The sequence below is a fragment of the Theobroma cacao genome, chromosome 3 (genome assembly GCF_000208745.1).
Source record: "Theobroma cacao cultivar B97-61/B2 chromosome 3, Criollo_cocoa_genome_V2, whole genome shotgun sequence".
Classification (NCBI taxonomy): Eukaryota; Viridiplantae; Streptophyta; class Magnoliopsida; order Malvales; family Malvaceae; genus Theobroma; species Theobroma cacao.
In genome coordinates, this window is record NC_030852.1 from 36,019,682 (window position 1) to 36,156,303 (window position 136,622).

The 136,622-nt window shown below is 35.8% G+C and overlaps 23 protein-coding genes and 3 long non-coding RNA genes across 38 annotated transcripts in view; 14 read left to right on the forward strand and 12 right to left on the reverse strand.

Moving 5' to 3' along the window:
- The window catches only part of LOC18606903 (conserved oligomeric Golgi complex subunit 6), a 3,951-nt gene extending 746 nt beyond the window's left edge, over positions 1-3,205 (reverse strand). The window contains exons 1-9 of the mRNA XM_007040786.2: positions 2,844-3,205; positions 2,587-2,734; positions 2,381-2,488; positions 2,054-2,121; positions 1,587-1,710; positions 1,342-1,488; positions 954-1,217; positions 581-865; positions 126-272 (exon numbers count right to left, since the gene is read on the reverse strand). Coding sequence (XP_007040848.2) covers positions 126-272; positions 581-865; positions 954-1,217; positions 1,342-1,488; positions 1,587-1,710; positions 2,054-2,121; positions 2,381-2,488; positions 2,587-2,734; positions 2,844-3,115 — 1,563 coding nt within the window. The 5' untranslated portion in view covers positions 3,116-3,205. The remainder of the gene's footprint in view (positions 1-125; positions 273-580; positions 866-953; positions 1,218-1,341; positions 1,489-1,586; positions 1,711-2,053; positions 2,122-2,380; positions 2,489-2,586; positions 2,735-2,843) is intronic.
- LOC18606904 (ABC transporter G family member 14) lies at positions 13,024-16,351 on the forward strand. Its single transcript, XM_007040790.2, has 5 exons — positions 13,024-13,324; positions 13,482-14,271; positions 14,781-14,957; positions 15,044-15,228; positions 15,471-16,351. Exons 1-5 carry the CDS (start codon positions 13,157-13,159, stop codon positions 16,119-16,121), a joined length of 1,971 nt encoding a protein of 656 aa, XP_007040852.1. The 5' UTR covers positions 13,024-13,156; the 3' UTR covers positions 16,122-16,351.
- On the forward strand, positions 18,050-21,582 carry LOC18606905 (uncharacterized zinc finger CCHC domain-containing protein At4g19190). Its single transcript, XM_007040791.2, has 7 exons — positions 18,050-18,481; positions 18,569-18,631; positions 18,773-18,927; positions 19,039-19,164; positions 19,547-19,748; positions 20,122-20,236; positions 20,337-21,582. Exons 1-7 carry the CDS (start codon positions 18,245-18,247, stop codon positions 21,320-21,322), a joined length of 1,884 nt encoding a protein of 627 aa, XP_007040853.2. The 5' UTR covers positions 18,050-18,244; the 3' UTR covers positions 21,323-21,582.
- LOC18606907 (upstream activation factor subunit UAF30) lies at positions 23,363-24,603 on the forward strand. The gene is made up of 2 exons (XM_007040795.2): positions 23,363-23,676; positions 24,362-24,603. The coding sequence occupies exons 1-2, from the start codon at positions 23,449-23,451 to the stop codon at positions 24,485-24,487; spliced, it is 354 nt and encodes a 117-aa protein (XP_007040857.2). The 5' UTR covers positions 23,363-23,448; the 3' UTR covers positions 24,488-24,603.
- LOC18606908 (probable carotenoid cleavage dioxygenase 4, chloroplastic) lies at positions 23,686-27,416 on the reverse strand. Of its 2 annotated transcripts, XM_018117727.1 has the most exons (3): positions 25,360-27,416; positions 24,600-24,686; positions 24,284-24,365 (listed from the first exon to the last, which is right to left on the reverse strand). In XM_018117727.1, the coding sequence occupies exons 1-2, from the start codon at positions 27,147-27,149 to the stop codon at positions 24,644-24,646; spliced, it is 1,833 nt and encodes a 610-aa protein (XP_017973216.1). In that variant the 5' UTR covers positions 27,150-27,416; the 3' UTR covers positions 24,284-24,365; positions 24,600-24,643. The 2 variants fall into 2 exon arrangements, with proteins under 2 accessions (XP_017973215.1, XP_017973216.1); XM_018117726.1 differs by lacking the exon at positions 24,600-24,686 and having other exon boundaries at positions 23,686-24,365.
- On the forward strand, positions 28,861-31,659 carry LOC18606909 (coatomer subunit zeta-1). Its single transcript, XM_007040797.2, has 6 exons — positions 28,861-29,001; positions 29,509-29,668; positions 30,093-30,240; positions 30,347-30,424; positions 31,077-31,161; positions 31,319-31,659. Exons 1-6 carry the CDS (start codon positions 28,999-29,001, stop codon positions 31,376-31,378), a joined length of 534 nt encoding a protein of 177 aa, XP_007040859.2. The 5' UTR covers positions 28,861-28,998; the 3' UTR covers positions 31,379-31,659.
- On the forward strand, positions 32,217-35,416 carry LOC18606910 (F-box protein SKIP31). The gene is made up of 9 exons (XM_018117749.1): positions 32,217-32,439; positions 32,528-32,767; positions 32,867-32,940; positions 33,363-33,435; positions 33,834-33,944; positions 34,347-34,521; positions 34,637-34,755; positions 34,970-35,030; positions 35,123-35,416. The coding sequence occupies exons 1-9, from the start codon at positions 32,374-32,376 to the stop codon at positions 35,191-35,193; spliced, it is 990 nt and encodes a 329-aa protein (XP_017973238.1). The 5' UTR covers positions 32,217-32,373; the 3' UTR covers positions 35,194-35,416.
- LOC108661384 (glycine-rich protein A3-like) lies at positions 35,963-37,601 on the forward strand. The gene is made up of 3 exons (XM_018117750.1): positions 35,963-36,043; positions 36,695-36,985; positions 37,090-37,601. The coding sequence occupies exons 2-3, from the start codon at positions 36,718-36,720 to the stop codon at positions 37,335-37,337; spliced, it is 516 nt and encodes a 171-aa protein (XP_017973239.1). The 5' UTR covers positions 35,963-36,043; positions 36,695-36,717; the 3' UTR covers positions 37,338-37,601.
- Positions 37,926-42,679, reverse strand: LOC18606911 (ABC transporter E family member 2). The gene is made up of 13 exons (XM_018117748.1): positions 42,507-42,679; positions 42,269-42,387; positions 41,786-41,871; positions 41,585-41,682; positions 41,340-41,457; positions 41,170-41,259; positions 40,200-40,504; positions 39,914-40,109; positions 39,644-39,829; positions 39,265-39,534; positions 38,641-38,886; positions 38,381-38,514; positions 37,926-38,301 (listed from the first exon to the last, which is right to left on the reverse strand). Exons 2-12 carry the CDS (start codon positions 42,369-42,371, stop codon positions 38,395-38,397), a joined length of 1,818 nt encoding a protein of 605 aa, XP_017973237.1. The 5' UTR covers positions 42,372-42,387; positions 42,507-42,679; the 3' UTR covers positions 37,926-38,301; positions 38,381-38,394.
- Positions 43,069-46,438, reverse strand: LOC18606912 (pentatricopeptide repeat-containing protein At4g19220, mitochondrial). Its single transcript, XM_007040802.2, has one exon. It carries the CDS (start codon positions 46,128-46,130, stop codon positions 43,266-43,268), a length of 2,865 nt encoding a protein of 954 aa, XP_007040864.2. The 5' UTR covers positions 46,131-46,438; the 3' UTR covers positions 43,069-43,265.
- On the reverse strand, positions 46,844-54,346 carry LOC18606913 (arabinosyltransferase XEG113). 2 transcript variants are annotated; one of them, XM_007040803.2, is made up of 14 exons: positions 54,247-54,346; positions 53,873-54,133; positions 53,117-53,395; positions 52,828-53,033; positions 52,297-52,402; positions 51,636-51,892; positions 51,300-51,435; positions 50,393-50,487; positions 50,247-50,300; positions 49,789-49,902; positions 49,070-49,168; positions 48,865-48,984; positions 47,446-47,532; positions 46,844-47,320 (listed from the first exon to the last, which is right to left on the reverse strand). In XM_007040803.2, the coding sequence occupies exons 2-14, from the start codon at positions 54,060-54,062 to the stop codon at positions 47,153-47,155; spliced, it is 1,911 nt and encodes a 636-aa protein (XP_007040865.2). In that variant the 5' UTR covers positions 54,063-54,133; positions 54,247-54,346; the 3' UTR covers positions 46,844-47,152. The 2 variants fall into 2 exon arrangements, with proteins under 2 accessions (XP_007040865.2, XP_017973691.1); XM_018118202.1 differs by lacking the exon at positions 54,247-54,346 and having other exon boundaries at positions 53,873-54,234.
- Positions 55,384-55,854, reverse strand: LOC108661223. Its single transcript, XR_001926973.1, has 3 exons — positions 55,764-55,854; positions 55,625-55,663; positions 55,384-55,473 (listed from the first exon to the last, which is right to left on the reverse strand). It is a non-coding gene; the product is annotated as an uncharacterized LOC108661223 (long non-coding RNA).
- LOC18606914 (pto-interacting protein 1) lies at positions 55,467-57,227 on the forward strand. 2 transcript variants are annotated; one of them, XM_007040806.2, is made up of 2 exons: positions 55,467-55,988; positions 56,452-57,227. In XM_007040806.2, exons 1-2 carry the CDS (start codon positions 55,520-55,522, stop codon positions 57,111-57,113), a joined length of 1,131 nt encoding a protein of 376 aa, XP_007040868.2. In that variant the 5' UTR covers positions 55,467-55,519; the 3' UTR covers positions 57,114-57,227. The 2 variants fall into 2 exon arrangements, with proteins under 2 accessions (XP_007040868.2, XP_007040869.2); XM_007040807.2 differs by having other exon boundaries at positions 56,455-57,227.
- LOC18606915 (abscisic acid 8'-hydroxylase 1) lies at positions 69,851-72,666 on the forward strand. The gene is made up of 7 exons (XM_018116623.1): positions 69,851-70,204; positions 70,288-70,606; positions 70,837-71,223; positions 71,325-71,499; positions 71,616-71,722; positions 71,838-71,956; positions 72,094-72,666. The coding sequence occupies exons 1-7, from the start codon at positions 70,008-70,010 to the stop codon at positions 72,185-72,187; spliced, it is 1,398 nt and encodes a 465-aa protein (XP_017972112.1). The 5' UTR covers positions 69,851-70,007; the 3' UTR covers positions 72,188-72,666.
- On the reverse strand, positions 74,965-78,776 carry LOC18606916. Of its 2 annotated transcripts, none has more exons than XM_018116942.1 (8): positions 78,446-78,776; positions 78,229-78,297; positions 77,932-77,961; positions 77,619-77,651; positions 76,743-76,813; positions 75,839-75,920; positions 75,437-75,526; positions 74,965-75,308 (listed from the first exon to the last, which is right to left on the reverse strand). In XM_018116942.1, the coding sequence occupies exons 1-8, from the start codon at positions 78,563-78,565 to the stop codon at positions 75,291-75,293; spliced, it is 513 nt and encodes a 170-aa protein (XP_017972431.1). In that variant the 5' UTR covers positions 78,566-78,776; the 3' UTR covers positions 74,965-75,290. The 2 variants fall into 2 exon arrangements, with proteins under 2 accessions (XP_017972431.1, XP_007040872.2); XM_007040810.2 differs by having other exon boundaries at positions 74,965-75,294; positions 78,446-78,769.
- On the reverse strand, positions 79,225-86,941 carry LOC18606917 (AP-4 complex subunit epsilon). Its single transcript, XM_007040811.2, has 11 exons — positions 86,056-86,941; positions 85,141-85,326; positions 84,831-85,046; positions 84,601-84,711; positions 83,533-83,730; positions 83,323-83,454; positions 83,081-83,137; positions 82,862-82,978; positions 82,595-82,672; positions 81,420-81,563; positions 79,225-80,780 (listed from the first exon to the last, which is right to left on the reverse strand). The coding sequence occupies exons 1-11, from the start codon at positions 86,620-86,622 to the stop codon at positions 79,731-79,733; spliced, it is 2,856 nt and encodes a 951-aa protein (XP_007040873.1). The 5' UTR covers positions 86,623-86,941; the 3' UTR covers positions 79,225-79,730.
- LOC18606918 (decapping 5-like protein) lies at positions 88,816-94,273 on the forward strand. 3 transcript variants are annotated; one of them, XM_007040812.2, is made up of 8 exons: positions 88,816-89,134; positions 90,149-90,249; positions 90,728-90,799; positions 90,892-91,779; positions 91,979-92,032; positions 93,279-93,476; positions 93,562-93,672; positions 93,780-94,273. In XM_007040812.2, the coding sequence occupies exons 1-8, from the start codon at positions 88,987-88,989 to the stop codon at positions 93,930-93,932; spliced, it is 1,725 nt and encodes a 574-aa protein (XP_007040874.2). In that variant the 5' UTR covers positions 88,816-88,986; the 3' UTR covers positions 93,933-94,273. The 3 variants fall into 3 exon arrangements, with proteins under 3 accessions (XP_007040874.2, XP_007040875.2, XP_007040877.2); XM_007040813.2 differs by having other exon boundaries at positions 93,562-93,711; positions 93,801-93,885; XM_007040815.2 differs by lacking the exon at positions 91,979-92,032.
- On the reverse strand, positions 95,408-97,260 carry LOC18606919. Its single transcript, XM_007040817.2, has 3 exons — positions 96,717-97,260; positions 96,434-96,633; positions 95,408-95,861 (listed from the first exon to the last, which is right to left on the reverse strand). Exons 1-3 carry the CDS (start codon positions 96,819-96,821, stop codon positions 95,576-95,578), a joined length of 591 nt encoding a protein of 196 aa, XP_007040879.2. The 5' UTR covers positions 96,822-97,260; the 3' UTR covers positions 95,408-95,575.
- LOC108661091 lies at positions 97,051-97,828 on the forward strand. The gene is made up of 2 exons (XR_001926903.1): positions 97,051-97,130; positions 97,252-97,828. It is a non-coding gene; the product is annotated as an uncharacterized LOC108661091 (long non-coding RNA).
- LOC18606920 (long-chain-alcohol oxidase FAO4A) lies at positions 98,307-103,069 on the reverse strand. Its single transcript, XM_018116840.1, has 3 exons — positions 102,768-103,069; positions 102,112-102,381; positions 98,307-100,520 (listed from the first exon to the last, which is right to left on the reverse strand). Exons 1-3 carry the CDS (start codon positions 103,032-103,034, stop codon positions 98,664-98,666), a joined length of 2,394 nt encoding a protein of 797 aa, XP_017972329.1. The 5' UTR covers positions 103,035-103,069; the 3' UTR covers positions 98,307-98,663.
- LOC108661196 lies at positions 105,102-106,802 on the reverse strand. The gene is made up of 3 exons (XM_018117159.1): positions 106,529-106,802; positions 105,824-106,288; positions 105,102-105,331 (listed from the first exon to the last, which is right to left on the reverse strand). Exons 1-3 carry the CDS (start codon positions 106,800-106,802, stop codon positions 105,102-105,104), a joined length of 969 nt encoding a protein of 322 aa, XP_017972648.1.
- Positions 115,189-118,112, reverse strand: LOC18606923. The gene is made up of 5 exons (XM_007040821.2): positions 117,717-118,112; positions 117,555-117,632; positions 117,076-117,157; positions 116,114-116,256; positions 115,189-115,797 (listed from the first exon to the last, which is right to left on the reverse strand). Exons 1-5 carry the CDS (start codon positions 118,107-118,109, stop codon positions 115,591-115,593), a joined length of 903 nt encoding a protein of 300 aa, XP_007040883.2. The 5' UTR covers positions 118,110-118,112; the 3' UTR covers positions 115,189-115,590.
- On the forward strand, positions 119,477-121,540 carry LOC18606924 (pentatricopeptide repeat-containing protein At1g77360, mitochondrial). The gene is made up of 2 exons (XM_007040822.2): positions 119,477-119,784; positions 119,907-121,540. The coding sequence occupies exon 2, from the start codon at positions 119,917-119,919 to the stop codon at positions 121,390-121,392; it is 1,476 nt and encodes a 491-aa protein (XP_007040884.2). The 5' UTR covers positions 119,477-119,784; positions 119,907-119,916; the 3' UTR covers positions 121,393-121,540.
- LOC18606926 lies at positions 125,888-127,331 on the forward strand. The gene has a single exon (XM_007040825.2). The coding sequence runs from the start codon at positions 126,426-126,428 to the stop codon at positions 127,041-127,043; it is 618 nt and encodes a 205-aa protein (XP_007040887.1). The 5' UTR covers positions 125,888-126,425; the 3' UTR covers positions 127,044-127,331.
- Positions 128,475-132,075, forward strand: LOC18606927. Of its 4 annotated transcripts, XR_001926927.1 has the most exons (6): positions 128,475-128,665; positions 129,127-129,259; positions 129,624-129,939; positions 130,470-130,649; positions 131,167-131,891; positions 131,924-132,075. XR_001926927.1 is itself a non-coding variant. In XM_018116967.1 (4 exons), exons 2-4 carry the CDS (start codon positions 129,685-129,687, stop codon positions 131,839-131,841), a joined length of 1,110 nt encoding a protein of 369 aa, XP_017972456.1. In that variant the 5' UTR covers positions 128,804-129,259; positions 129,624-129,684; the 3' UTR covers positions 131,842-132,075. The 4 variants fall into 4 exon arrangements, 1 of the variants encoding a protein (XP_017972456.1); XR_001926928.1 differs by lacking the exon at positions 129,127-129,259; XR_001926926.1 differs by lacking the exon at positions 128,475-128,665 and having other exon boundaries at positions 128,804-129,259.
- LOC18606928 overlaps positions 135,679-136,622 on the forward strand; it is a 4,227-nt gene continuing 3,283 nt past the window's right edge. For 2 of the 4 annotated variants that reach the window (XR_001927294.1, XR_001927296.1), the window contains exons 1-2: positions 135,679-136,168; positions 136,458-136,548. This is a non-coding gene — a long non-coding RNA (uncharacterized LOC18606928). The remainder of the gene's footprint in view (positions 136,169-136,457; positions 136,549-136,622) is intronic. The other 2 variants (XR_001927295.1, XR_001927297.1) reach the window with 1 other exon arrangement.

Consider the following 136,622-nt stretch of genomic DNA (forward strand, 5'->3'; position numbering starts at 1 on the left):
TGATATAAGGAGTAAAAAAAAGGAAAATACGGAAAGTATTCAACAAAATTAAGCCCTGAACCATGCATGTAAAGAATATGACATCACAAAAACACAAGATTGAAACAATCTTCAAGTTAACTAACCTGAGAGAATTTAGAAGAGTTGTTATTTGACAAAATTGCATCAACTGCAGATTTACTAAGCTGGCCTGAGTCAGAACTCATTCGACGGCTTCTAGATGTGTGGCCAGCTCCCTTTGATTTTTGTGCCTCTGCTGCTTGCTCACACATCTGCATTCCATTCAAGGTAATGAATTAATATTCAGTACAGAAACCAGAAAACACTATATTAGTCCTGATTACAGCTCAGCACTAAAGTTTTGATTCTCAAATTTCAATGCTGAGAATAGTGATCTGAATGGAATGTTAACTATCCCGAAGTAGCAAGCACTAAACATTGTGAGGATCATTTTCCAAATACTGCACTACACTGGTTTGAGAAAACGGCGAACATGTGTAAATTATACTTCAGCACCATGAAACCAGGAACAAATTACCATAATGATGCAACTGATCAAGTATCATCAAATATGACACACCTGAATTATTGGATCAAGTAAAGCAGATATAACTGGATCAAAAGCTGGCTTTTTCCCTGAAGCAGGAACCATCATGCTGTTATATGTTTCAATTATCTCAAGCAGCACAGAGACACCTTCTCTTACGGCTGGTGGTGGTGAAAGATCAACAGCAACAAGAGGAGGGTAGCGTAAAAGCTTTTCCCCACGACCTTTCAGTATTTCAAAGAATGTTTTCTGAGCAGCATCTTTGAGTGCCCAAAGTGTATTGCAAAGAGCAGTTTCTCTCCCTAGTAAATCTGATATCTGTAAGTAAGCAAACAGACAATGTTATCAAAAGATGACAAGCAAACAATACAATCAGGATATCAGAAGAAAGACAGAGCTCACTCACAGTGTAGCTGTAGAACTCAAGTGTGTTACTGAGTTTATAAGAAATTATAAGACTAGGTTGTGACTGTAGAACTTGCTCAACTCTCACTTTAAAAGGCCGGCAAACTCCTTCAAAAATTCTATCTAGAACAAATGTCAAGTCTGCTTCGATCTTTCCAGAATCATTCTCCACATTCTTGGAGAATCGATTTGCAGTTGATCCAGTATCTACCACTGAATCAGGATCAAGTAAAGCAAGAACAAGTTCACGTTCTGATGCCAATGCCTGCAGAGAGAGCAAGCAAAATTAACACAACAAATGGAATTAAATATTATGTTATATTAAAATTAACAAATAACTGTACGAAGGACAGAAATAGAAACAAATAAGAAGTCCTTTTGTTCCAAACCTGATGTAACCATCCTAGCATGTCTCCAACATAGCGTAAGGGATCATGAGCATGCACTTCTATTGGTCTTGGCATCCCACCTGGTCCTCCACGTGTAAGAGCACTTATAAATCTTCTAAATAATGCATTGTGTCTCATATTTGCTACCTATGATTAGCAAAAGCAAAAACTTAAGTACATGTAACTAGAAAAACCACAAGGCAATGGAGTTATCGAACATCAAATTTTGATCTAAATGAAGTCACCTCTTCAGCACAATACTTGAAAAGAACAGGCCTTTCCTTGAGGCAGCGCACAGCTGTTCTCAAAAGTTCACTAACTTCTGGATTATCCGTGTCACCGAGTTTCCTACACTCAGCCTGAACCCACCTACAAGAAAGGGACAAGACGTGTCAACCAACCTATCCAACGGTTAGGCTAGATCCCCATATCTCATATGTTTTTCTCGAGTGGAGAATCCCCAACTCACAACCCCAGTCCACTAAAACCCAACGAATCCAATATATGCAGCAAGGATACTTCACACTTTCATAAGAAATAAAGTATGAAAAGGGAAGACCAGAAGAGGGAGGACAGTCATTAACAATGTGTGAACCATAAGAGATTTTTGTTTGTGGCACATTCCTAAACTCCAAACCCTTAACAGATATCATACTGCATTACTTAGGTCCATCATTGGGACAATAGTTCAATCATTTTATAAATGCTTCACCTGCATAGTCGCTCATAAGCTCCTTCTTGGTACATAGCCATCATATCCATCAGCTCCAAACCAGCACGCTGTGATGGATTCTCAAGTTAGTGATTGTTACACTTTATTAATGGAAATAGAAGCAAAACAAACAGATAAACAGATGTGATGACGAAGAAGAACAGAAGCAATTGACAAGCAACTAACAAAGAGCACATGAGACGATATTAGGAGGGAAAAAAGACATAATGCAGAATCAGCACTAAACTTATAACTTGTCTTATAATCTAAAAGATATAAACGGCTGATGTGGAAACATACATGCAGATTGGGCAATGTAATACTTACCTGGTGATGCGTCCTTAGAAGTATTTTGCAATTGGCATGAATTTCTTGAACATGAGAAAGTGCCTTGAAGAAATTTTCATTCAACTCCTCATCTCTCAGTGCATTAATCTACAAATGGAGGAAACGAATATAATTAATTCAAAAAGGACTTTAAAAATTGCGTCAATAGGTACAGAATCTAAAACAAAAAGGGTTGATAGTTAAACCTCTTCAGGAGAAAGCTGATAATCTCGAAGGAAGCATGACGCTATCTCCTGCTTTTGAGTGGTAACGTCGAGCTCCTGCTTCAACCTCTCGGTGGTACTGATAATATCAGCGGTGCTAGCGCTGCAACTGTTCAATGCCTTTGCAATCCTGTCAGATTCGAGAGCTATTTAAAAATCAATGCAATTGAAAAATGGCGGATCTAGAAATAAGTCTGGAAAATTGCAGATCAAAAAATGAAGAGAAACTGCGAACATACCTATCGCAGCAGTCGGCGAGGGAATTGACCTCGTCCTCGACTCGATCCAAAGCGAGTTGAGCAGCCTGGGAAGCTCGGAGAAAATCGAGGTTGATCTGGAGAGACCGCTTCTCGATTGTGGATCTGAGATTGCGACGCGCCTGAGGAGTGTTTTCGGTATAGAAAGTGGAGAGTGTGTTGAGAGAGGCCACCACTTCGGGGCTGTCCGTCCGACACTCCAATACCTTCTTCAGTTTACGCGACAGCCCCGGCGCCAAGCCTACAGTCCCCATTTTTGATCTCTTCTCTTCTTTCCTTCAATTGTCCAAAATTCAGTGTTGTGCAATTTTTAATGAAAATTTTTATCAAACATTTCCCATTTGCTTGTGTTCTTGTGCGGTTCGCAAAATAGAGATCATTGTCAAGATCCACTTCGAATTTTCTGCCATCAAAATATCGCTGTTTCTTGTGTGTAAAGCCCGATCAGTTTTTGGGTACCGAGCCCATTCCAATCACCCGAGGACAAAGCCCACCCCAAAAATCCCATGAACAACCCACTCTCAAATCATCGGGCATTTACACCCTCACTAATCTGACCCAAGGGTCAGGCATCTTGCCCTCCATGTTTGAATCCGCCGCCTTCACTGTTTTCAATCCGTGATTTACTGGATTCAATAGCAAGCACGTTTTTGTTTAAAAGGAACAGGTTCGGAATTCTCTTCCTCTCAAATCAATATATAATATTGATAAGCAAAGTTTAAAACCGAAATAGAAGTGTATCATCACATATCCATTTCTAGAAGACTTTTGCACCTTGTCTATCAAGGCTCTAATCCCTCCCTCCAATTTTATCTGATTAAAGTTTGTATTAAAATATTTGATTTAATAATAAATACATATATTTTTTAATGAAATCTAAAACAAAAATAGAATGTGCATTGGTGGTCATATATATCTCCATTTCTAGAAGAGTTCCTAAAGCGATTGAATACATCACTTGGATCAATATCCATACATATATTAAAATGATTGGCAATAACCTAATTGTGGTGCGTGTGCAAGTAATAAGAATGACAAGCACACATATATGTACAAAAACAAAAAGTACTACTTTCTATTAGTACCATTTGGATTTCAATGGGCCGCGAACCCTATCACCCTTTCCTTTATATGCCATTTATATATTACATATGGAGTCATCCTCCCCATGAAAGAGACGTTCATCATGCCCCCCTTTAAATTGTTTACATCTCTCTTTATACCTTCTCCTTTTCCTTTTGTCAACTCAATCTACATAAATTATATACGGGTTTATATTTTGATACATTGTCAGTATAGAATATCTATACACTATCACTTAGCCAAAGAAATAAATATTTTTAAAATTATTATTTTCAAAAATTAATGATTTTTAAATTTATTTAGTAATCAAAACGACAACATTTGATTCACTGATACTATGTAAAAATTATACATTGACAGCATTATTAAATATAAACCCGTTATATATATATATAATCTGTGTTTACAATTGCGGCCTTAAGTTGCACCAAAAACAAACACATATATGCATCAATAGTGGACGTTGACAGGTCCTAATCTTAGCACAAACAAGGATATCTTTCGGCTAGGGATATGGGACTACAAATTAAAGTACCTAAAGGAAAGGTTAAGAATTATAAGGTGTTAGGCATAGAATCATTTATCTTATTGCTATCGTAAATGCATCTATTGTTTTCGCTAAAGATAGTTTAGAATGAGAAGGCAAATATTCCTATAATTGAACAACATGAATCATTTCCAATAGCTAGCCTTTGCAAAAAAATATATGCGTCACCTCATCTGTTCTTTTATGCTAGAACGCACCTCACCTTTCTCATATTGGAGAAGCTTAATTTATAAATATATTTGCTCTAACAAGGTTTATCTCATTAATTAACAGAGGATATATCCAAAAGCAACACACTTCAATAGTATTTTATGTCATTCTTATATTATATTATATATAATATGCAACCAAAGTTGAGTTACATTATCATAAAATTAAACTAAACTCGCATACGACGAAATCGAAGATGAGATGTACCAAGATCGCCTCCTCACTTTGGAGCAAAGACTTAAAAATCTGATATGCTTACTACCGTGGCCAAGTGCCCCAGCCATCGGCCACGCAAATGTCACCACGCGTGGAAGTGAATCTTCACCAGGTTACATCCATATGATTTGGGTCCAAAGGTGTAAAAGCACTTTGTTTGATGAAGATAAGGGGCCAAATGATTGCTTTAGTAACTCCTTTTTTCTATCTTATCTTTAACTCATGTCAAAATAGTTTAGGGGGAATAATTATTAAATTATGATTTTTTTTCTCTTGGGTAGGGATTAAGTCATAGTATAGTAAATAAATTCTGATAAATAATTAAAATTATAAATGATGACTGTTTTAGATTAATAAGGCTTGAGTGAGTTGCATGCTTGCAAAGTAGAAAATGGACTTATAGTTGGGCATAATGAGGTTTGTCTTGAAACAACATCATTGAAAAGATGTATTTGTTGTGCTCTAATAGATCCATGCCAATTGCCCAAATGACTGTTCCATATATCACCATAGTTTATATATATAGCTTTTTAATTAGATATATCCCACTAATTCTTCTTTCTAGAGTTTTTTATATGCATGTTTTTACCAAAAAGGATATATATATATATATATATATATTCTAACTTTTTCTAATTTTAGTAAGGATTGCAAAATTTTTTTATAGGTATAAAAATTCATTGAATTTATGTTCTATAAAAAGGAAATAGGGATGTTTTATTTTATAAAACTCGAATTTTTTATTATATTTAAAAGTGAAATTTAAATTTTTAAAAAAGTATCGTATTATTAGATAAGATGTTCAGGTATATTATTATAATGTTCTTTGGAGAATAAAGATTATAAAGATAAAAAAAATAATTAATTACCCCTTGCCGACCAAAAGGAATGATAAGTAATTCCATTACTACAGATTCGTAGGTCACTTTTTTATCTACACCTGCCTTGCTCTGAGCATATCAGATGCAAATGTTGGCTCGATTTAACAGGAATCAAATACATTGGAACAATTATCAGGCGTGAAAAAAGGAAAAGTCATGTCTAGAGGATATTATACATGAAGTAAATGGTCACATGCATGACCGAAGAGGGGCAATGCTACATGTTTTGACAGAAAAAAGAAGCAGCAAACACGTAGTAGGGAGAGGGGCATCAGTACGGCAGAGAGGTCGACTCCGACGGGGAGCTGTTGCTAGTGGATGCTTGATGATAAGAAGTCGAAGTATATAATTTTATGCAGATTGGGAGGGAGACCCTTTTTAGGCTTGTTAGTCAGCAAGTGGGGGATCAGAAAGGAGATGATATATACACATTACACGCCGTCCCCCCATGTGATAGATACCGAACCGTGTCACTCCCATTTCAACCATCAAAACATTCTCAACACACACACACACACACACAAAAAGAAAAAAAAGGCACCAAAGTGGGCATGATGTGGAGGAGATGACAACCCTAAGCAAATAGATAAAAGGCAAAGGGGAAAAAGATAACAAAACAAAGGCTAATATATATATATATATATATATATGCATATTTATATATACTGCAATTCCTAAGATTTCTAGAGACAAGCAGAACCCACACTTACCACGCGTGTGCTTCTTTGTGTTTTTTTGATTCCTTTGCCTTTGGATTGTAACCCCACCCACTTATTCATCAACTCCCACATTTTTTTTCTCCCTCTCTCTCTGATCATCTTTCTCTTATAAGAATATTAGGAAGAGACATTTAATTGAATTTTTTTAACACGAGTATTTAATTTATTGATTAATGATTTTTTTTATTAAAATTTGGTAGATAATATTTTATTTTTTTCAAATATTTTTATCAAAAATTTCTAGTACCACAATCTTACAAAATTTTAGATTATTTACGTTTTGTAATATTTAAAATTTTTATTTTTTGAATTAGTTTTCATCGATAAAAATAAAATATATTGTAATGAGAGGATGTTGGTCGTTATTATTGTTAAAATGATACATGATTAAGAGTACACAAATCCTAGCAATACAGATTTTTTTTTCTTTTGGTTTTGTTTTGGTGAGTTGATAGGTTGGTTGTGTGCGTGCGCCAATACGAGTGAGTGTGGCCAAAAGAAGAAATCAAAATGCAGCTCTTAGGTTGTTGTAAGTGGAAGAATTATGATGATTCAAATGATTGTGTGGCTTGAAAATCTTGGCTATACTCATGTGTATATGTATTTTGTTCCTTGCACTCTTTATTATTACGCTTGCAAAGCACGCGCATTAAGCCATTTGCTCATTTCTCTCACGTAAGCGTTTACGTTTTGGCTCATCATCTCAATCAAGTTTTTGCCCTTATTGCCATATATTCCACCCCCTATCACCCTTGCAAGTTGATCAACAACCTCATCATTGGCCCTGCTGCTGATCAATTAATTGCTTTGCTCGATGGGTTTTTTTCCTTGTGAATTGAAACCATGCTTTTTTGGTGTGACATTGTCTACACACAATTCAGGTAAAGTAATTAGTTTATGTATTATAATCTTGAAATTAGGTCCATTGTGTAGTACTTTAACAACAAGACAAGATAATACTAAGATTAATACTCATTTATCTTCCTTTTTTTTTGAAAAAAAATTAGAGGGATAAGATGATATCTGTTTTAGCTCTTAGGAAAACCAATTGAATAATTGAAGCTTAGCTTAATCTATGCAATCATTGGATTTTTTTTTTTTTTGAGATAGATTTATTTTCAGTTTTGTATATGCCTAAACCAAATTAATTGAGCTAATGTACGTGGAGCTACAGGTTGGTCACAAACTTGATTTCGGCCTTATGCTATTGTGTCTTTTGTAGTTGATTTATGCATCTTGATTAATGAAAATTTTAATTGTAAAGTGGAGTTCTTAATACCAGCTCTAGTCATAAAATCTCATGACCCACCATAATTGATGGTAAGCTCTTTATTGTTTTAAAAGATTTCATTCTAGAGATTCGTATTAGTTTTTCATACTTAAATGATTATTTAATTTGATATCTTTTACTTTTATCGAAGATGAGTATAAATTTTAAAAATTTTATTTTTAATATTTAAACATTTGATTCAATGATTAATATATAATTTTTTTAAAGGTAAGATTTTAATTCATATTTTCTCAAACAAAAAGATTATTTTCATAAATTATTAAAGATTCTTTTAAGTGCTTTATGGCTTTTTTTTTTCAAGTATGCACTTGATGTCATGCAATATGGAACTCGACTAAGTTTATGTTTAACATCATACAATAACACAAGTATAGTGCAGAAAAATATATAAAATTATTTTATAAAAAGAATACAAATATTAAGAAAAAAGATTTCAAATTCTAATCTCCCATCTTCCAACCCAAAGTTAAAAGGAAAAGGGCCATGGTTAGATCCTTCATTGAGTGAAGAAAGAAGGATCATTTTGAAGAGAAGATCATGAAAAACAAGCTTGTTTATTTTCCAGAAAAAGAAAGAGGCAATGTTGATTAGTTAAGTAGTGATTAAGAAGAAAAGTGTGAGGAAGGGTCAAAAGAGCTAATTAAGGTTGTTAAAGGAACAATAATTACAAAAAAAAGTGAAGGATGTAAAAATCAAAGACTACCCCACTAAGAGACAATCCAAGATGACAATAAAAACAATGAAAATGAGGAAAACGAAAGGAGGAAATCCTTTTCCAATTTCCATTATTACAAAATGATAATAAAATAATGGGGCAAGATAATAAGTGGGAGAGGAGGGGCCCACCCCGCCTCCCACCAAATGATTTGGCAGAGATCGCATTGCGTAAAACGAAATCGCAAAACGACGCCAAAACTCCACCCCCACTAGAAGCTGGGAGTGCGTGCCACGTGTCGACTTCCCAACTCCCTTCATAAACTCACTATACGACACTCTAAAGTCTAAACAATCAAACATTACATTACACACACTCCACCCCTCTCCCTTTTTTTTTTTTTTAATTTCTTTTGTAAACGCCTAATGCTTCTATTTTTAAAATTTTTCTAAAAAATTAAATATTTATATTATAAAATAATTTTTAAATTTTAATATATAATACATCAAAAGAAAAAAATGTATCTTAATTCCTTTGAAAATCAAAGAATGACTAAATAAAAAAAAAAGATGAAGAGAGTAAATTTTTATGAAAGCTTGACACAAAAAGAAAAAACACATATACTATATTTTTTGGTTATATGTAGAATAAAATATGCCCAGCTGCTTTGTAGTGGTCTTACAATCATAATTAATATGTTGAAATCTAAACTAAGAATGTTGTTATAATTAATAGTTACAAGCTAGATCAGGAACTGAAATCTGCACTGTTATTTTGGTTATAAATGAAGTTCATTGCACTTATTATTTTATTAATTTAATTATCGCTGTAAGCAAGCACGATGATTTCTGATAATCTTTTTAATGCCAACATACTTCATTGATGTTGAGGGTTATTGAGTTTCAATCATTATGCCAACTTGATCTCTCATTCATCGAAAAGTTGTGCATAGGAATTAGGATTTACCGTATATGTATACAGGGGCTAATTTTGATTTCAGTTAAATAATATAAAAGATTTAATTATATCTATTTATGTAATTAATTTTTTATTTTTTTATTATATATAGACAAATCTTTTACTTTTTTGATTTGTACCCGCATAAACCTTTAATCATAAAAGAAAATCAATAATTTCAAATTCAATATTAGTTAGTTAAATTTTTTGTGTATGTGACATATGACATGATTTAATAACATAATCATGTATGTAGCTCAATTTCATATCAATTGTCATGTGATTACATTAAAAACTAAATGAATAGAAATTATCGATTAACATTAGGTCTTAGGATTATTAATTTTTTTATTAAGATTAAAAGTTTGTGTGAATACGAAAAAAAGAAACAATTAATTATTTATGTGTATAAATATAATTCAAGTGGCTTTTGTAGCAGTTAACCCTTTTAATTTTCACGACGAAGTGCACATCCTTCTCACGAAAACAAGAGCTCCTCCACCAAACAAAAAACCCAGTTGTCAACTAGACACTCACTGATGGCATCCATTTCCCAATAATATCAATGAGGTACAATAATAATATTAAATAATAATGATCAAGGTACACTCATGTCAACTAGTATTTAGATATATATATGGTGATCCTATTAATGATATTTTCTTTTTACCCCTAAAGAAAGTTACAGGTTTAATTTTTTGAAATTAATTATTAGTAAAAAGCAAATATAAGAATAGAAAATTGGGAAAAATGAAAAGTAGTATATCTGAATAATAATGTTGTGATCTTAGTAAGCAGTAGCAGAATAAAATTATATATGTCTGTGGTAGCAAACTGATGTAGAATTTGAGCATCGAGGAACTAATGTAGGGTTTAGGGATGTGACTTATCAGAAAAGCAAAGGGAACCCCATGTGCGAGATAGAGCTGTGGACAACCAGATTATAAAGGAAGGAATGAATTAAGAATATGTGGAAAAAGAAAGTGGCACTACCTAGAAGAAGAATAGCAGGAAAGGAAAAGGAAACCCTCATGCATTTTTGTATGTAAGAATAAGTAAATATAAAAGAAATTGCAAGTTGGGGAGGCAGAAAGGGGTGCTCTCAAAGATGATGCGCACCCAGACAGAGTCAAGTAGCCCAAAAAAACGCCCCCTCATGGCCATCAAATACAGAAGAAAAGAAGCTTGGCTCCACCCAGCTGGTCCCATGCCCGCTATATAAGCTCAGTGCTCTGCATAAACAAATTGGTAGTACCAATTTTTTTTGTTTGCATGGGACAGTAATTGGAATCCGAGTGATGGGGTTTGCTCCTTTAATCATTTCTCTCCCTTATTCATCATCTGGAAATAAGAGTTACTTAACAAATTAAAATTAAGGAGAAATATTTTAATTAAATAGAAAAAGAACGAAAGAGAGTGCAAAGAATATTAGACAAAGACTAGGCTAAGCATCTATATATAGACTATAAATATAAAAAAAAAAAAATTATTTCATGCAATGATAGAAATGGTCATATCGAATTTCGGCAGATACGAATGTTGAAACCAACAGTGAAAAAGAAAATCAGTAGCAGTGTAGAGAGAATAAAAGAATCTATCGGCTTTACGAAGAAAGGCACCAATTGGTTTCATTTTGATTAAAAAATCAAATTCAATTCACCTCAGCTTTCTCTGTGTGTTTGCAAAACCCCACCTTCCTGCTTTTGTTATATACATAGCAGCAGTGGCATAATTCTCTAACCATAGCTAGAAAGAAAAGAAGAAAAAAGGTGGAAATTCTCCCAACAGATGTATGGATATCCCTTGCCCCGTGAATGTAACGCAGCATCTGCATTAACAGGTTTTGTTTTGTTTTTTTTTTTTTTGAAGTTTGACTGAATGTACAACAAATTTGCAATAGTGTTTGCCGAAAGAGGAAAAGGGAAACAAGATAATATCCAGATGAGATCGATAGAATAATAATGAACCTGGGAATTAAAAATTTTACTAGTCCATCTCTGAGAATCTTAGAGATGCCTTTGGGGTTCGTTTTTGGTTTCTTAAGCAGCCAGTACGAAGCTAATTCGCCGCCCAAAATACATGGAGCGCAGAGGCATCACGTCGTTGTCCACAGAAATAGTGACAAAAGAATGTGAAAACAACCCAACTTCAACTTCTTATCTTTTAGATATAACTATGTATATATATATATATGTATTTACCGTTTGATGAGGATTTCAGGAGTGTGTGGCTGCATTATTTGTTATACTAACAACAGATGACAGACAAAGAATGATGTTTGAAAGATGAGTCGCAGACGAGGAACTGTCTCTCTCTCTCTCTCTCGATCACACCCCACACCCACAAGCAGTGTACTGGACAATGTACTAACTGAAATTATGGAATATATAGCTCTTATGTTTTCGCAGACCAAATCGTCCTAAAAGAATTTGTGGCATTTGACCCTACCATGTATGTTTAGATTCATTCAAAAATTGAAATGGCTCGAGGAATGACCCCTTTTCACTTACAAACCAAGGGGGTTGCCAAAGACTCTTTATGTTTCAGTGCCTTGACGCCATTCACGAGAGATTTGCAAGAATCAAGGTCACACTCATGATATCCAAGTCCGAAACCAAATTCCAATGAAGATTCTAGTCTAATATGAGATAATGCGCATGGAAAGTACCAATTAACAAAGATAAAGTGAAATGCCAAAATTCTCAAGTCATTAGAAGAATTAGTACTACAATAGAACACAGGAGACATTCACGACAAGACACGACAATAAACTTGAAAATAATCTATATGACTGCGAGAAATTGTGGGAAGCACCATTGTCTTGGAGGCAGTATTTCGTACACAATTCTCCCTATGCATACAGCATATTTATATTTTGTATACTACCGCGTAAGAAAATGTTTAAAGGAAATTCAGAACCCAACAAAAAATGGCTTCTGACTTTGAAGTACTCCTTAGACCTCAGGCGTTTGCTATATTTGGTTTCTTTGGATCTTCCACTATACGCTATTTCACTATCTGGAAACTTTTCATGTGAAATGGTGGGAACCGCCATAATTTTCTACCAGGCTTTAGGCAACAACTCTGTTGATATCCCCCAGGTTCTACATGCACTAAATCTGTGTACAGAACATGGGCATATACAAACAAGAGCAAAAAATCCAGAAATAATCTGTCATTGGCCTTAAGTGGCACAGGCGCTACTATTTGCAGCACTCTGGATCATGATCCAGCTTCCTTGAAGTACATTATGGTGTTTTCTAGCTTTTGGGATAATGGCTAGCTAGCTAGCTAGTATTCTAAAAATGATACTAGCCTGGCACATCTCTCATGCTGCACTTGTCATAATTTGATCTCAGCTGCACAAAGAATGCATGCATCCTAGGTTACCCTACTAATAGATGCTATGATGCTGATAAAGGGGAACTTATTAGGAACAGATTAGTATAATTAATGGTTTGGAGTTGGTATTAGAATAAATTAAGGGAAAGAAGGTGGGCCCCCACCATAGAGAGCGCTAGCACTACATCAAAGGGCTTTAGCACAAAGGAGAAATCCTCGTTTCTATCTCTCCCAGCCACTATATATTTATACGCTCTGCAGTTCACTTTGGGAAGCCAAGTTAAAAGGAACTTGTTAACTTCTCTCCGTTCCCCCAAGGCGCAAACCCACACCAGCAGCACCACCATCCACCAAAACCAATAATAATAGTACCATCATCACTTCATTTTTTGCCATGCCTCTCAACTGCATAGCACCGAAACCAGAACATGGCAGCAGTGGCCCAGTGGAAGCTTTGTCAGAGACGTCGTCTGAGTCCCACAACAGGGCTGTCCTTGCGTTTCCAATACAACACAATTCACAACCTCCAGTCAGGGTCACCTTGTATCCTATTACTTTGAAGGTCTCTTCCTATAACATCATGTATTTGCTGCTTTTACTATTATGCTACTGATGGCACGGAAAATAATTAAGCTTTAAGTTTTTCCGCTTATACTAATTAACTAGTGTCTTCTTTTGTGCGTATTAGTTTGATTTATTTTCTGTGACTCTTTACACAGTTTGAGAAGGTCGTCTACAAAGTCAAGTTGGAGCAGAAAGGATCATGCTGGGGTGCGTGGATCACCCGAGAAAAGACCATACTCAATGGTATAACAGGTGTAGTTTGTCCTGGAGAAATACTAGCAATGTTAGGTCCATCCGGAAGTGGTAAAACCACCCTTCTTACCGCCCTTGGAGGCCGCCTCACTGGCAAGCTATCTGGAAACATCACATACAATGGTCAGCCTTTTTCCGGTGGCGTAAAGCGAAGAACAGGTTTCGTGGCACAGGATGATGTTTTATACCCTCATCTCACGGTGACCGAGACCCTTTTATTCACCGCACTGCTCAGGCTACCCAAGAGCTTGAGCCGAGATGAGAAAGTCCAACATGTTGAGAGAGTTATCGCAGAGCTAGGATTGACAAGGTGCCGAAACAGCATCATTGGGGGGCCACTCCTTAGAGGAATATCAGGAGGGGAGAAGAAGAGGGTTAGCATAGGTCAGGAAATGCTAATCAATCCCAGCTTACTTTTGCTAGATGAGCCCACCTCAGGTTTGGACTCAACCACAGCACAACGGATCCTGACCACAATCAAACGCCTCGCTAGTGGGGGCCGAACTGTTGTCACCACCATTCATCAGCCCTCTAGTCGACTGTATCACATGTTTGACAAGGTAGTTTTGCTCTCTGAGGGCTGCCCCATCTACTATGGTTCAGCATCTGCAGCCTTAGAATATTTTTCCTCCATTGGTTTTTCGACATCCATGACTGTCAATCCAGCTGATCTCTTACTTGATCTTGCTAATGGTAAATTTTCAGCTCCCTTTCTTTATTTTTATTTTTTACCTTTAATTTACTTCCCTTCGTTGATATATAGAGACTGAGCAACGGAGAAGCTTCCTCCTATTCAATGTTTCTTTCTTCCTTGCTCTTTTAACCTTAGATGGGAGCATGATCAGTTGGCCTACCAAAAATGGTGCTTCCTCCTTTATGCCTATGACTATGGAGTATTATCAGACCCCACCATTCAGACCCATTAGATGAACTATAGGGTCATTTTCATCAATGCTAAGCTTAATTATTAAAATTAATATCAAGTTTTAATATATAATTTCTATACACGTCTATATATTAAATACACGTGTGTACGAGTATATGCATATTATAACAAAAATTAAATTATGTAGACAGATATATGAGTGTGCGAATATATATTTTATCGTGATTTCACAGAAAATGACTTGTATTACGGGGAGTAAAGAATTCTTACTTGTAAAAAATATTGCTACTTAATTAACAAGAATCGAACAATGCAGGAATCGGTCCTGATTTCAAACACTCAGTGGAGCAAGTTGAGAATACAGAACAAGAACAGAAATCGGTGAAGGATGCTCTTATTTCTGCCTACGAGAAAAACATTTCCCCGAGACTGAAAGCTGAGCTTTGCAATTCGGATGTCAATAACCACGTCAATACAAAAGAAGCACCTGCAAGTAATTTTCTCTGCGAATCGTTAAAATTTTGCCTGACTCTAGTTTTGAGCTGAACTGATTGAAGTACGAATTGGGATCCAATGCAGGGAATGGCAAGTCAGAAGAGTGGTGCACGAGTTGGTGGCATCAGTTCAAGGTGCTGCTCCAAAGAGGGGTTAGAGAAAGGAGGCATGAAGCCTTCAACGGGCTGAGAATTTTCCAGGTCATCAGCGTCGCCGTACTCGGCGGACTCTTATGGTGGCACACCCCAGCTTCTCACATCTCAGACCGCGTAAGAGCTCTTCTTTATTATATCAAAACATGAATGGTGACTTCCATGCCATTTCACAATCTTCTAATTCGCAATAGCTTTTCCAATCTGCATTGTTCCTATACCCAGAAATAATGTGGGTCAAACTAAGAGCTTTGGGAGATATGTCTCGAATTCGAACACCTTTGAAATTATGCCAGTTATAGAATTCTTTGCGTAGGAAATCTGGCAGATGCTAAACAAGCTTTTGCATTTTTAAACAGATTGCACTGCTGTTTTTCTTCTCCGTCTTCTGGGGCTTCTACCCACTCTACAATGCGGTTTTCACATTTCCTCAAGAAAGAACCATGCTAATCAAGGAGCGATCTTCTGGCATGTACCGCCTTTCCTCTTACTTCCTGGCCAGAACATTCGGTGACCTGCCACTGGAGCTTGCACTACCAACTGCCTTCGTCTTCATAATCTACTGGATGGGTGGGCTTAAACCTGACCCTGTTACCTTCATCCTATCTCTGCTTGTCGTGCTTTACAATGTCCTTGTCTCCCAGAGTCTCGGCCTGGCCATTGGTGCTATTCTCATGGACATAAAACAAGCCACAACGTTAGCTTCTGTCACGACTCTTGTTTTCCTTATAGCTGGGGGATACTATGTTCAACAAATCCCCGCCTTCATAGTCTGGCTGAAATACCTGAGTTACAGCTACTACTGTTACAAGCTTCTTCTAGGAGTTCAGTACAACGAGGATGATTATTACGAGTGCTCAAAGGGAGTGTTGTGCAGGGTTGGGGATCTTCCTGCCATCAAATCAATGGGTCTGAACCATTTGTGGGTAGATGTGTGCATCATGGCACTGATGCTGGTTGGCTATCGACTCATCGCTTACATGGCTCTTCATCGAGTGCGGTTGAGGTGAATTTTAGCAAAAACATAAGGTTGCATCCGACAGGACAGTTAGAAGAGTTTTCTCCTTCTTCAACCGAAGAATAATTTTACAAATTTTGGAGGGAACCAAGCTGTGAAATTTTGATCAACATCCCTTTGAGTCCATGTAGCAAACCTTTTTGTTATAGTTTTAGGTAATACTCCTACTAACTCAGAAGTTTCTAATTTGAGACTGAATTTATACCTATCTTAAATAATTAATTTGAGTGTGCCACTATGTGATGAGAAGAAAGGAAACCACATGCACCCCACAATGCAATAAAAGAAAACAAATATGGACCAGACTCAAGCCCCACTAATTAATTTTCTGCAGAGCTGAGCTGAGGTCCAGATTTTGGTGGGGTTTCTAAATCCAAAAGTCACTTTAGTTCAACAGCTTCCTCCTAGTGCACTCAACAGAAACACAAGGGCGCACTCCAGGAACCAAAAATGAATAATTTAGGGAACACCTGATGGTGATGGAAAAGACAGGAGTTAAACAGAGCATGGCAAGGCTTTCTTTTTCACTTTCTCTGAATTATTAATGAAAGATGGGAGAGATTTAGATTCAGTTCAACTTTGATCTTCTGGTCAAAAGCAAGTGAGACAAAAATAAGGAATCTCCACCAAATATCATGTCGACCATGTTGAAAAATGAATTCTTTTGGCAATATTACAGGAAATGTTTATTATATAATTCAAAATAAAGCAGGAAATGGTAATTGGCTACTTGGCTGAGAAATTACTGGAACATGACAGAGAAATAAAAAAAACAATCTTGTTTTTCATAATTAGTCAATCAGGAATCCCAAACATATCCATTTTAACGAGAAAGAAAAAGGAGTGTGTGATGCTAGACTAGATAAATAGAGAGGACTGGACAACTTATGCTGAGCACAGCAGGATAATCAGGAGTCACTCCGACCTTAGTTCCATGGGAAAAAGTTAGCTAAGAGAGAGAGAGGCATAATTTTTTCCTGATGTTAAAGTTAGACTGATAAGAGGACCACATGGTTCGGACATAGAAAAGAAAAGATCACCTGAAAATGAGTGGAGAACCAAGAAAACAAGAAATGACACCCCAATCCATGTCATTTCCTACTTGAAGATCGTGTATCCACGCCAAATTCATCATCCATGAAAACGTCAAGGAAGGACAAAGAAATCTGCATACTGTCCTGTCCTTTTTATTCTTTATGGATGATGTGGCTTTCATTTCAGCATGTGGAACTGCTAACCTCAGACCTAACCCCAAAACAAAACAACTAAAATTAAATCATCTTTGAACACCAGCACCCTTCGACAATTAACTTTTGAGCAGGATTCCTTGCCTGCTTGACATAAAGGGGAACTGATCAACTCAAGCAGTGAGAGTTGATCTCTGGGTTTGCACTACCGCTAAACGAACAGCTGGAAGTAAATTCTCAGGCGTAACGAGTTATCATAGGAAACATGCTCAAAGTGCATATCATCTAACCATGCGGTAGTTTCTCGATTCACCGTGCTGCCGATGGTTGCTGGCAGTAACTCTGTCAACTCCAACATAAATTTACACCTGAATATTCAACTCAATGGTTAATACATACTTCTGCTTTGAAAACAAAATTCCAATCTCCCTCTCCTAAATTAAAAAAAAAAAAAACTCCAACATGAACTTTGTATGAAATTGAATCCTGTTTTGGGTAGAAATCATTGGCCAATTACACAAACTCTGACTATTTCCCTTCCAAAATTTTACAAATATATTCACTTCTTCGAAAGGGTTCAGATTATAATCTAAATAATTTTTTTTAATGTTGATAAATATTGTAAAATGTTTTAAAACTACAAAACGACGACGGATTAAATACTTGGGCTTGTAATTTACTGAAATTAAAAAAAAAAACTAGTATAAATTTTTAGCAGGCTCTTTCTGTAATTGAAACAGTTTCAAGTTACTAGGCCCAATATGAGTGGCTCGGCCAGCCCGACCGAAGGGATTCCCCGACTTCTGTAGTTTTGAGTCTGGTACTACAAAATTTGGGGATGGAGGTGGGAGAGGTGGTAGAGAAGGAAGAAATCTGATACTGCTTGTTTTTGGAAACAGAAGAAATTTAAGAGAAGAAAAAGCATAGGATGGATGGAATTGGAGAGGAGGGAGGAGGAATAAGGCTGAGCAAGAGGTTCTCCGACAACAAGCCTGGCTCTTCGGGGGAAGTTGATTACAAGACAAAGGCAGGGACCGCTTGGAGCCATTCCTATCTCAACCAAAAGCCATGGCATCCCCTCTCCTATCCCAACCAACGTCGCAAGTGGATCGCCGAGCAGACCCATTCCCACCGCATGCGCCGTGCCGAGGAAGTTGCCCGCGAGGTTTTTCTCTATAATCTGTTTTTTTATATCTATTTTCTCTTTCAATTGCCCTTTCAGTGAGTAACAGATTACATGTTTTTGATGCAGTATGCCCAAGAGCAAGAATTCTTTCGCCAGACTGCTCTAATTTCCAAGAAAGAGAAGGAAAAGGTTCTCTCTCTCTCTCTCTCTGTCTCTCTAGAGAAAAGAAACCTTAATGTTGTAAATTAAACTAAGTGGTTTCCACTAATTTCTATCTGTATTTCTTTTTTGGGGACTAAATTACCCAACAACCCATATTAAATTCCATAGGTGGAGATGATGAAAGCTGTTAGCTTTATGTATGTTCGTCCGCCTGGTTATAATGCTGAAAGTGCCAAAGCAGCAGAGATTGCTGATGAGAGGAAAAGGATTGAGCCCAACAACGTATCCGATGATCAGTCTACTGATGTGGTCTCAACTGCAATGTAATGTTGCTATCAAATTTAAACCTTGCCATGTTTTTCCTTGTTTTAAATTCAGCTGATTTTTTCAATCTTGGGAAATAGCATTCTGAATTGATGAGCTTCATCTTGCAGGCCGAAGGAGTCTTTGCCTGGTAAAGATCCTAACGGTGCAGAGAAGAAAAAACCAAGACCAAAAGATGTTTTTGGGCGTCCTTTACCGACTGAGGAAGAGTTTGAAATCCTTAAAAATGCTCCACGGTATGTGTCAATGGTAGCTTCTACAATTTTAATAAGTGGTAGTTTGAAATAGTACATGCATACCAGGACAACCCTATCTTGACTGTTAAACCGAAGACAGTTGGATCTATAATGAGAAAAACAGACCATTTTATCTGATTACTTGATTGTCTATTTGCATGTGCATGGAGTGCAAATAAATTTAACTATTGTATAGAGTATATAATGCATAAGCAATGAAACTGGCTTACTTGCATTACGTTGTTCAATCTACATCCTTTTAAGGGTTGTTAAAAACAATTAGTTTATAATAAGGGCAAAATATATTTATCTCATAGTTACATTGCTATATTGCAAATAAGCATTCTATTTGATTTGGTTATCATGATGATGATGCTTTCAGGCTGGAGACTGGTGTTCTTGGAAGGGTTAAACCATTTGGTGTTGAAGTCCGTAATGTGAAATGTCTTAGGTGTGGGAATTATGGGCACCAGAGTGGTGATCGTGAGTGTCCATTGAAGGATGCAATAATGCCAAATGAAGAGAGTCGCTTGAAAAGAGATGACCCCTTGACTGCTATCATGGCTCAAATGGATCCTACTGAGGTTGGTATTACTTCTCTATTGGTTCTGTTGAAATTATTGAAAGGTATTATAGCTTAATCTTCCCATAATGATATTGCTCCAAGTACTAAGCTCTATTTAGAACTTTCCTGTCATAATTTTTATGGGGTAAAGTAGTTGTTGCATTTAAAATCAATGCGATGCCTCTAGGATCAGGGCATAAAATTTTGAAATATCTATTTTCTGGCGAAAAGCTGTCACTTCAACAATATCAAAACCAAAAGACTACTTTTAATTTGTTAAAATATTTTCAGAATGATGTTTATACACAGATAGCAAACAACAATCTTTGTTATCTCATTTGTTTCTTTGTTGATTTTTTTTTTTGGTTCTTTCCTGGATTCCCATCTTGCAGCCTCTGAAGTGGGAGCTAAAGCAAAAACCAGGGATGAGTCCTCCTCGCGGTGGATTTCAACCAGATGATCCCAATCAACAAATAGTCGCTGAGGATATATTTGATGAGTATGGAGGTGAATTCTTTTTCCTATTGTGGACTCTTTGGCTTAAAATTTGAGCTCATATAATCTAAGTAACTATGTAACCGCTTTTTCCCTTTTAATTAAATTACAGGATTCCTTTCTGGGGGTAATATCCCTGATTTGCTGACTAACTTTTCTTGCAAACCCAAGAAAAGGAAGTCCTCAAGCAAGAGTAAACACAAGAGGCAGTCATCCCCAAGTAGTAGGGAATTAGAGGTTCCTGATCAAGATGGATTACCTTCACCTGCACATTCTGATGATGATGAGAGAAGGTCAAAGAGGAAGAAGAAAACCAAGAAGAAGAAGAAGAAGAAGAAGAGGCAGAATTATTCTGAGTCAAGCTCTTCTGACGGTTTAGATTTTGATAGGCATCAGAGAAAAAGAAGAAATAAATATTCTTATTCATCTGAAGACTCTGACTCTGACAGGCAATACAAGACTAAACACAAGTGTTCTTATTCATCTGAAGACTCTGACTCTGACAGGCAATACAAGACAAAGGAAAGCAGAGAAAAGCTTTCATATACATCTGAAGATTTGGACTCTGATCAAGAATGCTGGGGTAAAAGGAGCAGATCAAAGCACTCTTATTCATCTGAGGACTTTGATAGGCATCATAGGAAGATCAAACATAAGTGTTCTTATTCATCTGAAGATTCTGACTCTGGCAGGCATGATTTGAAGAAAAAGAGTACCCAAAAGCCTTATACCTCGGATCGTATGGATGTGGATAGGCACTGGAGTAAAAGGAGCGGACAAAAGCATTCTTATTCATATGAGGATGATGATGGGCATGATAGGAAGAGCAAAAACAAGTATTCCTATTATTCTGACCATGGTAGGCAAGAGCATAGGAAAAAGACTAGGCAAAAACCTTATATCTCGGAAGATTTGGGCACTGATACGCGTAATAGGAGTGAAAGGAGCAGACATAAGCATCCTCATTCGTCTGAAGATGATGCTGATAGACATGTTAAAAGTGAAAAGAGTCGACACAAGCATTCCTCTTCACGCCAATATGAAGATTCGGACTTTGATGCAGACAGCAGAAGTAGACATCATCCTCGTCGTCATTGAGGCAGCCATAAGCACCCAAAATTTGCAACAGAATGAGACTCTGGCCGTTAACCACTTTTTTTTTGGCATATACTAGAGAGACCAAGGTGAAGGAGAGTGGGGAAATTATACTGTTGTTGCAAGCTATTACTTAGAATCATAAGAAATGAAGTCACTTCCATGAAAAACATATGTATCGCTTGTCTATCATTGGAGTTGTTGCAAGTTGTAAACCATGGCGACCTTTATTCTTCCAAAAGTTCTGAGATATTTCATTTAAATCCTTTATAGTGAATCCGTGGCTTTTGATAAAAAACAAACAGTTTATATGGGAAAAAGTTACCCAACATTAGTTGTGACTGAAAATTCTTTTTTTCCCAATAATTTGGTCCATTTAAAATATCAGAATAATTGTATGAAAAGACAAAGGTATATTATTAGTGAAAGCTTTCACGGTGGAGTTAACTTGTCTTATAAATACGAACAATAGATTTCTTCTATTAACGTAACAATAAATTCACTCTTGCCGTACATATTTATTTCTAGGTTTAAAGTATTTTTATTCTCCAAACATAGGTAGAAAAATAACCCCACATATCCCTGCGGCTTGGCTCCAGTGAACTGTGAAGCGACATTTATCACAATTACAGCAAGAAGAAACGAAAATAGGCGAGATGGCTGCTAATGCCGGCAGGGTCATACTGAAAGGGAAAATGAAGGTGAAGGGAGTTCCTAGTGCTTCGTCTCAGTTGGGGAAATACCTGGGCATTCCTGAGCCTCCTCGCGCCGATACTTCCAAATTGATCTCCACCTTCATCAAAATCAACAATCGCCAGGTCTTCCGTCCCCAGTCCATCAACCCGTACTTCTTTTCATCCATTTTTTTTTTCTGAAAAATAATCAATTTAATTCCTAAAGCCTGATCCAATAAATGATCAAGCAAAGATAAATAATAAAGTTGAAAAGAGGACAATGATGCGTTCGTTGAAATGCCTGAATGGGTGTTTCTGTTTCTGTTTTTTTTTTTTTTCTCAACACCCAAACTGTATTGGTTCCTCTCATTTACTTTGAGAATGATCTTAAGTAATATTACTGACTAGCTGTTATTATTTGCAGGGCCCCGGTATGAAGAAGAACGGTCGTTGCATGGAGAAGGTGAAGGCATTATTGGATGGCAAAGACAGAGTTGGAACCCCGGAGATTGCTAAATTGTTGTCCCCACAATTTGTCAACTCTGCCTGATCATTCTAAACTACCGGTTGAATGTTTATGTCTGGTAAAAGTTTAGGTGTAGCTAGTTTTAACTTTCAAGGTTTAGATACTTTGAAGTCAGCATCTCTTGGGATGTTTATGGCGGTTAACATTTAGACAACCTGGAGACATTTGTTCAGCGGAAGCTTTTGGGTGTTTTTGTAGTCACGAGCAAGAACATTGTTCATCCATTGTTTCTGATTACTGTCTTGCAATTCCCCCATGCATGTTCTCTGTAAGAGAAGGGGTGTTTAGCTGCTTTTCTCATTCCAATAACTGATGGGATTCGTGAGATTAATGCCACAAGCTTAACATTTGGCAATTTTTTTATCAACAGCTTAAGGGATCATCATAAGATGAGAATGCAACAAAATATGTTGTTAGGCAAAGATGTAGGCTTTCCTACTTGAACTAGCTGCACGATTAGGGTTCCATTGTTTGATAATTGATTGTGTTTCATGGATGAATCTACGAAATCATGATTAAGGTATGAAAATTGAAAGAATAAACAAATGGTTGATACAAAAAACAGGGGAAGAAGGATCATTTTTGGTTTGGACTTTGGGCACCTAATTAAATTATTCAAAGGACAAACATGCTGCGAATCAAAAATGTAGATTCCTGACAGTCTGCTGTTAGCTGTTCAAACATTAAAAGGCTTGGGTCCAGTGTTTGAGCCCGACTCTGAGCCTTAAGATGAGTCTCTGTAAATTTGAAACAGAGTCCAAATCAATTAGCCCAAAAGGAAAAACCACTCATCGGGGTCCAGGCTCCGCTTTATCTTTCAAAAGTTTTTTCTCCCTCTGAGTCGACCAGTGACTAGGGTTTTAGGCAGGAGGTTTTTCTTTTTCTTGCAGCAACGAAAAAGAGAGAGAGAGAGAAAGAGAGAGAGAGCAATGATGGCAATATCAAGAGTACTTGGAACGGGGAGGGGACTGATAGCAGTGGCCAAGGCATCCTCTACTTCCTTTGCTTCCTCTTCTGCTTCAAACACAAGTGGAGCGGGCCTTATGCGGATGATGCCTGTCTCTCCACAGCTGGGCGAGTTCCTCGGAGCCTCCGAATCGTCTCGCACCGAAGCCGTCAAGAAGATCTGGGGTTACATCAAGCTCCACAAACTCCAGGTCTTTCACTCTTTACTTTTCCTTCAGTAGTTTCTTCCAAGATTATTGGTACCATAGCTCTCATGTTATTGGTGAAAAAATTAGAGAGAATATGTTAATCATGTTCATTTCCATGGGAGTTTGAATCCATATTCTTAATCACTTTGTCCTGAAATGAATAAATGAATTCTCTGGTACGCCCATGTCGCTCAAATGGAAAATAGGCTTGATACTATTTGTCATGTATCTGGTGTGAAGAAAAATGTTGAGGAAAATGAAGTTTTGAGAAATTATTCTTGCGGCGATTATATAAGCAGGAGCTTTTGCAATTTGTTCTGGAACTTGATAGTAAAAAGATTATCAGGGAGGATAGATAATCAAATGGATATAAATCAGAAAGCTCCTTAGATCTTTAAGTCTAGTAGAGTTCTAATACATTTCTGTTTAATGTTCATCCTTTTCTAAGTTGGCCTCTATTATTTCCACTAAAGCAAAGGGTTGATTTCTGCTTTCTTTTAGTGCCACCTGAGAGGAATTGCATCTGTGTCCCATTTGTCTGATGTTCCTAAGAAATCTTGGATTTGCCTATGAATTTTGTCTGACCTTACGCTATAAATTGTTTCTTATACTTGTTCTTGGCTTCATTCTTTACCCCTTTTTTTGTTTTTCTCTTGAGTGTGACTATGCCTCCTGTGATGTTGTTTAGAATCCTGCAAACAAGAGGGAGATTCTTTGTGATGAGAAGTTGAAGAGGATATTCGCTGGGAAGGACAGTGTTGGAATGTTTGAGATCACCAAATTGCTCTCCCCACATTTTGTGAAATCCCATTGATATTTGGCTTAGCCTTTTTGGCACTTTATGATAACGATGATGATGATGCTGACAACTTTTTTTGTTATCCTGGTTTGTCTTAGATGTTCTCTATATTCTGATTTTGGGTTACCTTATGAATCACTGCTAACAGCTGGAATCATTCAGTGTTCTTCTTTACGTTGAGGCTCTGCCCAGCAGAAGAGACAACCATTGCCCACTAAAAAAAAGAACAAGGTGGGAATAAAAGTAAAAAAAGAAACATAAAAACAGCAGAGAAACTGACACAATAAGTTCCAAATGTAGTAAAAACCGGAGAAAAATCTTCTGTTGGAAAAACTGTCATCAATAAAAGAGTCAAGCTTGCCTTAAAAGGGTTTAAGTGCCCGGGGACTACCATGTCTGTTCAGGAACTGGTCCCATAAGAAATGTGGCAAAAATACTAGTTAAGAAAGAATTCACAAATTTAATGACCGACAAATCACCTAATTTTGTCAAAATTTTGAAATAAAAATAGTATTTGATGATGTAGATTAAGCATTTTCTTCTTTTGTTTAGTGGAATAAGTGTTAGCAATAAGAAAAGAGGCTGTCCACCTGACCTCCCAAGGCAAATTACAGGGTGCACAAGTCTAGTTGGGAGGAAGAGCCGCCCATTCACGGTGATACCAAAAATGATATATTTTCCTTGGGTTGGACAAGGACTGGTAGTACGAAAATATACCCTCCTACGCATGTGTGTTTTTGTTTCATCCAGGTTGAAATATTTTCCAACGTAAGATGAGATGCTCTATATTTAAGTCCGAAAGAGAGGAAGTCTAAGGCATTACTACTTAATTATAATGCTACATATACAACAAATTAACTAAGCGACGGAAGAGAAGGTCGCCTTACAATTTGTTGAGTTCACTCTCCTTCACAAAAAGTCCATGGAAGCCGTAAGGGATACGTTGGGGTAGCTTCACGGTAGCCACTATGTCAAGATTGGGTGACTTTGCATCCATCACCAAGAATCTTGATTCTCCTGTGTTTTCATTATGAACATATGTCAACAAATACCCATCATCCTCCTCCGCCTCTGGATTCTCCGGTGCTCTGGCAACAAAGAAGGGCTCCCCACCGTAGCACCCTGGGCCGTACATCCTGCTTCCCACCGTGCACTCCTGGAACTCTCCTTTGGACACATCCAGCTTCACTACTCCTGATATTTTTGGCAGCGGCTCACCTACGCCAGAGTATACGTACCTGTTCTTTTTAGCTAAGTATGCTGGGTTTATCACTGCAAAGTCTAGATTGCTTGATGAGATCGGCTGCCTTGTTACCAGCCCTGTCTTTAGGTCGACTCTTACTTTCTCCATCATACCGTGGATAAGGTCCGATCTCTCCAGGGCATGTTCTACTGATATTATATTTGGTGCTAACATAAATATCGCATTGCCATCGTCCACTTCCCAAGCATTCACCACATGCACGGGGTTGAACCCTGGCACATCAAACCATCTCATTTCTGAATCATTTTTCGCATACCTAGGGATGACTCCAATTCTTGGCACTTTGGCCGGATTTAATATCATAGGAGAACCTCCTTCTAAAATCATTTTCATGGGCTTTATTTCCATTTGTATGTCGGGAAATAAGGCATAATTCTTTGTAATTGCAAAATCATGGACGAAAGATGGACGGGCCATAGACAGTATGGGCACATCTGAGTGTTTGTTTCCGTCTGCGTCGAAGTTAAAGTAAGTTAGAAATGGACGTATCAGACCATATCTGAAAGCAAAGGCCTCCCCACTGTCAGGGTCTATCTTGGGGTGAGCTGTCATGCTGGCCAACAGTTTTCCGTCAAAATCATGGCGATCCAATGTTTCTATATCACCACTGGGCGTCAAGCGTACAGCATAAGGTAAATCAGACTCACCAAGAGCATAGAGACGGTTGCCGAACAAAGCCAAACTAGTGTTTGCAGGACCAATGCCCTTCGCAGGATTGTAATGACCAATTATAACTCTAGCTGCATAGAGCGCACCACGGGCCAGACAAGCAGGCATGCTGCTGAAACTAGAGAAAAAATTGGGAACAACCGGAGAGCCGATACTTTGCTCAGTGGTATACTTGTAAGTCTTGACAAAACGGCTGCACAAAGTGGCTTTACCCTGGGAAATTCTAAGGGAGTGAAGCATGCCATCACCGTCAAAGAGGTGGTAAGGGCCACGAGGTTGGTACTGTGGATTGGGGCCATTGCGTATGTACGCACCGTCTAGGCATGACGGGAGGGATCCCTGTATCACCTCACAATCTGTTGGAGGGAGCTCATCAACAGAAGCAAAGTTACCCGAGAGCACGAACCTGGGATCAAATGCGGGGCGTAGAGGAGGGTCTATTGAGTTATTGATAAAGTCATTTAATGTATCAAACATCCTTGTCGTTACCGTCGTTTCTGCTTTTTTCTCTGCTCCAATCGACGACGAGACCGTTAGTGATGGAATTTGGATATTTGAAGTTGGGGGCTTTGTTTTACTCGTTGTAGTGGTTGAAGTTTGAGGTTTATTCTCCATTCTAACAGAGGAAATGTTGAGGTGAGGAGCATGAGATGGTCCCGGGTGTGTCGAAATGGTTTTGGAATTGGGTAGTGTCACGGTGGGAGAGGCGAGTTTTGAGAAGGAGGAGGAGGAGAAAGCGTCCATTGTTGCTGCGTCTCTTGACAAACGACCAACAACAATAAGGAACTTGTAATGAAAGGAGAAAAGGAGTGTTGCAACTTATACTTGTTTATCATCCGAGTGGGCACGACTGAATCTTCACCAATACGGCAACGAAGGGAGAAAAAGGAGTCTTGCAAGTTATGCTTACGTATGGGACGCGGGGCACGAATGACTCATCAATACAGCCAAAATTAACGACCCAACCGTTTTGATTAAAGTTGATTTGGTTTCCTAGAGTTAACTACACAAATCAATATGCCTTAATCTATATGTGAATCAAATTCGGTTCCTATGAAAAATATTTAGAAAATAAAATCTTGAATGTATCAAATCAACATAAGAGAAAATATCTTCATTTATTATATTTTATTTTAAAATCAGTATTTCGGTGTGAATTGACAATTAAGCAATTATAATACACGCATAATTAATCACTTTAAACCTTTTCAAAGTTAATATATATTTTTAACATATTTAGGTGAGCCAACTAACTTAATTTATAATCTATAAACGTACATCAAATTACTTTGTAAGTATTTTTAGAAATTTAGACAACATTTTTTACTAGCATATAATCTCAACTCTACATCAAATTGGAACCTATCTAGCTTAGCTTAGCTGGGTATTACCTTAAACATCTGGGGGCTGCTCAATAACTTTGAAAGTTTAAAGTTAATTATTCAAATGAGATCTTTTTTATTGAAATTGAAAAAAGTTATTAAAATTTTTTATTAAATTTATAATTCAATAAATCAATTATTTCATAAAATAGAGACAATATAACAATATAATATAAACTCTAACTTAAAATAAAAAAGTCTACAAGATTAAAACAATAATACTTAATTATTGAATGCAAATAAGGTTTACGATTTTATGAAGATAATAATATAATAAGTTTCCTGCATATTCTTTGGAAAAAAATTGAAAGTAAAAAAAGATAAAGTAAATGAGAAAAGAAGAATTCAAAAGTATATATTATACATTAAATAAAAAAAGATAATTGATTTTATATATATAAAAAATAACTGTTTTTAAATTTATTAAGCACATAATTAAGAAAGTAAAAAAATATATTATTTTATTAATTATCTTGACTGTTATATTAAATAATTGAGAATAAAGATTTATTAGGCTTAAGAGATAGGTAAATATTTTAATAATTATCTTAATTTTTGTGTATTTTTAATCTAATTAATTATATTATTATTATAAAATTAGGAAGAATACCGAAAATTTGGGGCCTAAAGCCACCAAAAGACCCTTTAGCCGGTATTGAAACATCTCAGCCTCTTTAATACTTAGCTTCTTTGGGCTTATAAAGGGTAGGAAGATGTATCTATAGATGTGTAAAAGAAGTGGTCCTGTTCCTGTAATCAAACAAGCTAGGCCACCTGTTTTAGGCTTATAAATTTCAAGCACTCTGTGAGATGAAGAATTCTTTGCTTCTGCGCATCATTTTCTCGAATAAAATCAAAGCAATGATTTCTTCCGCAAATGGTCCCCGGTAGTTATACGGGAAGTGAAGCAATCGGCTGACTGCACTCAAACATCAAAATAGTTTTAAATTGGGGGCAAGAGCCCAAAAGGAAAAGGCCAGGCCACAATCATTTTTGGGTGCATAAAGCGCCGTGCATGTTCAACATGTAGGCCGGCCCAAGAAGAAACTGGGTCCTAAATACACATTTTGGTGGTCGTGGCCTTCTTCTGCTGTTTTCTGTTTTCTAGGACTCCCATTCTCCCCGCCCCGTCTTCGTCGCTCTCTAAATCTCTGTCAGAGGCAAGCACGGATCAGATCTTTTCCCCGGAAATTCTAGCCTAAATATCAAATATGGTCAGCTCCCTTTCTCTACTAGACTCATCGTTTTGTAATTCTGATGTAACTTTTGAAGAGTTTTACTTCTGGCTGTGTTTGGTTTCAGTTATTTCACTGCAGATCTAAACTTGTTTGACTAGAGATCGAATTCGATTTACTTTGTAATATATACTTTTCGCACAATGGACTCGGATCCGATCCGTTTTTTTCTTTTAACGGATATATTTTGTAGATTTTGTTTGTTTGTTTTGATCCATTGTAGAAATTTCTTTTAATCTGAATGGAAACTAAATTGGAGAGTGAAGAACAATGTTAATCGAAACTAAATCCAAGATATGAATGTAGGCCTGAATTTAACATTGCACTGAAAGTACGACCTCCTTTATCTCTGTTAAATCCCATTGGCATTGTTTCCTGTTAGCAGAAGATCTTGGTAGAGTTATCTATGGGAAGATTAGAGATGGTAGGAGATCAAGATTTGGGTCATTTTGCTATCCTTAATTGTGTTTATGGTGGTGTTTGTAGGAGTCATGCCCTTCTGTTAAAAATATCATTCTTCTGGATTCCGAAGGGCAACGTGTTGCTGTTAAATATTATTCAGATGACTGGCCAACTAACAGTGCTAAGGAAGCTTTTGAGAAATCTATATTTACCAAGACTCAAAAGACAAATGCCCGCACTGAAGGTAACAATTTGCAATATTCTAGACCTCTTTCCATGTTATGTTTCTTGCGCCTGTATGTGTTCCTTTGTGCTGTTACATACCTATTTTCTCCAATCATGTTGTTTAAGTATAACAACTATAATGCACATGTATCTGTCCCTTCCCTTTTAATGTTGATTGATAACCATATGTTCTTAATCTATGTAAGGGCAATAGATATATTTGAATAAATGAAACTGGTGAGTCGATCAGGTTATTAGTTTGATAGTTTCATCAGTTTTAAGAAAATAAAATCTTTTCTGGCACCAAAAGATATGTGAGAGATATCATTTTGCACTTTGTTTTATTGCTTTTGCATGGGAGGACAATAAATGTCATTGATTGACCTTGCTTAATTTATTCATACCATTTCTACTTAATTATGATGCTGTTTCCTTGTTTACAGCGGAGATAGCAATGTTTGAGAATCACATTGTTGTATACAAGTTTGTTCAAGACCTTCACTTCTTTGTTACTGGGGCTGAGGATGAAAATGAGCTCATCTTGGCCACGGTTCTTCAAGGTTTCTTTGATTCAGTTGACCTTCTCCTAAGGTTTTCAGAATCTGTTATTGCACTGTTTACCATCTCTTTATACATGCTTAGGTCATATCACTAAGAAATTATTCTGACTCCTTTTGTTAACTATCTCTTCTTCCAGAGGCACTGTGGACAAGAAAGAGGCACTGGAGAACTTAGATCTCATTTTGTTATGCCTTGATGAGATTGTTGATGGCGGGTATGCAACATGATTTATTGTAGCTAAAGTTTACTTATGTATAACTGCCACAATACTTAATTTATCTTTTTTTGTTTGGTAATAGTTAAGATTTCTTGTATTTAAAACTTTAGCATACTGCCAATTACTAAAAGAATTAATGAAATTAAAAAAAGGAACATTCAATGGACTAGTCTCTGTTCAATGAACATTAGCCTGTCATTGCTATTTGAAACTGTTGTTATTGATCTTTTGCTAATATTTGAATGAAAAGACAGTTTTGCAGACACATAAATTGGGTTAATAACAATTATACAAGTAAAGAAAGGACAGTATCTTGTACGTTTTGCCCTTCTAACAATAACTATATTATATTTTTTGGGTGTACATGCCCTTCTAGCAAAGCCTTTATCAAAAGATAGATAAATCTAAACGGTTTACACAAAACATTAGGTATTTAGACTTCTTGGCTGAAAAACAAATAGGTAAACAAGAGATGGAATTAGGCTTTCTTGACTTACTCAGTTAGTGTACCTCTCTTATACTTTTGGGAGTTCTTGGCAGGAACTAAAATGGTAATCCTTAGGGCCTTGCGGTTCTGAGCCATCTCAAGCACCTGCAGGCCATGAGAGTGATTTTCTATCCTGGTTAACTCTCTTTTTCTCCTTTGCAGCATCATTCTAGAAACTGATGCAAATGTTATTGCGGGGAAGGTTGCTAGTCATACTATAGATTCGGGTGCTCCTTTATCTGAGCAGGTATTGTTTGGTTCCTGGAAACAAACATCACTAAATCACCCTTTTTTTTTTTTCATTCTTCCAACATTTCCTCCATGAGCAGGCAAACATTGAACCATGTTATTAGTTACATGTCATTGACTCTTGCCACCATATTTGCTTTCTTTATGTTTTGCAGACAATTAGTCAAGCATTGGCCACTGCTCGGGAACATTTAACAAGATCCCTCCTTAAGTGATGATCGAGGGCAGACGCAATGAGATTTATCCCGTTACATTTCTAGTTTTCCTATTCTTGTACCCTGGCTGATAGGCATCAATTTTGCTTCAATGTTGCTTTCTTAATATGAGTGGATGATGATGCTCTATGGGGCTGCTATGCTAGCCGGTTCTTACCAAAGGATTGGAGCATTTGTTCCTTTTTTCATGTTTTTCCTGGTGTAAACCTTGATTTATTTGAACATTAAAGGCAAATAAGAGCGATGGAGATGGAAGGAAATTGATGTTGGGAATATCAAAACATAAATCTCTTGATAATTTTCCTTATCTTGGATAAACTTATGTGACAAAAAGAGCTAGTGCATTCAATTAGATGTAAATCTAAACTTTATAAATGTTACATTTGCGTGCCAAAAATTGCTCACTATATTACTGAAAATTTTAACAATAAGCCCAGTGTAGGAATAGTATAGTTTGAAAAAAAATTGTAAAATCATTTTGATGAAATATAATGGCATTTAATAATAAGGGAGTATTCCGTTAATACTTTTGTTAAATTAAAAATACATATCGAAAAAATAAAATAATAACACAATTTAATATTTAAATTTTATTTTTTAATGCTTTATTGCTATTAAACAATATCTAAAAGACCTTGACCAAAAAAAAAAAGAAAAGCCTAGGCCTAGCTGCATTATTATTTTTTTAAAATTATCATCCATTAATTTGGGTTTTTCTTTTTAATAAATGGATTAATTTTTATAAGGAAATAAAAGATATTTTGAATGATTCAAAAAAAATTATTTTGAAAGTGGGGAATCTGACAAAGCCCCCTGTACTCATAGAATCCGGTGGGCTCGTCCCAGAACCGGCCCATCCAACCCATGCCTGTCTGTGCTGCTGCGCGCTTATCCTCGTATCCATCCAACACACACCCTTTGGCTTCTCAAAAAAAATAATCCAATTCCATCCATCGCCGGCGAATTATCCGTCCGGTCACCCTCCGATCTGATCCATGACCTTATCAGACGACGAAGACAAGTTCTTGGCAAACTTCCTCGAATCCGAACTCTCCAATGAGGTTCTCTTCCCCCCCTCCTCTTTCTTTACCTATAATTTTTATGCTTCTCCGATGGAAATTTGATGAAATTGAATTGTCTCGATTTTAGGAGGAGAGGGAATTGGAGGAGCCTGAAGCCAAGCGATTGCGCGGAGGAAAGGATGATGAGGAAGAGGAACCAAAACGCAAGGGAGAGGGGGCTTCTTGTTCCAATCCGAATCCGGATTCGGGTCCGGGCCAAGTGAAGAACAACAGCAGTATAAGTGTTCCTCGGAGGATTGAGAGTGGAACTTTTAGCAAGATCCCTCCTGAGCTGTTCCCTCACATCCTCAAATTTCTTTCATCCGAGGTGCTTTTCATAATCTGCTCTTTGAAATTTCTGTGGTTCTTTTTCTCAAAAGTCTCAATTTTGATATCGTGTTTGTTATATATACATATGAATTTGCAGGATCTTGTATCGTGCTCGCTGGTATGCAGTTTCCTGAATTACGCGGCAGCTGATGAGTCCTTGTGGCGTCGCCTGTGAGTTTTTTATTCTCTTTGGTTTCTGATATTCAAAATTTCTTCCTTTTTCTTTTTCTCTTTCACATTTTGTTGATCGTTGATACATCTAGCTCAAGTTATCTGCATAATGCGTGGTTAATGTCTTAGACAGAAAAATGGAATTTGCGTGATGGAAAATGCATGTGCAGTTCCTTGTTGAGTGTATTTAATGTCTGTGTTACTAATTTACTGGTTTGTTGTAGTTAATTTTGCATGTATATTTATTTCTTTGATATTGTTCTCGAGGTTTAGAGGTGTGCTTTTTCTCACATTTTTGTTTGGCATGCCGCACACCCCCCACCCATATGTATGTAGGTATATGTATTTGTATCCCATGTTGGCCCTTTCACTCAGTAAATCCTGGCCCTGCTACTTGAAACAACAATTTTGAACTTGTGTAGGTATTGTATGAGGTGGGGTTTGTTGCCTCCAACAAAAATAAGAGAATGTGCTTGGAAGAAGCTTTACATTCAGGTACTTTTGGTTTATACCTCTCAATTTAAGATTCCTTTATGTTTTAGATTTGTATTTTGTTAACATCCTCAACTTATTTATCCTGTGAAAGCCCCCTGTATTAAGTTAGTGGGCACACAGCCTCCTTGCATGATAATTTTACTTGTGCTAATGATTATGATGCCACTGTTGGTATTTTAATTTTTGTTCTTGAACTTTGAGGGCTTAATATGCATACATAATCAGCTTTTCGTATTAAAAATTGAGTGCAAAAAGGTATGTCTTCTTTCTAACATCAGCTTTTAGCATAACAATCCTTATTGAAATTTTCTATCTGCATACTTCTTGAGGTCGAATCAGCTGGTCTGCATGCTTCTTGTGACATTTTCAATGTAATGAAACATGTTTTTCCTTTACAGCGTGATGAGGAGGACATGATTGAACTTGTTAGGAACTGTCCATCTGAATTTAAAGAGTACTACATTCAAATGCAAGCAGCAAAAAGAAGCCAAGCACCTCTTCCTTCGCAGGTAACATGGTTTTACTGATCTTTGACCCATTAAAAGAGGAAAAGATGTTTTAGGGTCCTTGCACTGAGGATATTGTAGAGATGGCTTATTGGAGTCCTTTCATTTACAGACTGTGTTTTTGAGTAATATATATTCAAATTTCCCCCATGTTTGTTGAAAGCTATGAATGTCATGGTAGTGTCAAAATCATGACGTGCTCCATGAATTTAAAGAGAAACGTTCCTTAAAAGCCATCGTCATTCTTCAGCAAGAATATTTCTTTTTGAATGCAAGAACTGGTTCATCCTTTAAGGACATGCATGAAGATGCTTAAATCTGTTTTCCACTTACAAGAATCCAAACTGAAATGTGTCCTTTTGGCTGTTTTCTTCTTCTTTTTCATTTTTTTCTCTCTTTGTGAAGGTGAAGGATGACTTGATAATTCTGGACAAGACAGTTGCTGATCAAGTATCTATGTGGAAAAGCAGTCGGGGTCTGGCTGATAAGGTTGTTGCTGACCATGCTTGTTCTGGAGAAACATGTTCGTACTACCAAATTGGAGATGTATTTGTTTGTGAGAAGACTGGGCAGGTTCATGGTAGGACTTGATATCAGTTGTGGCATTTCTCTTGCACATTAACGTGTACAACTGCATGCCTAATTATTGTGGGACTTCAATTTATGGTTTTTATTTATGCTTTTTCTTGTCCCAGTATGTGATGATACTTGTCGAGAAGTCATTTTGGACCCCACCAATGAGCTTTTGGTCTGCACAATATCAGGCCACTGTTTTGATAGGTTACTGTCACCATCCGAAATGGAATTGGATCCAGTGAGTAGAAGTTCTCTTTAAGCTATTTGTTCTTCTTGCAAGGTTTCCATTAAAATTTTAAAGTAACATTTCATGAAATTTTGGTTCACGAATGTGAAAAGGACAGCCTTTTCTATGCTATTTCTGTTTTAAGGAAGGATATGAGTTCATCATCTTCACTTTTTAGATTTTCTTATCGATTCCTAACACTTGTATGTGCTGGTCAAACTTCCAGGAGCAACAGCAAGGAGGTGGCACAGATGAAGCAGAACCATTCATGGGATCTGGCCGATTTGGTAATAGAAATTACTTGAATCTCAATCTTGAATGCTTTCCCTGATTTTACTGTATTGTATATACATATATCTCATTTTGATGTCTGTGGCAGCACGAGCTTACTTACTAGGATACAACTGCGACGATGAAAAGGAGCTGGAAGCTGCTTTGAGGTTTTGTTGATCCAAATCTTTGTTAATTTTAGGTGGGTGTATTTATGCGGGTAAATTAGTAAAAGGCCAAGGCCACAAATGTTCACATGTCTGGCATATGAATGTTTAGGTTTTGCTTGATTCTACAGTTGTACGACTGTTAGATATAAGTCAGACCATTCAGTTTTAAGCTATCATATTACTTGGTTATATAGTATGATAAAAATCCCCCGTCCCTGAATCTTATATTGTAACATTTTGGCCCAAGGCGAGTGGCACATGATTTCGATTGAAGTCAAAGCATTAGCACATGGTTACCCGTGGATGGATGATAGGCAATTGATATTGCCACCCTCAAACTAAACAGGAAATAGTCGTGGTTGGAGCATAAAATTATGTTATTCCCTGAAAAATACCACTAGTGTTTTGACCCAACTCAAAAGTAGAGAGAATGTCGAGCTTCTATGAAATTCGTGGAGCTTCCTTCTTTTAAAGAAAAAAAGATAAAAAAACTTTCGGGATGAAATCATAGAAAGGTTTCTAATTGACAAGTACCCGGTCACTACCTCTTTCTTTTTTATTTTATTCTGAGAGTGAAAGGAAAACAGATTAAGAAAACAGCAAGGAAACTTGAATTCATTCGTGGAACAAAATGAACGAGAAAGAAAAGGTTCCAGAACTACCGCGTTATGGTTGCATTGCAGATTATATATACAGAGTCCACGTGTCGTTTGCCCCTACGGATTAGCGGAGTCGATTACGCGTTGAAGCAACGCGTGGAAACCCTTCAAATTCGGAGATATATATAATATATATATCCAAATTTTGATTTAACGCAGTTGTTCGTACACCTCTCTCTCTCTCTCTCTCGCTCTCGCTCTGTAAGGCCTCTCAACTCATCTCTTTAATGTTGGCTTGTACCTTTTCTCTTATCTCTCCCAGATGTTCTTCTTTCATATAAATATTCGCTTCTTATTTTATGTATTTTGTTGTTTTGATGTCATCTGAAACGTTGTTTCATGTTTTGTGATCGTTTGTCTTAACGTATGCCGGCCCTGCTCCATAATCTTATCAAAATTCGACAACATTCCCAGAACATGGCTCCGTTTTCTGAAGATCTCAAAATTTGTTTAATTTCTCATCAACTCTTTGGGAAATTTTTGTATTATCGCTTCCAATTGATACCTTTTTGCTTGTCTAGTTCTTGATTGGATCAAAATGGCGACTTTTGATTTGGGAAATTTGTCGACAGATGGAACTCTTTTTTTAAAAAATTTTTGTAATTTCTCGCTTGCTGGAACAAGTTTGTCTGATCATGGTATCCTGATCTTGAGTCCTGACATTGTATGTTATCCTCCATACGAATGTTTGTGACTTGTTTACTTGTTGGGTAATTCGGGATTTATGTACCAATATTTATGATTATGTTTTTCCTTTTTCTTATTTTGATCAAAGTGTATTATGTCTTCACTTTCTAGAAAGCAGAAATGTTAAATGTCTTCTCATCACTGCTTTTGCTATTTGTGTCACAGGACTCATTCTTGGTTGAAAAAACATGGGAAAGGACAAGGACAAGCATAAGCACGATGACAAGGGTCTCTTTTCACACCACCATGGTCATGGAGGTTACCCTCCTGGTGCATACCCTCCACCTCCTGGGGGATATCCCCCTGCTACAGGGTATCCCCCTCATGCAGGATACCCCCCGCAAGGTTATCCACCTCAAGGCTACCCACCAGCTGGATATCCTCCTGGTGGATACCCTCCATCTGGTCATCCTGGTGGATACCCTCCATCTGGTTATCCTGGTGCATCTCATTCAGGTAAAGTTCCCAAGGTTATCGTATACCTCTACCTCATGAGCTATAATATGAGAATCATCCGTGCCAATAATTAGCTAATCTTGTATTTCTGACTCTATCTTTAGGGCACGGTGGCCTTGGGGCAATGATTGCTGGTGGGGCTGCAGCTGCTGCGGCTGCTATGGGGGCTCACCACGTGGCCCATGGTGTTCATGGTGGTCATCATGGTGGTTATGCACACCATGGAAAGTTTAAGCATCATGGTGGCAAATTCAAGCATGGGAAGCATGGCAAATTTAAGCATGGGAAGCATGGCAAATTTAAGCATGGAAAGCATGGATTATTTGGAGGCAAATTCAAGAAGTGGAAGTGATTTACCTGGTTGTCAACTGAATGTAACGAATTGACTCCCAAGATCTCTAGTTATGGTTTCTATGAATAATCTTTTCGTTTGCCATTGGTTTACATTTCGAAACACTGTTGGCTGAGTCGGACGTAAGCAAGCAATTATTTGTCGTTTATGGCTTTTATCATATGTTTGTACATGAAACTGATGGATCGGCCGAGGTTAGTACCTGTTGGGGCCTGAAATGGTTATTACATGCTTTAAATCCAAAAAGTACAACCTTTTGGAACACTCTTGGTTTGTATCGGATTCTTTCCATGGCACACTTCTCCTAAATGGTTGTTGCCTATCTGCTAGAGCCTCAAAGACGAAGTTTAATGCTCATACTCGTGGAATAATCCAAAAAGTTTAATGCACACTAATAGTCATTTATTTCTAAAATAAGATAAGGTTCCAAGTGGAGAAAATTGAACAGTGTCATACTCGTGGTCGAGAAAAGAGAAGATTCCAATTAATCATGAGAAAACTAGAAAAGCAAATGGTATCAACCAATGAAAAGATAAAATTAATGTTTGCTTCAAACAAGAAAAAAGCGCCCCTTAAAAGGTAGAGTAATGGAGTAACTGTAAAATGACAGAACCTTAAATTATAATTCAATAAACAAAGATGAAGCTCAATATCTCAATTCAACATCCTTCCTCTTAAATATTCGAACATCTAGTGAAAAATACCACGGAGGTATGGCAAGACAGAAAAGTACCAAGCATTCTAACTCACCAAATATCAATCAAAATTGGTGAAACAAAAAAGCACACTATAGGATAAAATTTTTCTAAACAAGTGTTATGTGAGCTCCTTTAGCAGCAAGATGGATATGAGCTCCTCACCAGGCGAAGGACCTATTTTCCACTCGTCAACATATCAGAACAACTCATTTGAGATCCCATGATTACCCAACATTGATGTGCTTTCATCTTATCACAATTAGCAACTGCAATGGACAGTAACACTAGTTCAGCAGCCACCAGATAAGTGCATAAACAATCTAACAGAAATGAATTATTTCACACCTGTACGAAACATGTCAATCATCTAAATAATAATATGACCCAGCAGACTTTTGCTCTCTGTCCTTAGTTGAGTCCAATTTGTTGATTCTTGGTCGGTAATTGGTTGGGTCCCGCCTAAACGTAATGTCCAGATGCTGTGGAGTGCAACAATGTGCAACAGTGAGCACCAAACAGCATGCACACACAGGCAAAGTGTAATAAGAAATTTCAAAGGAAAAAGACAACCAATAGAGAAGGGAGGAAACAGCTGCAAGACTCACAGATAAGAAGAGATTCATGCCAGTCAACAAGGACTGAGGAGAATTTGCAATACAATCCACTGAGGGCTTCCCTTCATACACAATAACTCGATCTGCAAGGTAAGTCGCCATTATAAAATCATGCTCAACCACGAAAGCAGTTTTCTTTGCATGGAGGATAAACCTCTTTATGACTTTAGATGCAACAATACGCTGCTCAGAGTCAAGATAAGCACTTGGTTCATCTATCAGATAAATATCAGCTGGCTGCATGAAATAAAACAAACAAGTGCATTAGGCAGTGGCCCAATGTATTGGCCCTTCAGAGCATCAGGGGCAGCAGGTTAACAACAGCCCAAAACAAAAACCATATGTCCTAAAAGGTATACAATGGAACAATATTACATGGAAAAGTAGATTGTGTGGGAGTGTGTGCACATTTAAGCATGTACTCAGATACATGTGCATGGAAACATGATGCTTCGGTTGGAATGAAGTAAGGACACCCACCTATCATTGGCACCTCCAACAATTTAGGTTCAAAACCAATCACATTTCAAATTTGTCAGGAGATACAGAGAACTTGGAACATCTATTTTTCAATTTATATATATCCTTAACTGTTGGTGATTTCAAAATATTTACCTTCCCAAGGCATAGACATAATGCCACTCTTTGCAACTCTCCTCCAGAAAGATTAACCACTTCCTGATCCATCAATTGTTCAATGAGAAGAGGCTTCATCACATCTGAAACAAACTGAGGATGCATGTATGAATCACGTATCTTTTGATGTAGCAAGTGCCTGACTGTAGATTGAAATTTGGGACTGATCTTCTGGGGCTTGTATGAAACATTAAATTCGGGTATCTCCACATCAGAACCTTCGATGCTATCAGATTTCAACAAACCAGCCTGCAGGTTTACTCAATAATATTAATCAACTTATACAAGAGACAGGAGACTCATAATGACTTAACACAGGTTCTATAATGAATGCACAAACAATGAAAGAGCAAAATACCAGCATACGGATGAATGTGGTCTTCCCTGTACCATTCTCCCCCAGCATTACAATAATCTGAGAATCAGTAAATTCGCCCTCAATCACTTTAAGTTTAAAGTTGCCCTGAGTTTTTGTCATGGTTGGGTATTTGTATCGTGCATAGGTTTCAATTTCCTCAGCACTTTCCTGTGGGGTCTCTGCAACCTAAAACAAAAGGGAAACAGAAAGTGAAGACAGGAACTTAAAGCTGAATAAGGTGTGCACAAATGACAATACTAACAGGTTTACCTTGAAGGTTAAAGATTCATCTCGGAACCTTAGATTTTCTGTAGGGACAAATCCAGCCAAGAAGATATTGATTCCTTCTCTTACAGAAAAGGGAAGGGTTACAACTCCATATGCACCCGGTTTTCCATACAAGCAGCAAATGAAGTCCGATAAGTAATCCAGGACACTAAGATCATGCTCGACGACAATGACATAGCTGAAATACAGTGTACAAGCATAATTACCCAAATTAGATCTGTTCAACTACTAAGAAGCATTTAAGACTAGGGACAAATGAAGATTTAACCTATTAGGCCTGAGAAGAGATCGAACAACTTGTGCTGCTTTTAGTCTTTGTTTCACATCAAGATAACTCGAAGGTTCATCAAACATATATATCTCTGCATTCTGTATGGCAACAACAGCAATAGCAAATCTCTGGAGCTCACCACCAGATAAATCCCCAACATTACGGTCTATGACTTGGTTCAGTTCAAGATCAACACAGAGTTCTGCCTTCATCTCTCTCTCATCTTTTTGGTCAAGCACCTGCCCCACATTCCCTTGAACTGCCTTTGGAATATGATCAACATACTGTGGCTTGATGATGGCCTGTTAATAAAAAGACTATCAGCAGATGTGAAGGCAATATAGGGTATCGCAGGAAACTTCTCAAAGTTGCTATATTCATTGTTGCCAGCAATGCAAAACATATAAAAGTTGAAGAGGAAGTAGCACTTCTTATCAATCATCAAATTTTTGCTTGCACGTTCCATAGTTAAAGAACTTTAGATTACAAGTAAAAAGGAACATTACAGGCGGATTATTCAACTAAACTATCTTAACTGAAAAATTAAACAGGTTCAACTTCACATAAGTTATTCCCCAGGGACACTCAAGGGGCCTAGATTAGACTAATAAGGGATTCCAACACCAATGCTGGGAATATAATTGAAGTTAAAAAAAAAAAAAGGTCACGGTTAAACTATTTATGATACTTTGCACAAACTGAATCACACAAGATATCTTTTATGGACTTTTCTTAAAAAAAGAAAAAAAGATCTCCTTTATGGAACAAATGTTGAATTATAGGAAAGTTAGTTGTTGATATGGAAGCAATACCACCCATTGAATCCCACAAGCTAATCAGGAAAAATTATAAAAAAGAAACATGCAATTTAAAGATGCAGAATCAAATCACTTTATTTTCCAAAGGTTCAAAAAAGCCCTAAATGTAATCAGGTTAAAAACACTTAAAAATCCATGTAAAGAAGCACCTTCAGATTATCTTCCAAGATGCGAGTAAAATAATTCTGCAACTCAGATCCTCGAAAATAGGTCAAGATTTCCTGCCAATCTGGAGGGTTCTGCAAATGGATTGTCCAAATACGTAAATAATTAACATACATAAAGAAGCAATTAATGAAACAAAGCCTCAAGGAATTACATTGAAGCGGCCCAAGTTTGGCTTGAGTTTGCCAGCCAGAACTTTAAGGGCAGTTGACTTCCCAATACCATTGGTTCCAACCAGACCAAGAACTTGCCCAGGCCTTGGAACTGGCAACCTGAAATCGGAATTCAAAACCATCTCAATCTACAGAAAGCAAATGGGGGTGGACAGAGGATGAGAAAAACAAAGAAATAGGAAAAATGCCGCCAACAATTTTCTAGGAAAAGCAACAATGAACCAACCTGTGTAATTTGAAAGTATTGGGACCATATCGATGGGTTGTATCTTTATCCAAATCTCTTGGTAAGTTGATAATTTGAATTGCTTCAAATGGGCATTTCTGCATGAACAGATCAAGCGTTCAGCTTCAGCCAAATGCTCTTTTCTATCCCACATGGAAACAGACACAGAAAAGGATATGATAACAGAGCAGGATTACATACCTTCACACAGATACCACAACCAATGCACAACTCCTCAGAGATGAAAGCAATCTTAGAAGCAGGAGTAACCTCAATACATAGCTTCCCTGAAGCCAGAGTACTGAATGTGAGACACATAATTTGTAGCACTTGAAGACATAAAGTAGACCCAAGAAACAACTGATGGTCAAACAACAGCCAGAAAAGCTCAATAGTAAAGCTTATTCGGCCCAAAAAAAAAAATTGTTGATTGATGCAGGTCAATTTTCATGCGTGCGTTTTGGGATTGAAAATTTATCAGCTGAAACTATCATTGGGAAGAATTCATTAACTTAATTCCATTAAGATCAAATAAAAATCCTTTTTTCTTTTTACCCCAATTTCCAATCTCAGAAAACAGGAAAAACCCCACCAGCGAAAACCAATAACAGAATCAATTTTCCAGATAAAATTAATCAGTCTCGGCGAGAGTGAAGTTTAATTTTTTTTTTTCAAAGGGGTTACCAGTTTTAACAACAGGGCAGCTCTTCTTGCACTCTTGGCGGCACTTCTTGGGCTTGCACCGGTCGGAGCTGACAATCGCAATACGCGTCAAGCGATCCGCCATTCCTCTCCTCTGAACACTTTGATTGACAAAAAAGAAACCCAAATCAATATTAACAGTTAAAAGGAATTAAATAACTAGTAAAGATTATTATTTAGTATTAGGGAATTCGAGGTCGGTTGCGTTTGTTGATTTTACCCTGTCCCCGGCCGGAATCAAAGAGCGACGGACGACGGAAATTGGAGAGAGAGAGAGAGGGAGGGCGTGTGCTTGGATTGCGACGAGATGAGCGTAGAGCACACGCACGTAGTCTAAAGTGGACAACGTTAGGGTTTTCACTGCTGCTTCCGTGTCATAAAAACAGGGCTTGGCTTCTGTCTTTTAAGTATTTGTGTAATTCTCTCTCTCTTTATCATGTCGGTTTCACAGTTGGGTCGGGTACGGGTCTTTGCCGTACACTCCAGGCGGGCCGCTCCCAATCTAGTACTAGAGTTACACCGACTTTATATTACTAGTAAATTTACCTTTACTAGAAGAAAATCATTTTATTAGTTTTGTTACACTTTATTTATTTTAAATGCAACTTCTATCAAAATAATAAAACTAAAATAAAATTTTTGGCAAGTGAAATTTATTTTCCGAATTATTAATATTCGGACGCATCACCTTTTTATCAATTATAATGCTTCATTGTCAACTTTTTTCATGTCATAATTATTTATTATTGGATTTAATAAAAGCAAATGACACTATAAAATAAAAATCAAGACGATCACATATATGAACTTATTTTCAAAAATTCAATGGAAATATACAAAATATGAAAAAAAAAATTGAACATAAAGCAACAGATTTACTTGAACATGAAAGGGTATCAAGAAAATTGGTTGGTTGGCGAATAGGTTATATTAGTAGTATAAAATTCGATTATTTGAAGGAATAATGGTGTGATCATTTTCACATGGAACCAACATCAATAAGGCTGTAAGCAGGCAGCTTTTTCAATTTTCTCTCCTGGATTGTTTGCCTCAACTCCATGGCGTCTTTCCATCCTCCTGCACTGACATACATGTTGGCCAGTGAAATATAATAGCCAACATTTTCAGGTTCCAATCCAAAAAGATGTTCTGCAACTTTTCTTCCTATCTCAATGTTTCCATGATAGTTACAAGCACTTAACATGGCTCCCCAAACGCCAGGTTCAGGCTCTCTTGCTATCTGCTTGATGAATTCGTAGGCTTCTTGCAGTTTTCCAGCTCGCCCCAGCATATCGACAATGCACACCTGGTGCTCAGTTACTGGTTCTACTCCATATTCACTCAACATAAGGCTGTAATACCAAAGACCTTCATTGACAAGCCCTGAATGACTGCAAGCTGATAAAAGATTTATGAACGTGCTTTTGGATGGTCTAAGTCCGGACCCGCACATTTCATGGAATAGTTGAACTGCCTTTTTACCATTACTATGGTATCCATATGCAGATATCATAGAATTCCAATCTGCAACAGACTTCTCCTTTGACCTAGTAAATATTTGGCAGGCTACATCCAGCCTTCCGCAATTGCTGTACATATCCAGAAGGGCTGCAGATACATAACAATTCCCAGAAAGTCCAAACCGGAATACATGTCCATGGATCTGTTTTCCCTGCCTTAAAAATCCAAGCTGATTGCAAGCAGAGAGAAGGGCAACAATGGTGATTTCGTTAGGTTCAAATTCAAGAAAGTGAAATAATTCAAGGGCCCTTCTTCCATCCTTATTCTGGGAAAAAGCAGAGATCATGCAGTTCCACGAACATAAGTTTCGACTGGAACAGAAACCAAACACTGATCTTGCGCTCTTAGTGTGACCGCATCTGCCATACATAGTGGTTAATGCATTCTGCACACGAGTTTCTGATCCTGAAAAAGTTTTAATAGCAAGACCATGTAAGGATTTTCCTTCATAAATCAAGGCAAGATTTCCACAAGAAGATATAACATTTACAAGGGTGATAGCATCATGTCTAACATTTGTTTCCTGCCTCATCATATTGAATGTAGCTAAAGCTTCTCGGAAATGGCCATTCTGCGTGCAACCAACAATTATAGTGTTCCAACAAGCAATGTCCTCTTTAGCAGAAATTTTCTCTAGCAACATAAAAGCAGCTGTCAAGTCCCCACAATTAATATACATGTGCGTGAGAGAGTTGACTGCAAGAATATTGCTTGAAAACCCTGCCTTTAGCTGCCAGCAGTGAATTGATTTACCAAACTGGAGGGAATTGGGGGAAATGCAAGACGGAAGAACAGCCAATAGGGTTGACAAACTCCACTGTGAACACTGATGGATCAGTTTCTTAAATAAACTTTGAGCTTCTTTAGACTGCCTGTTTTGGCTGTAGCAAGAGATCATTGTATTCCATGAGACCAAGTCTCTTTTTGGGATCATATCGAACAAAAACTCTGCCTTGACAACAGAATTGCATTTTGAGTACATGTCCAAAAGGCTATTAATCACCAATGCATCTGACATCATCTGTTTACGAATTGCATATCCATGAATACTTCTCCCTTCTCTCAATAACATCCTCTCTGCACCAAATGACATTAAGGTAACTAAAGTCACCATGTCAGGCTGAGCATATCCTGTTAGTTGCATTTTGTAAAGCAGATCAAACGTTTCCAAAGTCTTTCCATTTGAGGCAAACCCCCCAATCATTGCATTCCATGAAATGACATCCTTATACACCATTTCATTAAACACCGACTCTGAAGCTTCAGTATCTCCATACTTTGAATATAATGAAATCAGAGAGTTGGAACACGAGATGTCAGATTTGTACCCCAGTTTTATTCCCCATCCATGAATGACTTGACCAGAAGTTAACTCCTCCAAAGCAGCAGATGCTGAGATAGCACTTGATAAACTCACAGTATCCACTCTAACTCCCAAATAAATCATCTCTTTGAAACACCACAGGGCCTTTGCAGGATGACCATTATGAAGAAAACCATTTATCATTGAATTCCAAGAAACAGCATCTCTACTTTCCATCCGTGCAAACATAGACTCAGAAGAGGTCAAGTCACCACATTTAGCATACATGTCTAATAGAGCATTACATAAACTACAATCGCAAAGCATTCCCACTTTTATGCTCAAACAGTGAAGACTCTTCCCATGTATCGAGTACTTCATATGGGATAAAGCTGACACAGCAAGTAGCAAAGTTATAGAATCAAAACCACAACCCACTTCAACCATTTCAACAAAAAACTGCATGGCAACACCATAGGACTTATTTTCAACAGCAGCACTGATTATAGCATTCCTAAAGATGATATCTTTGTCATCAAATTCGTCAAATAAAGCCAAGGATGAGTTGAAATCTTTGGCTCTTGAATAAGCAGTGAGGAGAGAGGTGCAAGCTGGCAAGTGAGCAAGAGCACCAATCTTGATTGCTGAGCAATGGGCGGTTGTGGCTGTTACTAGGTTGGGTCTTCCCACGGAGGATTTAAGGAGATCAAGGACATTGTAAAACTGGGTATACTGCTGATGTGGCTCTCGTTGGGGCATTTTGGCGGATGGTTGAAGGACAGTAGAAAAATGAAGGGAATTAACAGTAAAAAGAGGATGAGCATTTGGGAAGAGGCCATATGATTCAATAAACAAGATGGGATTTTTGAGCTTGCAGCTAACAACAATTCTAATTGAGAAATTTTGGTGCTGAGGCAACAAGGCTGAACAGAAGAAGGACCTCCTTATTCCTATGAAGTCTCCTGGGAAGATTGCTTTTGATGTGTGCCTAAAGGACCTAACTGCCCAACAACTACCCATTCAATGTTACATACCCTTTTGGAGTGGGGAATGTTCATCTGTTATCTGTTACATCTTAATTGATAAAAACCAGCAGAATTTTTAAGTACAATACAATTGTGTTGGAGACTTGGAGCTCTGGTTCCAGCCAGGAATTGGAGGGGATAGCGCTCATAATCTCAAGTCCCGGAAAGGAGCAAGGAACTGCAGCTGTGTTGAAAACTAGAACTCTGCGTCAAATTAAAGCGCTCTAAACGATTTTTTTTTTTTACTTATTTGTTAATATGGTCGGGTAGGCTTTCCTTGAGTGTACTCTCCTTTCGAACGAACTCTGTTATAACGACCTAATACGTATAAGATTTTACTCTCTATTGACAAAGAAATGGAAATCGTCTGTTTATCAATTGAACTAACCTGAAGCATTTGCAACTCTAAACATGATAGTATATGACCAATCAGGCTTAAAAGGCTTTGGAACCATTCTCCCTACTGTCATGGCTTATGTTACCAGAGGAACTTTGAGAGTTCGGCTTTGAAAAGCTAAAACCTTGCTGGACTGTAATCACAGTAGGTGATCCCAGAACAGATTAGAGGGAAAGTGAACTCATCTTTCCATAGGTTACTTCAGAATCGGCTTTAAAGAGAAGAAGAATGTATTAAAGCAAGAAATTATAGAAGAAAAGTAAAAGGCAAACATCTTAAATCATCTTATTAAAGCAGTAATAAGCCAGTCATGAAACAGGGTCCTTCAGTAGGCACCATAACTTCCTTCAAATCATTAGCTTCATTTCCTTTTTATTTAGTATTGTGGAAAGGTTAAATACAAGTCAAAATTTTTTTTACCTACAGTTACACTAGCAAAGGGGTGAAAAACAAATCAGCCCTTCACTATTTCAAATTTCAGATTCTGGACATTTTTCCTCTGTAAAGTGATACAACCTCATCCCAGCTACAAAGATGAAACCAGCTTTGAACAGATTTCTGTTTCTCATTTTTCTGTCTCCGACAACTTGGCCATATTTTGATAATATTGGCACGGGGCCTCAGAATGGCGGATGATCATCCTCTGGGGTTTGAGGTGGGGCAGGTTTCCAGCCTGGTTTCTCATCCCAGTACATGTCATAATATATGTGTCCGGGAGTGTGGCTGTCAACACAGCACCATATACCTACATACCGCTTCACACGATTCCTGAATTTCTCCTCTCTTGTCTGAGTGTAAATATACCACTTAGCATATTAGTACAAGACAACCAAACATGAAACGTTTAGATGTATAATAACAATAAAGTAAAATAATAGAAGGAGAGAAGTTGCAGCTTGATGAAAAGACTTGCCTTGTCAGAGAAACCAAGAAAAGCATCTTGCATGGAAGAGAATTGAATTACTTTGACATCCTTGAATGCAGAGAACACTGTCTTGAACTGTAATTTAGTATTAGAATTCAACAAGGTCAATATCAAGCCAACAATGTTAACAACGGATTTGTTTAAGACATTGCTAATAGCATGGACATAGTATTAATAGCAGTTTCATGAAATTACAAACAGAATGAAAGTAACTAATTTACAGTCTCAAATATGAACTTATATTAACCTCCAATCTAGCAAAACTTACAGCCATTTCCCAGCGGGACAGCAATAGCAATATTTGCTATATTTGACCAACCTAAACTCAAACTACTGCCTAACTGAAGGAAAAGTTTATCTCATAATATTGGGCAAACCAAAAGTTTAATCAATGAAAACTTTGTATGATGCAGTGTAACTCGCATATATTTATCATGGAACAATTCACTGCATAGGATCTATTTCATCCGCTTCCATTTCTCTATGGAGATTGAAAAGTCAATTCTTGCAAGGAAGTAGCCTATTTTAACAGATTAAAGCCACATTAACACTTTTCAGTGACTAATCAGTAATAATTTATAAACTGTAACTAAAACGATTCGTGCATGTATATATATCTAAATAAACTAATCGAAGATGCTTTTAAACCTAACCTGAAAATCTTGACCTCTATCCTTTAGTGATTTTATACTTTCTAGAGTCCAATTCTAGTGCAAAAGCGTTTATTATCATACTTATCAGTCATTCCTCCCTTCCATTTCTTAAGAGGAAAATAAAAACGAATAGTTAGTTATCCTACAAGCTCAACCTCTGATTTCTAGCTCAACAGCCAAAGAACCCCTTCAGAAACTTAAGAATGATGCACTCTTGGGTCATAAAGCTACATATCAAGAAAAAGAAAAAGAATCTCTCTTTCACTTTAAGAAGAGAAACACGAATTACTTAATGTTTCTACTGATATAAATGTTCGTACTTGGTCATTTGGTTTTAAATAACAGTTTGGTCTCCTCAACATACAAGTAGCAATATCGGCTCAGGTACTACTTAAGAAATCGCTTCACTAATCACTAAACCTCATTCCACCTTGCCATTCAAACCCACAAAACAAAAATTTCTAGATCCAATCACAATTTTGACATACAGATATCATTCAGCATCCTAGAACAATCTCCTAGCAGCTGTGCACCAAAGACAAAGCTTTTTAAGAACGATACTAAATGGATAGCCTAATAGTTCTGAACATATTTTCCAATTTTAGCTACAATCAAAACTCAACAGTCTAGCAGAAGGTCATTGTATTAAGTCCAACAAATAAAAAATACAGATGTTATTCATCAAGAATATTGGAAGTGATTGCACTTCTATGAAGAAGATACTTCATATAAGCAAATAAAGAATCTGCCATACCGTTTCTTCACCGCTGTGTTTTGGAAATCTTAAAAGACCTGGTCTACTTGTGTTGCTTGATGCATGGCAATCTTCAGTTCCTTCTTGACAAAGCTGAACATCAAGCCACGACTCCTTTACCTGAAACAACATTCCAAACTAAAGTTTCCCGAAGGAGATCATAGAAAAGAAACAATTTAAATTTATACCACTGATATTCATTTACTTGTTGGGGCAACAATGGATTGTTCAGAAAAGAGTACTCTCTGATGTTGATTGCCGGACCAAATTCCTCCACTGGAAGGTCTTTCAACATGACATTTACCTACAGGGCATAATATATTCCTTAGAATTACAAGTTCTCACGCTCTAATAAAGCATCTTCCAATAATAGAACTCTGAAGGAGAGGTTGAGCTCAATCAGAAGACTCATGGACTAAATGAACACAGTTTTAAGTTATTAGCCTAATTGGTTTGTAAGTCACTATCCAGAATTTGACCAAAATAAAAAGACTAGGACTGATCTTAAGGGTTTCAAATTTGATATCCATTGAGAAAAGTATGAACCAACCAGAAGAAATAAGCTTAAAAATTCTAAACAAACTAAAATGAGTTTGTAACAAGTTGGTAATGTACATTAGAATGTCCACATCCTGATTCACTCAAAAAAAAAAAAATCTCAAAAGATTTCTCAGGACTGTTCTGAACAGATATTCCACTGTTGAAAGTCAACAAGAATGTCTACAGCAAGCACCTTCCACAAGCTCCTTGCAATTACGCTGTACTTTAAAAGAGGCAAAATGAAGTGCTCTGACTTGGAGATACTATGGAATTTCATGGACGCACACATAACAAGGAGGGAAAAAACTGCTACAACATGAAAAGGTTGTTTCCAGCTGAAACAAGAAAATGAAATAATGGTTCTGACAGTCAACTAATATATACCTCAAAGACATGGTCCAAAGGGCAGAGAAAAGGTTGTCTAGTCATTGACCCCACCAAAACTCCAGGATGTGGAAACCACAGCCTATCCAACCTGCACCATAGTGGAGGCATAACCTGAAATTTACACAGTGAGAAGCAAAAAAAATGATTAGATAACCTTATGCAAATGCAACACCCAAGCTTACATTTGGAACGAATTAGATAACCTTCACCACAGAATGCTTTACCACTTGCACAACAGATGATGAATTTTTAAATTACAGATGTTGTTGCTTGATTATTTTTGTTACCGCTAGGCACAATTAATTCATGTTAAAACTCATACTTTAAGGGTGTAAGCTAAGAATCTCTTCTAAGAACCACTTTGACACTTTGGTTCAATTTTCCTTCACAAGCTCATTAGAATAGTAATCACAAACTCTTAAGACAATCATGCTAAGTGATCACAGGGCTCTCACCAGCGTACGGTTCAGCAATGAAGCAATAGCAAGCGCTGACCTTATTTGTTTCATCTGAATAGAATTGTCAAAACAGTAAGTTATGAGTACAAACACAGAGCATCTAAGTGGCAGAAGCTAGAAGTTATATATTGATAAATTCATACTTGGTAATTAATAAGAGAGAAGTGTGATTCGAGATTATTCTCCCCCTCCAGTAACAAGCTCTTTGGAATAGAAGGTTTAAATGACAAGAATCCTCCTGCATAGTTCCTTCAATAAGTTAACTGGCAGCATTAAACATGCTGTTAAAGTTCTTTAAAGCAAGTATCAAGATCTAAAATTCCATTTGACTTTATCTTCATCGCTTAAGAAGTTGAAATCAGAATGAACTATATACCCCATTTGTTTAAAATGGGGACAAAGATAAAAGTTAAAAATGTGTTTAGTTCACTATAAAACTCAAAGTTTCCCTGATAAACTTGCTGGATAGTAGGCTTTCCTGCATCCCTTCCTAACCAACACGGGCAGAAAACATAATAGGAGTGGTATCAAATACGAGAAAAACAGCCTATGGAATTATATACCTCATGCATAGAGGATAATCAACATAGCCAAATCCTCTGTTACATAAAGTTTTAACAATCATATATTAATGGGGAAAGCAAATAAATCATAAACGAGGACAACAACATAAGCAAACAGTATGTTACATGGAATATTTACTTCATCCCAAAATACCCACATTGCATAAGTTGGATGCCTATAATCCGTATGAGGTATGACCCCTTCACCTCCACAAGAATGAAAAAACTTACAAAGAGTTTAGCAGGTCCCTGTCAGATCTAGAAATATAACTGAAGCTCGTAAGGATGCAAAAACTGGCTTAAACTCCAATTATCAATTAAGGGGCACTCGAGGTATAATGCATCAATGAAAACAATATACATCCTAAAATCAAATCTTTAATACAGCTGGAACAAAAATACCTAATGCTTTATAGTAGGTATACAACATTTGTAATGCTAATACGCTTCTAACATCACGCCTAGTAAATAGCTGGCACAAAACTACCTGGCGCATCATAGTACTCTGGTGGATCATAGAAAACCATGGCCTCCCGCAGTCGATGACGCTTTCCCTCAGTACCAGCATACTGGAACGTGGTGTGCAAAGCGTATGGCTCCAGCCTAAGTTGTTCATACATGGCCTGCCAATAAAATTAGGGCTTAGGGCATGCTTGGTGTACAACATACGCTGCTATTTATTAACAGGTACATGCAAGATAATTCACAGGCATAAACATGTAAAGAAATATAAGTGATGAAACTGAACTTTAACAACCATCAGTAAAATAAAAACAGGATGAGACTACAGCAAAATCGCCAAGAACTAACATATGGATCCTACCTGAACAAAATAAGTGTGTCCACTACAAAATATACTTTCTGGCAGAATTCCCAGCTTGAGATTTCCATCAAAAGCATAAAAAAGTCCACTATCGTCATCAACGGCCGGCCCTGACTGCCTACGTACAAGTTCATTAAATCCATTCTGATCCCATATCTTATCATCAGCTAAAAGCATATCTTTCCATTCTTTTGCCAGTTTTATTGCAGGCTCTGTTGGCCGCCAGTGGAAAATTCCTATATTGTACGCGGCACCAACTGTTCAAGGAAAAGAAAGAATCAATTTTACCAAAGGAGTTACAAGAATGGCCATATATGAGTTAAAAGAAGAAAGTGATAAATGTGCAAAATAGCCATGTGACTTAAGCTCTGACAGAATGCATGCATGTCAACAACAAAGGGAAAGGCAGGCTTACGGCTGTAGTGCAAACTGAGCAATTCATGCTCAGTACAAGAAGGGTTTTACACTTACAACATAGAAGGAAAAAACAATCTAGAGCCAGCACAGAATACGCTAAGTTCAGAACCACATATGTCAACCCCCTCCCCCCCTCTCTTAAAAAAGATGAGGGCAGGTCTCCTATAACAACACTACATTGGGGCACGACTTGAAAACAGGATAAGAAGATGAAAAGGCAATAATTTTTTAAACATTTTTTTACCTTGTTTCCAGTCAGCCAATCTGTCATCAACAACTGTTGGCACAACTTGGTCACTTGAAGTTAAGACGTCTGCATCCGGGTACCGAGCAAGATATGGAAGTGGATTCTGTCAAAGGAAGATGGCATATGAATTATGACTTTCATGTATATCTTCTGAAGTGACCATAAAGGATCATGAAGTAAAATAAAATGAAATAACGGCATCAAGTTTCTTTTTCATAAAAAAGGTATGTATACGGCGGCACGATAAAAAACATTACACAAGCCAAAAAAAACACACTAAGTGAATTTATTAACTTTTAGAGAGCACAATACCCAGGAACCACTAGTATTTTTATCACTGAAATTTTGGCTCTTAGAGAATCAGAGAAATCTATATTCTTCCACAGTATGATGACATTCTAATAAAATAAAACTTATCTACTTTAGGAAAAAAATGAAACAATCAAAATAATGCTTAGTATCAAGTAAAAAATAAAGAGAGGCTTGATTTAGAGAGGAACAATCAAAGTAACGTGCATAGAATAATACCTTCAACCACACCATGTCTGTATCACACATCAATAGCTCATAACCAAAAGGAAGTATAGCATTTATAAGTAAGACTTTCTCTCTCCCCATTTTATGAAATGTAGGAGAGCCCCAGCCAACATCAATTGTGCTCATATGGCTGCCCATATCGAAGGCTGGAATACCTTTCCAATACAAAGCCTTCAAAAGTTTGGTGTCCATAGCACCTAAATCACAACAATTCCAATTTATTGTCCACTTTTAAGCACAATTTCTGCTTATGTGACTGCTAGAAGATTTGACAACTTACCAACAAGAAGATTAGAAACACCAAGATCTGTCAAGTGTTTAACCCAAGTCAGGATGAAATCCATAAATGCAAAGTTACCAAAAGTGACTATAATGACATTATCTTTTGCCCTTTCTTCGACCAGTTCTTTTGTTAGACTAAAGAACTTTAAAGGTGGCATTTTTGAAGTACGAGGTGGAGCCTCCCAAATAGGTCTCAGGTTGTTGCTGCCAGGTTGTGATGCAATTCCTGAAGGTTGAGAAATGTTGATTGACTGACCACTGGAAAGAGAAACCCCATCTGCCGTATTGATTGAGTTGAGGAGATCAGTTACGAGAATCATGTATCGGAAAAAGGAAAAGCTAAAAGAGTGAAGTTGATGTAGTGAGGCAGAACATCGTCATAAAAGGCATAAAAACAATTCTTGTAACATACAACGAAAGAGGCATTTATGCAAAAGTTGCATTATAATTCCACAAAAAATATGGCCAATTCACAAGTTAAAAAAAAAAAAAACTTATAGCAAGAACTAATAAAACTAGAAGTAGACAACACTTAAAATACAAACAAAAAGCCAAACTAACAAAAATAAAAGAAATGCAAAAAAATTGAGCTCTGTTCTTCCAACCCATGAACAAGGTTTCATTTTGACAAGGACCCAGTAACGAATATGATGTTACTTGGTTTTTCTAATAACATATGTTCAACATTTGCATAAAATGAGAAGAAAACCCAGAAGCTTAAAGAAAGAAAGAAAGAAAGGAAAAAGCAGCTTACTTTGGGAGAGAGAAGGAGATGAAAGCCAAGAAGTAGAGACAGACTGAGTGGTGGAAGCGGATGGAGAGTAAATGGCAGAGAATACGTAAAACGAAGACACCACTATCCCCACTATAACGGTGGCGTATATGGTCAGAAACAGCGGTTTGGAACCAGCAGCTTCTTGAACTGCGTTTCTCCATCCCCCCATCTTTGCGTGGGTTCGATCCTGATTGCCTCACTGATCTCAGACGACCATCATTGTCTTTGTAAAAATTTGATCTGTCTTGGTGTTGAATTTTTCAGGATGGAATCTCAAGACAAAAGAGTGTTGGATGTATATTTTTAAAGAATTTTTAGATCAAATTTGATAGCTGTAAGCTGTACGAACTCACCTGCTCCGCTAGCCCGGCAGCCGAGTCAACTTCCCGAGCTTTGTCTTATTCTATCGTGATCAGGCACTACCTTATTTTAAAACATTTTTCTTATTTCTTTGTTGTTCATTTTATGTCAGTAAGTATGCGAAATTGGCAATAAATTCATATTAATTTTTGTCTTTAAAATTTTATTGATTAAGTTATTACCATAATTTATATAGTGGTCCACATCTCTTTCCATTTGCTACTTTATTTTATAAGATAAATGAAAGGATATAACTAAAGGGGGAAAACAAGGACCTTGATCGGAAGAAGGATACAAATACAAAACACGAGAGAGATTGATTTCTCTGTCAGAATTACACTGTCGGGAGAGGCTCATAAACATGGTCTGGATGTTCATGGGGAAGACAAAGTTTCATATTCTCTTTGTTTTTAATTTTTTATTTTTATAGAAATTAAGATAAAAAAATTTGAATTTTATATATTTTATATTAAAATTTAAATTTTTTTTAATATATATTTAATATTTGTTAATATGAAGAAGTAAAAAAATCATGAAAAATATATTTGTAATATAAAAAAGAAAGAGTTTTAAGTGTCTAAAAAATATTTTTATTTAATATAAAGGAACAGGAACGATGAAAAAAAGAAAAATGACACAGAAAGAGTATTTATTTATAATATTAGTTTTACATATGAATATTTAATTTAATGATATATATATATATATATATATATATATATATATATATATATAAACTTACAGGAATTTCCCTTATTGGAATTCTATTTCGGGAAAGTGGATAGGAAGGGAATCTTGCAAGCCCGTCCTGCGCAGCATTCTCTCTTCTACCACGCAGTTGAAATTTCATTCAATCACCAAATCACATGAACCTTTTGTTTTAAGTAAATAAATAGCAGCTACCCATTTTTTTATTCTTACCAACCATACATATAAAGTAATAGATTAATACTATCATTGGGTTGAGAATTGCAGCTATTATGCTGCACAGGAAATGGACAACAAATAATGAGACAGGTTTAAGACCCTTATGCAGTGATTATTCCCTTCGCATGGTGACATATTATAGCTGCTTTTTAACTCTCCCAGCATGCAAAAATCCAATTCTATGAATCTTCGTCAATGTTTTTCTTCCTTGACCCGTCTCTAAAGAGTGAAGAGGGAAGACCTCCCACTTCCCCTACGGCCTCTAATTTCTCTTCCAAGCTGTTACAACGTACCTATATCAGAAAAAGAAGAAATTAGCCGAAGATAGTTTAAACCATCATGTGGTTCCTTGGGTTTTCCACAAGATGGAGGCACCTATGGATTATGGGTGCAATTCTGCTAGTAATCCTTGTCACAATGATCTTAAAGAAGTTTGCCCTCTACCTTGAGGCACAGGCAAGCAAATGTGCAGATCAGGAAAAGCTGCACAGGGAAGGAAAAAACAATAATGATCATCAGCAACCTTCAAGAAAGAGCTGCAGTTTGTGCTGCAATATTGGTGTCGTTACCAGGACTTACGCACTTGAAGAGCTGAAAATGGCGACTAGTGATTTTAGGATTAGGATTGGGGTTGGAGCCACTTCTTTTGTGTATCTTGCTGAGTTTGATGATGGAAAATTTGGAGCTGTCAAGCGTGTGATGGAGCAGAGAGGTGGCAGCAAAAAGGTCTTCTTGGACGAGGTTTCTGTCTTGCTTAGGATTTCTCATCCAAATTTGGTGGGATTGCTGGGCTTCTGCTTGGAAAAAGGTGACCAATTTCTCTCCATCCCTTATGCATAAATTCCTGAAAGTATCCTACGAAGTATTTGTAACAATTGTGTTAAAGCATATTCCATGCTCAAAATATAGTTACCATTCTATGAGAATATACGGCTAGAATTCATCAAGAACTTCTTGACATGCAGTCTTTTATTTTTTTTCTAAATTGACAACTATTTTTCTTAGATAATATTGACAGATTTTAACCCAGAACCAATGACCCAATTCAAAATCAGACCATTTTGATAAGTTCCTTACCTACCTCATTTGTGAACAAACTATCTTGCTCCAGTTATGGGCTCAGGCCCTAGCCTTGCCTTCCGTGCAAGTGAGCCAGCATGATCCATCTCTCATTTCTTTGGGCGATCGTTCCCATGTACAGAAAGAGTTGTTCTGGCTTGGGTTGGGCTTATGTTTACATATAACTAACAATTTGCCTTAAAATGTTGAAGCAGGAGAACAACTTCTACTGCTGGAATACGTGCCAAACAAGAGTCTCTTTGACAGGATGCACACATACCATGGCCAATCCTCAGGGATACTGTCATGGTCAAACAGGTTGAGCATTGCCCTCGACATTGCTCGAGCCCTGGACTACCTCCATTCTCAAGCTGATCCACCCATAATCCACAGAGATGTCAAGTCCTCTAACATTCTTCTAATTGACAATAACCATGCCAAGCTTGCAGATTTCGGGCTTTGTAAATTGGGCTATGACAAGCCAGGCTGTCAAAACCCAACCAACATCAAAGGTTCATTTGGTTATGTTGACACCAATTACCTCAAAACAGGCCTGGTATCACCGAAGAGTGATGTCTATAGCTTTGGGGTCCTGCTGCTAGAACTGGTAACGGGTTTGAAATCAACACAAGGCTCTGTCACATTGGCAGACTGGACGGAAGAATGCAGGAAACATCATGATGTTGAGGTTCTGGCTAAAATGTTGGACCCAAAACTCAATGGAGATGCAAACTTAGAGCAACTGAAAGTCTTGACTGATCTAGCTAATGCAGCACTGCTTGAAAATTCAGAAGGGAGGCCAGATATGAGCCAGATAGTAGATAGGATTTCGAGTTGTATGGAACCTCAACCTCATCCTCCTTTGCCGGTATAAACCTGTTAATACATGTACATAACATGCTTTATAATTTTTTGTCTTTTCCCCTAGCTACCTCACGCATTAATTCATTAACCATAAATGTTCATGCTGTTGGTGCGTATACACTTAATTTTTTAGATAAAGGGAGGAAATGTATCATTTCAAGTGTAAAGAATTCTATGACGGAAAGGAAGTTTCTCTTCTTTTCCATCTCTAATTTATTTCTCCAGGAAAACTTGCTCAAATTCCCATGTAATACGCCTCTAAAAATCCAACAAATTCGTATCTTCCTCTCACATACTAGATTAGAATATACATTTCATTTCAAGGAATGACCCTTATCTTCATGGTTTCTGCCGTGGTTTCATATACACTGTTCCCTCCATGACCCTAATCTAGGATGGATTTGTATTGAATTTAGAGTAGAAAAAACTGGAGAAAAAAAACAGAAGGGTCAAGAACTAATAAATACATACATGAATTTTCAATTAATTCCGATTCTTTGTCGACTTAATTTGATATAATAAAGTCCTCAAGGTATCAACAACCTAACAAGTCAAAGTCGTTTAATGTTTATTGCAAGGATTAACTACACGTACATTTAAGTTTATCTAAACTTTGACTAGTTTATTACTACATTCTATTATTAGAAATTTACTTATTTAGATTTTACACGATTATACGCAATCGATTATTTGGTTCATTAGTTGATGTATGATCCTCATGTCTAAAAAATAATATACGAATCTCCTCTTTTCTAATTATAAAAAAAAATCTTACATAATTGCACATGATCCAATAATCACATTCTATAATTAGAATTTTTTTTTTATAGTACTATACAAAGCTCGACGTTTCCTTCAAGAACACTTTCCTTCTGCCATCTATTGGGCAGCATAGATGTGATTCACAAGCAAAATACGCACGGACAAAAGCTTAAGTCTGAGTTAAAAGAGTATAGCAATTATTTTTGTTGGTTAGTGTTCACTTGAAAATAGTTAAAAATTTTTTGTTGTTTACGGTGCTCTGACAGTCTATTAGTTAAAAGAGTTAAAATTTCCTAAGTGTTCACTTGAATGAAACCTCTAGCCGGTCAAAAACCTCAACCCAGCAGCTGATCATGAGTCATGCCCCCACGCAGCTACTTGTTTTGAGAGTCAACCATGGCTCCCAATCGAATCCAGTATTCTCAAGAACCCCTATCTCTCTCTCTCTCTCTTTTCTTCTTTAATTAAAAAAGAAGGCATGATTAATGGAAATATAATATGCAATAGTTTTACTAATAGACTGTCAAAGCACCGAATCCAACTGGCTTTGTCTGGCTTTGACTTCTCTCGATCGGGAAGATTAATTTAGAGTATATTAACCATATTGGATCCATGTACTTATGATAAATTTGATCCCCCTATCTTAATTGCTCACTATAATTTTTATACGATTATTTAAACTTTTAATAGCATGTTTATACCATATTGTCTGTACATATTACGTACGTGCATGTGTACTTCGAATGAAATCAAAGCACGTGTCTCTGGTGCATGGGTTCCCGCACTGAATTAAAAACCTAATTTAAGTCAAAGCGTGCTTAATGAATTGTTAAACTCACATTATATTAGAGATTAAAGTATTGAGGAATTGACAGATGGGCCATTTTGGCCAAAAGAAGCACAGTTTAATTTGATATATGCCTTAATTGTTAAATGATCAATTTGTCCCCCCTCTCCAAATATATAACTAGTAGGATAGAATATAGTGAAGTGAGAATGGATGTGGAACACTTCCAAAAACAGCCACGCCCTTATCTGTAAAGTCAGAGAATGACTTGTAAAGAAAGTGATTAGCATGAAATCAATCTGATGATTTAGCATTATTAATGATCACACTGTAATAAGATTTATGGGTTATTTTTGGGACCTTTCTTTTCGCTTGATCCATCTTTTTTTTGCCCCTTTACAAGTGGGGTCACTCTTTGGGCTTTGATAACATCATCAAAAGGTGGATTTAATCAGGATTGGTATCCACCCCAGAAGTTGCAAAGCATCAAAAGAGAATATAATATATCAAAGTGGGGTAGAAGAGGAGGATTTGTTTTTGTTTTTTTGGCTTCTCATTCCATCCCATGCCATATTGTCTCATTCAGACTGAAGATGGAACATATAATAAACAAAGCCCTAGAGAGGGACAGAGAAACCGGAGCGGGAGAATATAATAATAGTATTCTGCTAAATGTTAATTAATGCAACTTATAGAGCGGAGTCTAATATTGAGAAAAGGGGGATGCCCAAAGCCGTCAAACAGTCCTTTAAAAGTAGCATACAATTTGTTTGCAAACGGGGACTGTCCCTGGTTTTGATCTTTGAGTGGTTTTGTTTTGGCCCATAGGATATACAATTGCCATACCTAGCTACGCACGTATTCTGCAGGCACAGGGCATGGGCTGGCATGCATTAAATCTCACTCTTGTTTGCTATCTGCGTTGTACGGTAAATTGAAATTAAACGATCACCATTATTTTAACTAGCACAAGTTTTTCATGTACCTTAACAAACGTAGAGTCATGCAGGTTTAACTTCTCCAGTATGCGTAGCTAGGAAGTGAGGAAATGTGACACAAACTTTAGGCTGAGAATCTGAATTGAGTTGGAAGTCTGCAATCCCCTAGTACTAGTACTACTACTAGTACTAGGAAGAAGCAGGTAGCATCCAACTGAGAGAGTGGCACTGCATCCATGCATCATATCTGAGAGCGTGTAGAATTATAGCAGTCAATGCCCCCAAAGAAGAAAAAACTCTTCATTCAAAGTACTTGGGGTACTAACTTTGCATGCAGTCAACAAACATACACTATGATGACCGATATTGGAGGCAGAATTGATACCAGCTAATAAAAACTGAAGCTGATTTAACATTGAAATCAAATCGTTCCAGAGGCTGCCTCTGCTGATATTTTGTGAACGGATGGCCACGCTTAGCTGACACAAAAGGTACATGGGCGCAAAGCCACAGACAATGGCAAAACCAGAATTCGTTAGATTGAAAAGGTAATGCTGATGTCAAATTCCTGCAAAATGATGGGGACCGGACCTTCCCTGTGAGTGATGGAACCACAAGCCTTGCCAAAGAGAGGAGGGAGAATCTGGGGTTGATCACAATCTTGTTACTTTTCTGATAGTGTATAAGGTTTTATTATGGAAATCCATTCGAGTAAAATCAAACATTATTCTTTTTTTGCAGACATGAATGTCATCTTCAAATGTCACACTTGTAATAGTGGGAGATCTCTCACTATCTCTCCCCCTAGAAAAAAACAAATGATAGCTGGAACCAAGTACTGATCTTGAAAAGGAAAAACCAAAAAAAGTGAGAAGAAGTGGATAATCCGATTCCCAAATCATTCACAACAGGACGTCCCCTGCTCCAAACTTCTGTTATTTTACTCACCCTAAAACTATAGAATTAATTTAATCAGACGAACTCTATTTACCCAACCCAAACTTGTTAAAGGCGCTTATCGGCCTGTAGCCAACCAACAACCATCTTTCCTAATACAACAAATCTCCAAAAGCGAAATCCTATATAAAAATGGAAAAAGAAAAAATAAAACCCGTAATAAAATAAATGACCAAGTTGCGTTAGATTCCATTAATCTTCCTCAAAGAGTCATTGTCACAGTGGCAATAGCTTTTAAAAAGGGGTTTTTCTTATACCATTATCAGTTGAACATGATTAGACTACAACTTACAATTCTGCTGATATTCATTAAGAAAAACCAAGTGTCAGTGTGGAAACAGGGATGCCTTCCATGCATTCTGGAATAGTTTCAACCGCATCAGTCCATATGGGAGACCAGCCACCATCTCTTGCGCGCTCCAACTATTCCGAGGATTAGATCCTAGGCTTCAAGTTCTAAGCGACAATGAAAACTCTCACAGCTAACATTAAAATAAAGCACCTCAATTTGCGGCTGCAATTTACATGAAATTCTTTTGATAAAGAATTTCAAAAGATCTGTTTTCGTAAGGGAATATACTATTAATTTCTTTTAATAAAAATTAAGATATTTTTAAATGTGAACACATAAGTCAATTTCGTAGAAAAGAAAGTGCATTTGCATTAGTAAGAAAACCTCCAAATTTGAAATCCAGGGGACAAGAGCTTACTAGGAGTTTTGAGTTTGTTTATGCATTTCTTAGTTAGCAAAATCTTATCCGCACAGCTATAACGGAAGAGAAACTGCATTTGGACACGCTGACCGTTCAAAAGTCAACCCTTTTTTGTATACAAGTAGTATACTAGTATAAGGTTTTCGCGAACACCGTAGAATTCACCAAAACTCTACCAACATGGAGTCTTCTCATGACACCTGCCGCATAGGGCATACCTGTCAACCAAAGAGCTTTGATTCATCGTTATGTCCAACACAGTGCCGGTGCTTGTATCCTTTCCTCGACTAGGAGCCACGTCAGGGTCCCAGAATAGAATCCTTGTCCCGAGGCAGTATTATTTGAAAGATGGGAGAGAAACGCATTTCTACGCGCGGAACGGTGCGTGCTTAGTACTAATGTACACGGGTAGCGTAGGAGTCGTTCTCAATTCTCTAAAAAGTCACTTAACAGGAAAATCGGAGTACTTTTGTTTGAAAATAAAAGTTGTTTTTCAATTTCCAGGATCTGCCGATTCTTGCTGCAATGTGTGACGCATGTAGTGATGTAAAATGCCAAAAATCTAAGAGATTAATTGGAAAGTCAATTGAAAATTAAAACGTAATTGAATTAAAGTATCTTTTTTAAGTAAAAAACGTTTGCGTTTTAAAGGAATATTGTTATTTTTTAAAAATAGATTATTTTGTATCATTTTAATCAAATTTTATGTTTGATGTTATTTATTTATATATATATATCTATAATATATATAAAAGTCAGATGTTTTTTTTTTTTTTAATTTTTTTCAATTGAGTCTTCAATTGAATGACAAGTGTCATTCAATTATAACTCATTTTTATTTTTTTGACATTTCGTTTTCTATTTAATTAATTTTTTTTACACCTTATGTCAAAAATAAATTGTTTTGACATTTGAAGTTTTTTTTTGTTTTTTATTTTTATTTATTTTAATAAAAAATACTTAAAAACAATAATTTCTAACTTTTAATGTTTAGAAGATAGATTTATTTAATATTTATTAATTATAATTTAATATTATTTTTATCTATATTTTTTTATTCTGTATGAACCTAAATCTATAATATATAGATATCTCTTTTATACATTAATGTTTAAATTTCAATAAATATCCATCAAATTCATTATATAAAAGTAGGATAATTGATTGAGTTAATTAATTGACATTTGTCATTCTTAATTAAATTATTTTTTTTACACCTTATGTCAAAAATAAATTATTTTTGACATTTGAAGGGTTTCTTCCTTTTATTTTTTTTAGTAAAAAATACTTGAAAACAATAATTTTTAACTTTTAATGCTTATAAGATATATTCATTTAGTATTTATCAATTACAATTTAATATTATTTTTCGTCTATTTTCTCTTATTCTGCATCAATGTGGATCTATAGTATATAGACATCTTTTTTGTACATGAATATTTAAATTCTAATAAACATCAATCCAATTCATTGAACAAAAAAAAAAAGTCAAAAAGGTCTACCCATTTGTCAATATATATGACACACAGTCATTATTGAATAAATAAATCAATTGAATTTGATAACTTTTAACTATTCATTTTATATATAAAAAACATATAATACTAGCAATTACTGACTATTTTATATTAATAGGATCTTTACATTATACTGTTACCTCATATTCTGCAACTGTTTATTTTAATCTATTAATAGTATAGGTCATATACTTTCTCATTTCTTAATAGTTTATTATACATCTAATAACCTTTGATAGGATTATTGTCTTTTTTGGATAAATTCTGTTTTAAATAAGATAACTAATTAGGTCAATTGGTTGTCATTNAGTAAAAAAAAACTTGAAAATAATAATTTTTTATTTTTAATATTTAGAATATAGATTCATTTAATATTTATCAATTGTAATTTAATATTATTTTTTGTTTATATCCTCTTATTCTGCATGAACCTAAATCCATAATATTTAGACATATCTTTTTATACATGAATGTTTTAATTCCAATAAATATTCATCAAATTCATTGAATAAAATAAAAAAGTTAATAAGGTTTATTCATTTCTTAATATACATAACACATAGTCATCATTTAACAAATAAATAAACTAAATTTGACCATTTTTAATCATTTATTTTATATATAAAAGATATATTATTATAAATTAGTAACTATTTTATATTGACAGGTTCTTTATATTATACGGTTGCTTTATATTGTATAACTGTTTATCTTAATCTACCAATAGTATATATTCTATACTCTCTCATTTCTTAATATTCTATTATTTTATAATTATATATATAGATGCAAGTTTTCGATAATTGAAATTAAAGCAAACAATTATTTTCAATTAATATCAGTTTATTTTTTTCTCTATCGGTAAAAACCAGACATTCATACAGTTGACTAATATAATATTACTTTATCTACAAAATTTTTTAAAAGTACCAAATTGAAATAAACTCTAACATAATTAATATTTTTTATGATTTTTTTTGTAACATAGCTACGGGTACCATCTTAATATATATATATATATTAAAATGATTGACTAATGAAAAGTTCAAAGTCAATCTTTGAAATTTTCTCGAAGGTTGAAAAGACAACATAAATTCTTTTCAATCTAAAAGTCAAAATGATAACATTGTTAAAGAGAAATTAATATTCCTTTTACTAATTAATCTCAATAAATAAAATGAACCAATACAAAATAAACATTTATGGCAGGCGTGGTAGCGACGCGCGAAAGAGATGGTGGAAGACGTATGAAGTGGAGTGAAAGGTACAGGTCGGGTACGGGAAGGTCCACAAGAAACTCATAAACGCGTGGACCCACGCTTGGGCCTTTTGAATTAAAAGGCAAAAGCTACACAGTAGTAGTACATGAAAGAAAAAGAAAAAAAACAAAAAATGGTGTTAGAATTTTAGTAATGCAAAAGGCCCACACATGCAACTATGCTTTGCAATGGAAGCATCAAATTGCAGAGAAACAACAGAAATAAAAACATTATTTTATGTCTTTTGTTAACAAACGAAGGAGCCTCCCCACTGTCTCGTGCATGCACTTGCTAAAACTTTCCTTTTTTTCTTTTTTCCTTAGCAAAAAAATGTTTCGTTTTCTAAGTATTTATTTCCAGTACAGTCATTATTAATAATTTCAATTTTATTTATGCATCCTATCATTTCAATTTTCTCATATATTATAAAAATCGTTTTTCTTTATAATTTTTGAATTGAGAACATTTCGATAATTTTTGTTAGATATAATTTGAGGTGAACATTTTCATAAAGTAGTAATTGAAAAAAAAATCACATCATACAGTATAAAAAATAAAAATTACAAGAGATATAGATAGAGCTTATCTTTATTATTATGGGACATGCGAAAAGGTGGGTGAATTGTGGTACGTACAGGTGTCTTGCTGTTGTACCAAATCGCCCCTCATCGGCCTGAATGATTACGTAGTATTGGTTGCTACGATACAATTTTTGGTCAAACACATTTGGGTCCATGTCTCCGACCAAAAAAATAATTGTTGGTCCAACTTTCTAATCGGTGTCTGAAAATCTGTCCTAGCTCATAATTTTGCCAATCTAATTGGACTTTCCCTTTGGACTCGAAGCCTTTGTTTGACCATCCTCCATACATTGATTTTGGAAATTTTAGGTGCTACATTTACATTAACCATCTTGACCATCTCTAATTAAGGTTAATCTTATGACTAATTATAACATCGCTAACCGAAACTATGTCAACAATGCATTAGTTTGAAATTTCATAAATTAATTCAGCCCTTTTTGATTGACCATAAAGTCGAAGGAGACTTGCTGTTGAAAGTTGAAGTTGAATATTGAAAAGAGGTAGCTAGGTTATTGTCAAAAAGCCTCTCAAGCTGGAAAAATTCAATGTCTGCTCATTAATTACATGCAGTGTTTGTAATGTTATGGCATGTACTGCATATATAAGACGATTTCAAAAGGAGAAGGGATAATTCAACCTTTTTCTATGGTAGTATACAAAATTTAAATACATTAGGAAAAACAAGAAATTAATTGCGACCATAATTAGATTTAAGAGCTTGATCATAATTAATGTATAGCATTATAATAAACCTCAACATATTGTTACGAATGATATTTGGCGAACCATAGAATATTAATTTGCCCCATAAACTACAAATTTAAGCTGTGGTTGTCTTACCAACCACAAAGTCAGAAGCTTATTTGTTAAACTTAATTGTCCTTTTGCGTTTGTTTCTGTTTTAAATTTTTTTTCCCCCGAATGTTTTATTATCATCACAGCCTACCAAGTGTGGAGGTATCGGGTGACTTAAATTAACAAGACGTGGGTCGCCCAGCCATACCGAAACCGCCATTCGCCGCAGCAGAACTCATCCGCATTTAAAAATTATTCGTTTTTTAATTAATTTATCAAAATAAAGTAATTGATAAACCACCATTAATCTAGTTGGTATAAAAGGAAGAGTTTCTTTTGTTTTTTTTTTTATCGATTAGAGTTCATTCTTTATGAAAAGTATTTCGAAAATAAAATCTTGAATACATCAGTTACCGACGGCACAAATTGTTTGATTTTATCTGAAAGAGTTCAGTGAGCAATTCTTAATTAAACACGTAACCTTAAAATTTGTAAGTTTTTCTTGATCTCATTGATGAGTTAATTATGTACCTATAAATTAGTCCATCATAGAAGTTGCTGTCTTGTCGTGCATGCAACTAGATAGGCTGAGCTTTTCTTTCGGCCAAAAATGTAGGAGCGTAAACCAGTAAACCATACAGAGAATGATTATACGTACTAGTTAACCTCACTCCTTTCTCATTAGGAATTCTCTAAATTGAATCAAATGATTGAGCTGCCTTCTAGGAAACTATCCTAATTAACTTAACATATTTTGGGGTATCATTTTTAATTAAAAATTACTACTCTACATATGAAATTTATTATACCATTCAACAACCACATGGGAAAACTTTTTTTTTTTTTAATTTCAGATACATATTGATGAATTTTATACAATTGATTTTTGTCAATTATTAATGTTTGTTTTACACACGAATATTTGATTCAACCGTTTGTGTATGTATTCTCCCATTCAAAGAAATGGATTCAAAATCTCTTCTTTCTCAAATTAAAATAAATATATATTAATAATTTTTCTTGGAAGGCATCTGCATACATTATATGATGTTCTTTTTTATTTTAAGTTCAAGTTATATATATATATATATATATAGAATAATTAGGGCATGAAGAAAGAGCAGGTTAAAATTGTGAATTGATTTTAGAGAAGAGGGAACATTAAATAAATTATAAAGAAGCATGCATAAATATTTAATTAATAGGCATGCATGAATTTCGTTCAAAGACGGAAAGTAGATGTATATACACATATGACAGTTGAGGACGTTTGTATTTATGATATATTGAAGTAATACAGTTTGCAGCTCACAGTGAGGCTTAATCTTCTTCGACCTTTCAATTTCAGTCATCTCTTTCTCTGTGTGTATGTATCTATATGTTTGTAAATTTGCGTAAATATATATCGTATGAGTATATCCATGCATGCAAGCATGTCGATTGCGAATAAATGCATAAAGCTGCATGCATCCACTGGTTTTGACATGTTGGTTGAACTCTTCTGCCGTCCATCATTTTTCAGGATTTTTTTGTATTGGGACAATGTTACTATCTACCTACATACTAGCACTAGTGCATGCCTGCCTTGGGGGATCGACGCATTTTGTATTCATATGGCACGCTTTGTCACCTTAATCAGTCTTATCTCTAGATATATATATCCTTACATATATATATAGTCAGGGTTGTCATGCTCAAGTCAGAATCAAGCATTGTCTTGCTCAAATTTGGGAGATCAGAGAGAGAGAGAGAGAGATATTGGGAGACAAATTAATGTAGCTTTCATAATCTTGCTAGATAAATCTGACTGCGGTTCTACCATGTTGGCAGGGAAAGTTACAAGAATCGAAATGAGGAGCAGTTATTGAGATTTTACTGTTACCGGAGAATAGACTCCAGATCCATGGTCAAGCTGCATGGCAACTGTTGTTTTTTTTCATAGGCAAATAATTTCCCAATAAATGTGAGGAATTTCTATGAAAAAATTAAAATAGTACAATAAGAGAAAAAAAATTTTCTTTAATTTCCTTTTATAATTTAACTCTTTTTCTTTACATGATGCAAGATGCAATAATTTGGGTAAAACTTGTACATGACACATGCATGCTATGATATAACTAATTAGGAGCAAACACAAACACACGTATTGATTGTGTGGAAGGTGAAAACAAAATGAAGTAAAGGACTTGCCAGTGAAGAAAGTGAAGGAGAGGAAAATGTTAATAAATAAAATATTAATGTTCAAGGTAGATTTTATGCATTTTTAGTGGTTAATTTATTAAAATATATATAAAAAAATCTTTGTTCATGAATTTAACTTGATCACTTTTTTTTTTTTTGAATAGCAAGTGTCAACTTTATTCATCATAGAGGGACCTAATCCCTTTCACCATATAGAAACGAGAACCACGTAAGGCTTTGGTTCATATATCAGTCCGTTTTATCTAATATATCTTTCCAAAGCCTCCTCAAAATGCCAAAAGAAACAACCCCTATACACGTCAAATTCCAGGCAGGAGGCCCACTGTACTCCCCCTCCAAACTTGATCACTTAATAAGTTGTAATTCAATGATAATGTATAAAATTATACCGCATTTTGTTATCGATTTCTCTACAATCGCTTGCAAATCCTTCTCATATACATATGTATATAGATATTATTTTTTGTAAGGGAGAAGTGCACATCTTATGCATTGGGGGATAGCACTATGGTTAATTTGAACAATAGAAAAGAAGAATAGAGTTTCTTATGGAGAAGGGCATGTGTGTTGAACATAACCCCAAGTTATCTACAAAAATAAAAGTCAACCATTAAAATAAGTCGTCCATCGATTACACTTTATGAGCTAATTAGTTATATATAGATTAATTAGCTTAAGTCAAATTCTTTTAGGTAGGACAAAGATTATTTTGAACTGGTGGCTTCACCAGAAGCTCCCCGCAAAATTTACAAAGCAGGGTTGATCTCATTTTTAGGCTATCGTGGCAGATTTTGGAAATCCTCTACGATTTGGTATTTGACATTGACATCTCTTTTTTAGTTTCATTTGCATAAGCCACATGTCTTGCTCCAAGTCATGCTCATCAATGGAGGTTTTTTTTTCCTTAAAAAAAAAGCATAGGGACCCAAAAATATTGGATATCTGATACAGGCAGAAAAAAGTTTTAGAAGATAAAAAATAGCAACAAAAATGTGTAAAAGAAAAAAACACAACACTCTCTCCTTGGAATTTAAATAAAATTAATATACTTTTTTCATTCTCATCTTTTTAGTGGTAATTTGAAATGACAGTCGTAAGATAAAAGGAAGGATAATTGTATTTGTGTGTAATTCAATTATATAAGTGAATGATTATTAATGTTAATATGTAGTTATTATCATGGAAGAGATTGAAATTAGAACACTTGAAAACCTATAGAAAATAGAATAGCTAAGCATTGTTTTGAGATGATGATGTAATGTTATTTTGAGATGTGGAAGAAAATTGAGTTTGGTTTAGGAGACAATGGCTCGGAGCAAAACCAAATTTATCATCCGAATTTTGGTGAATTTGGAGTGATGAGACTTGTGATTTGCACCATTGTTATTGAACCAGTCCACGATGGCTTTGTACCCTTATTTAATGTAAGGTCCCAACCTTTATCTGCGAACCACTGGCTTAATAGCCAAATGTCCCAGCAATGGCTTGACAATGAGAAGGGTGTTTTCTGACTGACCAAAACCCAATATTTAAATTTTAACAAAGCTTGCAATTGAAAAGTGGGGCTTTCCTGGGAAAACAAATGTGTTGAACTTTCTCCAATTAGTAATGAAAGTTTGTGCAGATGTCTTAAAATGATGCTAACTTAATTAGCGTTTTGGGTTCAACCGGTATATCTCCCAAGTCTAGCCTTTGGTTTTTTCAAACTAAGCAACAAAGATGCTGTCTCCTCTTTGGGTGAGCCAAGAAAGAAAAAATGAAGAGAAAAGGCGCTTGTATTGTATGTAGAGAGGTGAAGGGTTAAGAGTGGGTTGGGCGCAAGGTGGTGCAACCAACTAGTAAGTTGAGGTATAGACTTAAAATATTTGAAATTGTTGGAAAGGAATGGGTTAAGAGGTAAGGCAACAGCGGAGAAAAGGCGTGCGGATAGAGCTAGTGAGAGGCACTAAAAACTCCGCTTTTGTTTTCCTCAAGGGACGTTTCCATGTTTGGATACCGAGTTAAACGCCAAAGGCAATGCCTCCCTCTCCCTCTTCTTCTCCTTTTTATTTATTTATTTTTTGTGGGTCAAAATCTCAAAACTCCTCTCACACGCTCTGCTTGCATTCCTCTTGACACGTGCTTTCTCTCTCTCTCCCTGACCTTGAGAAATTCAGGATAGTAAAAACATGAATGAGCTGGAGGGAGATTCCGTGTGTGGGATTCAAGCTGTATGAAAGCCCCCTTCCTCTCTCTTTCTTTCTCTTCCTCTCATCCAATAGCCTATATATACCCGCTGCCTTGCTTGTTTTCTTCACACAACTTCCTTCTCTACCCAACTAGCTGCTACTACTACTACTACAACTCCCACTCTCTCAACACCAACAATTCAATTACTACTCATTGAATTCATGGAATTCAATTTCATGTTTTATTCATTTGCTTCCATCTTCCTCATTTTTCTATTCCGTTGTCTTTTTAAATCCTTCAAGTCCAATAGCCGGCAACTACCTCTCCCCCCAGGCACCTTGGGTTGGCCTTACATCGGTGAAACGTTTCAACTCTACTCTCAAAACCCAAATGTCTTCTTTGCTTCAAAACAAAAGAGGTGCTTCTTAATCCTTGTTCATTCTACAAGTATTTTGTTTTACAAGTAATGCATATTTACATGACCGCTTCTTCTATTTTCAGATATGGCTCCGTATTCAAGACCCACATACTAGGCTGTCCTTGTGTGATGATTTCCAGCCCGGAAGCTGCAAAATTCGTGCTCGTAACCAGAGCTCATCTCTTCAAGCCAACATTTCCAGCAAGTAAAGAGAGGATGTTGGGCAAACAAGCCATCTTCTTTCACCAAGGAGAGTACCATGCTAAATTGCGGAAGCTTGTTCTCCGTGCCTTCATGCCTGAAGCCATCAAAAGCATCGTGTCTGACATCGAATCCATTGCTAAAGATTCCCTCCAGTCCTTGGAGGGGAGGGAGATAACCGCTTTTCTAGAAATGAAAACAGTAAGCTGTCCTTCTCTTTTATTGTTACTTGCACATAGAAACAGAGAAAAGTTAAAAGCAGGGAGAAACAGAGACAAAGAGGCAGGGGTCCTCTGTTTTTCCTTACCCTGCTTCTGTTTCCCCTGTTTTGTTTTACCTTAAGAACGGTGCAAAACTAAAAGTAGTTGATCATTACTTTTAGTTTCACGTAAAAAAATACTCTTTACTGATAAGTTGCTCAATTTTTTCAGTACACGTTCAATGTTGCGCTACTTTCCATATTTGGAAAGGACGAAGTGCTTTATAGGGAAGATCTCAAGAGGTGTTACTACATTCTTGAGAAGGGGTACAACTCAATGCCCATTAACCTTCCCGGTACACTTTTCAACAAATCAATGAAAGCAAGGAAAGAGCTTGCTCAAATTCTAGCCAAAATCCTATCAACCAGGAGACAAATGAAGCTCGATTGCAATGACTTACTGGGGTCTTTCATGGGTGACAAAGAAGGCCTTACTGATGAACAAATTGCTGACAACATTATTGGTGTAATCTTCGCTGCTCGTGACACCACCGCTAGCGTACTGACATGGATAATTAAGTATCTTGGAGAAAACCTGAGCGTCCTTCAAGCTGTCACGGTAAGATTATCTGCAATGGAAATTCTTTAGCATGAATAGTTTCTAACAGTGATAGCGCTTTTGGACTGACTTGGTTCGTATTTGCTATTGTGGCTTTGCAGAACGAGCAAGAGGCTATAATTAGAAGTAAAGAGAAGTGCGGTGAGGAGCAAACTCTCACTTGGGCTGACACAAGGAAGATGCCAGTAACTTCTAGGGTGATTCAGGAGACACTCAGGGTTGCTTCAATCCTATCATTCACCTTCAGAGAAGCAGTAGAAGATGTTGAATATGAAGGTCAGCTACCCAAAATCTGACAAATTATCAAATCCCACCTTTTTGATACCTATTTGTCAGTGTAGTTTTATTCTTTTGTGCTATTGGTTTGACTCTTTGTTTCCTCTCTTGTTCAGGGTATCTTATTCCAAAAGGGTGGAAAGTTTTACCACTTTTTAGAAACATTCACCACAACCCAGAAATATTTCCAGATCCTGAAAAGTTTGATCCATCCAGATTTGAGGTAAATTTTGCAGGATTTTATTGTTTTTTTAGTTGTATTACGTTATATCTCTGACATCTTTTAAGCTTTCTCACCTCAATAACCTAATACGTACTTTTGCTCAATGATTTAACAGGCTGCTCCCAAGCCCAATACATTTTTGCCATTTGGCAATGGAACCCACTCATGTCCAGGGAATGAGTTAGCCAAGCTGGAAATTATGGTCCTTCTCCACCATCTGACCACAAAGTACAGGTAGGGAAAGTTCTGTTACTATTGCGTTAAACAGTTTTGCAACCTTTCTTGTGGGTTAAAAGGTTGTTTTTATAAATAGAAAAAAAAAAAGGGAATAACTGCTGACATGAGCAATATATTTTCATGGCATTTTGCAGGTGGTCTATGGCGGGTGCAAACAGTGGGATTCAGTATGGTCCTTTTGCTCTTCCCCAGAATGGTCTGCCCATCAGATTAACCAGAAAACCATAGCCTAAGAGTCCCCGACAACTCAGAGGGAATTCTCAACTTTAAACATAGGCAGCAGCAAAGGCAAAGGCAAATGCAAAGCCAAGGACACTCCCTAGAAGAGAAAGAAAGAGCTTTCTCTCTTTCTGGGCAAAAGACATCCAAAATAAGAAGAAACTTAGGATTAGCATACCACAAGGGAACAGCTAAGTGTACAGAAGAGTCTCATAACACACAAAAAAAAAAGAAGCAAATTCTGTTTATTCTTTTTCCAACTAATGGAAAAGAAGAAGGAAAAAAGAATGATCCAGCAAAATATCAATGACTTTTACGTGTGTTGGTCCTAAGAGGATATGTTTTTGTAATTTCCTGAAGTCCGCAAGGCAAAAAAGAAAAAAAAATTAATTGTTGAAATTTTGGATGGTACATAAACTGACTCATTCGGCTCTATGATAGAGACTGCCATCAAGTCTTTGCTTAATGCTAGTTATCCTTTCCTCTTTCCTTGCTGAATTTGCTACCTTGGTCTTCTTCCCTTTTTATTTTTGGGTAAGTAAAGTTTAATTCATCCAAAGAAGAAACAGTGAAGCTCTATCCAAACAAGATTCCCTGTTCATTGAGTCCCCAGGGGACAATATTCCTTAGGCCAGTAAGCCTAAAGCTAATTGTTTCAAGCATGGAACAAAAAAGGTGAAGTTAGTTTCTTCCTCCCATGATTAATTCTGCTGCTTCTTTCTGTCCCTCCAGAGACGATAGATGTATGCACTCCATGCCAAACCCAGGAGGAAACAAAACAAAACAAAAACAAGTGCATCTACGTGCATGCATGGAATGATGAATGAGGATGATACACGACTGAACCTAATGAATGTTAAGTTTGATATTTCAAGGATGAGAAATTTGGGGTTCATAGGGAGAACTGACTAATTTTGCTTCCTCAATTGAAAATAACAGCAAGAAAGAAAGGAGCAAGGGAACTGCCACCATGCAAATAAATTCCAGGAAAACAAATCACAGTGCAACATGTAGCAAGCCCAAGACAGTTTCAAATGAGGAAAAAACAGGGGTGCTTGCTTTTGCATACTTTTACATTTGTTTGAATGGGTCAATTTCAATCACGAGCATGCTGCATGCATCATTATTGCAGAGAATTGGCAACAGCTCTTTCCTGCTTTTGACTTGCCAATGCCATTACTCGAATGTTGATCAAATCTCAGCCAAAACTTCTGACTTGGGATCTCCTTTTCCTGTAACAAAAGCACGTGTCCCTCCTTCATTAATTGATGCTATGGTCCAAAGATTATATCATATCCCCATCCAAATATAAAAGTAATAATAAATAAATAAATTTAATTAATTCCAATGTTGCTCTTCACCACTCTTTTGAATGGTGCAATGGATGAGAAAACAGGTAATCCCATCATCTTATGTAACTCAGCAATTCAAGGCTGTCATCTGAAAGATCATTGTCGTGTTAATTACTACTTAATCACGCAACGGCTGAAGGATTTAAAATTTCTTTCCAACCTTGACAAAATAGTACGTAATTTGAATAAATATACGTCGTATGTTTATTGAAATCTTTCAAATTATTTAATTAATTTAAAATTAAATATTTATCTTAAAAATTCAACAATCAACTTGTTGAATTTTAAACTATTTGATTTAAATCTTCATTGATTATTCATTCAACGCTATTGGTAGCTTTCAAATTTGAAAAACCGTCTTGATACAGATTATAATTAATTTAAAATTATTCATAAAATACAAATCGAGATAAAAAAATTATCCCGTTAACATCATATTAACTTTTGAGATGAGTACTTTTGTATATTGAATTGTTATTTGAGCCACCAAATTATATTACTAGAATAAATGTAGTACTATCTAACCACCACCAAAATTGAATTTTCCACAATATTTGACCCCCACCCCACCCCCCTCTCCTCTTCAGCTCCCTGTCTCGACAGCAACTGTTGCTGTAACAATGCCAGTACAAGAGCTATTAAAGCTAAGCTAACGGGAGCCAGCATACGAGCAAACTTGAAGGTCCCATTCCCAGAGTCAACGGGAGGCAATATTGTGTCTACGTTGGTCATTATTTCTCTTTTATTCATTTGATATGATATTTCCTAACATTTTTTGCTCTTCGAATTCGTAAACACTCCTGTCACAATTCTTTCTTATTCCAGTGCTTGACGTGTTACTAAAATCGAGTTCAACTTAAATTTATAGTCATTTTTGTTACGAAATTATTATACATATATTTTTTTTTTAAAATTAATTTTATAAAATTTGTAAAATTCACGATTATAAATCCAATACCCTTCTGTCACATCTACATCATCTAACCAACAGAACAGCAGAGGAGCAAGAGAAGAGTTCTTATCAATCCAGCTCAGTGCCAGCCATGACATGTTTTATTGTTGGAACTTGGGACTTGGCAGGAGAATACTCAAATATCTAAGGGAAAACGCACGCGGCAAATGACAAGAAATTATGCATAAAAAGATTGTAATATTCATATTTGTTTATTGCAGGCTTGTTCAATAATGCCAGCAAGCATTACGCCACAGAGCCTCCTTCGTCCTCGACATGAGATGCTAATACGCAACTTTCTGCATGATTTCAGACGAAATTTTGGATTCTAATGACAGCTACTCCACCCCCCAATCATATCTCGTAGCTTCACTGCTTTTGTTCACTTTTTCCTTTATTTTAAAAAGCATTTTTAACAACGAAGCATGCGGCTAAGGTTTCCTTTTATGATTTCATATTTCAACAAAATTAAGCAGGGTACGTTTGGGAAGATCAGCAAAACAGTGATGTTGAAATTTACAAGATCAAAGAGACATTACCAATCTGTTCACAAGAATCCTTCCAATCCTATGTTTTAAAGCTTCTTTCCATGCTCAATATGTATACAACAATGAGCACTTTACTCCATTCTGACTAGAACAACATATTCAAGCAAACAAACTAAAGGTTTAGCATCTCAGTACAAATGTGTTGGTGTGATCAACCAATCCATGCAGCTTGTCGGTGCTGTGGAGGATACATTAGCCCACCAATTGCAGATCACTAAAGCCAGACATTTTATGTTCCCCATAACTTAAAATTCCACCTCTTACCTGCAAAAGTTGTGCTAGGTAGATCCAGATTAAGATTTTCCCCGAGTTAAATTAGCTATCAAACATATGGCTTCAAGCCCACACTTCAACAGATACATTCCTTTGGAAAAGAGAGGAAATATTCACAGTGACAAATACACACCTTCTCAACATCTTTCGTGCTCGAGACTTCTTGCCTTCTATTCTTAAGTAGCTCAACCCGAGCTTGGATGAGGTGATTATGTTCTTCAGCCTATAAAAAGTTAGAAACAATAAGACTGCCATAACTTCCCAATGTTTCTTATCAATGAAGGTCAACCATAACACATAATTTCAGCCAAACTGCAACCAAGTCTATAAACCCCAAGAACACAGAGTTCTACTTCATTTGAACACTGTCCAAAAATATTTTGTATGACTATTTTAATAGCTTACCTAGCTCTGTTCATACTTTAAGCACAGAAATGATAGTAAGAATATGAATATAGACTGAAAAAGAGAACTAGGTAATAATCGCCTACTAAGTAACTTTATGATAGAGAAATTTCATGAGTTCATTTCTTACCCTTTCCAGCAGGCCCCTTAAGTACTGGATCTCAGCCTTCTTTGCTGTTGACAGATTGTGCACCACATCCATTATATTAGTCCTGCATTTAAATTCCTCACCAGTTCAAAAATGAAAGCATAGCAACTCAGCAATATTCTGAGGTTCTCTGCAGTTTTTGGGATAATTTGAACTATAACTAAAGCATGAAAACATAGAGCAATATAACTTGTCTTCATTTGTGGCATAATTTGAACTATAACTAAAGCTTTTCCTTGACAAATGCTAAAATCAAGCATGTTTAGGACCACTTTTTGATCACAGGGTGTTCATTCCGGTAAAACAAACAACAGTGTCAATGACAATTCTCCAATTTGTGTGAAATCTGTTATCACCAACTTACTTCCCTAGTTCCCATCCAACTGTAGATCCTAACCTCAACAGGAGTTGATACACCATGGGTTCAAATGTATTAAGTGACAGCAGCAAGACAGGGCTTGTTTTGACAGGCAGAAACTAAAGGAACTCTAGTCTTTGAAGGTTGAAGCAAATACACAAAGTTATTTATGGCTTCTCAATTATGTCAGCTTATTTACTTGAGCCTTTCCTAAATAGCCTCGTGTCTGAGATATTTTCTGTGTATCTAGAATGTCCTGATATAGAAGATGTAATTATAATTTGTTCAACACTATTTAAATACTTCTGTTCAAGAACTGCAGATACAACTTGAAAACGGAAGATTGGCACATAACTAGAGTCTCAGTTCTAACTAGCAGAATAAGAGGCTAAAGTGCTTCAAATCTTAGAAAATTCAATTTGCAACCGCATGTATTGAAATTAGATTGGATTAGAAATGTAATCCACTGTTATTAGTTAACCACATAACATTCAAAGAGGAATCTATTAGAAACCAGATGGTACCTACTTATCTGAAAACAAAGGGTCAAGATGTTGTTCTTCCACAAGTTGCTCCACAGTATCAAGGGCAGTCGCTACCTACAAAACACAGAAACTTAAAAGTTCAAGGTTATGATAGATGCACATCAATGAAAAGGTCAGCAAACTGAATCTGATATAGACAATCATGTACACTAAGTCAGGTTGCCCCATGTTGGTTAAGTTTGAGATTCGTTGTGGCCTTATATTTACATTCAGTCTCTCCAATTGGCTTCTTATATTGAATATTTATGTACCAGAGCCCAATTATTTTGTTGCCTGGTTTTTGTAGTCCATGAAATAGGCTTGTTTCTTTCATGAATAGACAGATGGCAAGATTGATACAAGCTTTAAACCAGAATATCTCATTGACCCTCCTGAAGAAACTCAAGTCTCTAGGAAACCTCCCAAAGTTTCCTAACTGAAACTCAATAAGGGCTTCAAACCTTCTTCAACACATTTAATTGATTTGCAATCGATGACAATCTTAAGTGATACTATAACCTTCCCTAACTATAACTAACTAGGCTTAATAGCTATTATAGACTTCAATAAGTGCTTTCAAAACTCATTTTTTTTTCCCAAGATTTTTTGTCTGTATCTTCCACTATACATCATTAAACCACATGAATGACACAATAATTCACCAAGAAATTTAAAAAAAAAAAATTCTTTGTAAAACTTTTGGTTAATTAGAGCTTAAGACAACAAAATAACCTGCAAAATCCAAATGATCATAGACCTCCCCCTATATTTTACTTGACATGTACTCAATTTCAAATGATGAAACAAAACATACATCAGTGGTTTAATAAACTGATATCAACAAAACAACCAGAGCAGTAGTAATTATAAAAGGGAATACCTGTGTTTCCTGGCATAAAGACTTAAACTCATCCTGTAACATTGAAGAGGTAATATTAGAAATCAAGGCTTATACTATATAATATTAAAAGATAACAGCAGAGAAAACTCCCCTAATTTCTGTTACCAGTAATAGTTATTCAAACAAAGCAACAGAGTTGACGATAGTTCCATTGCAAAGTGCAAACTAAAGCCTTTGGGTAAAACCAGTAGGCCTAAAACACTCGAATGTTGTGAATAATTTAACGAAACAAAGGGGAAAGTAATTGGATACTTAAAAAGACTCATGAAGGCATGAGAAGCAAAAGGTATACCTCTACATTCCCATGCAAAGAGGTAATGACCTGAAAATTTTTCATTGCACCAAGATCAAGTATTAGTCAAAAGGTTCGACACAAAGGAGCCCACAACCCAAAATCAAGAAATATACCGTGATAAACATCTCTTTTCAGATAATGTTGAAATCTATAATTCAAATAGCTCTCCTCTTTTAGAATTCTGAGAAGCTTATACAAATAAGCTAAGCCCACATAGACTCAAATACTGAAATACAATGCATATAAACTATTGATATGGGCAAAAAAACAAAGAGAAGAAGAAGACGAAGTTACCTGAATGAAAAGCTGGTGGAGACGTTCTTGCTCGGCACTTGTAAAATTTGGAAATGCTTTGCTGAATTCCTTCATAATTAAAATGGAAAAATGTATTCAAAAGTATCCACATAGTCATAAAGACAAACTAAAAGAGAAAATTTCTCAAAACATGGAATGGAATAGATTAAATAAAAAAAATAAAGGAAACAAAAAAAAAAAAAGAAGGGAAGCTAACCTGTTTAGGACAGGTAGTGAGAAGAGAACGAACAGCAAGGTTGAAAGACTTTCTCAAATCGGATTGCCTCCTCCCTAATCCTATCAATGGAGGAGCCGCACCTCCGCCATTGCTACCCATCTTCTTCTTCTTCAATAGAAGCAAACAAACACAACCCAATTTAAAAAGGGCGCGCTTTGTAGTTCCCAACCAATTCAATTTTCAAAATTTGGAATTCCTCCAAATTCTCCAAGAGAGAGCCCACAGCCCTGAGTTGGAGAGAGATCCTACCGCCAAAATGATCCTCGTTTTCTTTTTTAATTTCAAATTGTCGAGACTTAAAATTCGCCGAGGATTTTCTCTTTTAAAAATACACTTTCCTATTCGCAAAAATATATATTTAATGTATCTTAAATTAATTTCTTAGTTCAATTCCAGTTGTATACACTTTATTTATATAATTATATAATAATTATAAATAATATTATAATAATTATAAATAATATTATTTTGTAAAATATTTAAAATTTTCATTTAATAATAATTATGTTGTCTATCATTATACACACATTCTTTGAATGTTTGTTTTTAAAATTAGCGAATAGAAAAGTGTATTTTAATAAAAAAGGAAAATTTTGGAAAATTTTTAATCATTCTGTAGGAGGAATGTTTTTAATTTGCCCAAAAATAGAAAAAGGGAAAAAAACAAAGGATGGGCAAATTAATCAGTTACTAATTGAAAAAAATATTTTATTAAATTGGTTGCTAACATAAATGTAATAAAAACTTAAGGTCGATAATTATCAGCGTCAAATTCTTTAGATAGCAAGCAAGAAAAATTATAATTGAATGAAATTCCAAAAAAGAAAAAATAAGGACAATTTATTTATAATATTTATACAGCATAATTATAACAACAAGAGACTCAACGTCACAGTGCAAAAGCGGCAAGCATGCTTGGCTAAGCCCTTCGTCTTTGGGGCATCAGCCATATATAAACCTTAAAAAGTTGTAACCACGAAAAGCTCCGCAGCCGATCACTCAAGCGAACACCAGTGTCTGCGCTATTTCCTAGGCCCAAAAAGAAAATGAAAGAAAAAACTCGACCGTCCAACAACTACAGACCAGTACCTGAATCTTAAACCCCATTCCAGGTGGCTGAATCGATTTATACGAGTACTCTCTGCATATCTGCTCATAATAGCGTACAGCTTTGCATGATTGATCCATCATCTGCCCGGCTGCATGGAAAGACCACACTGATATTTGGATAGCTTGTAAATCATGTAAATCCTTCAAATATACTTCAGCCAAGTAGATCTCTAAACAAGTTTGGATTCTGACTCGATGGGTTCACACCCATCTGCCTAACCAGTGCATCCTTTTCCAAGGAATCTTTAGGGTTGGGACCCTTACTTCGTTGCTCTTGTTGTGTGGTTGTGGTACCGCCAGGCATGTTTGTCACTGAAGGATTTGACAAGCCAGATAAAAGATCACCGTCATCTTTATTGTGTATGCCAGCAGGTGTGTCTACATACAATGCCATAATATCAGGTGATTTGGTAGCAGCAGCTGAACCAACTTGAGTTGGGTCAAGAAGGCCCTCCAATTGTTTAAATGGATCTACGAAAGGGGCAATACTTGTGACAGTTGGTTCCCCCAGATCAAGCAAGTCCGGAGGTGGTTGAACAGGAGCTGTCTTTTCCGATGCAACTTCCATGCTAGACTTTGGCACATGAGACTTCTCCACCATGTGGGTGCTTGCCTTTGAAGTCTTATGACCAGTAGCTGGCCTCTTTTCCGTTTTTGATGAACCTCCAAACAGCGAAGCAGCAAGCTTCTGCTTTTCTGGAGATATTTCAACCTGTGGTTTCCTTGAATCATAGGTTTCACGCGTTCTTGAATTTGTAGAACTTGCCCCCTCAACTTGTGTGACCCCATTAACTGTTTTCTGTGCTGTGGAATTTGAGGTAGACGTTGCAGGAGCGTATGTTGGTTTACCCCACTTCTTTTGGACTCCATCTAGTCGAAGCTTGAGCTCTGAGGATCCTGCATCTGATGATACAGATGTCACAGAAGGAGTCTGGTAGCTCTCCCTAAGATACGTTGGCTCAGGTACTGGAACAAGTTCGGTTGAAGCAAGTGATGCTGGAGGAATCCTAGATTGCACTGTAGGCTTTGGAAGCTCATATGCCTCAAACCTGAGACCATGTGATGAAGCTTCGTGGTGATCTTGGTTCCTAAAATTGCTAATATTTAGCATTCCAGAGCGTTCACTCTCAGGAATATAGGGCTGAGCACCTTTTTCTATCGACTCTTCAACATAACCATTAAGGAATGAAAGGCCTTTATCAACCTGCAAGGAGAACTAACAATGATTGTACTCTTGCATGAAAAGCTATCTAAATTAGCAACAAGTTCCACCATGATCAAGTTGACACAACACACAAGAACCAAAAAAGACAAATAGCCAACATAAGCATTCAATTAGAGATCAATTCCATGCCGGACCACAGGACAGATGCAAGGCAGTTGCATTACTCTTTCTCTGTAGCAACATTAACAATTAAAAGAAGTACAACCTCATATTGGAGAAGCCAGGACAAAGAGTGCTTAATTGATAAACTAAGGAAGTGCAGATGTCAGAGCATTTAAACAACACATCAATCATAGGTTCAAGCTCTAAACAACAACTTCAAGCAGTGCACTTGTCTGCAAAGTGGAACAGGCCAGTTTAAGTCCTAGATGCTTTATTAAAACTGAATTTAGATCATGGAAGCTTAAAAATGTAACTAACCAAACAGGGTACAACTTCTAAGGAAAACAGTTCCATAAAAATATGGCTTTCCCAGATTTGGAGCTCCAGCTAGAAGGGCACATTTAAAGCCAAGAGAATCCAAAAAAATTGAAGCAGGAGACATCAGAGATATCACACAAAATGAGCTGTACATCAAAACCAAATTGAACAAAAAAAAAAATGCAATTTAAAAAGCACCTCAATATCTTCACAACTTGCATCTGACGGCATAATACACTCAACAGCATGAGCATCAAGGCCAATCACTGCTTGCAGTTCATAGGCACGTTGCTGCAAATCTGTTGAGTGAGAAGCCAATAATTCTTCCATTAAAGATTGACACTGCACCAAGAGAGGAAAGAGCTATCAGTCCACAAATTTTGTTAGCATTTACAGGAGCTGAATATAATTATACATGCAAAGACTATATATTCAGGCATCTATAACAAGGCCTTTCATCAAATTGAATCTAGCTTTTACCTCTTCTGAAAACTACAGACGCTGATATGCGAAAGAAAGCATTGTTATCAAACTAAAGTTCACAATCAATTCAATGAGATAATGCAAACACAAACTTCCAATCTGACACCACCAAACCCCAAGCCTGATTTATTTTCTTCATTGCCAAATCATAGACAAAGATGTGCCTTATTTTTAAACTGTAACTAGGGTCAAACTATCCTTAATTTCCGTTGCTTGTTATTCCAAGTCATTTTTCTCCCAAGAAAACAAGTTTCAAGCAGCCTATACATAATGTGATCTATTTTAGTTCATTGAATACACTTCAGCATGCTAAGACAACCTTAAGCTCACCCTGAGGGTCTCCTATGTGTAACTACTTAGAAACTATAGCTATGAAATCTAGATTCTCATTTTTCCTCCTCTTACTCTTTTTTGCTTCTCAAGCCAACATCAATCAAATTATTAACCTTATCAACCTCTGACATCCCTATTTCAAATCCCTAATACCTCCAGACAATCAGACCCTTAATTGCTTTAAAAGTCCTTGCTAGCTACTGTCGAGATAATTACAGTACTAAAATTTTCTATGTTTAGGCAACCAAACAACTCCAAAACAAGCCTTTTCCATCATTAAAAACTATAACTTTATTACCAAACTAAAAAGACCCTAACCCCAATTTGAGTATGCAAAAATAGTGCAAAATCCCTAAGATCTAGTTTCAAAGCATGTTGTTCTGCATCAATCAGATGGAAAAGCAAACACAGCTAGTTTAAACTATTTGAGAATGTTGCGCTAAAAATATGCATCTAACATAAAATTACCAAGGGATGCAAATAATCAACCACATCAACAACAGAATAAGCATGCGTTTGCGTATAACAAATTTGTCCTAAAGGGTTTCAAAACCAACCTCAGGCAGCAGATCTACTTTCCTCCGTGCTGCTATTTCAAATGCATATATTTTCATGAGAGCTGTAACTGCATATGCCTTCAAAAATAAGTAAAAGATCATCACGTTTCCAGCTATTGAATGGACAATATACTATTATAACAATTATGAACGGCATTTTCAGATAACTACAAGAATTTCCAACATACAACCATCTTGTTTTAACCACATCAAGAAGTGCTTAATAACTGGTTTAAGCATCATTAATTCATATCAGTGGATAGATACCTTAACAGTCTCATCATTAGAATATGCCTCCGCCACATCACATAGCTTCCCAGTAATGTAGGAAGCAGAGAACTTCCCATCAGCAGTTCCATACTCCCCCAACACCCAACAAATTACCTGCAATCAGAACTCACAATCAAGATAATTAATCAAAATATTAGTACTGCCCATGTGCAAGGAACAAAAGATAGAAAGGATACTTAATAGGACAAAACATACTTGAAGAAAAACAGATGGCAACTTAGGTTCACCAAGAATGCGCAAGTATGACTCCACCTGCCCCAAAAAATAATCATAGGTTGATATATTATAGCTAATCCAATATATATGGATAGATAAGACCCAATTATGGCAATTATGCATAGAAATCTAAACTGACTTGTTATAAGATAAATATTTCTGGTTCTTTTCATTTCTTATTCTTTTGTTTTATTCCAAAGGCCATCATCAAAATAACTTACAGCAGATGATCTCAGTTGACTGTCTGCAGAATCATCATCCTCTCCAAATCCCTCAGCAATCAACCGCATCAAATTGTGTGCTACCTTAATATTCACCAGATCTCCCGCATGCTCAAAAACTTTATTCATGGTCTGCGGAGTATAAATATCAGGACTGGCTAGTATTCTAAGCTAAGAAACCAAACTGGCAAGTGAGAGGCAAAATATTACCTGGATGAACCACTGATTGCTTGGCGCAAATTGCTCCGCAAGTTCAACACATCGAGATGCTATTTCAGTTTTATAATGATTGTCATTAATGCTAATCATGTAATCAATCATGCGATCAACAATAACCTCCACATTTGTAGACTTGGTCATCTTATACAGCAGTTCAAAGGTTTTTCTCTTCAGAGTGTCATCTGGGTCCTGGGTCATGTACTCATGTTAAATAATTGTAATGGAAGAAAGACAATTGCATGGGATATAGCATAAAAGGGGAAAGCATTCATTAATAATTTTGTAGCCAAACCAAAATCATGAGCACACATGGAAGCATAAGGAATTTACACTAATTGAAAATTTCTGCTATAACATACATAACCACATCATTCACAAGCAAGGATGCATAGAAAGGCATTTTGAACTATCAAATCACTCTTGAACCACAATCAAGGACCCATTAGTGTTACATGCTCCAATACAAGACTCATAGGCTACTACTTGGCTCAAGTCAAGCGAACTGCCCTTTGGCCCCAAAATACCCTCACTTGAGCAAAATGAGACCAAAATAAAATTGACGAATTTGTAATGCAAAACAAACATATAACTAGGGCTCAATCATATATTCATATTAGACCTAGACCATTGGAGGTCTTGTTATTCCACTATCAAATTACTAAAGGCTATTCAAGAAAAACTTAACACAGATTATTATAATTTGAAACAGCTTCTTTTCTCTCTTGCTTCCCCATCGATCAATCCTTACACAAGGTTTCATAAAAGCAGAAGACAAATAGAGTAGTATCTTCAACAAGCTTCCTCCCTGTTTTCCTCTAAATCTCATCTATCAGTCTTCTATGCTCCTGCTTCTTTCCCTTTTCACCACTTAACAGAACCACGTAAGCTAACCAGACCATATACGGCAAGCTATAAGAACGTAGATAAATAAATCCTCCCAGCATGAATTTAAATCCTATTAAAGTATTCTGAATTTAGTTAGTAAATAACATAGCCAAGCAAACAAATGAAACGAAGACTAACCACCAAGTCCAGAATTTAAAATAAAAAACTTCTTACCTCTAAGCAATCAATCACAGCCAGTTGGTGTTGCTCGGCAATATCTGGACTTATCTTTATCAATCGGCCAAGAGCATCAATGCCCATGTATTTTAGGTTATGACTGTCACTCTGCCAACAAAAAGCAAGAGCTGGCATGAGCCAATAAAATAGCCAAAAAAAAGCTCATAATGTTCTTCAATGGTAGCACTCTGAACTTCCACAAAGTAGTCACTAGCGACAGCAGATACCTTCAAAAATCTCGATATAACATCAGCTGCAGACTCTAATAACTTGGCATTGGGATATATAGAGGAGACACAGCATATGCACTCATAAAGGACGGCATTTCCTATATTACTTGACGAATCGCACTTCCTGAATAAGTCTCCCACTACAGTGTACATGTTTTCACTTGCTTGCTTGTCACCACTTCCAAGCAAAGCCAGAATTTTCAGCAATTTGATCTGCATAATGCAACTATGATTGTCATATGAGCAACATTCTCACTTGAAAAACTAAGCCACTAAAAGCTTAAGTAAACCTGAAAATAAGTATTACCTGAATAAATGGAGCTGGCATTTGATGGTAATCATATGCCTTTGGTAGTCTGCGTTCAGCTACTTGTTTAAGAATGCTTACAAAGCTGACAACCAAATCTTTGTAAGAATTAACATCTATTGTTATAAGATCAAAAAGCGGACAAAGGGTTGCACCCATGACTCCAGGATCATTATCACAAAGCCTCTGCAACAAAGGGAGCCATATTATAAGTACATAAATGGGACAGTGTATGGTCCTCAAGAAAAGTATATGGAGAAACATCAAATATCAAATACATCAAGATTAAACTTGTCATTTTAGAATCAGTGTTGCAACCTCTCAAGGCATATTTTTCAATGAAAATATTCAAAAATATTGAAATAGCAAAAAAAAAAAAAAACATATTGAGAACTTGCAGAATTTTATTTGTCTATAATTAATGGTCGCATCCCCCTTCTTTTTCTTCCCTTAGTAGAGGCCATTCTACTGTAGCAGGTATTTCAGAATTTCCGGTTTTAGCTGTGAATCGTGTAGGAGTCAATTCTATAGGAAGACAGAACTTGAGATTTAATGGCAAGCACTTTGCAAATTCAGAGAGCAAGAAGTTTCCAAGTTCACCCCTTACTTGATACTAAATTTGAAATCATTACATAAGACGCACATTATCATGCTAGTTTATACGCAACTGGTGCAAAATGATCATTCAAATATCTGTTCCAAAAATGAAAAGGAAAAACCGCAAAAATAGTCGTCTGTATCCATATCTGCAAATCACTCAAATGCATGAGGCATGAACAGAAACAAGATGCTTTTCCCAATTCTAGTCAGTAAATACACATAGACATAGCTGCTTGCTGGTTAAAATGCATCAACATACATAACATAATAGGAACAGTAAAAAAAAAAAGAAAAAGCAAAATGGGGGAGACCAACCTTGCGAAAATTGGAGACAAGATGCGAGACAGAAGAGGGGGATTTCTGATAAAAGCGATGGAGAGCCATGATGGCCTTCTTCCGCACAGCCTCCTTAGGATGCCCCAGCAACTCCACAACCTGCGGCAACACCGCAGGAATTGTCTCCTCATTGATCAACTTACAAACGGCATTCAAGGCGGCGCAAACCACCAAGTAATTGTCAGACTTCAAATCTTTCTGTATGGTATTGACAATCAAAATGATCAAATCGTGATCTTCATTTAAAAACAGTGTGACGGCCAAGTAACCGGTTCTCTTGACGAGAAGACTATCATCGTGAGTCATTTTAACGGCGTGAATGTAACCGAAGGAAGCATCGTGACCGAGCATCTCAACGTAAACCAATCGGATGATGTACTCTTTCATCTTGCGCTTGGGGATATCGGGCTCCGAGATGCGGCGTTTGAGAGTCTCGATCTCGTTGAGAACAATCCGGTCTTCTTCAGCCTTGGATCGAGCCTCGCCGATGGACTTCACCAGATCCAGAAACTCTTTGGACTGATAAAATCCGCCTTGGGAGCCCATGGCGAGCTCCCTACCAATCGTCTTTAACTGCTCCAGCTTCGCTACTCCGTGCCTGCCTCGGTCACCTCTCCTTTTTGGTGCTGAGATTAGATCTGACAGTGAGTAATAGGATATCAAAAATGTTTTATCTCGTGTCTTGTATTAGGCAGTAGAGAACAAGAGAGAAATTTTGTGCTTTCTACAAGGCCAAAAAAGCAAAGAAGGAAAAGAAGAGAGGAGAGGCGAGTAAAAACAAGAAGGTGGGTAAAACGTAGGCCACTGCCGCGGTCGAAACTTGAGAACCCTTCTCTATTTACTCCCCAGCCCGAAGCTCCAAACTCCAACCCCTGCCCGCACACCGATTTCCTTCCCTCCGCAGTCTCCACAAAGTCCGGTCATGGATTGAGTCGGTCCATATCTTAAAAATCCAAATTTAAGTATAACTAAAATTCTCGTTAATGTTAAGTTTATTATCAAAATATAAAATATTTTACATTAAAATTTAGACATAATTCTTAAACAAAATCTTAAACTATTCAAAAAAATTTTAAATATACTTTTATTCATTCAATAAGTTTATATATTTTTATTTTTGATCAATATAAAACCTTATAATTAATATTTAATTAATTATCATTTTATATCTGACACTGACATAATGTTAATGTAGAAAGTGAAAATGTCATAATTATTTTATTATTTTAAATTAATATATTACATTATCATTAATTATAATATGTCACTATATCATATTTTTATCAATTTTGTTATATCAACATGTTACGTCAAAATGGTAAATGATAATTTAATTAAATCAATCATTAATTGTAAAATTTATTTAACTTAAAACAAAAGTAAAAAGATTTATTTAACTTAAAACAAGAGCATAAAGAATTATTTAAATTTTTGTAAATAATTTAAAAACTTTTTAAATATTATGTCTAAATTTTATTATTTATTAATATAATAAATTGAAATGGAGTATGGCTAAAGGCTGCACATCTATTCCTTTCCCTAAGAGTCCCCACATTCTTTGATTATGGAGTAAGTTAAATTCAATTGATATCTTAATTATCAATATTTAAGCTCAAGTCTAACATACTTCTTAATGTTAGATTTATTACAAAAATACAAAAAAAAATTAAATATCAAATCTAACATCCGAGACTTACATAAATCAAATCAATCTCGCAAACTTAACAGCTAATCTAATATGTGAATACCTCCAATCTCTATTAAACGTCATTATACTTTGATATTTATCGTAATAGGAGTATTTTCTTTTAAGAAATATTTATTGTAGCATTAAAATTTGTAACACCATCTTTAATTTTTATTTTAAAATTTATGGATTATAATAATGATTTTGAAACTATAATAAAATATATAATAAATAAATGATTTTAAGTCTACCAAAAAGTAAAAAATATATATAGTATATATAAAAAGTAAAATGATTAATTTATATTATAAAACATTTATTTTAATATTATCCGTTAATCAATCATTTTATTTTTCTTATCACACCATCATCATCAGAGTTATTAACTAATTTGACATCTAATACATTCCGCAATAAAATTGCATGGTATTATTTATTAAAATTCATTAAAACATTAATATTCTAAAAAAATAATATAAATATAAATATGATCAATCAATTTTAATACTCCTATTACAATATGAAATATTTATATAATTTATAAATCATTTTTAAAACATATAATTTATTTCTTTTTGATTTATTTCTTGATCAAAACTATCATTAATAACAAAATTTGGTTACATTAATATTAAAATATGCTTAAATAAGAAAAAAGTCATAAACATTTTAAAAAATTATTAAAATTATTCACTCAAATTAATAAAAAAAATATTTTGATCTTGCAATAACAGGCATATTCATACTAATAGTTAAAAAATTAAACATAAAATTAAATATAATTCATATATAATTAAATTTGAGCAAGAAACCTTAATTTATATATTTTTCTTCCATTTCATTTTTCTTTTTGTAACAAATCTAGTGAGTGCCACGTGGAAATGAGCTCTCACAATATAAATACGCCCTTTTTAATTTTTATCACGTACAGGAAAAAAACTCTTTTAAGAGTGAGCATTGCAACGACGTCGTGTGGAGGAATCGGCATTTTCCCGGTGCAAATACATAAGTTACATAATCCCTGCCCGCCTGAAATTTTTCCATCACGCAAAAGCAAACTTTTAAATTCTTCAGGGAAGAACAAATCCCAACTTTTGAAACAATCAATCAAGGAGAACCTATTTTTCTTTTCTCCATTCTCGTCTTTCCTTGCTGATTTTCTAGAGAAAAAGAATCGTGATAGTTTTTCGTTTTCAATTTTCGTAGCGGTTGATTAGATAGCGATGGCGAGCGAATCCTCGTCGAATTCGAAAAATGTAGGGGACTCGTACATAGGAAACTTCATTAGTCTCATCTCCAAGTACGAGATACGCTATGAAGGTGTTCTTTATTATCTCAACGTCCAAGATTCCGCCATTGGCCTCCAAAACGGTATTCGTATTTTTCTTGATCAAAACACTCATAAACATACGTACGTATGTACGCGTATTTCGTACTGGTTAATGTCTCTTGCACGTTATGTATATACATTTCTTCTACTGTCTGTCGACCTAGGGGCTTTTCTTTTTTTCTCTCCTTTTCTCTTTTATTTATATTTATTATTTGGTGAAGTGATGATGTGCGGTTCTTGAGATGATGGTTTGGTTAGCGATTTGTGTGGTTAAGTATTTATAGGTTGTGAAATTTGTTGATCGAAACTTTAGTGAATATGTGATAGAGCATTTGTTTTAAGGTGATTATATATTGATAAGTTGCTATAAACAGAACCATTTAGATCAAAAAGTTATATTTTTCCTTTTTATTTTTTTGAGTTGAAGGGTTTAGGGTTTTTCCAATATTTCTAATATTGTGGTATCCATATTGTGGACAGAATCAGATTAATAGATGATAATTTCTTCAGCACATAGTTGCTGGTTCTTTCAGTTTAGTTTATAACTTTTGGTGATTTATGAACAGATCCTTTCTCTGGCTTTTACAGATTCTTAAAGTAACCAATATCTGGATTATTTTAGTGGCATAAAGACTGTTATATTGTTCCACATTTTCCTTAATGTGACTAGCTCATAAGGTCTTAATATATCTTGATTTTCCACCACTGTAAGTTTTTAGGACATGCTTGGTGAATGATGAGTCTTTAAAACCTCATCAAATTTCATGTTTCCTTATTCTTCTATGAGTCTTTGAAGCCCTCTACATTTCATGTTTCCTCCTCCTTTTTGTTTTTTTTGTTTTTCTGGAAGGGTGCTGAAACACTGGGGTTTGATTTACTTTTCCATGAATTCATTTGGTTGTTTAGATAGTGGATGTGCAAAATCAGTGTTTACTAATCTTTTCAGATATATGTGTAGGCATTAGGCGGAATTGATTATGATTTTGGTGTTCCTAATGCTGTTTTCCTAGGCCATTTTCTTTTCCTGATGTGTTCTCTTTCTTTTGATGTTACAGTAAGATCTTATGGAACAGAGGGTCGGAAGAAGGATGGTCCACAAGTGCCACCAAGTGATAAAGTGTATGAATACATTCTCTTTCGTGGAAGTGACATTAAGGTAAGTGAGAGCATTTCATGGATCTGTCTTCTCAAATGTTTTTTTGTTTTGAATATGTGACCAATCTATGAGAGCATGCATAGAAGTAGTTCTGTCTGAGAACAATCATTTAGGCATCAGAATGCGGTTTGGGCTGAATCTTGTCCACTCAAGGTTAACGCTAAATCTTATGGCAAGCCAGTGGGAGCTCTTCAATGTTTTGCTCATTGATTCTGATTGTATTTAATCTAACCATATAGAGGAAAAGATTGCTGATTTAGTTAGGAGTTGGTTTTTGCCTTGGCTTTCCTTTTGCCTCTCATGTTGGGAACCTTCTGCTTAATTTTTTTTCGTTTATATGGGCATGCACAAGCATGCTAGGAATCACACACACACACAGACACAAATATGCACGTGAATACTCATAGTAAATTGTTGGAATGTTATAAGATATTGGTTTGTGGTGTATGCTGATCTCTATTGACACGTTCAACTCCAGGATCTGCAAGTTAAGTCTCCCCCTCCTGTGCAAATAGATGAGCAGATTAACAATGACCCTGCCATTATTCAGGTATTAACATTTGAAAATATCTAAAATTTAAAACTTTCCAAGGGTCAATTCAAGAGTAATTAATTTTCTTCTTGTGTTTCTTCCCTTTGCAGTCACAGTTTGCTGGTGTGCCTCTTAGCCCTTTTCCGTCAGTTTCAGTTGGTGGTAGAACTTTAACAGAATCAACTCAGTGGCAGGATAACCCTGCATTAGCCAGTAGAGTCTATCCGAGTGCTTTGCCAACACATCAATTTTCATCTCAGGTGTATCCATCAAATTATTCACTGGCTGCTCAAAATGCTGGTACTCCATTATTTTCCACTCCGTTGTATTGGCAAGGATACAATGGAACTCCAAGCAATGTTTCTCAAGCTCAACAGAATCCTATTCCTGTCCAATCTCCTTCAATGTTGTCATCTCCTTTGACAGTGCAGAGTCATGTAAACAATCCTGATCTTAACTCTTCTCCAATTATGGGATTGATAAATGCATCAGAACCTGTTAATCCTGTCCTTTCATCTATTACATCTAGTTCTTCACATTCTTCTGTCACTGGCTCTTTTACTCCAGTGCAAGGTTCCATGTACCCCAATTTGCCATCCTGCTCATCCATAAAAGCATCTCCACCCTCGCAGGCTGCATATACTGCTAATAGACTGTCAATGTCATCATTTCCTTCATCTTTTGGAGACACAAACATCCCTGAATCTCAACCTATTGTCAAACCTGTTACTAGCCCTGCTGCCGCAGATCCTTTATCTGTTCTTCCGAACCCCATGCCTTATCCAGCTTGGTCTTCAGGTTCCTTGCTAACATCATCTCCATCTTTGGTAACTCCGGGTCAGCTAGCACAAACCAGGCCCCATGTGCTTTCTTCAACACAGAATACATACCCGGATCATACAATTGCAGTCGCATCACTAACATCTTACACTCCATCTGTGAATTCTACTCCAGTTACTCAACCACCATTGTTGCCATTGCCAGCTCCTGCACAACAGGTCAGATAATTTTTATTTTCTCCAAAGTTTCTTTGTACTTTGTTGAATATGAAAGCTTATACTTGTGATAGTCATGCATAAACATTCTGAAGTATTCCTATTAGTTGAAGCTTAAAAGAAAATACAGATGTTAACCATCTTGCTTGTATTTGTACTGTTTTGACAAGATTCTGAAATAATCATACATTTTGTCTACCAGGAACAAAACTTCCTGACAGAAATTTTGAGTTTTGCAGAATGTCTTTTCCGAGAGGTTAGACTAACCAATATATTAAAATCTCATCTAACCTGTGCCCTTAGGTTACAGGTTGAAATCACCATTCTTTAAATAGTAGTATTAACCAGCGTCCTTCGTGCACATGTTAGAATTTCCTTAAAATGATGTTAGAGAATGAAAGGAACAAATCTTGAATTTAGAATGGATGTTTCTGAGTGAATTGAAAGATGTTATGCACCTAAAGATGGAGTTTAGCTGCTGTGGTGTTTGCCAAATATGATTACCTTTGGCACTTGCTAGAGCATGATTGAGTAATGTGTAATTAACTGTTGCAGTGTCTATCTTCACGAGGCATATTATGTAATTTTGGTTGAGAATTGAAGCGAGTCATGGTGTGTGGTTAGTAACTCCAGAATAGATCTTCATGCATGAAATTTCTAATGGTAAGGTGTTACAGACATGCTATTGTTGATGAAGGGAAACCTGAATAAAGCATCAGTCGAGCTTATTGCTTCATATAGAGGTGCTCTTTCTCTTCTAAATGGGGGCGGAGCTGGTTATCTATTTGAGAGATGCATAGTGCAGTTTTCTTAATGGTAAAACATAGTGCTTCCACTTTTGAAGCATACATGCTAGGACGTCCAGTTCAAGACCTCAAACTTGCATTTTACTGTCTTAGTTCTTAGATAGGCAGCTTTTCATAATATTTAAGCATCAACAATTTTCTGGGTGAATTGGAGGCCTACTCCTGAGTCCCGAATGTATGATACCATTGGAACATGAGCCTTACTTTTGTCATAGATAGATCCCTTTGATTTAATTTCCTATCCATGTCATTTGAACATATGCCTGCTATTGGGTGATCTGGTTGCTTTTATTTTTCTTTTCATGCAGTCTGCATGTTGGTATTGAAGTGAATGCAGATCATTCATGTGATTAAATGAGGCCTTGTCTATTTTTTGGCATGGGAATTGGTCTGCAGTTGTTTGATATTGTGTTGAGGGGTTTGATTCATTTTTATGTGGCTTCAGTTTAGTTGTGATTTTATATGCATTGCTTTTGTTGTGGACCTTTTCCTCTCTCCCCATCCCCCCCCCCCCCCCTCTTTTTTCTTGAGGCAAGGCTTATGTCAAGAAGCATTGGGTCCTTTGATTCTTTTACTGTATATATAAATGGATCAATATGAGTTGAAGACTGTGTTTAAAATCCATTTGTGTAGATAATATTGGATATTTGAAATCTTATAAAAAGTTACTTGTTACATATTGTTAAATTTTTGCAGTCTCTGTACTCCACCACACCGTATACTGAAGAATTTGATTTTGAAGCCATGAATGAGAAGTTCAAAAAGGATGAAGTGTGGGGCTACCTTGGGAAGGCAAGCCAAAAGGATAAAGCAGAAGGCATGGAGGATGATGCATCTGATCACAGCTTGGGGGACAAACAGGGTTTTGGCCTACTGGCAAAATTTGATACACAGGTTTTTCTCTTAATGCTCTATATACAAGGCAGGTTTTGCTATTTTCATCATTTTTAATATGATTTCAAATTTCACATTTCTGCAGCCTGCTTACAAGAAAGATGACTTCTTTGACACAATTTCCTGTAACTCTCATTCCCGTGGTGCAAGGAATGGACAAAATCGTTTCTCTGAGAGAATGAAGTTAGATAGTGAGGTTTGTTGATTCTTTGAATATTTTCACAGAAAGAAACAGGTACAGAACTACATGAAAAGTTAAGGTTTGTTAAATAATTAAACTTTTGTTGCATTTTAACTTTCCAGACTTTTGGCAACTTCCAACAGAGATCCCATGTCAGTTATGGACCTTATCGTGGCTATGGTGCTGGACGTGGTCAGAATTATGGAGGCTCTTACAACTGGGCCAGGGGATATGGCTATGGTGGGAGGGGCTGTGGTCAGAACATGTATCCCTGATGTTATTTGAGTTTTCAGTGTTCTATTAAAGCCCATGGCTGCTAGAGACATTGTCATCTGTCATCTTGGTTTTTCTCATCAACCTTTGGCTTTATGAAGACATTATATCAAGGTAAATGAATGGTTGTTTGAGATTTTCTTGCTGAGATGCTTGGTAGGAACAACTATACTGATACATTATGGCAGGTTCATGTCATTTTTTTTTTTTGCTCGTGAGCTCGCCTTTTCCCTATAATTTTTTAACGAAAAGAATTATTGAAGCTTGATGCATATATGTGAATGATGATTGTGTGTCCACCATCCTTGTAAAGACAATTCCACCGTCCCCTTTTTTTTATTCACTGGATTTAGGTAATTTCCATCTACAATGCTAACAACCTTTTTTAACCATTTATTTTATCTGCACTGAGATTTTGAGGCAGTTACCATATCTGGTATAGTGCTTTTTTCTTTCTTCATGTTAAGTCATTATCATGAGAAATTTTGAGGAAAGCAGACAGGGGCAAGGGGAGCTGGCAACTGGTTTGGTTCCTAGTGTCAACTAAGGAAGGTTTTCTCACACAGCGAGGGAGGTAGTGCCAGTTAATGCTTTATAACTATTTTATAACATTAAGAAAGGTAGCGAAGAGAGGGTGATTGGATTACTACTGGTTGGTCTAATAGCGATTATGATATATCTAAATTTCAAAATTAATGTTTATGTAGAGAAAGATGTTGTGAACCGCCAATATTGGACCGCCAAAAATTAATTGGCCTATAGGAGAAATGGTTCAGCGTGTAAAAACGTTTTAACCTGTAAAGTGGAGCGGCTAACTTATATTTGAATGTTAGAGGAACAGTAGAGGAAGCATCAACACTGATGGATGATGAATAATAATATGTTATGAGGGGATGCCTGTTGAGATATGTCTTATGTCGAGGGCAAGGCATAATAGGAATAGGAATTTTTTGCTTTACTGTAGTTAGTTATGATAGGTGTGGAGCCCTCTATGGAAGTGTTGTTCAAGCATGGAAGAGGGGTAAGGAAGATTTAGTTCCTACCCACCTACATCAATTTGTTACTAGTAAAATTTCCCCTGGTATTATTCTATATGGTTTCCTACCCTTTTGCCTTAATGCCAGTCATTTTGGTATGTTGTGTTTTTATTTTTGATTTTTTCATTACTGTCCTAAGTTAATTGGCGCTTTGCTTGATATATTACGAATGCGAAGCGGAGAAAAGAAGGAAAGCTACGAAGAGGGAATACGTTTGTTAAGGTATCAAATAAATTGAATTTAGTATTGATTTGTTTCAATGGTGGAGGGCCTATCTACATCACCAACTAACTTTATGGGAATATATACAAAAGAAGAAACCCATCTGTGTCAATTTTTTGATGAAGCTAATTATCTTTTCTGACTTTAGGAAGGGGGAAGCGGGACCCAGGAAGTCAAGTGAATAGTGGGGCATCCCCTTTGGGCCCTTGCTCACTGTCTTCCTAATATCAATATCAAGATGTAGAAGAGTTTCCAGTATTGCTTTTCAAGCCTCCCGTTGGGCCTTTTGGCGTCTGCAATGTTTCAGCGGTTGTCAGTTGCGGTCTTCAGTGGAAGACTTGATTCTTTTTCTTTGAAAATTTATAAACCCATCCTGTTTCTTGAAACTAAGCCGCCTCTGATTCCCCAAACATTGCAATTCTATCACTGCTTTTATTGTCGACATTCTGTGCATATACTTTCTGGCCTTGATCAACCTGATCCACCGTAATCATCATGGCGGCTGCGCCGAGCAAGGTGAACAGGGCAGCCAGGCCTAAAACCCCGGAACTTATGTATACTCCATCTCTAACTAGGTAGCATTCACCGTCCAACCATCCTTCTCCGTAGGGTTGTGTTCGGCTCATACTCATGGCCGCACTTAATAAGATGACTGCAACTCCAAAGCTGATCCTGCAAATTTGATAGATTCGAAGCTTTTTAACCTTTATGTATTTTTTTTTAATACCAAGACCATGTTTCTGCTATGATTATTTATTAGTATTAGCAACGTCAAAATGTTATCCTTTTTTTAATTAAATATAATTTTCCCAGGCGTTGAGATTTAAGAAACTTAGACATTTCCAGCTGTCCATGTTTATCATGCGTTTTCCCATCTAAGTTGGTCGCCTCTCTGTCTCTCTTGAAAATCATCGTAGTTTTCGATCGGTAGCCAATCAGATTGACCCACATCACTCCCTTTAGGGAAAAGGCCGGAAATGTGTGAAACTGGGCTTTCTGGAATTATGGTTATTGGTGGCCAGAAATTCTAGCAATGAACATAGCAGGGAGAAAACGGTTTCATCTATCTACGATTTTGGTTTGTACTTCATAGGTAAATGATACTCTGTACGACCTAAACTATGGGTCCACAATACAATTCTAGGAGCAGTACTGAGCAGCCTAATTTGTCTCTGTTAACGTGGCAATGGATGACTGACTAATTGATTGCATCAATAGAGACGTGCAAGAGGTGGATCACCTACCAGGAAATAGCCAGGAGAATTGCAGTAAGAAATGGTTTCTTAGCCTTTCTCGCCTTTCCTCTCCACCAGCAATTCGCCCAGATTGCTACGTTGCCTATGATTTGAGCGATTGAGAGACAGATCAGTGCTGCAACTCCGAATCCGAAGGCACGACTGGTAGGCAAGAAACACAGCTTTCCATCCAACTTGAGATCACCCTTCTGCAAGAACGAGAGAGTCGTTTTAGAAAACAAACAAATTAAAAACTCATGTATCAATTGCAATGAACAAAATACCAACGTACCTTGGGTCTCTTAGCCTCTGCAACAAGACAAGAGGCGAAGGAGACAAGGCCGAGGGAGGCAATGGCGGAGAAGATCAACACGAAACCAACTCGATGTTTTCCCATGGCTTGAAAGGACAAGAGAATTCAAGTGGAGGCAAGAAGAAGGAAGAAGGAGGCTTGGGGCTTACTCAAGGGATAGACAGACGAAAATAGCTGTAGGTGGCGATCCTCCTCTTTCTGTCCCTTGGTTTTCTTCCTTAGCGGTGGTTGAGCTTTTCTTCCAAACAATTCTTTCATTGCTTCGAAGGAGAGATACCATGTCCCCAAAGTCCTAACTCTATTTACTCATATATGTAGTTGTAGATTCTATGGGAAGCTTTTCGATCTCTTTCTTTTTCAATGACGTGCAGGTGGTCAACAACCGTCTCAAGGGTAAGTTTGCAGTCTTTTTTTTGACAATTCAAAACGATAAAATCACGAGGAGTTCATAATATGCTTTAATTGACTACAGATTTGATACTTGGTTTTTTATTTCCTTAATGTTTCGTTGTAGATAATTATTTAATGGTTAATAGCATCAGGCTTTTTCGGGGGAGAATTGTGTGTATATTGCAGTGCTTTCGGTGGTGCAAGTTGGATATATACTTGGAGTGGTGGACTTTGTCTCAACGTGCGTTGGTTTCTATTATTTTAAGAAAAGGAAAAGGACGACACATATTTTGTGAAGGGAATTGATTTGGAACTGGCTCTCCCAGCCAGCTGAGCTTTGAAGTTTCTTCTTAGAAATTTCCTTGCTTGAGCAGTTTTTGTTTCGATTAAAATAATCCATGGCATCTGATGCTGAACTGATGAAGCACTATGGCCTTGCCGCTGTAGCTAGATGCTTGGCCTGCCAGTGTGTGTGGCACAATGCAACCTTGCTTCCACCCACCACCCTGAAAGGGAGAAAGAATGATTCCATGTTTGCTTATGCCCACTTTCTTTTCTTACATTCTGACTATGTTAGTTGACCGTTTTCTTCATGGACAGATAAAAGTCTTCATCTGATAAAATTTGAGAATCTAACAATATTTTAGAGCCTATGGAACAATCACCTACGGTTGTAGGTGTAATATTGTCCTTCCTGCTTATGCTCGGAATGTTTTTGTTTCATTACTGCCATCGAATTCATTTATGGTGAGGAAGACACTAACACTTTGATTGTCCATAGACTTTGAATGTTTATCACTAGATGATGTATACAAATAGTTAACTAGGTTTAAAGTTCAAACACATAAATTGTATAGGTTTTGGACTCCCACCCACAATGCTGATCTTTGAGGTAGTATTTGATTTTTCCGTTCTTTACAATCTTGTGAATTACGGAAGCCCATGTTTTAAAACCCATTCCATGTTAGTTCTTGAGTTGGGTAAGCTCAAAATTTAGCCTTGGGCTGAGAGACATACCTTCGAAACTCAATCCACGTTTTAGGATCTTATCTTATGCTAGGAAAGGTTGAAGCTAAGTAGTATTATTCTTTGTCACAAGGTGCTCAGGATGCATGGTTGGATTCATGCATGATATGTGTGTCAATCATGTGCACAATATGTCCAGCAATAAACTAGTCAAGGAGTAGAAGGAGGCACTCAACTTTTTATTATACAGTTTAATCAACTAAGACTGTAGCATTAAACACGCAAAAGGGAAACACCATTAGCATCTGCCAGCAGCTGAAACCTGAGCCTCCATGAGGAAGATCCTCAAGAACTATAGGCAGGCCATTCGCAGCGCACTTGGCCAAGATTTGCGAGATAGTTGGCAGACGATCGCCTTCTTTATATATATATATATATATACATGCCGCACTGCCCTAAGCCCTTAACCCAATCCTTAAACCCCTTTCAACAACTTCAAGCACCCAAGCTTAATTTTCTTCAATGTGGGAAGATTGGTATATACAAGAGTTGAAGATTGAGACAGCCGATTCAGTATATACTTTTCTTCCTCTTCAAAACGTCAAGAACGGACTGTGCTGTACAGTAAGCAATAGCTTGAATAGTTACCATTGGATTGACACCTAAAGCCGTCGGAAAAACACTTGAATCGGCAACAAAAAGTCCTTCAACCTCCCATGTTTCCCCCATCTGGTTCACCACAGATTGCTTTGGATCAATCCCCATGCGGCAGCTACCCATCTGATGAGCTGAACATATTTGTGTATTTAAGTCTCTTAATGGCCTCGAACTCTCCTCCTTGACAAACCTCTCGAACTCATGTGAGCTTGCTTGCTTCACATTTATGCTCTTCCCTTTGCAGTGATGTGTCCCAATCTCTTCAGCTCCAGCTGCTGCCAGTATTCTTAAAATTTTATCTAATCCTTTCTTCAGATTCTCTTCATCGGTGGCTTCCATCTTATAACCAATTGAATTTGGTGAATATACGTGTCCTGACCCTTTATCCCTTGCCAATGCAAATATGTGAGCTGTCCTAGAGAACCTGAGCATTCTCCTTTTCATGTCTGCACCAGAAAGCCAGGGCATTAATGCTGAGAACATGCCAGGGTGCAATGCTGGTGTCTGTAGTACTGCTCCATATCCAGACTTGTCCATATTTGCAACAACAGTAGACATTGCTGTCATAATTCCTCCTTCATAGCTCTTCTTCTCTTTCTCTGGCCAACCACTGGACAAAGGCGCATCTGGAAAATATCCCCAGGCCATGGCCACTGGATGGAGATGCAAGTTTTTCCCAATGTTAGCATTCTTCAAACCACTTCTTTTCAACAAAGGTGGAGTACTGAGAGCCCCGCAAGCAACAATGGTCACCTTAGACTCCACAATGCAGATGTCTTTTGCCCCTACATATTCCAACTGAAAAGCAATCCCAGTTGCTCTATTTCGGCCTCTCCCTTTCCTTCTTTTGTGTAAAACTTTAATGGCCTCACATCCAGGAAGAATTACACCATTTCCTGAATTTACCAAGTCCACTAGCCACGTTTCTGAAGTACCCTTCTTTCTTCCATCTTTGCAGCCCATACAGCACCAACCACAGTAATGATCAGGCGGTGAATTTCTTGGAATATCATTTACGGGATACCCCAATTCTTCACACCCTTTTCTCAAAACTGCATTGTTGAATCCTTCTTCAACAATTTCAGACTGAACTCCCATTTTCTCGCATACCACATCCATGGCTTCTTTGTACAATTTGCTGTCAAATAACTCCAGCTTACAGCGGTCACACCATTCGTTGATCACATGCTGTGGGGTTTTAATTGAAGCTGACCAATTGATTGTAGAGCCTCCACCGACAGTCGAGCCTGCAAGTATCACAACTCCCATGTCATCAGTTGCCAACATACCACCAGACATGTACATTTGATCCATACTTGGCCCTTCAAGAAGTGAAAGATTGCTCCTGGCGAAGTAGTTTCCTTTCTCTAAAACAAGCACTTTGTAACCAGCCTTGGCAAGAACACCAGCCACCACACCGCCTCCCGAGCCGGAACCAACTATTACTGCATCACATTTGATGGTTAAAGAAGGATGAGATAAGTTGGGTGGATTAATCTTCTTAGGACGAACCGAAACCGGGAGCCCAAATCGTAGTAGATTATCTGCGACAACGTCTCGTGGGTGTTTTAGGTTGATAAGACCTCTACAGAGGGGACCATAACGCTCTTCTTTCTCACCATCTTCTTTGCATTCTTGTTCCTTACAGATGAAGTTTCCATAACCATTTTGTTTTGACGTCTTCAATCGACTGGCTTGAGGTTGGAACTCTGGGTCAGGTCCGCAGTAGCCTATCGCTTTCCATGACAAGTTTTGATTCTTCTCATCTACCTGTGAGCAACAGGTTCATTAATGATCTGATGAAGTGAGGTCGATCTGTCGGAATGTCCTGCATGCGTGCTATTACCAATTGTAGTCCATGCAATTTAGAACATCATTGCCTTTACTGATCTCTGGTTAGCTGATAATGAATGTTGCGTTGGTTCGTAGTTTTTGGTCATTTTCTCTTTGTACAGTAGTGATTGCAGCAGCTAGCAGGCATTAATTGTTTCTTGCAAACCGAATTAATAACTAGTTGAATGAACTAGCTAGTCCTATTGTCACAACCACTACTCTGATGCACCACTCAGTGCCGATAAGCATCAGAGTAGTTGCATTTACCATTAATTATGATGCAAAGTTGATGTACTTCCTTTAATTTGCGATGGCTTGGCACCTGTTTTTTAATGCATCTCATTGACTCTCAAGAAATACATATATACTTTTTTAAACTGACAAAAATAGAATAAAATGTGAAAGATTTTAAAAGATATTGATATTTTGAACACTAAGTTGAATAAGACTTTTTTGATAAATAAAAGAGAAAATCGTAAAAGACAACTCTAAGTTCATTTCAAAAAATAACTTTCAATATAAAGTTAACTGTTTTAGTCAATTTTAATCTTAAAATAACAAAAATACCCTGAAAACGATTTCAAACAAATTAAATACTTCCAAATTTTCTCTCTCACCATTCATTTGCTTTGCTCCCCATTCTATTGTGCTCTCCATTCATCTCTCTCCTCATCTAACTTTCTTTAATTTTACCTCCATCACTATCTCTCTGCCTATCTCTCGTCATCTTGTCGTCGATCTACATATCAAAAAGCATAATATGAAAGATAACAACGTATTCTTAGTTTTATTGGTTCACATTCATAAAACCCTCTCTCTATCTATCTCTCACCATCTCATCATCGATCTATAGATCAAAAAGAATGACATAGTGAGTAACAATGGATTTTTGAGTTTATAAGTGTTAAGTTTTTTCAATGATTCAAGACATGAATCACTTTGTTACACTCTAAAGCATGTTTTATTAAACTTGAATCATTGAAAAAACTTAACACTCATAAATCCGAGAATCCGTTGTTACTCACCATATCATATTTTTTGATCTGTAAATTGATGATGAAATGGCAAGAGATAGGCAAAGAGAGTATTTTGTGAATGTACACCAATAAACCCAAGAATGTGTTGTTACTTTTCATGTCATACTCTTTAATCATATGACGAGAAAACAAGATATAGACAGAGAGATAGTAATGATGATAAAATTAGAAAAAATTGGATGACGACAGAGAAAAAAGGAAAGCATAGCAAAATGAGGAGCAAAATAGACAAATAGCGGGAGAGAAAATTTGAGAGTACTTGAATATGAAGAGGTTCATTAAGGGTAATTTTGTTCAAAAAATTTCTCTCGACTAAAAAAAATTAAAATTAAAAAGAAGGTCATTTTTTAAATATTCTATCTTTAAGAGCTAAAAAAATTCCTCCCTAAATAAAAACATAAAATTTTGAACAGACCAATCCACAGAAAGTACCTTAATCAGCGAGACAATAAAGAAGTTAAGAGTAAAAAAAAAAAACACAGGATTCTTACCTGGGAGAAGAAGACCAGCAGGGTGAGAAGCTTCGTGGACTTGAAGAGCATTCTGAGGTGATAGAAAAAACTAAGAGACCATGAAAGCAGAATTTCTTCCCTTTTCTGTTGAGACAACTGAGAGAAAGTATGGAAGAAGGGGAAATTGGTCGAAAGGCTTCTTGGTCCGCAGAGTACGAAGGTTCCCAGCCAAGTGGACAACAGCCACAGTGCTAACCTTATCATCCATTTCTTGGGATGTTCCATCCTCTCGCTCAGCAACCCTCCTACCTGTAGCTCATCATGCATGTGTAGAAATATTCATAGACTAAATAATTAACTTGCTTTGAAAAAGTTGGTAATTGTCAGTTTTTATAATCTGAAATAATTTTTTATTTGAAGAACGATTAAATTAGTTGATACGCCTTTTTTTTTAATCAAATATTATAATTTTAAGTTTCGGGGTTTGAACTGAAACTCTGAAAGTAAACAAGTAGAGGAATAGGACAAGGTTATTCAACAAACCATTAATTAGGAATGAAGTTTAAAGGGTGATTTTGATGATTATTCAGCAAAGGAGATGAAGGTGATCCACACTGCGTGCAGCATATATAGCAGTAAATTAATGTAAGATGCACAGCAAAAGGACAAGGGTTTGTGAGGAAGAAAGTTCCTACACGCTCTGGAGTTGCAGCCATGGAAGCTGAAGACTGATAAAACGTTGCAACTGCATCAGCATCAGCGGCAGAGACGTGGACGGATGGAAGGAAGGCATCGCAGATGGCAGTGAGGGACTCCATTTCGCGAGAGGAGATGGAGTTGACGTAACAATTACGGTACTGCCTCTCCTCTTCCCATAGGGGGAGTTTCTCTATGTCAATGCCGGTACTCAACTCAATCACCGTCGTCTGCTCCTCTCGCCTACCGACGCCATTTTCCTCCATGCTTTAATTAAGATGAAAATTAGTGTATAAAAGATGGATTAATTATGATCTGAACAAAAGAGCTTAACGTCCTATATATATAATAAAATGACTTGAGATTAAAAACCCAAATTTTATATAAAAAAAAAAAAAGTGATGAGAGGAAGAGAGAGAAGAGGTGCTGGAGATGAGTAACCAAATTGATTATCACGGTAACAGGCTAATAGCGCAGCAATCAACCAAATTGGCCACCGCCCAATAAAATCCTCTGACTTTGATGTCGTTTTTTCATAGTAATGTTTCTATCATTTAGGTTTAGGATTTAAAAATTAAAATTTAAGATATAATCATAATATATATATATATATACGTTATATATNTTCCATTCTTCCACCCCTCCTCCGTCTTAACTCAATGCAACTGCCACCAATATTAAAATAATTACGCTCTTCCTTTTAGTATTTAGTTTATTTTTCGATAACAAACCAAGTTGTCTAATTTGTTTAATTCAATGAAACCGGCCCCAGTTCCAGGATGACACAAGGAAATAGAAAAAAAAAATCAGTCAATAATCACCCAGCTTTCACAGTATGTACAGTAATTTTTTTATGTCTTGAACCATTTTTATTTTATTAAATCAAAAATACAAAAGATCCGCCTACATAAAATAAAGCTGTGTTTTGGATAATTAATAATTAACTAGTACAATAAACATGTTGACTATATAATAGGTGGTGATATCAATGGGAAATATATATAGCTGCATTAAACAACAAAAGGAGTAGAGGATTTGTCTTTAAATATTTCATCAAGTTGACTTCTACAGCTAGCTGTTACTCTCAAGGAAAACTTATCTAAATGCTTGCATGATCAAAACTACTGTCTCTGCTATTAAAGATGATATGGTATCGTGGCTACAGCCCACATGCTTCTGTGCTTCAAATATTAGCTTGCATGATTATCATAAATAACTTGTAGTTTTTAACCAATAGAAAATTACCACTGTTTCTGAATAGATAGGTGAGGAGATAGCTAGCCTAACCGCAAACAAATTAATAAAGTCTATATGGACTTTAGAGTCAATAGCTTCTTGTTTTTAAGGAGAAAAAACAACAAAAAAAACTAGTAGAAATAGAAAATCTTTAAGAGGAAAGTAGAATTATTTATATCAGCAACATGTTTGACTTCTTGGGAAGTTAGACACCTACAAGTCACTTACATAACCTCTAATTACTATATATATATATATATATATATATATATATATATATATATATATGTGTATGTGTGTTGATGTTTGTCCCAATTGCTAAATTAATTACAATTCTTTTATTCAAATTAGAAAGATAATCTTCTATATATCTAAGTTTAATTTTATTAATTTTTACATCAAATAATTATATAAAATTTATCGATTTATACCGATGACAATATCAAAAGTATAGTACACAAATAAAGCAAACAGTAGTGGTACATATATATATCAGCTACCTCGAATAGGAACACCTACAGTGCAATCCATTGCATCCACCTTCATTATTGGGATCCAAAATTAAATGGTTGAAAGGAATTAACCAACCCATAGGCCATAGGCTACAGCGAAAGGACAGCCCCTAAGGTAATGAGATTGCCCTTTCAACAACGTTAGACTTGGAAGCAGATGGACCCTTAATTAAAAGCTATAATTAAGCTAGCATGCATATATATATATATAGCTTTTCATGAAGAACATAATTCAACAATTAATAAAATTGTTACAAGAACAAGAGCATTATGCATTGTCAACAAAATGGTGGAAAAAAAAACACATAATTCATAGGTATTACTCTCACGAACAAAAAAAAAGGAAAAAAAAATAGAACGCAGTACACAAACCTCAATCAATTAAAAATTTTTGAAAGAAAAATCAATAAATAAACATGTAAAATAAATGGAGAATGAACAAGGGTTAGTGAAATTAAATGAAAATGAATGGAGTACCTGAGTCAGATTGCGTTCATCAGGCCCAATCATCAAAGGGACTCTTTGAGACATATATGGTCCTGCTAAATAATGAGTTGTCCGTCATTCTCAATGACAGGCCAATCTTTACCTTCCTTCTTTTCGCAATTTCTTCCAGCAACAGACAATTTGTAAGGCATCTTTGCTGGCATAGATTGGAGCTTCGGACAGTCCGACATAACCAATGTGCGAAGACAAGTGAGGTGTTGAAGGCCCTTGCTGTCCAAAAACGTAAGATTCGGAAGACGGTCCATATATGTCAAGACCAGTAGGAGTAGAGGGCAGCATATGTTCATCTGGGAAAAACTCTATCTCCTCTGCATCATAGATTCGATCGGAAGGTTGAAAGTGAAGGGGGTGTTTCCAAACCCCAATCCGTCCTGCCCACAATTAGCTTTTCACTTCTTTGAATTGTAATATCTTTTAATTTGGAGGGTAAACCCTCCTTTGGAAATGACTCAATTTCTGGACAATTGACTATTGCCAAAATCTCAAGGGATAGAAAGAGGTATTGCATTTGCTCAGGCAATGACTTTAAATTTTTGCAATCGATAAGTCCAAGAGATGTCAAATCGGTGACAGACAATCCCTCTTCGGGAAAAGATATAAAATCGACTTCAAGCCTTCACATGAGCTGAGACCAAGAAGATTTAGCTTAGGGAATGATCCTAGTGGGAAAGATTCTAGCGGATGATCGCTGTTGCCACTTATGAATGAGCATTCAAGGGATGTTTACAAAACGATTTTGGAATTATCCAACACATTACTGTTATTGATGCTCAAATATTTGAGCATAGTAGGTAGACTACCTTCAAGAAAAGACCTGAGACCATAACAATTCCATATTACCAACTTTTCAAGATGAGTGTAGTGTCGCTCCATTTGCTCCAATATGGAATCCTTGATATTCAATTTGTAAATTTGCAGCTGTCGAAGCCCACAAGGCAATGGCTCCAATCGCAATGCATCACATTGGTTTAAGTCAAGTTTAGACATGCTTGGTGCCATTGGAAGCAAGCCTCCAAGCTTCCCACATCTCTCAATCTTAAGTTTCATTAAAGAAGGGAGGTGTTTGGGCAAAGACTTGGTTATCTTGGGACAATCTTCCATGTATAACTCTTGGGAAAGACAGAACGCTCCGTCTTTCAAGCAAAACCATTCTTCCCACTCTGGCATATCCTCGAAACTTAGAATTTCCAGTGATCCAAATGGTTTACTCAAGGCAGCACCGTGCCCATAGAACTCATCACCCACTGTTACTACTTCAGCAAACCCTTTAATGGAGAGAGATTTCAAAGATGATAATTGCCCAAGCGGTGGCAGGACCAAGCAAAATTTACAACCCCTTAGCTGCTAAGATACTAGATTCGAGAAGGAAAAATGCCCCACCCATTCCGGAAATCTTGTATCTCTATAAAACTCAATAGCAAGATGCTTCGAGTTTGTGTGAGGCTTCAGTTGTTCAAGTATTTCTCTATCATGCATTGAATCATCATTAGTATGATAATACTTACTCCATATCAACTGCAACTCCTTAAGGTTGATCTTCTCCTTCAAATTGGCATCTTTGGCATCTATATGGCAAACAACATTTTGTAAATTTGAAATGGCAAGTCTTCCACGTAAATTCTTGAGCTTTCCCAACTCACTAATGCTTGAACCATTGTGCTCACCAGAAACAAAATCTATTAATACTCGAAGGCCTTTCAATTTACCCATTCCTAGTGGCATCCTTACTAACTTTGTGTGCCTTGTATCAAGATGATGCATGTTGATCAATCTTCCCATGTCTTCAGGCAACTCAACAATCTTTTTGCACTCAAATAAGAGTAATGTTTGCAAATTAGATAATGTAATCAAAGAGTTCTCTAACCTTTCAATTAAAATTACAGATAGATCCAAATAATACAACTGTTTTAATTTTTCAATTTCTTCTGGTAACTCATTAATATTATGATAATAAGTCAAAGAAAGAACTCATAAGGATCTAAATTTTACGATCAGATCATCCATTATCATATTGGTAACATAACAATGTCATGACCATGACTTTAAAATTAAGAATGTATACAAACTTTTTGCTTCAAGTAAAGTATTTTATGCACATGTCACCTTCACCATGCATGTCATCCTATGGGATTTAAGAAAGCTTGATTGCAAAATTCAGAATTTCAGCCTATGCATGCATGCAGTAGGAGTAGGCGACGGTGATCTTGTCTGTCAACACCTTAACCCCCATGCATGTATAATAAGAGTGAATTGTGTTTCTCCCTCTCCTACATTAGATTTCATTGAATAGATAATATATTCAAATTTTAGGATATATTTAGCAAGTTGTAATGATATTTGATTTTAATTATAAATTAAGATAAACTTAAGCTTCCTATAAAAAAAAATTAAGACATATGTGTAAGTATTAGCCCAAGGCGAACGGAAAGGCCTCAGCAAGCGTGGCTAGAATGGGCTTTCCGGAATGCCCATTGCCCACCCAATAACCCAATCTTAGTGAAATTGGGCTCAGCTCAGGTGAGCCAAGCCCATTACAACCCTAGTAATGATAATAAGTTAATCGAAGTTCAAAGCAAAGACCATCTCACCTGTTAATATTAATTATTCGAATAATACCATCTCTTTTGCCAACATAATTTTCCAAAATTATTTTACGTATTATTCTATAATCAAAGGTGTTTTTTTTTTCACATTTTTAAATTAAAATATGAATACTTTCGTACATGCAAATAAACGCCGATAATTATTACTCCTTTCGTTTCATAATTAATAACTGAATAATGTGGATTAATGTTTCTTCAGCATGGGGTTAAATTTCTTTCTTTCGGTGCAAAAAGAAAAAAAAAAAACAAAACCAACACTCCAACTTAAGATTTCTGCTATAAGACTGCAGCCTGTTACACTTAAGTCAAGCTCAAAGTAACCCCACCAACTGCTTAAACTTTAAACATACAACAAAAGAATAACAAAATATCAAATGGAAACTGACAGTCGAACTTGTTGGTGGGGACTGGGACGTACCACTTGTAATAAACAATGCAAAGACGGCCTTGGGAAGAGATTTTTTATTACCAACATTAGATTCTGGGCCAATGAGTTGTAGCCTGTTGGCATATTATTTTATACTCCTAAAGCTCATGTCAGAGAAAAGGACAGTGGCGCACTGGATAGAGTTTTTAATTTGCACACAAAAGGGAAAAATCTGTGGTTTCTTTTGTCATCGAGATCAGAGAGCAGGAGCTAGTGGAATTAAACTGGATGTTGTCAGCTATGTATATCCAAGCTCAAACAAAGTCTTTAAATTAAGAATCAAGTTCCTGCTTTATATCTAAATTTAGATTAAAATATATTGATATTTTTAATTTTTTATCATAATTATATATGAGTTTGTTAGTTTTGAAAATGAACAATCCATTCTAAACGTGTAAACAACTTTAATATTTAAACATGAAATGTTTAAAATATATATTTTTTTATTTTCCACTCTTTTTTTTTTTCTCAAGTCGATCAGCGCGATCATATTTGACCGTGAAATATTAGATCCGATCGAATCTCCTCAACGAAACGCGAGATCTAATCGTGCATCTTAGATCTCTGGCTTCCTTAGGGAACACTAGATCTAATGCTCCCTTAATTGTGCTCCCCAAGGAAGCATGGCTGGGCGCAAGATGGTTGAGTTGGAAGTTTTTTTTGTTTTTTTGAAAAGAGAAAAAATTTAAAAATGAAAAATATAGTTTCATAGTAGTAATTTTTAAAGTTAATAAAAGAAAAAATTATCTTAAAAATATTATCACTATATCAAATTAATGAAAATATTAACATTTAACTAATGACAGGATTATGTATCTAACGAAAATATTTTTTTAGATAAACTGTTCATTTTGAATATTAATGAACATACATGTAATTATGGCCAACAATTGAAGACTTAAGTGGATTTTACCTCTAAATTTAATATCTTTCTTTGTTTCTTATCAAGTAATGAACATTGAGTTGTACTTGAAATTACTTACTAAAAAACTGATAATAATGAACATACACTCCTTTTATTGCACCACATCGAAGTCATGACATTCATATATATGATCTCAAAAAAAGAAAGAAAAACAGCAAACGAATTGCCTAATAAAGCACATGGCAGCTGGGATGCTGCAACACTCTTACTCTTTTGATCAGCCATCTCCAAGATGAAATAAAAACACAACTAGCTACTCTAAGAAGAAAAACCTTGAAAAGCCATGCTCAAAAACTCAAAAGAAACTAAGGGCAAAAATAATCTACAAATAAAAAAGGCTAAATATTTTATATATATATTATGCGCACGTGCAGATGCCTTGGGAGTATAGAGACTTCGCAATGAGCCAAACGAAAAGCTGCTAATTAAATGGAAAATCATAACTTTAGCACAAGACTGCAGAAAGCAGTACTTCTGATGGAAGTTTCCTTTTCTCTGGGGCTTCTCTCAAACATTTTATCACTCTATCACACTCTCAGCAACTAGAAATTAAACCTACAAATAGAAAATGAGATGGATTTGAGATCATTCTCAAGAAGCAGGTGGTGGGTCGTTGTGGCCAACACCAGGGCTATGACCAGGACTTGTTGGCCGAAAAGCGTCTGCCTCAATCATTTTATAACGATTTATAGTAAACCTGCCAAGATTATTGGAAGGAGAACTTGGCTTGCTCAAAAAATCTTTAGGGATAGACGGTGCACGAAACCCTAGTGACCGTGATGCTGATATCGGGTGAAAATGCTGCTGTAAAAGTAGAAACATAAAAAAAGAAAGCATGAAAGGTCTGTATGCCATAAAGGGTTGATGAGGAAAGAGGGCTTTTTCAACGAGTCAATGAAGAAATGGTAGGAAGAGAAACAAGAGAGAGAGCTTCTATAACTAAGCTTCAGTAGGAAGAAAAACAGGAATGAGCTTCTATAAATAAGCTTCAGTTATCAGGAACAACCTACACCGATTGAGGCTGGCGCCACCCTAAGAGTGCTTTTTAAGACGATGGTACGGTCCCACTAGCAGCTTTATTACCCTTCATCATGGTCATAAATAAGAGTTTGATGCACATGCCAGTGCCTGTTTGATATTGATGAAATATAGACGAAAGCGAATTGCAAGGCATGCGAATAATTTCCATAAATGGAAAGCTCGGCATTTCTTTTCACATTCGAATTCAAGTGAACTTTCTGTCAGCCGCACATTGATTAGCTTATACAATTTTTAAGGAGGGCATGGAGTTTGATTAGACAACACCATATACACTTTGCGCAACCATTTCTGTTTTATTTAGTATATATTGAGAGGGACTGAAATCTGCAACATTAACGTACATCTTGGTAAGGTTTTAAAAGCAAATAATGCTTCTTCCACTAAGCTTATTACTTATTACTTAAAATGATGTCTTTGTTCTTTTCTCGTTCTTAATATAAGTTTTGTGTGTGTGTGTTTTTATATGTTTCTCTCTCTAGGTTTAATAATGCAAGTTGCTCATTCCTCCTCGCCACTTAATTTGCTTGAAGAGGAAAACCCAGGTTTAATGCAAAGCTCACTTCCTTTAGCCAGAAGAGATCGGGGTGGCTAGATTTGATACGCTTCAACCTTTGACGATGCATGATTGGGTTGAAAGTACAGTCACTTAGTTGATAATGTGAAGACAGTAGTAGAGGCATGCATTTCTCTTTATGTGAGTTTGTGTGCGCCATTCTTTTTCCCTGTTTAATATACAAAATCCTTACCCTCCTTTGCAAGAAATTAAGCAAATTCCACGAGTTAAAGCATATGTGCATTCGTATCAGAGAGATTAGAGAGAGAACAAGATTAACTGATCAAACCAAGGGGATAACTAAGACACTTGAATAACTATTTCCTGATAAAAACTTGAAAGATTACTTCCAGCCTCTAGGGCTCTGGTATATATGTAGGAAAATTCATGTACCAAATCAATTGAAAAAAAAAAAGAAGATACAAACCTGTAAAAATCAATACTAACACTCCTTGTAATAAGGATTCTTAAACGTAGGTGTTAATGCTTCAACATTTTCTGTAAACATATCCCATGCGCTCTCAACAGTTGAATGAAGCCATTCAAATGCAAATATATATATATATATATACACACACGAGATAAGAATTAAAAAAAAACTGACATAATAAGATTTTATAATACTGCATTTGCTCTAATATAATAAGATTTTGCAACACCCAAACATTTGACTCTTTGCTATTAAAAAACAGAATCCAAATTTTCCTTCCCTTAATTAAAAAAAAATTTACAGTTTCCTTTGTCAGAGCGGAATATATATGTTACTGGTAATAATATATAATTAAAAAAAAAGCTGATGCGACTTTGAACAGGTATCCATCACCATCAGTCCGATCCCTATGTTTTTATTTGTTTAAGGAAATCCTAACCTTAAAAACCATAAGGTAGTGCGTAGGGTGATTTATAGCTAAGCCTACGGCTACCCGCACGGTTGGAAAGGAGCCTCTCCTCCTTTAGACTTTCTAAGCCCGACCAACCATATGCAGGAGCCTTTGTAAGCCAAGGACCATGTGATGCTGTATCTCAACTCGCCCAGTAATCTCCATTTGCATCATAAAATTAAAGAAACGGTAAAGTACGAGATTTGTCATTAAGACTACTATTATAATATAACAACCCCTTTTTCTTATGCTTTCATTACTATTTAAGTGCAGCTGCTCCTAAATTAAGAGATATTCCATTAGGATCTGTATTCTGTAAGCCATTGGTCCAAAAGTACCCCCACCAAGTGCAAATGCAATATATGAAATCTTTCTTTTCTTTTTCCTTTTTCTTCCTCGGGAAGTTGAAAGATAACCTTTAAAATAGAGATATGCAACGTATACTTTATAATTGAACACCTTACATTACCTCTCATAGGTTTGAATAGCTTTGCCTATAGAATATTTACAATTCAAATTAGATTATAAATATAATTTTAAAATATTAATTTTTATTTTTATTTCTTAATTTATACATTATTTATAATTAATTAATTAATTAATTGTTCTTAATATATATGATTTAAAATTTTAACTTATATTTTATGAGTTAATTTTAATTTTTTTTATAATTAGAGAATGAGGAATTCGAATTATACTTTTTAGATAGGAAAATTATATACTAACCAAGAAACTAAATATTCAGGTGCAAGTTAATTTTAATTTATTAATTTAATCTTTCACATTTTTTTATTCTGGATTTGGGTTCAAGTTGGAGTTTTTGCAAGTATTAATAATCTAGTTTGGATAGTAGATGTTGATTTTTAATCGGGTTAATTTGAATAAAACATAAATAGTGAAATTTTAATTAAATTTGATTTCAAAATTAATAGGTATTCTATCTAATTGAAAATAAATTTTGCTTGACTTACACTTTACGATAGGACACGACAGGACATTTGACTCTTTGTCCCAAAAAGAAATTTGAATAACATTAATTAGTAGTCATAAGCATATTTATAGTAATTTTTTTAAAAAATAAACTAGTAGTTTTCGGTGATTAATCATGCTAACATATGGCAAGCTCTTTGAGGCATAACCTTGTCATATATAGTTTTCATTAATTAGTGTCAATTTTATTTTTGGGTAAATAAAGAGGCCCGATCGAAATTCTTAGAATTCTTTTCTGACAGTTAAATTGTGCTAGTTAAATAAACTATATACTCTATGATCTTAAACTAATTAGTTTTGGACAAAAAAGTTATGTTAAATTAATATATTGGCTAAAGGAATCCTATGTAATACACATTGTAATTAATTAATCTCTTACTTTTGCGTCTGGTAGGTGCGCAGACTTTTTGCTTACTTATCCTTGCTTGGATTCCATCATGTCTTTTCGCTAGCATTTTGTAAAGACTGCCTGCCACTTGCACATCGTTGGAAGGCAGAAATATTACGATACTTTATACCAGTACTCAGCGAAGGAGCTAAACCATTTGTTAAAAAGGAATAAAAAGAAACAGACTTTAAATAGTTAAAAAAGAAAATTTTATATATAATTTAATTATTATTTATTTAAAAAATTAAATAAAATTTAAAAGAAATTAGACATATAAAAAATATATATTAATAGAAATAATTGTGTCATTTATATATGACTGAATGAAATTATATAAAGAATTTCTCTCACTCTTTGCGCACAAGAGTAAAAGAAAAAATAATTTTTCAAATTCAAATGAATTGTCTCTTTACTTTGTATGTTCTAACTTTTCTCTTATTTTCTATTTACCTCTTAAATTATTAATTAATTATTAAGTTATTAGATTAAACTATTGATATATAATATGTTATGATAAGTTATTAGGTTTGACTGTTAAGATATAATATGTTGTGATAGACTAAAATTTATATTAAAATTTAAAAAGTTTGGATTAATCGACTCACTTTTATTTTTTTTTTAAAAATTTGATGGGCTTAACATATTAGTTTAGAATTTATTTATTGGGCTTAACTAGTAATATGCTCATCATAATGACTTTAATTTTATCAAACATTTTAATAATAAAACTAATTATTAAAAATAATTATTTTGAGAGTTATTAAAAATATATATAATAAATAAAATTGTATCGAAAGAAATACAATTATTTCATTTTAACAATTTATATGTATATCTTTATTATTTAAAGTTTGCAATATATATGTTAAAATGCATTGGTTATTTTGAATTAAAAATAATATCTTGATGAAATTTTAAGTAATATTGCAATACTATAACTTATATTTGAGAATTATATAATAATTTATTTATTTTTAGAGATTAAAATTATAAAAAATAAAATTCATATAGAAGAAAAAAACATAACAAGTAAAAGATAGAATCCACATATGAGATAATAAAAAAGAAAAAAAATATGATTAATGGCCGGTAGAAATTTGTGAAAGAAAATATATAGAGATTTAAAATATATGAGTAAATAGAATATAAATAAATAAATAAATAAAAATAATAATTATATAAATTAAAAAAAACTTTAAAATTGAGTCAAGTATATGAAATTATTTTGTTATTCTTTATTTATATTAATTATTTATTAAAAAATTATTTTGAATGAACCATTAAAAAAATTCATAAAAAATTTAAATTTTTTTATATAATATATATATATTTTTTTAATTATGGCCCTCATTCTATAAGGAGGCTCTGCCCCTGCCAGTGCTGTTGGAGTGATCAAGTCTTAGCATTTCAAGGTCGATGGTAATAAAGAAATATGGTGATGACTCAGCCGCTGAGCTCCCATGTTGGCTTTGTCGTCTTTTTGTGCTTGAACAACAACTCATGTTTTTGGTAGAACCGACGTGGAAACAAACAAGGCCTTATCTGCAGATATTCCCAGGTCAGCCCTCTTGTCCATCATGGACTGAGAAATTTTTGGTTGTTGTTCTAGGTTGAGTCCTAGTGGGTTGACGCACGAGGACAGAGGACTGCCGGCCCACATCGGCGGACAGCCACAGTTGGGAAAGCACGAGGATCTATATATATAATAAATATATTCACAATTTACTGGAACATCATGAGGTTGACGACTTAATATTTCTACCAAAATCATTATGATGGGTTCTTCAAGATTTCTCTGTTTTTTTTTTTATAACTTTTCTTTTATGTCAACAACAGTGAATTTATGTTTGTCTACATTGATTTTGAGAGGAAACGTGCACTAAAACTAGTACCATATTCAAAGAATATACTAGGAGATTTAAGTAAAGGCAAGAAAGGGATCGTATATTCTTTCTTTTTTGGGTGCGGCTTGATGCTATGTATAGTATAACAAGAGGTATAGATAGGACCAAAATTAAGTCAAGATCAATTATATACCAGCCAACGTCTTTGTATCCGTCAATCTCACCCGGCCCTGTATCGTGATGATCATCTATATATGTTGTTACTTGTTAGCTATATAGGCTGGACATCCATCGACTAGGCCCAATTTTCTGAATATTCCAAGTATGAATTAAGGCTCTACTCATACTGAAGGAGTTCTACCACCACTAAACTTTGTCATTGTTCCTTCCAAAAGTTAACATCGAAAAGAGTTTAGGGTGATGTAACACTTGAATCAGATTTAGAATCTATTTTCCTGTTCTAGATTTCCTAGCAAAGTTGAAGGCAATTTCATACATAACATTGGAGTAAAATCAAGAAGCATCAGATATTTTTCTACATGATGGATCTTCTAATAAATTACTATAAATTCAGTGTACACAGCAATAATACCAACCGTCTTGTTGATCGTATATGTACATAAAGGCATCAGATGCAGTTGTCTAAACTAGGATTCAGCCTGTTCTTAAAGAAATGTAAAACTGTTTTCCTTTCACTATCCTAAAATGCCAGACCAAATCTAACCTCTAACCTCCAACCTCCCATCCTCTTCAAAATTAAGCTTGAGATTACACCTTTTCATTGTGTTTGATAGTTTAGAAATAATACATACACACAGATACCACATAACAGCAACAAAACGTTGTTTCTAACATATGTTTACATTTTAGTAGTCATGCTTTGCCTAACTAATATCCTTACAGCATTATCGAACTTTAAGAGTCATTAAGCTTAGATAGCAAAAACAGGCAACTTGAGGATAGAAAGACAGAAGCTGAGAAGCAAAGCAAATCCACAGGAGAGTATATAGCAGCCTTCTTGCACTTCTCAAAAAATCCTATTAGAAGAAGCATCACTATCACATGCCCAAGTTTAGTTTTCATTTCACTGACAGATTTTATTTCTAACCATCTCGGTCGTTCCTGGACGTAAAAGGAAAATGTGTGTGAGAATTAGAAGACAAATTTTAAATTATTTACATATTTCCATTTGACTTACTCTTAACACTAGAGTCAGAGCATAAAAGAAATAATTGACGATTTTTAAATTTGCACATTTCCATTTGATTTCACAGTAATAACTTCAAATATCCTCAAGTAGTCAACTATCAGCCCAAAGGTATTTCTTTCTTTCACCAATGAATTAGTTATCTCACAATCAAGTAACTTCAGTTTCACATGACCACAACTAGAAAGAAAATTTAAAACTGTTTAAACTTGTGGAGAAAATTTCACTGACCTTTAAAGCAAACAAGCCAAAGAGATTTGATCTGGATCTAACCTCTTCCTTTGATTGTGACTTTGCAATATCAAGATTGGAAACAAAGAGCTCATAAAGACCCATTCCAAAAACCAGCATCACTGTTCCCAATAGATAGACATCTGGAAGAGAAATACAGTGACAATTAATGGCCTCGGCTCAATAGGATTTAAATATAAACATCAATATGGCTTTAACAACAACATAGCACATTGGTAAAGATCTTTTGACACTAAAGCATAAACAGAAGAATTTTACTAACTCAAGATGCATAACCTGCTCAAGAGAATTAGTATGAATAGACACTTTGATCTTCACCATAGTAAACATCAAAACTTTTCCCGTAGGCACCATCATGAAGAATTCTATTATTGCAGACAAACTACTCTAAAGCTGCATCAAAACTTGCAATCAAACAAGTTTATATTAGCTACCATTAATTTACACCAGATCCATACCATGATCTTTTTTTTATTATTATTTCATTCAATCACTAGTTTTACAATTTCCCAAGAAAAGAGGAGAAAGAGAGAAACAATTTAATAAAAATAGGCTATTAATGCAAATTGATGCTGATGCAATAGTTTCCATGTAAAACCCAATGAACTTTGAGAAGGGAACTTGCTTATAACCAGAAGCTTGTCTGCCTGAAACTTTAAGCATTAAACACATTATAGGCAGTAGGATCAGTTTTATTCATGATGTATAGTAATGAGTTTTGAATTTCTTCTTCCTTGAATTTGAATTTACAGCCCAGTATCTGGTGATGGTAGCTGTAACATTAATTGAAGGAGAATCAAATAAATTGTGGTTATTCTATCATTGTTTCTCAAAACCAGCAAAGAAATAAAGGCAAGCATCATTATTTCTCTTGTTGGTATTCCATAAGAGCAACAAGCATAACAGCAAAAATTATTTGACCATAACAAACAAACCCTCACCTATTGCCTCAACCAGCAAGAAAATCACTTTGCCACGATCTACAAAATATTCCATGAAAGACGTTATAATATAAGAGCAGCCCTGCATATCAGAGTAAACCGCATTGAAAATAAATGCATTCAAGATACATGGGTAATGCAATATTATAAGAGTTATGTTATATCCAGGATCTATCAACTCTATATATCATCAGCTTTCTGGCAATTTTATTTCCATTTTTAGAATATCAGAACATAAGGGCAAAAGGAAAAGAGCTCTGCATATAACTTTTTTTCCTGTTTCCGGTGCTGTTCTAACACTCCAACATGAGCTGTCCTATTCGACCTGACATCCTCGGTTCATAAGTTTAGCCATAATTTGAACTTAAGCGTACATCAACATGCATAAAACGGAATGATTCCGCTAATACTTAAAAGGAAACCACATACAAATAAATATCGAAATAATCTTAAATAAAAGGAGTTTCAAAAACTGAAACCTTGATGAAACAAAGGAATGATCCAGTTAAAGACCCAAAAACAGCAAGAAGAGTCATAAACCGACATCGATAAATGACCTGCAAAAAGAAAAAAATCCAGAAAGGAGATAAGTGCCCCATTATCTAAAACAATCTCTTCTGCATCCCATATAGAAATCTGACCTTCTCTATGTCCTCCTCTATAGCTTCCAGCTTGTCTGGTGAACTCTGAAAAACACCAGTGTCCAATTCGGAGTTTGTTGCAGCAAGTGCCACTAGTGGGATTTGACGCCCAGAGGTTTTGGTCACAGGGAATTCAGCACCATGGGGCTCAAATTTAGCTACCCTTTTGGAATTTTGTCCCAATTTGCGAGAGATGTTGTAATTGTAGAATTGCATCAGCGGTGTCGTCGTTCTAAGGGGTTTCGAGATAAACGGTGAAGGTGAAGGTGACGGTGGTGTCATGGTTGGATTTAGCGGGTAGAAACAAAGGCTCCTCTGCTGGCTGGCATCAAGACGATTGGATGGACTATGGAGCACTGGACCAAGCGTTGGAGCTTTTCCTTCCTTTTGCATCAAATATATTATTATTTAAGCAGCTCGCAAGTCGCATGCAAACAGAAATGGGAGCCACACATCATAATCCATATTGTATTAGTGTGGTATTTGATAAATGAAAATAAATAATGGTAGTTAAGTTGGTAATAATAGGATAAAAATATATTTAAAAAATAGACTATTGATTAAGTTATGATTATGTTAGAGTCGTGATGGGATTGTGGCAAATCCACGTGTCAAAGCCATAGTCCCTACGTACAAACTAAGTCGCGCATGATACCAAAATTGCAATCTAATCTTATTGACTGACATGACATAATTCGGTGCCCTTCGTTAATGTTCTTCAAGCTAACACCTTCGTCACAATTTGATGTCAACATCTCATTTTTATTGTTAATTTTTTTAATTATCTCAAAATGAATTTTTTTGTTTTATTAAATATTCTCTTTACTTTTTTATACTATAAATTTATTTTTCATAATTTCTTTATTTTTATACTAAGAATTAGAAGTTTTAATTTTTAAATTTATTTATTAATGAGATAATAAAATTTAGGATAAAATATCTTGATTTTCTAAATTTTAATCGAAATTACATAAAAATTCATTAATTTTTCGAATGGACATCTCACATAAAAAATTATTTTTTATTAAATACATAAATTCAAATATTAGTCAATTGTTAATGTTTTTATCAACTTGTTGACGTAGTAAGAGTAAAAAGATAATTTTATCTTTATTAATTTTTATAATTATAATTGTATAATTTTATTATTTTTTATACTCTCTTAGGGAGTCCCGATTGAGCTTTCCAAAAGGAGGTGCTCCCTTCCCTTGGAGAGCGCTATTTTTTTTATTATTAAAAAATATAATAGTATTTGTTTAAATTAATAAAAATATATATTTTAATATTTTCATTGTTGCTATTAATAGTGTTTATAGTTTTGGAGTGGAGTATTTATTTTAAAAATTAATAAGTTTTTATATAATTTCGATTAAAACTTAAAGAGGTCATGGTATTTCACCTTAAAATTTAATTCGTTGATATTGTGTAGAATTTATATCAAATATAAACTCATATATGAAATATAAAAAATAACAAAAATATTTAATTCTTTTACATAAAAATTTATAAATATAATTCATACATGTACAAAAAAAACATATAAAGTCACACACATATATATATATTTATTTATATATATCTCACAGGATGAACTATCATAAAATGCACTAATTAATTATAAGAAAAATATTTATTGATAGTCATAACTTGATGCTCAAAGGCAACTATATAATTAAACTTGTAGTAATAGGAATAGTACATAGGTAGAACGAAAACTTGATAAATGTGCATTACAAATTTAAAATGCTAACCATAATAAATATACAATGCTTATCTTACAAAGATTTGTTTAATATTGAGTTATTTGGAGAAATATCTTATTCTGTGTTCATAACCAAGTTTATGTGCAAAGTTTAATTCCTTTTTATTTTATCCTGTTATATAAAATTTTTATGAAAGTTCCTTGAGAAACATTGAAACAAGCAGAAGCAGGGCAATAGATTTCCGACCCCGGCCATCGCAAGTGTCAGCCTCTTGGCTTCGACCGACGGGTTTTCACCGGATGGAGCCAAGGCTCGATTCAAAGCTTCTTGGAATTTTGGGCTCAAGCAAGAGCGCCAGCTCGCAGGTTCTCTCTCTCTGCAACTAACTCTGACTTCGTTGCCTCATTGAGATTTTGCTTTTTTGTTTTTATTTCGAATTCGATGTTGTTAGGGTCTTATGTAGTTGAAACTCTCCTGGTTTTGTTAGTCAAAATCGGATGGAAGCCGTAGCTGAAAACCATAGCACCACGCTCCCAACAAAACCCCAAAACCAACCGCCCTCAAACTCAATCCCCCACAATCTCCAACCCCAACGGTTTCGTACCCACCTTGATGCGCCTGATATTTCCCCGACAGCCCGAATCCTCTGCGACCTCCTCTCCCGAGCCTCTCCCCACGATGTTGAAACTGCGCTCTCCTGCACCGGTATCACGCCCACTGCGGAGGTCATCCAAGAAGTCCTCAGCTTTTCTTACAACCAACCTTCCTCCGCCATCAAGTTTTTCCGCTGGGCCGGCCGCTACATCAAGCCCTCTGCCTATGCCTGGAATCTCATGGTCGATTTGCTTGGAAAGAATCAAATCTTCGAACCCATGTGGGACGCTATTCGCTCCATGAAGCAAGAGAGTCTCCTTTCAGTAGCAACATTTGTTTCTGTTTTCGGAAGCTATTGTACTGTGCATAGGTTTAGTGAGGCTACCATGAGTTTTGATGTCATGGATAAATACGGTGTACAACAAGATGTTGTCGCTGTCAATTCGCTTCTCAGTGCAATTTGCCGTCAGGACAATCAGATGTCAGTCGCAATAGAATTTTTTGATGGGATCAAGAAGAAGATCCCACCTGATGGGGATACATTCGCCATTTTGCTGGAAGGGTGGGAGAAAGAAGGCAATGTGGCTAAGGCCAAGAACACTTTTGGCGAGATGGTGAACAGAGTTGGGTGGAGTCCAATGGCCACATCTGCTTATGATGCATTTTTTACCACGCTTGTTCATGGGGCACAAGCTGATGAGGCTGTCAAGTTCTTGCAAGTTATGAAGGGGCATAACTGTTTACCAGGTTTGAGATTTTTCTCTAATGCACTCGATATTCTTGTCAAGCAGAATGATTCAACCCACATTATCCCTTTGTGGGATACAATGGTGGGTGGTGGGCTGGTGCCCAACTTGATTATGTACAATGCAGTGATTGGTTTGGTATGCAACAACAATGACATGCATAATGCCTTTCGATTCCTTGATGAGATGGTGTTCCATGGAGCTTTTCCTGATTCTTTGACTTACAACATGATTTTTCAATGCTTGGTGAGGAACAAGAGGGTTCACGAGGTGGGAAAGTTCTTTGTTGAGATGATCAAGAATGAGTGGCCTCCGACAAGTTCTAATTGCGTTATGGCTATTAAAATGTTGTTGGAGAATGATGACCCTGAAATGGCAATTGACATATGGAATTACATGGTTGAAAATTGTGTCTCACCTCTTGTGGAAAGTGCAAATGAGTTGCTTATTGGCCTTTCTAACTTAGGTAGATTGTCATGGGTGGAAAGGTTTGCTGAAGAAATGCTTGATAAAAGGATTAACTTATTTGAGTCAACAATGGAGAAGTTAAAGAATGCTTTCTTCAAAGAGGGCAGAACTTTGAGAGATAAGTATGATAGTCTTTCAAGGAGATGGAAAGTTGCACAGATGTAATGGTGTAATGGTAGGAACTTCTTGTCATGTATTTTTGTATAGAAGTTTTCCCATTATATCTTTGCTTTCGTTTGATAATGTGTAGAGTGGTAGTCATTAATGAAATAAACTATTTCGAGTAAAAGGAGCTTGTGCCCTTTTTATGATATCTCGTTGTCTACATTGCGATGTGCCAATTGCTCTCTTTGCCCTGATGTCTTCTAGTTTTGTTTTCATTTTGTTCCTTTATTCTGTCTTTTGTTTAATTGCAAAACCACTTTTGACCTTGGTTTTGTTTCCTGCTATTTTAAACTGAAGTTTGGATGTTGTGATCCAAATGACTTTTTGAACATTAGGAGATTTTATTTTATGACAATGCAATCGCGAAGATAAATAAGTTGACTCTTTCTCTTTTTTGTGGTAATACTTGCTCAAGTGAGTTTATGAAATTTTAGTATGTCTTTAGTTATTATCTTACTATTTTTGGAAACATTACGAAAGAATTTTATGTCATTACTTTTTCTTCTAAAATCGGCATGTCTAACTTGTGACACAATCATTCTTCTTCTAAAACAATCAAATTGAGATGATTGTCCCTCCTTTAGGAATGAAAGGATGGTTAACTGTTCCTTTTTTTTTTTTCTACATGTTATTGTCATGCATCATTATTTTCTTCAATTGAGTTTGTTCTTGGTGATGGTAATGAGTCATTTAAGTTGCTTTGGTGGTTAAGGTTGGGATATCTAGTTGATATATATAGACTCTTGGAAATAGAGACACTAGGAGTCAAAGCTTGCTTACTCTATGACAAGGAAAATTATTATGCTAGTTAGCTAGCTAAGTCACTCTTGATTTTGATAGACTTGTCAAACTCTTTAGATCTCCTTTCTCATTGATGATGGAGTTGCATAGAGTGATTTCATCGGGGTTGCTAGTGGTTCCCCCAACCAAATGATTTGAACATAATATGGAGACTGCTTTAAGTTTTTGGATTTTGCGTCTTTATATTTGGAGATGATTACACATTTGCCCTAAAGATGATAAAACCACCCATTACGGAATGTTATCTACTAGCTCAATCAAAATTTTGGAAGGTCTCTTATGCAATATTTGAGGAAATTTAGAGATTTAGGTTATATGCAATATTGTGCTGGAGAGTACACATTAGCTTTTTTGTGGTATAATAGCAAGCTTGTGAAAGAAAAATAGCTTGAGTGGGTAACTCATTGAGATTAAGCTAGTGAAAGTTTCTAATTTTGAATCATGTAAGGATTGAGAGAATGTTGGTTTCTTTGATGGTGCCTTATCAAGTAGCCCAAATGTGCATTTTAGTTGCCCCAAATTCAAAATTTGTTATTGATTTTGGGTCCAATGCATGTCTTTGGGTTACAACACAAAGAAAGTAGACTCTCTACCAAACCAACAATTTATGCGTATTTTGAATGCAAAACCACTTCAAAAGTTGCATTTGTGGATTAGAACTGCATAAGGGCTAAAAATGCTTTGTAGGAAGGAATTCACTTGAAAAAGATCTCGAATTCAGAAAAGGTAATATACTTTGACCTAAAAAAGAAGAAGAGTTTTTAAGCAGCCCTAAAGTACTGGCTTGAAACAATGTTTTGAGAGGTGTTATTTGAGTATAAGTCTTTCTCTGTTTTATTTTTCTCTCCTTGACCATCTTGCCTCTCTCTTGTCTCTTAATCAATCTCTTTATCCCTACCCCCCATTTGCGTAAATGTGTTGCTAGTTACTCTGCCAAAGCTTTGACAATTTCAATGTGCGGAGAGTTGATTGCTAATGCTAGAGATATCGAGGGTTCCGATTGGCCTGATATTTCATCAATAGGCAAACTATGGGGATTCAATTGATTTTTTGGCTGAATAAGTTGCAAATGTTCTATTATTGTCATCCTTATTGTCATCATCATGATTCTTGGTGGTGCAATACGTGAAGAAATACCCCTGTAGGTACTGGTTTTGAGTTCTCAGAGCATTTTTTTGTATCTCTCAATGGACTGTAGCCAGATATTGATATTAGGTGTATGGGCATGGGAAAGTTATTGTGAGAGTGAAGTATGTGAATATGACGCAAAATTGTTTAGGATTGTATTTTATTTAATTTAGTTTTTTTTTAATTTTAGTTGATTTTAAGATTTATTGTCTTCATTCGATTTAGATTAGGATTCTTTTTTTATTTTTATTAGGATTTTAATACTCTTAAGAATTAGTATTTGATTAGGATAGTTATGTTCTACATCTATTTTATTTAAAGTTTTTTTTTTTAAATAGGCTCCATGCATAAGGTGTTTTTGACAATAGACCTCTTTATAATTTTAACTGTTTTTAGCCAAGAGAATTAAAATTTGGACAAAATTACATTTAATAAAATCAATCCATTTATTTGGCTCTACGCCTCAACCCGAAACCTATTAACGAGTCAAGTATCTTTAAGTCTGCGTCTCAAACCGACTCATATTCTTTGAGCTTTTCTTGCCATACTATTCATCTCTGGAGTATTCTTTACCAGAAAGAAAAACATTTAAGCATTTTGAGCATTTTAGAGTAGTTTTTGATACACGAAGAAAATCTGTTATCGTTTTGAGCATTTTTAAGCATTTTGGAGTGATTTTTGATATATGAAGAAAAACTTTTGAACATTTTGAGCATTCTTTGTCAAATAAGCATATTTGTTAATTATGTTGTTAAATGGAATATAGTGTATTGTTTGAAATTGTTGATCTTGTTAAATGAAATTCAGTAGTTTTTGTAATTTTTGAGAATTACGTGACTAGTTTTTAGGTATTGCGTGACTGACTTTGGGTATTGTGTTAGCTAGTTTTTGATAAGGCATTGCATGACTAATTTTTTATAAGGCATTGCATGACTTGTTAGTAATGCATTGCGTGATTAGTTAGTAAGGTATTGTGTGACTTAGACATTACTTAAAAATCAGTCACGCAATAATGCTTAAAAATCAAATCATGCAGTGATTAAGTCACATAATGGCTAAAAATCAGTCTCGCAATACTTAAAAATCAACATAATCAATTTCAACTCCTTAACTTTGGGGTTCTATGAATAAACCAATAAACTCAAGAATCTAAAACATATATTTTTTTTTTTACTAAGCCATGAAATTATGCATTTCATAAAAAATAAGTTACAAAACTCCATAACCCTCCAAAGCAAGACAAAATAAATCCGCTTTGCTCACTCCCTTTATGCAAGAACAAAATATATTCACTTTACAAAATATTCCTTAAACAATTTCAATTCAAAATCTGATAAAAAAATCAAAATTCTCAGCAAACATGCTTAACAATCATCCTAATCCCAGACACAACAAAACCGTGAACTATCATAAAACCCATCAAACATACTTTAACTGTTTCTTCTCTCCATCATTTTAACCAATCTAATCCAACTCATCAACACAGGCATCTCCATTACATCACACGTTTCGAAGCAAGTCATCACTAGAAAGCATCCAATTACCAAATTCATCATGCTACCCGCAATCATCATAAAAGAGCAAAATCGCAAGATAGACAGTATTTGACCAGAGAGAGAAATTGAGATTTAATTTTAACATTTTTGTCTAAATGACGGGATAGAGAAAATTAAAATCATTTTAACTTATCTGAAATTGTTTAAAGGGTATTGTTATCAACTCATGCAAAAAATTGATTAAAAATAGTTAAAATTATAAAAAATAATATTTTTTGAATTGAGCTTATAAGGAAGGTTATTTTTCACAATTTTCTCTTTTATTTAAATCTCTTGTTAACTACTCTAGTGGTACTAAACAACAGGAAGTAGAGTTTTATTGGGACGTGGGCTTAGAATACTATAAACAGGATTCTTAGGCTTAGTTATTATATATATTTAAGTTAAGAGTTAATAAATAATCTTTTCTTAAGTAAAATTGCTTATTTCTTTAAGTTCTTGTAATAGGTTTTAATATTTTTGGCTTAACCAAATAAAGTGAGATTTTGGTTATTATTCATCTTAGTGGGGTTTTCAACCTCGCCACGGTTAATGTCTTTCACAACATATAGGTGTCTTTACAACGTCCTGACGTCAAAATGACAGACCCTATATGTAACCAAAATTGATATCAACAAGAAATCAAGTGCTGAATGCATTGAAAATTTTATTTGCAGATAGAATGACTAATGGCGGATACCTCATGAAGGAGCTAATGAGTTGGTTCATTTTACAAATCCCTATGAAAGCAGTTTATAATGCTGATTGCCATTACGTTATATGATCTCTTTGGTTATTTTGGAGCACATGCAGTTAATTGAAAATTGAGGTGATGGGTGTCAATCTCGTGAGAGATAATTACGAAAAAGAAAAAATTTTGTTGGTAAAGGTAACTCTCGAATGGTCCTTGGTTAGAATTCTTGTTTTCCTCTGCTTTGGCCTTCTACCCAAGTGTCAGGTTTTCACTCCTTTCTTGAGGAATGAATGATGCTCACCTAATATTATTACAAATCAGGCAATGAGGAAAGCGGTCCCTTGTTAGTGCACCCAGCAAAGAGAATTAGATGTGAAAGCCAACCTTTTTAATTTCGAAGGGAAAAACAGAGTACTTGGTCTTATATATGCATGTTTGAAAAGAAGATGGCCTGCACTTTGCGAAACAAGAAAGTTTAACCAGCCATCCAGAACAAGAGCAGAAGTCCAGATGCCTAATTATCATGCAATGCATAGAGGAGGTTTGGGCGGGAAGAGAAGAGACAGCAGTTAGGAATTGGGAACGCAAGTCAAGGTAGGTATTTTGGCTTTATAGGAAAAAAGTAGCCTTAGATTCCTTAATAGAGTGGTTTATACTGTTAGAGATACAAATAAGAGAGAGGAAATGCTTTATATGAAGGAAAGGAAGATACCAAAACCTTCCCCGCCGATTAGAGCTAATTCTATACCTTGCCAATCTTGATAATCCTGAAAACATAGCATCCCCTTTCACACCTCCGACCCCCTACATAAAAAGTCTTTTCCGAAAATCCAAAAGCCAAAGCCCTCCGAATTAATGTTGTCATCCCGCACCCAATGCCCAAGTCTAATGTTGTCACCCAGCGCTCAATCCAGAAGGAGCGAAGGACCCATCCCTTGGTTTGGTGTGCCGCCATCATCTGCACCATCCTCATCGTCGCCGTCATCATTGCCGGCATCGTTACCTTCATTGGGTACTTGGTTATACATCCCAGGGTGCCTTACATCAGCGTCGCAAACGCCCACCTAGACCGGATACAGATTGATTATGCCGGCGTGCTGGAAATCCAGGTTACGATAGTGGTTCGAGCTCAGAATGGTAACAAGAAGGCGCACGCCAGTTTTTCGGATTCCAGTTACATCCTTAGCTTGAACGGGGAAGACCTGGCGAGGTTGGTTGCAGGCCCCTTCGAAGTCGTGAAGAACAGTTCGGTCGATTTTCATTATGTAGTTCAATCATCGCCTATACCCTTGGATCCGGAACAAGCAGACGATGTGGACGCGGCGTTGAAGAAAGATTTGATTACGTTCGATTTGAAAGGAAAAACCAAAGCCAGATGGAGAGTTGGCCTTCTCGGCTCAATTAAGTTCGAGTGTCATCTCAGTTGTCAGTTGCATTTCCATGTTTTCAACGGAACCTTTATTCCTTCTCGCTGTACTTCCAAGGCCAAATGAGCATCATCCGTCCTTAATTGTTCTATTTTCTTCCCATGTAATACTCTTTTTCCTTTTCTCTTTCACTATAGACGCAACCCAACTCAAGCCTTCTCTCTATCTGTGTGTGTCTTATGTTCAGCATCAGCAGGCAGGGCTTCATTTTCCTTCATTAATTAGAAACAAAGGAATCTAGGGTTAGTGAAATAAGTTAGTCGATTCCATTAGTATTAATTTTTACTATATCTTTTGCCTGGAAATAATTACGAATTGCCTAGAAATACTTCATTATTATCAGTTTTTCGATTCTGAGTATTGAATGAACAACTACATTCTACTTGGTACGTAAATATGTACTACTAGTAGTAACAATGATGCAATTTCTGGGAAAGGCAATGCTGCTTCTGTGTTTCAAATATAATGTAGAAACTAATCAATCAATAACCTTAGACGGTAAGTAAAGCCATTGCGGAAAGTAGTTGTAAAAGACATGATTGGAGTTGGAGGAGTGGACACAACTTTTTATATGAATATGAAATTTGGTTTCTGCATTTGGGTCCAGTGTGTATTGTGTTGGTATCGGGGCCACGCTACCAGTACTATTATCTGGTGCAAAGTCAGGAAACGTGGAGCTGTCACTACTTCCTACCCCCAAAAACCATAAAGGGGAGGGTGACAAGGAATTCTTCTTTTTCTTTTGCCTGGCCTAGTGGCCCCCTCTTTCTTTTGCATGCTGCCCAATTTTTCTTTTATTTCTTTTCTTTTTGCAAAATATCGTCATACACAGAATACAGCAGCACACACGCAGGCATCCATTCCTTGGCAAGAAAGAAATAAATAATATCCACCATCAGGCAAATGCATACACACTAGATACTACAACGAAATTGGATTGGGCTTTTCCAAGCTCTTAGCCGTCCGTCCAACAAACTCCGGCCCAAATGAATAACCCATATATATCACTTTCGTACATACATGCATATGGTAATGGTCAGGCATACAATGGCCAATTGGATGGCCTGAGCCCTGAACACAAACATCAAATACTAGTTGTTTTCTCCAAGATCACCAGTGAGAAATTAATTAATTGTAATTGTCGTAGATTCATTAACCAAAACAAAGGAAAACCAATTGATTCATCGAATTTTGTTTTCAATGTAAAACCTTAAGAGAAAAAGGGGGAAAAAAAAAAAGATGAGGGAGGAGTGCAGCTCATATATGGTGAGATGAGATATAACAAAATGAGAAAATTTTGAATGAGGTTCACATGAAAGTTTGTCCTTCAAGGTAAAAGCTGTGAATGTTGGAGAAAATGGGGCAAGAATCAAGATAGACCTTGCCCTATCCTTATCTGAACTAAATACTATTAGTAGTATTAGTAATCAAACTTTGCTTCGACATGTTCCATGTAAACATGCTTGCGTGTCAGCCAGGGCGCTTTTGGGTGCCACCTTCCTCCCTTCTTAACTGCCTCTCTCTCTCTCTGTCTCTCTCTGGGCTATCGCTCTCAAAAGACAAAGGACTTTCACTTGAGTTCAAACCAAATCTACTTCTGCTCTGCGCTCTGCTCAGATAGCTGCTGCTTTCTGTTTCTGATTCTGCGTGACCATTCTTCATCTTCACGCGTGTTTTTCTCAATCCAGGTTTCTGGGTTCATTGTAATGTTTATGATATACTAATGTACTCCATAAACAGTTTCCAATTTACTGTTTTTCTTTATTCTTTTGTTTTCAAACTTGAAATGCTTAGTCCGATGCTTTGCTTCTGTCTTTCTGTGACTTTTGCATGCTTTTCATTTTGAGTTTATCAAGGTTTTAATGGGCTTGTGCTTGTTTTCTTCATGTCAACAATTGTAGTGATGAGATTTTTCCTTTTTCCCTTAACTTTTGATGCTGTAAAATGCTATTGAGACTTCTAAATCCCTCTTCCAGAGTCTATCTAGTAACTTTTTCCCATGTTTATTTTGCAGCATTTCAAATTTTTCTCTGTTTTCGGTGTTGTATTAGGATTTCGCAAACTGTAATTTTCTGGAATAATGAATAGAATTATAACATCGAAGAAAAAGAAGAAAATATAGATTGCACTTAATTTGTATTTGCTTTAGTATTGTCTTCAGGGGAGTTCTGCACAGATTTTGTTCATTTAGAGATGAATTATCTCCAATTGATCCAGTGAAGCTTGTAAAAGAATAACAGACAATGGTTGCTGCTGTGTGTAATGCATATTGTGCAGAAGAGGTATATGTTTTTGGTCTATGGATAGTTTCTGTTGTCTGTGTTTGCTTCTTGATTGTCTCTGTTATGCAGGAGTCCATCAATGGTATATCATATGTTGGGTTTGCATAGGAATGACATTACTTACGAAAATTAAAACAAAAAATAGAAGAACAAAACCATCTCTGAGAAGGTTTCTTACAACTTGATATGTTTGTGTTCATCAAGATGACCTTAAGTACCATATTATGTCATTGCCTTTTGCCATGCTCTTTCCCTGTCTTATTTTGTTTTTCTCAAGGGCTGCATACTCTTATGGTATCTTATACAAATTGAAGGTGTAACACAATTGTTTTATTTTTTCATTTACGGGTTCATATTTATGCAGACTATTGGGAGCTGAACCTTTAATTTATGTGTGACTGAGGAAGGAGCTCCCTTGGTGGAAAATGGCTGGTTTGATGGAGCTGATTCCCAAGTTAAGGAATAGCCTAACAATCATGGTAACCATGCCATTTTCACTTTGCAAATTGGCATTCAAGTTTTGCACGAAAACCATCTTTATTGTTATTCAGACCTGGGTGGAGTTGGTAAAGGCAGCAGTTTCCTTCCATGTGAATATGTTCTGGAAAGCAGTAATTTGGATGGTTGCTCTTGTATCTATTCCTGTACGAGTGTTGACTGCCTTGCAGAGGGAAAGACTGGTTAGTTTTGATATGGTTTGATTAGACATTTTATCTGCAGTAGATTTAACCTTTCTAGATGGGCTTAATCTTTTTCTCCTTTACGTGCTTCTAATTGAAAAAAAAAAAACAACTGTGGGTATCAACAAATATATTGCTCAAACTCAACTGGAATTTTAGTACATCTGGGTTTCCAATTACCTTTTTTTTTTCTTTGGACGGGAGGTATTCACTCACCCTGCCTTGAAGGAAACTGTATAATTCAGCTGGAAATCAGCTTGGCAAGGAACGCCATGCAGCCTCTTAATAGAAAATGATCAACTAAATGTCAACTTTCACTGTTCATTCGTCTTTTAGTTTCTGGTTTTAAGATCAATTGGAACTTCTAGTTGGACTTTGGCAATGCAAGGCATCAAGAAGTCGAACATGTGTCTTTTATGAAACTTTTTTATTCTCTTCAAGGAGTTGCTAATTATTGCGTGTCTGCCTATTTAAAATCTTGTCTGCACTCTTCTTGGTGATTGGTATAAGAAGCATGGTATGGTTTGCAGCTGGAGCAGCATCTGCATGAGATGCAGTTTGAGTTGGAGAATCTTGTTTGGGACAGGAAGGAGCTCGAGGACCATCTCCAAGCCGCTGTTAGAGAACGCCGAATTATGGAGTCAATGTTAATAGAACTTGAAGAGGAACATGACAAGGCTGTTGCCAAGATTGAACTACTAGTGGGTGAGGTAAATATCTCAACTGTTTAGGAGTTGGAAGAAGTCTTATATATATTTAACTGTCTGGCGGGCATGCCAAGAGAAGAAGAAACTCCATACTCAGACAGCAAAGTCCTCTGTGTTTGGAGGATGCAAACTCTAAAATATGATAGGCTTTAGAACAAGGCCTCTCCTGCCCCCAAATTTACCAAAAGGTTGAATGACATGATAAAAAAATCATCCTAAAATATGGGACTATCAGTCATTTACATCAGAAAGGATTTAGAACTGGGCACAGAAATAATCTTACAACCACAGAATGATGCCTTCAAACTCAAACCCAATAATTTGGTCTAGATTTACTGATACGTATTTCTATTAGTTTTCAGTTATCGATTGCATTTATTGACATGCAGTTGGGAAGAACTTAATCCATGTTTTCTACATATTTCTAGACATTCATGCATGCACACACACATGCACACGTGTTGAATGTACCTTTCAGCAAGAATGCTGCATGTGCTGAAAATATTGTGCACCCTACCAGTTGCAGGATTTAAAGGATGAAAACCTCCGGCTGAAGGAAATTCGAGGTAAAGCAGCATGGAGCCTTAAAGGTCATGATGAAACAATCAAAAGCAAAAGTATCAATACGGTTGATGATCATGTCATTCCCTATAATATTGCATCGTGGATTTCCAGTTATAAGGGTAGTGGCATCTCCTTCCAAGACCTGATGATGAACAGAGAAGGGAGGGAGGGTAAGAGCAAGAGTAATACTGGATCGTTCAATTTCTTAAAAGCTAGCCCTGCACCAAGCGGATCTGTGTCTGTGCAACCATTGACGCCCATTGTTATTCCAAATTTAGATGTCAATGCCGTCCTTGAACAACGAAGAGAAATTGCACTTTCACAGACTCTTTTTAGTGCAATTTTGTCACTTTTGGTTGGAATGATTGTCTGGGAAGCTGAAGATCCTTGCATGCCTCTTGTGGTGGCTCTCTTCACTGTTGTTGGCATGTCGCTTAGAAGTGTTATTGAGTTTTTCTTCACTATAAAGAATAAACCTGCTTCTGATGCAGTTGCCCTCTTGAGCTTCAATTGGTTCATACTGGGGACACTCAGCTATCCATCACTGCCCAGGGTTACACGTATGCTGGCTCCACTGGGCTTGATCCTCGTGGACCACATAGCAAGCTGGCTTGGTATCTCATTCAACTAGCTTATATCTATCTGTCACTATATATGTGGCACTTTACGTCACTGTGTACCATACAACAGACCGCGGAGTTGTATTGGAAAACATATGTTCTCTGATAGGGTATAGGTTCATCGTCTTGTCCTTTCTTGTCTATTAATTATACCATGTAAAGTTGTATGGTTTTTGTCTTGATAGACAGGCTGACGTGTATAAGGACGATAGCTTATAAAACAGCATTAGCTTCCTTTCTCCTCGTATAGTTGTTTCCTTAAACAATTTCTGAGCACTACTTCATTTGAAATCTCCTACCCTAAACAGGAAAAAGATGAACAAAATTAACAAACATTGATTCATGCGCTTGCTTTGTAAAAGTAGGTATAATCTTTATAATTTGGGTACAAATTTTTTATTTTTATCTATGTATGGATATATGTATGTGTATGTGTGCGTATCGTGTTGAGTTATTTTAAAAAAATAAATATCTTGTCAATCGTTTTAAAAAAAGTGATACAAATATAAATATTTTAAAACATTTATAAATATTGACATTGTACTTTTTAATGAGAAGATAATGATCATGACGAAATTGTAGATTGTCTTTAAGAGAGAAGATATTGGTACAAAATTCAAACTCAAGACGAGCTGCATGCAGCTTGCATTAGATGGAGAGAGAGTCGTGCATGATATTAATAAGCCCGTTCTGAAGAGTATGGCCAAAAATTAATGGGGCTTGGACAGGCGGAGGCGGGCAAAGTAGTTATGCTAATAATGTTATGACAAAAGAATGCAGTAAAAGAAAATAGATTGGGGTTAACGCCAAGCAAGCATAGCATTGTGGTCTCTTTCACGTGCCATATGCCCCTCAGAAAAAGGCCAAACTTAAATGCAGGTCCATTGGACCTAGATAAATACAGAAACACGTTACCTGTTGGCTGTTGGGAGGATTTTTGCTTCCTTTTATTATTATTATTATTTTAAATTAAATTGCTGTGTGCTTTCACGCTTTGTTCCGAAAAGATACATGCTCGAAGAAAGCAGCATGCTCGGAGAAAGCAGCTTCAGAAAAAGGTGACTCTGACTCCTTTCATTTTTTAATTAAAAATAATATAGTACTAATTAATATAATAACTTTTATAAATTAATTAATACAAATAATAATTTAAAATCCAACTACCATTTGTTCACTGTTGAGAGAATGGTTTACCTCTCTCTCTCTCTTTGCCCCACAATAAAACAATCGTGTCCATGCATGCCATGCCTTGCTTGGCCTTGGCCGTCTTATTAAAGTATACTTTTTTTTATTTTTTCCAAAATTATTTTTTAAATTTTTTTATTTATTATATATAATATTAAAAATAATTTTTTTTAAGAAATAAAAAATGGAGGAAAGAAATACGGACATCAAATGTGAATCATAATTTAGTTTGACAAAATAGCTCAATCATAACAAAGACCAAAGGTTCAATCGCATGACTTAAATAATCAATGAATGGTGTGGTACAATGCAAGAAATGTCTTCAATTATTGCTTTGATTCTTTATTCTTAGTTAATTTATTTTCAAATGACTATTCCTTGAACTGACTCCGCAGCGTTGAAAGAAAAACCCAAACCAGCTGACCCAAAATGGAAAAGAGTTTGCTTTGCTCTTAACAAGATTAAACTTGTCCTATCTTAAGCCACTGCTCCAGGGAATCAAAGGGAATGCTTAAATCATTGCCTTTACTTTGTATAATCCTTATAATAATAATAATAATTCAACTTTACTTTTCGACCTAACATTGGAACCCATAAATTAATCAAGAATATCAAAATATCTAAGCAGAAATTAAGAAAGATATTATTTTTACATACATACATACATGCATGCATACTTCTTCTCTCTTATTTATTTTATTCATCAAATTGAAACTTTTGATTTTAATAAATGAAAAGAATAGAGCATAAGTTTAGTCGGTTAAATTTCCGGGTTGCCATGCCAATCTGTGAAAAGAAGCCATCTTTTCTTTTTTTAGATCATTCCTTTTCGCACCTTTTTCTTTTCATTTCCATTCACATAAGCTAAAGAGATTTGTACCATCGGAGTCCCAAACTTACTTTGCTTCCTTTAAATTAGGGTCTTTTTTATTTTTATTTATTTTATTTTATTATAAATCGTGTTATTTTAGATATCTTTAATCAAAGATTTAAAATAAAATAGATGGATCAGAGTGCCATATCGATATCATTTTGTGTCTGCACATTTTCATAAAAAAAAAAAATCAAATTGTTGGTCGACTATAGAGAGTACGACTTGGATTTGAATGGGAATGAGTTGAAATATTGAATGTTGGTGGTAGTCCCAACCAATTTAAGGAGCCTGCCCCCGAATGATTCACTTGCTTATTGTACAACCCAGGGCTAAAACATACACACCAATCCTTAGCCTTTAAAGGTGAAAAGTGAGAAAATTCAAAAGAATTTTTTGAGATTTTCATATTTGAAATTTTTATTTTTTTTTTAATTTATTCCATATCATATAAACAAGAAAAATAAGAATTGTTAATGATGTTTTTTTTTATAAAAACAAAAAATACAAACATTTGAACATTTAATTAATTACGTAATTTCTTAATTAATAAGTAAATTTTTAATATTTTTTAATTAAAAAAATAATATAAATCAAAATTTTATATTTTTATTTTTTCCATGCCTACATAATAATCGGAATGAATTTTCTAGACAGGTGCTACGTGTCGCGGGGTGTTCCACGCAATTGAAATGCAAAAAGGATGCACATTTTTACTTTGTAATATTTGTAATCCAAATTTATCAATTACTACTATCTTTATTTATCCATCTCTACCAAACACAGTCCGTCTCTATATTCCTTTGTTATATTTATTTATTACTTTTTAAAGATGTATTTATTTGTTATTTATACTGAAAATTATGCATTTACGTTACTATTAATAATTTATGAAAGGAATAGAGGGAAGATAGAAAATGAAAACTCCAAAACTAAAATTAAATTCCCAATTCGTATTCATTTAATTGTGTCAGATAAATATGAATAAATACGAATATAACTTGATTTAATTAAATGTATCTAATATTTAAATATGTATATAGATACGGTTATTAAATGTATTACATTATATGATACAATTAGCATATTTATTAAATAAATTGAATTAAATTTTTTATGATATGATTGATAGATTGATTAAATATAATCGATGCAATTCACTTATTTAAATTTACATTAAACAAGTTTATAAGTTAATTATATAAATTAGATTATACGAATTGATATGATAATTTGATTAATTAGACATGTTAGATGAGTTAAGTGAGTTAAAATTTCTTTAAGACATGTAATTATCTTGTCTTAAAGGTTATCGAAATGATAAACCAAGTAAATACAGTAATCTCAAATCCAAATCTGTTTAGGTTGATGTCTTGTTAACAAGTTGTGTTCAAAATTAATTACCCGGTCCAACTAAAATACAACAAGCTACGTATAAATACTTAAATTAGTATTGGGGTCGAGTAGGGCTGGGCGTGATGGGTCAAGCCAGGTATAATTTATTTAAACGAAATGAACGTGTCATTTGATTATTGGAAAAGCAGGGGAACAAATTCAACAACAGGCAGAGGCGATTTCTTTTCTTTCTTTTATCACCTCCTGTCCCACACCATAACTCCACGTTGCAGCTGCAGACCACGCGCACGTGCTCATACTGTAGCTCCACGTCGGCTCTGTAATGGCACCTCGTAATTTCACTGGAATCCACGCCCCATTGAATAAGTCCAACAAACAAGAAAAGTTACTAACTACTTGAGTCATTTATTTAGTACTCCAAAGAAAAAAAAAAACAAAAGGGGGTATTGAAATTTGAAAGTTTTGAAACCGAAAATAAGAAAACCACTTGCGCCATAATTTTCCCCTTTTGGAGGCTATCTTTTTGTTAGCTCACAAAACCGGAGTCGGTTGGGGACACGTGGAGGGGAGAAATTGGTCTGTTGTGATTATAAATAACCGGCAAGGAAGGGAAAACCCAAGCCCACTCGTAGGGTTATAGAAATAGTAATAGTAATAGATGGTTCCGTTTTTAGCAAAGCCAAAAGTTTCCCTAAAGGAGCTCGAGATTGATTCAGTTACCGGCGGTCTCTAATTCGCTTGGTGCAGGTCGGGAACTGATTGGCTGCTGCTCCTTAATAGTGGATTGGATTGGATTTAGGCCAGATGGCGGGCCGTGACTGGAGGAGGCACGAATTGGATCCCGCCTTGCATCAACTGAATCGGAGACCGCGGTGAGGGGTTGCATGGATCTTGCCTTCTTTTTCTGTGTTATGTTCAGATCTCAGGTTGGGATTTACTTGCTTCTTGCTTGTATTCCGTAATCTTTTTTACTTTAGATTTAGGATTTTTTTTTAAAAAAAAATTATCTTTTTTCTGTTCTTGGAAATGAAGTTTCCAATTTCACTACACTAATAGAAATAAACGAAAAAAGAAAGAATAAGAAAGAAGGCTTTTAGCCATTCATAGATCTATTGGCGATATATCTTTTTTCTTTTTTTTTTTGAAAAAAAAAAGAATTTTATACCTTGAAACGGAAACCTTTGAAATGTTATTTAAGCTTGCTTATTTAAATAGGAGATACGTGAAGGTAACTGTCGTGCCCTATTAATCTTTTATTTCCCTTTGACGATACAAATGTGAAGGCAATGACTCGGGACCCAGAGAGGTAAAAAATTTTTAAATTGCCCAGATTTTTCTTGTTTTTTAAAAAAAGGGATGGTATTGTAGTAATAAAGGAAC

Bases quoted from the DNA above. Each gene is read 5' to 3' on its own strand.
- LOC18606914 (XM_007040806.2), top strand. From the start codon at position 55,520: ATGTGGTTCCTTGGGTTTTCCACAAGATGGAGGCACCTATGGATTATG. The intron at 55,989-56,451 runs GTGACCAATTTC...AAAATGTTGAAG, and splicing joins GGGCTTCTGCTTGGAAAAAG to CAGGAGAACAACTTCTACTG.
- LOC18606919 (XM_007040817.2), bottom strand. From the start codon at position 96,821: ATGGGAAAACATCGAGTTGGTTTCGTGTTGATCTTCTCCGCCATTGCC. The intron at 96,634-96,716 runs GTACGTTGGTAT...TCGTTCTTGCAG, and splicing joins CAGAGGCTAAGAGACCCAAG to AAGGGTGATCTCAAGTTGGA. The intron at 95,862-96,433 runs GTAGGTGATCCA...TCAAATTTGCAG, and splicing joins ATTCTCCTGGCTATTTCCTG to GATCAGCTTTGGAGTTGCAG.
- LOC18606916 (XM_007040810.2), bottom strand. From the start codon at position 78,565: ATGGGTAGCAATGGCGGAGGTGCGGCTCCTCCATTGATAGGATTAGGG. The intron at 77,962-78,228 runs GTAACTTCGTCT...AAAAATTTTCAG, and splicing joins TCCACCAGCTTTTCATTCAG to GTCATTACCTCTTTGCATGG. The intron at 76,814-77,618 runs GTATTCCCTTTT...TGTGTTTTGTAG, and splicing joins CTTTATGCCAGGAAACACAG to GTAGCGACTGCCCTTGATAC.
- LOC18606910 (XM_018117749.1), top strand. From the start codon at position 32,374: ATGACCTTATCAGACGACGAAGACAAGTTCTTGGCAAACTTCCTCGAA. The intron at 32,941-33,362 runs GTGAGTTTTTTA...GAACTTGTGTAG, and splicing joins GAGTCCTTGTGGCGTCGCCT to GTATTGTATGAGGTGGGGTT. The intron at 33,945-34,346 runs GTAACATGGTTT...CTCTTTGTGAAG, and splicing joins AAGCACCTCTTCCTTCGCAG to GTGAAGGATGACTTGATAAT.
- LOC108661196 (XM_018117159.1), bottom strand. From the start codon at position 106,802: ATGGGAAGATTGATCAACATGCATCATCTTGATACAAGGCACACAAAG. The intron at 106,289-106,528 runs GTAAGTATTATC...TCTCCATTAAAG, and splicing joins GGAGTTGCAGTTGATATGGA to GGTTTGCTGAAGTAGTAACA. The intron at 105,332-105,823 runs GTAGTCTACCTA...TCTATGATGCAG, and splicing joins TCTCAGGTCTTTTCTTGAAG to AGGAGATAGAGTTTTTCCCA.
- LOC18606924 (XM_007040822.2), top strand. From the start codon at position 119,917: ATGGAAGCCGTAGCTGAAAACCATAGCACCACGCTCCCAACAAAACCC.
- LOC18606913 (XM_007040803.2), bottom strand. From the start codon at position 54,062: ATGGGGGGATGGAGAAACGCAGTTCAAGAAGCTGCTGGTTCCAAACCG. The intron at 53,034-53,116 runs GTAAGTTGTCAA...GTTGTGATTTAG, and splicing joins TGTTTCTAATCTTCTTGTTG to GTGCTATGGACACCAAACTT. The intron at 50,301-50,392 runs GTATGAATTTAT...AATTCTATTCAG, and splicing joins TCTCTCTTATTAATTACCAA to ATGAAACAAATAAGGTCAGC.
- LOC18606923 (XM_007040821.2), bottom strand. From the start codon at position 118,109: ATGCAAAAGGAAGGAAAAGCTCCAACGCTTGGTCCAGTGCTCCATAGT. The intron at 117,633-117,716 runs GTCAGATTTCTA...TTCTTTTTGCAG, and splicing joins TAGAGGAGGACATAGAGAAG to GTCATTTATCGATGTCGGTT. The intron at 115,798-116,113 runs GTCAGTGAAATT...TTTTACGTCCAG, and splicing joins TTGGCTTGTTTGCTTTAAAG to GAACGACCGAGATGGTTAGA.
- LOC18606905 (XM_007040791.2), top strand. From the start codon at position 18,245: ATGGATGGAATTGGAGAGGAGGGAGGAGGAATAAGGCTGAGCAAGAGG. The intron at 18,632-18,772 runs GTTCTCTCTCTC...TAAATTCCATAG, and splicing joins CCAAGAAAGAGAAGGAAAAG to GTGGAGATGATGAAAGCTGT. The intron at 20,237-20,336 runs GTGAATTCTTTT...ATTAAATTACAG, and splicing joins TATATTTGATGAGTATGGAG to GATTCCTTTCTGGGGGTAAT.
- LOC18606907 (XM_007040795.2), top strand. From the start codon at position 23,449: ATGATGGCAATATCAAGAGTACTTGGAACGGGGAGGGGACTGATAGCA. The intron at 23,677-24,361 runs GTCTTTCACTCT...GATGTTGTTTAG, and splicing joins TCAAGCTCCACAAACTCCAG to AATCCTGCAAACAAGAGGGA.
- LOC18606920 (XM_018116840.1), bottom strand. From the start codon at position 103,034: ATGGAGGAAAATGGCGTCGGTAGGCGAGAGGAGCAGACGACGGTGATT. The intron at 102,382-102,767 runs GTAGGAACTTTC...GATGAGCTACAG, and splicing joins TGGCTGCAACTCCAGAGCGT to GTAGGAGGGTTGCTGAGCGA. The intron at 100,521-102,111 runs GTAAGAATCCTG...TGTTGCTCACAG, and splicing joins TGCTGGTCTTCTTCTCCCAG to GTAGATGAGAAGAATCAAAA.
- LOC18606915 (XM_018116623.1), top strand. From the start codon at position 70,008: ATGGAATTCAATTTCATGTTTTATTCATTTGCTTCCATCTTCCTCATT. The intron at 71,224-71,324 runs GTAAGATTATCT...GTGGCTTTGCAG, and splicing joins GCGTCCTTCAAGCTGTCACG to AACGAGCAAGAGGCTATAAT. The intron at 71,723-71,837 runs GTAAATTTTGCA...ATGATTTAACAG, and splicing joins TTGATCCATCCAGATTTGAG to GCTGCTCCCAAGCCCAATAC.
- LOC18606909 (XM_007040797.2), top strand. The intron at 30,241-30,346 runs GTTTTCAGAATC...CTCTTCTTCCAG, and splicing joins TCAGTTGACCTTCTCCTAAG to AGGCACTGTGGACAAGAAAG. The intron at 31,162-31,318 runs GTATTGTTTGGT...TATGTTTTGCAG, and splicing joins GTGCTCCTTTATCTGAGCAG to ACAATTAGTCAAGCATTGGC.
- LOC18606927 (XM_018116967.1), top strand. From the start codon at position 129,685: ATGGCTGGTTTGATGGAGCTGATTCCCAAGTTAAGGAATAGCCTAACA. The intron at 129,940-130,469 runs GTTAGTTTTGAT...TATGGTTTGCAG, and splicing joins CCTTGCAGAGGGAAAGACTG to CTGGAGCAGCATCTGCATGA. The intron at 130,650-131,166 runs GTAAATATCTCA...GCACCCTACCAG, and splicing joins TTGAACTACTAGTGGGTGAG to TTGCAGGATTTAAAGGATGA.
- LOC18606917 (XM_007040811.2), bottom strand. From the start codon at position 86,622: ATGGGCTCCCAAGGCGGATTTTATCAGTCCAAAGAGTTTCTGGATCTG. The intron at 82,979-83,080 runs GTATGTTTTGTC...TTCTGATTGCAG, and splicing joins TGCCATCTGTTTTTCTTCAA to GTAATTTGTTGGGTGTTGGG. The intron at 82,673-82,861 runs GTATCTATCCAC...TTATTTTTGAAG, and splicing joins CTAATGATGAGACTGTTAAG to GCATATGCAGTTACAGCTCT.
- LOC108661384 (XM_018117750.1), top strand. From the start codon at position 36,718: ATGGGAAAGGACAAGGACAAGCATAAGCACGATGACAAGGGTCTCTTT. The intron at 36,986-37,089 runs GTAAAGTTCCCA...CTCTATCTTTAG, and splicing joins TCCTGGTGCATCTCATTCAG to GGCACGGTGGCCTTGGGGCA.
- LOC18606911 (XM_018117748.1), bottom strand. From the start codon at position 42,371: ATGGCGGATCGCTTGACGCGTATTGCGATTGTCAGCTCCGACCGGTGC. The intron at 41,872-42,268 runs GTAACCCCTTTG...CTCTGGCTTCAG, and splicing joins CTGCCCTGTTGTTAAAACTG to GGAAGCTATGTATTGAGGTT. The intron at 38,887-39,264 runs GTAAATATTTTG...TATTTCATGCAG, and splicing joins TATGTCTATGCCTTGGGAAG to CCAGCTGATATTTATCTGAT.
- LOC18606926 (XM_007040825.2), top strand. From the start codon at position 126,426: ATGCCCAAGTCTAATGTTGTCACCCAGCGCTCAATCCAGAAGGAGCGA.
- LOC18606912 (XM_007040802.2), bottom strand. From the start codon at position 46,130: ATGGGTAGTTGTTGGGCAGTTAGGTCCTTTAGGCACACATCAAAAGCA.
- LOC18606904 (XM_007040790.2), top strand. From the start codon at position 13,157: ATGCCTCTCAACTGCATAGCACCGAAACCAGAACATGGCAGCAGTGGC. The intron at 14,958-15,043 runs GTAATTTTCTCT...GATCCAATGCAG, and splicing joins TACAAAAGAAGCACCTGCAA to GGAATGGCAAGTCAGAAGAG. The intron at 15,229-15,470 runs GTAAGAGCTCTT...ATTTTTAAACAG, and splicing joins CTTCTCACATCTCAGACCGC to ATTGCACTGCTGTTTTTCTT.
- LOC18606908 (XM_018117726.1), bottom strand. From the start codon at position 27,149: ATGGACGCTTTCTCCTCCTCCTCCTTCTCAAAACTCGCCTCTCCCACC. The intron at 24,366-25,359 runs GTAAGGCGACCT...TCTTGTTTGCAG, and splicing joins GAGAGTGAACTCAACAAATT to GATTCTAAACAACATCACAG.
- LOC18606918 (XM_007040812.2), top strand. From the start codon at position 88,987: ATGGCGAGCGAATCCTCGTCGAATTCGAAAAATGTAGGGGACTCGTAC. The intron at 93,477-93,561 runs GTTTTTCTCTTA...ACATTTCTGCAG, and splicing joins TGGCAAAATTTGATACACAG to CCTGCTTACAAGAAAGATGA. The intron at 93,673-93,779 runs GTTTGTTGATTC...TTAACTTTCCAG, and splicing joins GAATGAAGTTAGATAGTGAG to ACTTTTGGCAACTTCCAACA.